Here is a 144,179-nt window from a genome sequence, read left to right on the forward strand (position 1 = left end):
ATTACAATAGAGTGCGTTTCTTCCGTACTGACGTGAAAACAGTGCGGACATTTGGACACACACCAAAGAACAGATCCTAGAATGTTGTCTCAAGGATTCTTTCATAGGCCTTTCTTAGATCTGTACGATTATTGTCATAGAAAAATTTAGCTGAAATGCATTTACTTGAGTATAATTTTATCGAAACGGTGTTTCGGATGCTTGTTAGGTTCGCCAGGCCACAATTGTTTGTTGCCAATGTACCGTGCACGAAGGGGCGTTGAAGCCGAAGATTGTAACTTTAAACAGTAAAATCATAATTTCATGAATTTATGAAAATTGCCTTTCCTCTACATAATGCTGCACACAAACTGAGCCATTTGAATGTCCAGTATAGCGAGCCTACTGCTTGAGCGAGTAAGTTACGGCAGATTAATAGAAATGTCCGTTTTATAAATCATGTTACAAGCATTGCTGAGTGAATCTGCACGCGGACTAATTAAAACCGGCAAGTTCCTGTTTAAAGTATCAGCTAAACTAGAATATACCTAACACTGCTTTCGTTACCTTATGGCCATATATCAACCGCCTCAGAAAATTATTTTACAATTACTCTCGCCAGCTTGAATCGAACGGGGCCTACTTGTTAGAGGCACTTAACAGCCAAAACAGAACTTCAGTCCTTTGAACAACCGTTGTGTTTCTCAGAGCCTTTTTAAAGAACGCCCTCAGCTAGTGGATTTGAACCTACAATCGCTTATGTTAACGTAAATTGCCATTGTTTTGTTTTCTAACAAGCGCACGTACCTACACAAAAACGTTATAAACATATAGTCACAACCCAAGTTGGTTCTCATGATAGCGCTATATTCATCCGCTCGCCTTTACTACGTACACTGGTGGGTTAACTATTTTATGTGGCCTAGACCCAACAGACCGTCTAATAATAACATTTCGAATCCCAGTATCTTCTTCGTGTGGTGTATAATCAGCAAACGACCCAGGAGTCGCGTCGTTGTATTAGCTCAGAGTCCAACTGTAATTCCTAACTATAATAGGACTTTTTGCTTTGTTCGAGTCAGTCGCTCACATATGATAAGTATTCAGTCGAATTCGGTTACGGGTGTGTCTTGCCACGAACGGTTAAGCGAAAAACCTATCCGTAATTCGCCCGTCGCTTGTCCTTCCTTTGACTCGGCTGACGTACGGTGGTCTGTCAAGCTCTGCACGGGAGCGTCGTTGTGCGACAGCTCCCTTTGATCACTTCCCCTTGTGGCCGTTGACGAGGGCACGTGGGATCTCTGAGTTAAGTTCGATGCAGCTCGTTATAGTATTTCCATCAAAGAGATTGGGCAAGCGGGTCAGCAGGCAAGAACAAATACGAGAAAACAGTGAATAGGCTTAAATGTGCGAAAGTTGAGTAGAGCGCTGGTGAGACACTGCAAAATATCAAACGGATTGGTTTTCGGGATTTGGACTCCAGGTGAATTGTCGATTACACGCAACAATGATAAACTTCACCCGTGATGTAGCAGACCTTTATTTTCGGTGATATTCAACTCACTCTATGTTACTTTAGCCTTACTAAAAAAAAGATGTTTACTGATTTATGATCATACCTGTCGTTTTGTACGTATCATTGGCAGGGTTGAAATTAGTCTAGCTTTCTCAGCCGTCCTAGCCATTCCTGTGTGAAGAATTACTTCTAAAGATAAGAATAGTGGGATGTAAGTATTAAAATACTTACCGCGTGTATTTCTTACTTCATGAATACAATTTTTTTTCGCTGGACTAAATCTAAGGTCTAGTCAATGTTTTGAAACATGGTAGTAGATCTATTTAATCCTTCATTATTAATATATAACGAAAGCTTACGTATTCGATACGCGTGAAAGTTTGGTACTGTCCCGCTCTTCTGGTCCGGAGGAGTGCATCATAGCATTAGGCCTGCCTGTTTTCATTTGATGAGCGCTTCGTCTCGTAGACGACAGTGACAGCAAGATAAATAGATCTTTGTATTTGTTCTATCTTAGATATCGTCTTATCATATTTATATCTCATTACGATGCAAGCAAGATGACACTATCAAAGGGCTGCGCAGACATTGCATTCAGTATTACCTGTACTCGTCATAGTGGTACTCTGTGTATTCGGAAAGGAAGAATGTTCTTCATCTCTCTATTACTAGTCGTGCGTAGGCGTCATGTCATCAAGTGTATTTATGGAGTTACGATCATGGTTAGCTATCCCAGCTTCCCAATCAAACTGGTCCTAAACTTATTATAAACCCAGTTATTGAGTAGGGGCACAAAAGCAAAAGCCGTAGCGAATGCTTAAACGATTCCACATTTAAGGAGAGTCTTCTTACAGCGTCTACACTTGGAAGTAAGCAGGCTGCTATCTCTACGGATATTATGAAAATTCGTTTGAAACTCTAATGGAAATATAGAAAATTATAGAATTGTAAAAGGAAAAAAATAACCAAAAAGCACCCCTTCCAATCGAAAATGGGTAATGATAGTATTAACATATACTTTAAATTCAAGGGTTTCGCCTATTTATCAGTTTCGTCAAAGAAAAGTTAATATGTGTAATTTTCTTTTACTAACAAAGTTGCTTAGTTAATGATGCTGTATTGTATACATGTCTGGTGCTCAAAAATAACAAGTTGTGACTGAAAAAAGTAACAAAAAACCCTCCGAAGTATAACTCATGTGACAAATAAAGGAAAATCTTAAAACAGATAAAGCCATTTTGTTAAGTGACCTAAAATTTCAATTAACTCTTTAAAATGAAACTTAATGTCACCCCCTAACTTGTGCCTACTGATAATAGTCTTCAATTTAGCTGTCAATCGAAAGTGAAATCGCAAAGAGCTCTTTGGATACGTATTTACATATAAATTTTATTCATTTTTGGCTGGTTGTTATTATTTTTTCTTTTAATTAATGCCAAGTGTGTATGGCAAATGGATCTGACTCTAATTAAAATTGAGTTGTTTGACATTATTCCTAATTATCATGGAGTGAATTAATTCGACAGATTCTCTTTGACGAAGATAAAGGTGGAGGTGTTTTTGAGAAGCAACGGATTCACTTTTAGTGCGATACCGGAGTCCTCGTTGTTCTTATGCAGGTTTAATTGTTTGTTGAAAAGACGCATTTAATGGGGAGTCGGTCCGGATATCTAAACCTAGGCCATAACGCCTAAAGGATTCGACTAAAGTATATTTTTTTCCGAGGAACTCCTTTGGGACCATTGCTTAGAATTATAACGAGATGCGTTTATTCGAGAGGAACAAAATTTTCGTTTGATGAAATTTGCATATTTGACCGGGACTGTTTTGTTTCTCTTGTATGCATTTTTTCCAGTTAACGACCTGCGCAAAACTCAACATTCAGGTTTGGGGTCAACTCAGTATTACATAAATCATGTCTACGCATAGAGTTTCCATAAAGGTTTTCGGTCGTAGTTTGGGTCGCCGCATAGTTTCTTAATTCATATAGTCCGCTGTTCGATAAGCGTTATGGTTCAAGTGATCTATTGCAAGATGATTTCTAGCAGCTCAAAGACATACAAAAAACAATGCTCCTTTAACGGTGAATATTTGATGAATTTTCTTATCAGTAGTGCAATCGAAGCTGCGAACGGGGGCAATATCCCTTGAAGTGGAACTTCGCAGAAATCACTTAAGGTTTCCAAACGCACTTCTCTAAAATCATAACAATCCAGGTACACATAAAAAGTTCGAGTTTTTTCAGTGAACAGTGTCTTCTTTCGATGGGTTCTCTAGACATTGTTAAAATCGCTCCCTCTGACTAAGAAAAATTGTACTTCATGATAACCCGCAGTCTCATGCAACTTCCTGTGCAAAAAGAAATAAATATAGGCTGGTTCTAACATCTATGGTGTTTTCGGGCCTGCACAGCTATATGCTTTCTTGTATTTATCGTTGAAACTAGAAAAACTGCAATTTCTTTGAAGGTATCTAAGTTAGAAAGAACGGTTATTTCGACCCAAAAAAACGGTCAAAATCACCATTCTAAAAATAAGTAAGACAAACGATATATCATATAGACAATGAATAGTCATGTCAATGTGATTTCTAGTTAATTTTACTACGAATACCTTCGAGACGATTCAACAGAAGCCATCTCTTTGTTAGGATCTTTGGAAACATTGATATTAGCCGGGAATATGATCGACGGTAGCTTTCTAGCGACGGTCTAGGTGGCTTTTTCAGCAATCGAGGCATCGTTGCCCTTGCAGGAGCAATGTCTCTAACAATTGAGTACCCTTTTTGATTCATGCCAAATACGATTGCCGATTATGTCACAATAAACTGCTCGTTTCGTCTAGAAGACGTCTACAAACAGCTCGCGCACTAACGCTATATTTAGAAGGAGTCATCGACTGTTAAGAAAAATGCTCTGACCGACAGGCAATCATAAATCTGCCTAAACGCTCGAATCGTCCTTGTTATTTGGATTATATATATAATTGCTAGCACTACCGTCTTGAGGACTGTACAATGTGTTTGTTTTATCCGTCAACGACTGCCCTAGCAATGACTACGGCTTTCTTCGACGGGAAACAGAATGCTTTGGAAGCTTCTAAAGCACGTAGCGTTTAATACCGTAACGACAATAGTAACGACGGCTATAGCCGCTGGCAAGGCGGGGAACGAGACTACGGGTTCCTAATTGTATACACCGCTGGACGGAGCCCTCTGCAAATGCTCGTAGCCATATTTATATGGCGCTGTAAAAGCTTCACACTGCGCTCCCACCTTTAGCTGACGTTTTAAACCCCAGCCTTTAGGGCATGTTCTTCTCGTTGTTGCGAAATAGAGCTGGGTTTTATATTTGGAGCAACTGAAATCAAATAGTTTCATTAACGACGCTATATTCATATTGATTACGAAATTGTGTGGTGCTTCAGCTAGTGGTCGACATTCAGCTCAGCAAATAATAGACAGAGTTACTTTTTTTCTAGTTTTTAGTTACATCGCTCGGCGGTGTGGGTAGGTTTGGCTTGGCTATTTGTTGCTCGTACGACAGTTAGTGTATGACGGGATATACGGCAGAATAAAATTTTCGAATTTATTCCACGGACTATGTCACACTATGCTAATGATCTGAGAAATATAAATAAAATTATGCATGAAATATAGGAGGAACGCGTTTGTAAGAGGGGTTATAAGGAGGCGGAATAACCATTTGTGTTTTTTATTAAAAGGACAGCCCCAAGTAGTACTACATGTACAGCTTCAGACATCAATGATAGGCTGCAACAGTCAGAGGGGCTCCCTGTGGAAGTGCAGCAGTAACGTACATTCTAGAGATTGTAGTGTTTTAAACCGAATTCTGACCTCATAGGACTATTCAGTTTGATAATATAACAATCTAATAATATAATAAAAATAGTAATAAGAATATAATAGGATAATCAGTTCTGAAGTTAATTTCAGCAAAGAGACGCGTAGATAATAGGTAGCTGTCCAAAGAAACCTGCTATAATAATTTCAACGGTGAAATCCTGAAGGCGGGATAGGATAGCTCCTAGAAAGACGAAATCGTCTATCTATCTTAGTGATGGATAATCATATCTTTTACAAAAAAGCGTTTATATTCGATGCACTACCGATTTTTTACCTAGAATGTGAACAAATCTGCGTAGCAAAAGAAAAATTCACTACCTACTGTGACAGAGTATAATGCTGTAAATCGTTGGTAATCATCATTAGGAAATCGAACTATGGAAATTATGGTAGATATACATTGGAAACTTATTAAACACTAGATCTTATGACGTTGAATAGACTCTTTTGTGAAGACAGTCACCTTAGATGTCCTTACCACCTCTATGAGTTCTGCATGAACGATTCCTTGAGGTGTGCGTTTAACTGTTCTGTTTACATGGGCCACTTGATGAAGTTCACACCCTCGCTCCACTGCGCTCTGTCTTTACGGGTAACAAATAATAGACAGACGAAAGGGCTATGGAGGAACTCAATGCTGAAGGTTATGCAACTGAGCCACGCGTATCTGATGCAGCCAGTAGCGAATCTAGTTACAGAGAAGGTCGCCAGTGCTATGCTATAGTATAATATATTGATACGGCTTGATATTACTATTTATTATCTTCTACTAATTATCGTTTCATAAAGTGTGGAAGTGTGGCGCCGCTCGGTAGACGACCAATAATATCGTGTTAGGTCGCTTCATTCACAGCCGAGCATGGAAGGAAGAAGCGGCCTTTTCGGCGGAATTCGATGCGTGAATTTTTATAGGCGGAAAACTCAGCAGAGCATTTCCATTTCGTTCGTGTGTGTCGGTCACGAAAATGGCCTCCAGACGACCTCTCAGCTGACAACAGACACGATCACCAGCGACACGACAGGCGACTAACGTCCATCACCTTGGTATGCTATTCTATGCCCCCCGGACTGTGTTTCTTCACATACGCACAAATAGTGTCTTATCGTCCAGTGGGGTCTCGCAAACTGGTACATGCATTCACGTTTATGAGCAGTGAACGATCGTATCGGCGTCACCTAGCCCATTCGCTATATCCGTCGTTAACTGGTCCTGATAAAAGAAAATGCAATAAAAATTATTAATATCTTTCTGGATATAGCGGCGACAGTAGCGAAGAACTTGACAACTATCATCGACTGAGGCTGCGCGAAGACCGCGCTCTTCGCGCTGCCGCTTGTAGTGGTCACGTCTGCTATGGACGATGATCGATGAGCTGTAAGCATTATGGCGATGGTTATCGATTCACTTTGTCTTCGGTCTGAAGCTCGTGCAGTTTGGCGGATATGAGGAATTGAATTGGGCTATTTGAATTGAGCGAAAGAGATCCAACCGCAGCTCCAAAAACTGCACTGATTTAATTTTCTTACCTTTGTAATCTGCTGATAAGACTCCTGTCTCTACCCTCTTATCACCTTCTAAGTGAACAAAACGACCTCCTCTGGGAGTCTTGTGCTTGGTGAAATAAATCTACATAATAAAATCGTTGTATTTCTTTTCTCGTACATCGAGTAGAAGAAATGCAGAGGAACTGGGTGAAGTAAGTGACAACCCACAAAACACAGAAGGAAGTCGTGACCTTGAACAGGGTTGTTGCTGGGCGTCCATGCTTGACCCGAATACCGAATAGGGTCGGATTTCGTTTCCACCCAGTTTTCCCGCGCTCCAGATCAAAGAGAGTCATCCTTATTTTACCTCATTCGTTGTTTAGCTTGAAACAAACAACATCATGCTTTGCAATGATTAACCCAACTAATATTGTCGGTTTATCTATTTCGATTTTGTAAAAATAACAGCCATCAGTAAACACGAATGGGGTATAACATAAATAGAACTGAATCTATAAGGTATTGGGTAAGAAAAATGCTGTACTGGGCATGTTGGTTTTATAGCGTGACAACTTCGTTTCGTATGTACCTAATAATAATAATAATAGACTGAGCTTGTCGCGTATGCCTATGTTTACATATCTGATTTCCAATCAAAGTGATTTTCGTGGGCTTTTTTTTAACTATTCTATTCAATATAATCGAAGTTTCCGTAACAGTCAACCCGCAGCTCTATTTCAAGTGATAGCTTCATAGCAATAAATTAGCTATTTGTGTTGGACGATTTCTTGTCAATTGGAGATATCTCGAGGGGGCTTCTTGATGTACGGTTATCAAATTTTACATTTCAATGCCGATACATCGATGCTCAGGAAAACCGTTAACGTTTATACTAACGGCAAATTTGAGTAGTTTCAGAATTTTGAAGAACCGTTGGTCTTCGGATGTCAGGAACCTCGATGAAGATGGAGGATTGAATAAACTGCTCCTCCTCGTATCGTGTAGAGATATGTATTTCATAAACAAATGGTCATAAACAAACTATTATAATAATTATTATCAACATCTATTGTTACCTACTTAGTTTTGAATGAATGAGGGCTCATAGATAATAGGTGACGAAAGACATTGTTGGCTTCTAAACGCAACGCGTATATTACCTTTGAACCAACATGAAGCAGCATATATCATACCCAATTTCGAGTGCCATTGACTCTGGATACGCTTATTATTTGACATACACAGTTTCAGGTTGGGTTGCTGAAGTTTGGCACGAACGAAGCGACGAGAAAGTCTGGGCAGATTTTCTTTTTATCATCTGGTGATCGCGTCCTGCATTGATTTACTTCTTCACATACACCGCATACTGGAAACGCCGAGCAAAGAGATTTATCCATCGATATTTCTTCCCTGAAGGTATTTGTGTAACTTCGAGAAAACAACCAGCGAACGGAAAATCATGTGAAGCGTATGTCGTTCCAACGTCGCTAGTGCTGAAATACTTTTCATCTGGAAGACTGAAGCGTAAAATAAATTGAAGGATTTTTAGATAGATAAAAGTTCCATACGTAATTACTCTGATTTGTGACAATCCACTCACAAAAATTATACTTAAACGATAGATTTTTTTAAACTTTATATATATATATATATACATATATATACTCGAAACAATGGAACGAGACTTGCTGCATTAAAGACGCTGTTCATTACCGGTACGTTACCGCTACGTCAAAGATGGCATGATGACCCTATGAAACTTTTATTTTTCTAAGCGTTAGAATAAAGAAAGAAAATTAGAGGTAAAAATAAAATGTATCATATTATTTTTGCTCTAGATTTACGCAACATATGTTTATTGTCGACGATGCCATCGTCGTAAGTAGCTATAACACTAAATGGCCATGAACAAGGAAAACGTCTGGTACTTTGCAATGCTGTCGTACAATTTACTCTGCTTTTGATCGCCGTACGATTTTTTTTTGTTGTCAATATGCGGTGCCATTTCTATCTTCCCGTTGTTGATAGAGTGGTAATAGTGAAAATAACCGGATTTCGTCAACATTAGCTGTATCATGTTGAAAGAAAATGCCCCGAACGTATTCCAGGGCTATCCAAAATACTGGCGGAAAAATACAGCCGTTGCTTATACTAAAAGGGCACGTCTGCAGAGGTAGACGTTTTTCTCAGCACGAGAGCTTCTTGGGGATTTCACGAGGACGACGTGAGTCATATAACTAAACAAGTCCTGATTCGAGAAATAGGACGATCGTAATCAATAAGGTAATAAATGCTGCCAGGCAAATTAAAATGAGACAGATCTGGTTCGGACGGCATTGCCTCAGAGCGGTTGAAAGTCTCTTCAAAGAGTTTTCGGAAGACTCCGTAGAAATAGCGAGAAAAATTCTCAAGGAGGTTAGACTGCATTGATAGACTGCCCAACAACTAAGACAAAGTGGAAACAGCGTTGATGCCAAAGTGCATAGAAGATAGCAAACGATTTGCCTTTTCAGCATTAGTGTTATATATATTTGACATAATACATATATAACACTAGTGCAATATGATAATAGTCTGTTTTTGCCCTCTAATATGCAGTACGCCTTTAGGAAGCATAGATCGGGGCTCTCGACAGTACAGCATGGACACCATGATAAGGAAAAAACCCTCTAGACCTGGTGCGCATAATACTTAATTATCTACAGTACAGGAAAATCATGAGTACGAGCACTTGCTTGTAAGTAAAGGCGGGTATCCCACAAAGATACGTTCTTGGCTCGCTGTCGTAAAATATACGATAGTCTCTGTCTCCAGAGCCTTGCTAAGGCAGTAGAGATAAATAGATACACCCATGATTCAGCTATCACTGCTTACGCCAGGTTTGCCCTAGAAACCGGACTCCCATCAAATACCAAGAAGAGCGGGAATTTACTTCACAAGACTCAAAGAAGGACTGCATTTCTCACTTTACAAGCATATCGTTTGGTCAAGAAACAAGCGGAAAGAGACACCATTATAGAACAGTGGTTGCGAGAATCGACGGCCATCTCAACAGGCAGCCCTGAAGCAAAAAGGCTGGGCCGCTTGGGTGGAAAAATCAAGCACTTTTATCTTTTTAGAATCGGCCAGGTGCCGTCAAAGGCTTGCATTTATCATGACCCGGGGACAGATGACCTAGCTCGCACCTTACCACTTTGGCCGACACCTGTCCGAGCGCAGCATGTAGGAAGGTGAAAACAAAGAAGACCCGAGCTTTTGACCGAAGAGGCTGAATTCTTCAGGACAACAGCCTTCGAGCTTCATGTGCAGCGTGAAGGGTGGTTGAAAGACTGGGGTAGCAACCGCAGCAGAGGTATTGAAAAAGAGAGAGTGCCTCGAATAGATAAAAAGAGCTAGATCTAATACAAGGGACAAGTTGAAAATCAGGCAGGACGCAATGCTTCAAGACAGGTGGGAAATACATGGTTGACCCCGAATTGATTAACTTAATTAACTTCTTTATTAGACAATTTAGGAAAATTCGGGCTTAGGTAAAATGCTATATATGAATTTAAGAACATAGCTTGTTGAAGGTGAAAACGGCGCCTTTTTAACAAAGTCTAGCCTTCTAGCCACCTATTTAGGAAGGTATACTTTGAAACAGTAATTTTTGTCGAGCACTAGCAAATTATATAAAAAAAACTGCTATTTAAATTGAGTTCAGTTTTAAACCACATCTAAGTACATTGGTGCTGTTATGTGTTGTATAACGAGATTAATGAAGTTCGGTGAGTCAAAACATTCCGACAACTAATTATTTAGTGTTTTCTACGATTTATGTGGCTATGACTAATATTTATTTATTAAACCGGTTATGGCAGACAAAAAACCTCGATTAGGGGCAAAATTCTCAAAGAGAACAGAACAGATAGATCTCGCTGATGATTCAGGGGTGCTAGCTAACCTCAGACGGATCTCGTTATGTACTCAAGCTGGCACAGCTATCAGAATGTGCGTTGGTAGTAAAAGGTAAGTTAAAATCCACACACATTGGTCAATAAAGTGTCTATCTAAGTTTACGCTCTGAAGACGAATCTGTGTGACACGAACTGGACGTAGCGTCATGAACCGGGTGATGGGAAGAACGAACGAAGTCAGATTGATGTGAGCTAAGGACACCAAGGAACAACATGTCGGAATTCACGCCTGCATTTTAAGCGTTTTTTCATTACAATCGCTTATGGTCAGTGTATGTCTGACTTCGTGCTGTGATTTTCACTAGCATAAATGTGCATACGACATAATGAATGAAATAAAACAGTAACTTCGACGAGTACCTCTTTAACTGAGATAAGGCTAGAGATCATCTCTTCCTCGCAATGCAGTACAACACGGGTCCCAGCAAATATCTGTATCAGATCTAATAATAATATACCATACATAGGCCTCATGAATATTTCCATCGGCGTAAAATATCACTGCATTCAAGGAGAAATCATTTTTATAAGATTTTTCTTGACGGAAATTGAATGAATGTGTCGAGCAGACTAACGTACCCATCCATCCAAGCTACTTATGTGGAACAGATTGAGATAGATTGATCTTGCGTTTCTTTGGCCTGTTTTTTTGATATAACAAAACTATAAAGGGACAAAGAGAACAAGTAATCGAAAACGAGCAATAGAAAAATAAGGCAGCAGTTCCAGCAAAGGTGACCTGGTCATTAAGGTCGTTATTCATTATACCAACCATGTGTATAATATTGACTGAGAGCAATGTCGGTAAAAACTAGAGACCAATTGAGGAAGCATTTACCCTTTCGAGTAACGTATACAGCGAGTGACCAGTCAGTGAAGGCTAGTTGTTCTACGCTTATTTTCTTCATAAGTTCAGATACTGTGATATAAAAATAATTAATTTCTTCACTACGAAGGACACTCATTCCCTTCACAGATCGGATAATTACGTTTGGTGCACATCTCCAATGTGTATCGTCCTAAAATCAAATCAAATCATGAGAGTATCGCGGCTAGCATTTTGTATCGCTACAAGGGCTTCTCTAATAAATTAGAAAGTGCCGTTTCACGTATCTTTATTTCGTCCTGATCAACGGAGGAGAGCGCAAAACCAAGTATTAAAATAGTAAGTAATAACAAAAATCTTAACTCGGCTTTAAGCAGGACAAAATTTTGTTACTGAGATATCACGATAGATGCTTTCGGTGACTCTAGTTAATTAGGTATATAGTAATATAATAGTTTGTTGGCTATAGAGCTAAAAACCGCGGCGCATTGATCATCAATGTATTATTATATTCTTCGGCAACAAGCTCTTGCGGTGCCGAAGTTCTCGAAATTACTAGCTAACTACCCATGGTGCCTAACCAGCGGCCTGCGGCTACAGTATCATTAATGAAAGCATAATAACACATGCTTAAATTGCTTCCTGCAAATGTACTAGCTTGATCTAATACATCTAACGTACGTCTCGAAATGATTCTTGTATGTGATTGGCGTAGTTTAGTGATGTTTACGGATTTGACGTTCCGAAAAAGGAAAGGATCATGTACAGAAATAATGAGGAATTCTTCAAAATCATAAGTTATAGACGGCTTATGTTCTGCAGGTGCGATAGGGACATCTGTCAGCCTTCTAAAGGCTTCTCGCCATAATCTCTTACTCCGCATTTATACGCATGGCACTTGTCTAGAACGTAAAAATCGGATTATACCGTCTAACTAGATTATACTGTCTGAGGCCACATCAAACAAATGGGGCATAACAAAGACGCGTATAACGTGATTGCATAGAACGCCAGTTAACACAGCAAGTCGAACTTATGAAGGCGAACGCTTATCTTATCGAAAATTGACACATTCCCCTTACGTATACGATATACTACGTTGTACTCCAGCAAACTGGGCACGGCGTATTACGTTCTAACATTGTCCATCGTTCCTCTGCATATCGATAATCTAATTTATGGCTAAGTGTTTATCGAATTATATACATATATATATATATAAATATAGATAATCATATATGGTTAATAGTTCGTCTATTTTCTATTATAGCGTACTTTACAATATTTGTACGTGGACCCTATTAAATAAGCTGAAATGAACACAGCGGTTAGAGGCTCGTATGGCTACTTCCTATAATTATTGTAGAAAGACAGACTAAATGTAGGGATTTATAGAAAGTAATCACTTATCAGGAATGCTTGGCACCGCCTCGTCATTGCGTCGTGCAGATTACCTATATTAACTTTTATTTGTACGTGTACGTACACGTGTAACAAGTGCAGTCCCAATCATCGTTGGGTAAACATCTACAAATACTTATTTCAGCCCTTGGCTTAATATAACTGACAAAAACTTAACAAGCATTTAATCAACGCGTATATTACGCTTACTTAGTTTCCTCTTCTGCCTGATCTTGCCTGATCCACATAGCGTATACGCATTTATAGACACGCAGTGTGTTGTTTATACTACGCCATCAATCCCCTGATATGTGCTGCTGAAGGACGGTCTCATTAGTAGAGATTTTAGCCTTATTATTATTGTTAGCGTCAATAGCGTTGTTGATTTCTATTCTTCATTGTCTGTTTTAGGACTCACAATTAATCGCCCTCTAACGACCGTCGTCCATTGCAGTTAATTAGATAGCAGCTTGAGTTTTTTTTTTTTCGGAAAGTTGCGAAACTTTTTTATATATAACGTACAATACCGGTGGCTATCCGTGGTCCATCTGGATTCGTACAGTTTTCATCAACTGCAAGTTACCCGATCGAGAGAGACATCGTTTCATCTAACTTTCTGTGTTGACCTTGTCTATGTAAGTTAACTGTGCTTACGAGCGACGTCGTTTTTTTCTTGCTTCTTCTTCTTCTATCTATTTTAATACAGAAACTAAATCAGCTAGAAGATTAACGGGCAAGATACATTCTGGTAAACTTTTTTTTGTTTTTTTGCTTTGGGTTCTGCTTAGAGATCCGAATCAATGTTCGGCTATTTTTGATGGAACAATGGTTCTGAAATGTATACAATTCTATTGACAACCATTTTTTCACAGAGAAACATTAACTACTTCAGAATACCGCTACTGGCTAAGCGGCAGTCGAATGATTCCGAATAACTAGTTGTGTCCGACATACATGCTCATACAAAGAACGTGGAGAACTAGATCGACTAGAAAAATCTGGTGCTTGTTTACTAGGGAGTGCTATGGATGGTTCAGTCATCTATCTTCGTCATTGTACTTGGATGCGTAGGAATCGTGACCTACCGCAGGCGTACTGTTTTGGTGCCCCGTTCAAACTGTCTGAGTCACCGCTACGATAAACGAGTGTGTTACTGAGTTCCCTAAAAACAGAACCTTTCCGGTGCAGCAATGTTTTATTTCTGAACAGCCTGTGTTTGTTCTTTTCCGTACAAAAGCACAAGCTAAATTCACTTGAAATCAATCGTATATTGATCTTCTAAGTCGTCATCGGAGAAGCAGTGAGTGTGGGCTGGGCTTTATTGGTCGCCGTTTTATCAACCGCGTACTATTTAAAGTCAAATCGGAAGCAACGTAAAGAAAGTCACTAATTAATGTAACGAGTCTCTTACTCTGCATTGTGCAAACGCTATCGGCGTTAAGAAGCTCCCGCCTCTACGGGTGACATAAATGTATTTTGGAAATGCCCCTTTTCATTGGCAAATAACATCGGTCAGCGCCTGTAAAAAAGGTGGAGCAAATACAATCGTCTGAGATGTCAGAAGGCTTCCGACTAATGATAGGCGGAACTGTGAGACGGTACCAAGAAAAATGTAATGTACAATACAAAGAAAAAAAAAAGTAGAAGCCGGCCTACTAACTCATATGGCAAAGAAACTGATCCAGAAGCGATTAACAAGACTACAACAACGTATATCTCCCTACGACCTCGTAACAAGTACGTTGGTTGTATATTATGGAGATGATCTCCTAGGAAAGCTGGGAAATTTTTTCGCTTCATAGTCACACTTTTGTATCCAGAATAAGAACTGATACATCTTCGGAGGCAGCGTGGATGCTTGATGTAAAGGGCTGGAACGCGTACTATTCCTTCCGGGTCTAAAGACGCGTCTGCATGGAATATAGTAAGCCAAGTCCCGTAACTTGGCGGAATAGTTGCTCTAGGTCACATGTAAAAACGTAAATAGTTAAATCTGTGCGCAATTGCGTGTAAACTAATGGAGTCTAGGAGACGATTTGGTAACGCGAACGATATATCTCTTATTATATACAATCAGAAGCTAGGTTAATCACAACGGCTGATACATTTTATTTAATTCGTATTCACTTAATTATATCTCAGTTGAAACTTGTCGTTTCAGTAGGTTTAAAAATGTTTGCGCGAGCTTAAAGAATCGATATTGAAATATAGTTAACACTAAAAACAGTTTCATCGTATCTGAAAATTACAGATTTGCTCCCATGACCTCTGCTTATAAAAAGTTAACAAAAACAAGTTCAGAGACTATTATACCTAATCATTAAAATGTTGTTACTTCGAGAAGGTTCAATCATTTCTTGGTCTAATCCTTAAATTTTTTTTTGCGTGTAATTAATTACTTCACAAACATCGTTCTCATATTTCTATACGTATCATGTGTATATTGAAGGCAGTGAGTATAGCCACACTCGACTTTCGTTTATTGATTTTCAATTATTGTGTTTGCAAATCTTCTCCAAGCTGAAGCCGGATTTTTCAGCGATTTTTTTGTAATAGCGTTTTTAGTAGTAAAGAAGGTGTGTTGAATGAGAATTATTAATAGTTTAGGTGCAAAGAGCCCCAGTTGATTTTAATTAACACGATGGTCGAAGAGAAGCTATATAAATGCGGCTGTTAAAATCCGGATCAAGATCATCGCGTTCTTTTGATTTTGTTCCTCAGTCGCTACATAGTAGGAGTTTATAGAAGCTGAATCGATTACTATGACTTGGTTGAAATTAGTTACCTCTATTAACACTTAATGCTATGGTCCTTCTCTATAATTGACTATCGCCGACAGCATAAAATCCGTCTGGTTTTATTCAGCAGCTGCCTGGAACTTTGTTCCTGGGTCCTCCATTTAATATGTGTTCACGATAAATTAAGCGCTTCTAGTGGACAGCGATGATCATCGTTGCTGTGATTGAGGTGCGTCCGCAGCTCTTCAGTAAAATACGTTATTTGCAGCTTCTTTTAGCTGGCCCAGCGTGGACGTAACGTCTAGGTAATGTTGTGCGATAGCAAAAGACCAAGTTACTGCAACAGGTTAAAGTTTTCAGATGTATTAAGATAAGACGCCTTTGAGCAATTCTAGACATTGGGTATGTTGGCGACCAGACACAAACTTGTTCATTTGCACGTGGACCTTTGCAGATCCACTTCATCCATCAACAGATAAGGAATACTAGATTGTACCTGTTAGAATTAGGTCGGGGTTTCTTGCCGCAGGCGTCTCGAACGTCGACGCAAAAGCCCACAAAATAAACGATTTTATCAAAATTTTCGAAACAGAAATTATAATAGGTTGTATCCACGGTGAATAAGTTTTTTTCGTACACAGCGAAGTATTTCAAGTATATTTGTAGCTTCATTTACAGATGCTTAATGTATAAAAAGTATTTTCAAGACCTAAATTCATTCGATTATTTGAAAATGTTGTAAATTATAAAATAAGCAAGCCTTCATAGATTTTTTTCCAAGCATGACCTTTGAAAGCTGTGTTCACTCAGCGATATTTGGCTTCTTTACGTTAGCTTCAAATACTGATCGAACGAAATGGACACGTTTTATATAAGTGTATATTCCACTATTTATTCCAGAGGACAACTTCGTTCAACATGCTATACAGGAGTCGATTATAAAGTGTCACTTTGGAGCTCACAAATTTCCTGCGACTCTTCTCTCTCTTTCTCTCTCCCTCTCCGCCAGCTCCAGTACGAATCAATACCGCACTTTTTTAAATAGTGTCATTTACTTGATCAATTGCTTTAACGCTCTTCGTTACCTCTACGACCATGGGAAAGTTTACTGGTGACGCTTAAACTAGGCTCCACGTAGGTAAGACGTCAGCTTGAAACCATCGGGTGACATGCTCATATATGCATCATGCAACGTGGATCTCAAAATGTTCGTAACGCTCGGATTTCCATTAGGGGTGAGGATGAAGATTGAGGCGACAGGCCTGCGACTATCAAGGCCTTAATAAAGCTGCTCCAAAACGAGATATGTCAAGCCTATGTAAGTATAGCTAAGCAACAATAGCAGCTTACAACCCACCTGTGTAAGCTAATGCGGGCTTTGATGAAGGACACTGAGTTTGGTGACTCCTCGTCGATAAAAAAGTTCGTGGAATTAAACGTCAATGCAGCTCGATATAACTCCCGATGAAGTACTGCCGACCTGTTTAAAGAAAGCCGCTTGTTAGCTTGCGATACCATTGTTTATTATTGTTATCTTGACAAATAGGTTTGAAAATGAAATAGTTGGTTGAATGTTTTGAACATCTATTGTGACAATGATTCATGAACGAGATCGCTTTAGTCAGCGTAAAACTGCAAGCGTGGTGTTCAAAGCTGTCTGCTGTGTCTCCTGATACAAAATGTAGTTGTCGTTTATATCCCTCTTATGTCCATTTATAACTTCCTAAAATTTAACTAACTACTTGACATTAAGCAACATGGTTTTAAAAAACGCGGTCTATTAGCAGACAGCTTCAAGAGAGAGAATAAAACGGAGTCCTTGCACCTAACTGCACTGTGCCCTACGCATAGTGCGTCTTAATCTGTTACTTGCGCTTAATATAGGTAATTTTTTCTTCTACATTACTCTTGATATAGCATCTCATGGGAGCGTTTAATGCTTGTCGTACCAACCCTTTATGGTCAAGATCGACACATTTTGATCTAGATGAGCCGCTAGAGCCCTTGGGGTCATTTAGAGTTGACGCTAGGACAGCCAGACAATACCAGACATAATGCTCGAAACACAGACAGTTTATGCCTAGGCCCTCTTCCGTGTCCATTCCTCACACGGGATCTTCAGAACAATTGGCTATCTTTATACTTTTCTTTCGAAGAAATTTCTTTTGATGTGTACTAAATAAAATGAGCCAAAATGAGGGTATACGTCTTAAAATACTTTGTCCTCCACGGCTGCTTCTGGCGCTAGAACTGTTTACTTTCGACGTAAACAGGCTATCAAAGAAGTAACTGTACACAAAAAGTTTGAAGTTATTTTTAACAAGGCGGTGTTCTCAGATCACACTGTGAACATGGTTTAGTAGCATCAGTAGGCTGCTTTCGAGGTAAGACAAAAATACATGTTTGGGATCATAACCCTCTTTGATTACAACCGAATTGATACATTGTGTCCATGTATATATGTCCTATTATAACAAAAACGTCACTTTACGTCAACGTATACGCGATGGATCTACAGTGCCTATTGCAAAATAGTGCGACATCATTCGAGACCAAATAGCACTGACGGGGTCAGTAAATTTCAGCCCAGTGTTTATACGTGATATTTAGTAACTTTAATTGAAACGACAAACCCCGTAACTTCGATGGACAAACTCAACAAGATAATCGAAAAAGTGACTTTGCCCATTTAGCCATATGAAATTGAACTGTTCAGCAAGACGTTCTTTGTTTAGGCGAACAAGGCCACCCTAACTGTATCAGAGTTATTTATTTTAAGAAAAAGAAGCATTTTATAGAAATATATTTGTTTACTGTACACTAAAGTTGGCTTTCTAGCCAAATTGTGCAGGTCTGGCCATTGTAATCCATGTAACAGCACAATCTCTTTCTACTAAACGTGAGAATAAATATATCAATTTCATTCATGTTTGAAACATATCATCACGTTCTAAGGGCTAGAGCTCTAAACAGTGAGCAACGTCCGTACTAGATGTAATAATTTAGGAGTACACACTGACATCCTTTTACATTATGCTGAAAGGAATCACCCGTTGAAGCAATAGTTAATGCCTCCGTTATGCTTAAACCTTGCAGTACTTAGCTTATACTGTGCAGGATAATATTAGGTCGTTTTAAAAAAGAATTGACCGTTTTTAAGCCTAAACTGAACTTTTGCGGCTTCTAGACGAAAGATTGCGGCAGTTGATTTTTACATTCCTTTATTTATCATCATCAACGGAGACTGAAGCAAACAATAGTTTGGTGGTCTAAGATAGAGATAACTTTCTCTGATTTAAATTGGGCATATCGGTTAATGTCATTGTGGGAGACAACATCTCTTCTGTCCACTACTTCCAATCGATTTTTTTCCAATGGCTTGTTATTGTCTTTTTCATTGGAAACAGCAGAGGTCCTCCACAAACCTCTTTTAGTCGGTCTGCCCTAAGTTACGCTCAACCTTAAGCCTGAAAATGGGCCTTTTAACAATTTTTAGCGTAGCCTTTATCTTCACATCTCAGCACCAACGCCGACCCGACCCGAGACGACTAATATTATCCAACATGCTACCTAGTTTGAAAAAACAGTTGGTGAACCAAAAATAATAACAGTAATGATGACAACGTATTATATATTAATTGTTGTGACAGATATTAACTGGAAAAAAGTAGAAATTTTAATATGAACCTAAAATAAATTAAGATATAACACCTTAAAAGGTCAAAAGCTCAGAGAAGACGTTTGATTTCTGTTAGTATGATTTGTATATCTGACTGGTATCAATAACAAAATCCTTGCTTGTGTGTATCTCTGATACAAGTGCAGCGATGGATTCATTGTGCATTAGGGTAAAATTCATAGGCACAGAAAATAGGGTTATGCCACAATATAATCCCACCTAAAAAATCTTTCAGGAATTTCTGTCAAAGTAAAAAGTAGCAACGCAGTAACTGAAAATAATAGATGCTAGATATTACTGTCTCAGCGTGACCCATTTTTGGTCGTATTGGAAGTCGGATTTTGAGGCTACTTTGAAAGCTTTTCGTCAAATGGCACTCTCACCTTTATGCAAGATAGATCTGTGTCGTAGTTGATGTTAATCTGCTTGTCCATTAGCGTAGTATTGAATCAATAGCAATACATAAGCACGTTAGCTGGCGTTAGAAGAAAGGCCGTATTGGATATTACTCATCATAGCGTCGTAAACGTAATGAAGTCTATATAAGTGATTGTTTAACAGATCTGATAAGGCGCTAGACAACTTGCGAAGACAGCTCGGGTTAAAGGCTAATTGTACCCCCCCCCCCCCCCCGCCTTCTCCCCCAACCCCACCCGGGACTGACAGAAAGCAGCGATTGAACACACGTCATAAGGATCTCGAGGCATCGGTGGTCCAAATATTCTTGTCCTCAGGAGTCATTTAACCAAGTTGGCAAAAGCATCGGCATTCAGACTCCTTGATATATCAAGTAGCGGTCTTATGTAGTAACCAATCATTAGATGTCACTGGGGAGACCAGCAGGGCTGTTTTATTTTGAAACGAACAGAAGTTTTATACAAGCTAGGAAGATTTTATGACAAATCATTGACAGTCATGTTAAATCTTATTCGTTTAAATAGTTGTTCAACAGTTCATTATGAGTCGATTATTGTAGTTTTACACTTTTTAAACGTTAAATATTCATTTAACTCAATATAATAATAATAGTAATTGCAATAAATAGAATAAATCACTGCCTTTATTTACACTAATCAGGTAGCACATGTCGTTGGTGGGACCTGAAGCAGTTAGCCCTGGTCCTCGTCTACTAGAGATCCAAATCAGTATGTGCTCTAAATACTACCTTAGCTTTAAGCAACGAACGTGTTCTCATCCTGAACGATTGCCAAGCGTCTTATTTTGCACGGTGATTCCACGGATAACAACTCGATCGGTGAAAAATAGAAGAGTCCGAAAGGAGCGTCGTTTCCCGGTTCGTCTTCGTTGTTTGATTAGATTGTATGAAGGAAAAATCATCGTCGCCCCACGAAGCCGCACGAGCTTCCAGGGCAACTCAACACATCAGGATTTTATTTGGTCTGCTCTTTACGAACATTGTTCTCTCCAAGGGAAACGTTTTTACTCAGAAAGGTCGAGCGAAGGTTCTTCTCTTTTACTACCCTCGCCCCACCACCCTTTCCCTATTGAGGTGAACTTCAACGCGGTCTCAGGCCGCGCAAAGGAACTACAAGTAGTGCAGCATTCGGCGCCTAATCGACGGTTCGAAGCCTTCCTTACAGCAGCACGGAAGAAAGGAAGTGTAAACGCTATAAAAATGCAGCTTTGTTCAATACTTATCACGTTTCTTGCTGGCCCACCCTTAACGAATGCTAAGGACGAAGAATCGTGTTAGGCATATTTACGTGTCGCTAGAGCCATTGTGAATTCAAAATGTGACTCGTGAGGTAGCCCAAAATAAAGACATACTTACCTAAGAATACGTGGCGTAACTGAGCCAACTGAAATCCATGACAAGTGAAAAGCACTGGAGAAACGACAAGCAAAGTAAGTAAAACAGAGTAAATCAAGAGCAGGCGCTTCCTTGTTGCGTTGTGGATGATTACAAGAATCGTTCGCAGAGCGTGTAACTTATCTAGCTGTTAAAAACAATACACTCTCGGATATTCGTGCTTTGTTGTGCGTGTTGTTGGTCGGCACGTTTTGATGTTGCTCGATGAGGTCGGTCGCTGTCTTGAGTGAGATGCTCATCCAAACGTGACATTGGCGGGCCCAGTTCTTCGTGTCGTCAGCAAGGTGTTACTCTCTCGTGGATTGATAGCGCCAAATCGAGAAAAATATGGCTACCTTTGCAATCGCGGATGATACACTTCATAACGAACTCAACCAGGGTACAAGCATCCCGCAGGAGTTGAGCTTCAACAAAAACAACCTCGTGAAGGTGGGTCTCCCGACCTGATGAGGCCTAGATCTACATACAGAGTGTACATATAGCAACCAGGAATGTGTACATGTAGTTATGCATACCTTATTAAATGTGTGTATTTATCTCCTTTATCTGTTTCCTCGGATGCGAATCAGTCAACTTTATTTAAAGTGGCCCCTGAAAAAGTTGGTTTCAATTACAAATTAAGAAAAAATTGTGAGTCATTCCTCTTGTACATTTCGGACGTTTGTGTTATCCATGAAAAAACGTGCTAAAAATAAGATTTTGTTTACTAAAAAATATGTATATATGAATCAAAAGTTCTTCTCGGAACGCTTTACTCCGAAAGCACTAATGTACGCTGTTGCTGCTTAGGACAACTGTGACATAATTTCTTACTGCTTGAAGTATGTACAAATCGTAATAAGCCTTATATATATAGGGCTTATTACGAAATATAAATGTAAGTAGCAAAGCAGCTGACACAGATGTCATTCTTTGTACGTACTGATCAAAAAACGTGATAAAGGCTAACTAATAAATGTCATTGAATAGCCTAAATAAACGTTTGAAATTTTACGTTCAGGTCTACTATTAACTCTGGCCTTCTCTAGCTTGAAACGAAGTGCTTCTTTATTTAGTTTTGTAAGACAAATATTTGTGTCTCGGGCCGTCACTACTTATATGGTCTCCGACAGGCTTCTTGTACAAGACTTCTTTTGGGTTCCGAAGTATTTATTGTGGATGCCTTATCAACCTCTCATGCAATCCAGAATGTATGACTCTCACTTTAGTTGATCGTTAAGTCAGTATAAAGAATTGCAGTAGGCCGTCGTCTCTATTAGCCCAGAGAAAGCACAAGATAAACTACTAAGTGGTTGTTCTTAGTATATATATATATATATATATATATATATATATGTAATACATACAGATCTTACGCTAATAAAGTATCTAGAGTCTCAGATAATTTTACAGGTTTCGCTGTACATACATAAGTTGACCGTATGACTGGTTATTACGGTTACGTATAGCAAAACAATGTCCATATAATTCATATTGTACACCATCTACGTTCGGAGATATTCGGGCCGTAATGCTAATAATGTACCTAACGTTAGCTTGAGAGTTTTACGGCGTACCACGAACGACTATTTGCTAGTAGTGTTACATCAACGAAGTAAGCTTAAGGACGATTCTGTACGCTGTGCTGGTATGCATAGTAGGTCATCCGATCAATTCAGCATTCGTCATTCTAAAATTGAAGGTCAAAAAGTTTTTAATACCCATTAGATTATATATATATTAACTAGACGTCCTTCCTGTGAATCTATTGCCGCATGGAAACGAGCGTCTCAATGTGTATTTGTCTATGACAACGCCAGCGCTTAGTTGTTTTTATTGTTGCCTTATTACGAACTTAATGGTCAGCAATACGATGATTTGTTTCAAGGGATCCTCAGCTTAGCGCAGTAGAGCTACGAAAATGAGCCAAGCTATATAAAGAGTTGTGGACGTATTGATTCAGCACGAGAGCTCGTGCCTACCAGAGTGCTCTATACACAGAGGATCTGGTGGGAAAATATTGCCTTTAGCTTCGTTCGTAAAATCAAGTCTGGCCAGGATAATTGATATCATGTGATCATCCGTATTCACATTTGATGTTTAAACCTAAAATTCTATTAGGACATGATCAATATCTTCCTTGACTAAGTAAAAACCTTTTTAACTTGTTGTTAATATAAATAGCTTTAAAGAGTTGCGCTTTGAGTGTGGGTTGAAAAGCTGGAACAACAACAACAGCTAGGCCTTACCAAACCTACTCACCGTCCCATCCTCCCGATCACATCGATGAGAGATAAAGTAGTACAAGGACGCTGTTCCCAATGCATCGTTCGGGGCCGCAGCGGCTTGAAGGACCCTCCGCACGAAATTGCAAATGGTTCCAGAACGGACCACTTGAGTAGGCAGGTGCTCAGGGAAGCCAGAGTGACCCTCTCGCCTACTACAGCGGCAAATTACCTTGCTGCTTTGGAAGCGGAGCCAAGCTGAGGAGAGAACGGTCACCCTAATTTTTTTATTAGTGTTACTATTTTCGACATCCGCGCCATTACGCATACACATTCTCGGTAGTCGTATTTTCTCAAACAACGGTTACTTCATTTTGTGTACTTCAGCCATTTTAAATCGAGATCAGATTTTCTCTTTGGCTGAATCTGAACTCCGGCGGAGTTTAGTAAGAATCTATTGCTAAGTTGCCCTAAGTTGAAGCATTTTTTTTGCTAATCACTAGTTAAGGGAGCACATGCGGGGAAGCCTTGGTGCAGCCAAGCGCTTAACATCGTAGAGCTATAGAGTGTATGTATTTTCTATGTGAGTAAAAAGACGTTTGGTAATCCGTGGTGACTTTTTTTTTACTATGTTTGAACTTTCGTCACAGTCCGATACAGCAGCTTCAGAGTTAATTATGCGCTATTGGAAGAAGGTCATGCTGCTTGTGTGTGAGCATATTCGTATTATTTCATAAATAATCAGCTGTAATTTAATTGTGTGTACGACTGTCGACGGAAGTTTTTCTTCGTCAAAGTTCACACTGAAATTCAATGTGCAACGGAGCTTGAACGGCGGTAAACGGTATCGTCTATTGTCATTAGTGTGAATGTTTTCGTACGATACACGTTATGAGCTGTCAGCTTCCATTGCTGTCTTCTTATTGATATTCTCGTGCAAACCTGAGCAGGCTAAAAAAAACTTGAAAAAATTGATCAGTCTATTTTTACGGCGTGTAAATGTTCAATTACAATAACGTCACCTTTTCAAGGCCGAGATGTACAAGACCGAAAAAGTCGGTTTATCGCTGTCATATTATCGGATGCGTCTATCCGCATGAGGGTTGGCGCAGTGCCGTATCCAGAAACGATTCAAAACAAGGTAGGAAGACTGCACTTTCTTTGTTGTCGATCCGCATGATCGTAATGATGATGTAAGTCACTTTACCTTGTCCGCTTACCTCGGGTGTCCTATCTTTTCTATTATTCCGATACCGTCCTGGCAGCGTTCCTAAAGCATGCGAAGAATCGTCTGTCTTGTGATGTTGACGATGGTATCATCAGCCCAGTTGAGCATTCTTTTTCAGTGCGCTTTGTTTAATCGATACGAAGTCTTTGATAGCGTCTGTCGTCTTCGTTTTTTTGCGTTTCGGGAAGTTTGTTATGGCTATCCCTATACTTTCATGTTACTTTAGCAAGTTGACTGTGAGCAAATGGATTCTAGAATCTTCATTCATTGGCTAATAAATCTGAAAGAAAGATAATGCGGAAATACATTTTGAACGCAATGCCTTTCCTTTACTAATCGTGTCTCGTCACTTCCTATGAAAAGTTCTCAGTCTGTAACGGGATTCGACGCTGGCCCATTTCCAAATCTGCCTAAAGCAAGAGCTAAGCTAAAAAACTCGGCCAATTTGAATTTTCAGGCTCTTAAAGCATATACATATAAATATATAATATATATATATAATACGAGACATTGAAAACGCCGGGGAAGATCCAAAAAAAATGAGACACATATTAGTTTTATACGATACAGTTGTTTTTACTAGATACACATATATACATACAATATATTCCTGTTCGAAATGTTTCTATCGTTAGTATCGTTTTGTAGAAATAATAACTGATTAGATATCAGTGCTTGCCCCTTTTTTTTACTGTTGCTATTCTCATGGTGTCTTCCTAAGCGACAAAAGAAATACTGATGTAATGGAGCACACGTAAGCACTCTCGTTTTACGAGAACTCTTCAGACGCCGCTTTGTCGATGAATTGAAATACTTATTACATAGACATTACGCCATTACGAAGCTGTTCGAGCATGAACGCTTATTCTTTACCTACCTTTATCTCATAAAATTTTATTTTAAGTACAGGCTTCGTACCGCGACAGAATTTTCCATAGACTTTGATTTACCTTCGAATAAGTTGCCTTGCGTCATGTCCTTTTTACGAAACTATCAGGAGTTGTGTCTGTAATTTTCCACAATTTTGTGAAGTTTATAAAATGCACTCTTCTGTGATAAGTCGTAGACTGTTAACTACCCGTAGCGAATTGTGCGTTATCAACTTAGTAACATCATCCCGCCTCGACTTATCTTAGGACAATTTTTGCCTTAAGACCAAAGTTCGGGAATAGGGTATAACTTCCTATAGGTCTTGGAAGGAAAAAAAAGGAAATGACGAGCACATTATACCTTCTGGCGATTTCCTCCCGAGTAGACAGCGGTGGGATTTAGGTACAGTTTACTGCAATTTATAATCTTAGTAACAGCACATATCGTGAAACTTTCCCGTCGTGGTGAGCAATACATTTGGGATAATTGCGTTTGATAAAGTCTTCTCTGACTTAATATGATTATATGGCTGTGCAATGTGGTGCATAATATAGAAAAAGAAGACTATACGGCGACGTGTACGTGTGAGTTATCTAATTAACAAAACAGGAGGGAGGAAACGGAAACGATAGAGGCTGCAGACGATTTCGGATTTGCTTGCTTTGTGACATTGCCTTGGATAATAGTCGGACACGTCCTAATGCATACTGGAAGGAAAACGTGTCGAAAGCGTATGATTTCAACGACGTTCCGCATAATCCACTGTGGATACTTATCGGCATAAGGCATCATATCCAGTCACAGACACTGGATACTGAGTGTTTTTAGTTACTGTGAAGGTACCATACATGGTATACGAGACTTGCAGTAGCAGATGTGATCTAGATAATTCTCAATTTTGACGTAGAGATGCGTGCCTCGATTGTTAAAAATTAGGTGTGAGCTCAGCTATCAACCAGCCTTGGATTGTTCGTGTGATATAAGCGAATAGAAGTGACTGTATCACAACAGATTAAGCTTAGCATATCGTTAGTATTATTAATGAAGACTCGCAATGGAATCTTCCAATTAACGTTTTTTCCAATGCGTGTGTAACAGCCCGTAATGGATGTAATAAACACAGCGTCCCACAAAGAACTCCCCAATGAAATTCCTTGGACTGCCTAAAAAGGGTGGTAAGCCGGCGGTTGGGAGAGCCAGCAGGGTTGTAGAGAGCTTGTGTCGGCGTCAGATGCTGCGTCGCAAGGCGAGCACTTCTCATGAAAGCCGCTTTTCATTTGCCTCCTGCTTTATATTAGGCATAAGCTACTCCGCCAGAAGGAGCTCAGTGTGCCAGTCGAATGTGGGCAAATTCGATTCACAGTTTATAAGCGGCACTGTTCGAAATTAATCAAAGCCTACTAGTTACCATGGAGACGTGTGGAATAATAGGTGTGATTTTCAGGCGAAAAGTCAAAGGCAAATTTTCTCAGGCGTAGGATTTATCAATAGTACCCCAGGACGAATTGATCTGTCAGCGTCTGATTCCTATATTCAAAAAGAAAACTGTTAGATCTATCATCACGTTAAATAAAGCTAGTTAACAACAATAGACTATGACACTAAATATTCTAAACTCGTTTTGCTCATGGTTTTATTCAAGGATTCCGTTGCGAAATTTATTTATTTATTTTTTTTTTTTTTTAGCGAAAATAGTAATATCCCGCGTTGGGCTGAGAAGCGCTAGTCTGAAGTAGAAGCTACGATTTTATAGGAACGGTTGATGAAAGATGTTTACCGCCCGTAATATTATTCCAGATAGTTTTTGTCACACTGTTATCCGTAAGCCAGCATACTTATCATTAGATGTATTATCTGTTATATTGTACTTCATGTTATAAGATCACACACAATTTAACGCTGGAGATCTGTTACTTTAACTACAAGGCGAGTTTAGATCTAATTTAAAATCGAACATGTAAATGCTAATAACGCGTCAACCAGCCGCGTACACCCAGGAACGCACGCGCATTAAATTGTTCACGTGGAAACGGATCCAATATAAAGGCGTACTACAGGCTTTACGTCGGCACCATACGCTCGCCTACGTTTACACCTAGTTCGGGTCGACAAACCGTCAAGGACATGAACGCATACGAGGGATCATCACAAAGGGAAAAATGTAGTGGTCTTTATTCCCGCAAAGGGCCGATTGAGTAAATATCTTGATAAAAGTCCATTCATGATATCAAGAGCACCGGAAGGACGGATGGCTCCTCTTAGCCATTACAAAGATTTTATGTCAACATGTAGAAGAGGCGTGGTCGCAAAAATAGATGAAATACGAATATAATATAAAGAGACAAGGTATACACTTTTAGGCTAGACGATGTGGAAGCTGCGATGCTGTTACATTATGTACTACTAAGGCAAATTGAAAAAGCGCGCCACTAAAAAAAATCGGCAATGTAAACTGGTAGTCCTAGAGTTATAGGTTGGTAAACCCCTACAAACAGATCGCCAAGGCCCTATATCAATCCTTAATTGTCGGACAGCTGAAGACGTCGCACATTCACGTTGCACATTTAATATACTGGCATTCATCAATATAGCATATCACAGTACTCATTTAATGCTCTTCCAGGCATCACATTTTCTTTTGTTTATCTCGGATGAGGGCTTAATTGTAAGGTACTCGTGTTGGCTGGTGTAGCCCATTTAGTCAAGGCTGACTGAACGCCTTGTCGCGCTAATTTAGGTATCCTGTGACGTTAATTCTCGCCGCCCCGCGTCCATAAATAATAGAAAAAACTGCCTAAAGTAAAAATATTAAGAATACTAATGAAGTTTACGTATAAATAACATTTTGTCGGCTCAAAACGATAACTCGTCTAATAGACCTCTAAGGGTTCTATAAGCCGGCTTTAAAGTCAGTTACGGCCAATCAAGATCTTACATATTTACATAACATTGATTTTACTTTCTTTGTTGGAAAAAAGTCTGGTTTATTTACATGTGGCTGTGACTATTTCGCATAGCGCATAATGTTAAGCGTTGGCCTGATGCTCGGATAACTTGAACTAAAAGCTGAATTCGTTAGAGCTCTACAATCTTAACCGATAAGTTCTAGCCGAATTATGGAAAAACAAGACTTTTGTAAAAACACGAATTTTGAGTCAAAATAGCTGCGGATCCAAGAAATGGATATACAAATGTTTTTATTTATCAAAACACGTCCAAATAAACATTTTACAATGTACGAAATAGATCTAGAATTCAATAAAGCTTTTCTGTGCCTAGAGCTGCTTCGGTAAATCTAATATAAAATGCAGAAGGCTGCATTTTAAGCAATAAATCCTTTACGACGTAGAGGGTAAGGCTGGATTGTGTTGGCTTGCCAGAGCGAACGTCCTACGTTTGAGCTTCCGCTGATGCTCAGTGACACTTCAAGACTCGTTAGTTCGCTGTAGGTAGGTTCGATTAAAACACACATGTTCATCAGCGCCAGCCAAAAGTCCATTGAAGGCGGTTTTTATCAAGTACGCGAAAATGAAGACCGAAAAATTCGATATTAGCAGAGAAAATAGACTCCATTGGTTTCATAACAAGGAGCTGCGTCCATACATTGCTACGCCCTTTTTGAGAACGGGGCACTAACATCCATCGTTCCGCGGAGCGAAATTAAATCTCCGCGCTGTCCTTAATCCTGGGCTACCAATATCGGGTCGATCTCGAAGCCACTTCAACGATGAAGCTTTTCATCTTAATTTCTTTGCTCATAAACCTTTTACCAAAAATATCATATATGTATAGATTGATCGAGTCGGTAGAGCCTCCCGCTCTGCTCTCATATCTAGACAAGCAGTACAGCGTATCAAAATCTGTTTCATCGCCTGGCAAAGTTACTATTAGAGGTCTAATTAGAACATAAGGGAACATTTTTTCCCAAAAGGGTAGATGCGGAACGTTATAATTTTGTACAGGTAATACGTAGCGGCAGGCGTAACGGATTACATTCAGGGCCGGCGAACATTGAATGCAATTGATTGAGTGCCACCTAATCAACTTCTATCAATTTCTGTTTTTTGTTGTTGGGCGCTGTAGTTATAACAATAAACGTATTGCAAAACATAATCTGCTTTAATGACAGACCACTAGCAAGAATGATGACACGCAAATATGTGACCTCATCTATACTACGGTAGCCAAAATTGTCTCCAGTCAACGTTGTGCCCAGCAAATCAGGTTTGTTAACATTACATATGCATTGGTGACACTTTTACTGAATTGGATATTCTAGTCTATCTATTGCTCAGCAATAAGTTGATGACCCAGCCCAGAACTCTATTCAGATCAGTTTGATGAGGTCTATACGATAGCTGAAAAACTCGATCAGTTCATAATGATGATAGTCGTCATGATGCCTGATTGGAGCTTAGCTTTCTGGATCTGGAGAACACTTGTAAATTCAGCTTCGATTGATAGAAACGCTGATTAAATGATTTACCTGGGTAGCAGCAAGCACTAAATCGTACATCTGCTTTCTCAGATCACAATGAAGATATGTCCATCTATGCTTCGGAACATACGGACGCATCTGCTTCAGCGACTGCAGCTGGCCGTTAAAACGACAGCCAAGCTATACCTTCTTCTAAAGCCTGACCAATTATACACGCTTCTCGACAACCACAGCTCTTTATGCTTTAAACCTGACGACGATCTTTATGATGAAGTTATAAAATTAATCCTAGTTATATTTCTATTGCTCGCACAAAAATTATCGGTCTTCGCAATTTCTCAAGGAACGAGTTAGTCACCCTTTGTCACCTTTACAGCCTGGTCTCCGCCCAGCGTACCGATCGCATCCGTATGATATTTTCCGCGTGACTCAGGTGAGGAAATTTATGCGTTCTAGTCCTCAAATTAGAGGCTTAGAATATATATGAAGCTGCTTTCCGTCTCGTCCTTTATGCTTTGACGTTTGAGTCATAGACAGCTGTCAATGACATGTGAAGATCACGGCGGCAAAAGAAACCGGACTTGACCTAGAGCAAGAATAAATAACCGTAGTCTTTTCAAGCTGAAAGTATTATATACACAGGTGTACATTTGCTGTGAACAACGTCAGCATATGGTAATGGAGCTCAACTGGGTCACTCTCCACATTAAAGGGATCATAGGCAGTCCATTGTTGAAGGCAGAAGTTGATATTAGAATTAAGAACACTGCCAGTTCGTGACGGTACAGCATTCATTTTTTCTCACATTATTATTAATTGTTCCCTTTGCGCGAAGGATCGCTTGGACTTATTTGGATAACCCAATTATCAGGCTTCAGAGAATCAGGCACTCGGCCAAATTGGAATCAAGCTGCTACGACTTGAAAATGAGTAAGTTAATCCAGGTAGCATGGTGGTTTTCAGTAACTGATACAACCCTATCGAACTCTGAAGTACGCTATACTGACTACATCGTTAGTTTTTCGATAAGTTATTTATTTGCAAACGTTAAGATTGCCATAACTACTACTGAATTCTAACAAAATTTTAAAACTGGCAAATGTTCAGAATTGTACGTCAGGGCTCTGAAATTTTCACGAACGGTGTTCCCCTGCAAATGATTGATTCATACATTGCATTTTTATGAACATAAAGACATTTATAAATACTGACAGTATAGGATTTAGGATGGCTGGGCTAGAGAAACTTTCCCAGCGTATTACTTTCCATCTTATCCCATACAACTTGCACATTTACATAGTTATAGGGTAAGATTATCTCGCTGAGCGGTCAATATGAACTGCTGGCCAAAAACCTCACAGTGTTGAGCGCTCGGCTAAGCTGTTGGCTTCTTGGCTGATGAGTTTCGACGTTTCGATGCTTTTTGCAGTACCGGAGTGCCAGATCCTAACCTCGTTTCGTTTCTGTTTGCCCCTAAGGGTATAGGTCCCACCTGGCCTTGCGGTCGCAGTTTCAGTGACAGACTTAGTATTAGACTATGTTCGACCTAAATGATTATGGTAGCAGGACGTAGTAGGCGTCTTAACGTTTCCAGGGGATATGGGGAACGGCTGTGGTACGTAATTTGTAATCGCCGCATTCATTGAATGTTGGCAAGCAGAAAAGTAACAGTTACTCAAGTCTGCGTATGCCATACAAAGTTGCTTGTATAAACTGGTTATATACATTTATCAAATTGGAACGTAACCACATTTCTAATATTCTAAGACGTCGAAGCTCATTTTACGAAGAATGCATATATCCAATAATATTCCGACAATCTGTAGAAACGCTGTCTTTTCATTAAGCTACATCATATTATTACTGTGACACTGTTTTCCTTAGATGACATTAAGGCAACGGGGTACAAGAAAACGATCTAGTTCAAATCGCTCTTTTAAGAAATGATTTAGCTTTTTTTTTACGGAAGGTTTTTTAACCATTCTTCATCATTACACCTAGCATGCTAAAAGCGTAAAAACAAAATAACTTACGTGAAAAATCAATAATCAATTAGATAATAGACAGTATAATCCTGACACAGGATTTATAGCGTGTTCACATATCACAACCGCGTGTTCTTCTCCAATACTAAATTCGTTATTTAGTCGAGCTTTCATAGTTTTCGTAGTAGGATTGCATGGCTTTAGCTGTGCAAATCAACTTCGTCTATCGTGACACTACAGAACAGTAGTGGCAGAACTCTTATGGGTAGGGTGATGTCTAGAATAAGCTGCCTAGAAAATGGATTTAATTTTTTGAAAGGCCCGAATCCATTTAGGGATTGAGTACCTGAAAGAAATAGCAGTGCGACATTTCTCAGGTACGCGTGACTTCGATATGGCTGTTAGAACTACTAGGCGCAAGGGGTGATACAGGCATAAGAGGGTTCCACGGGGGGTTACTTGCGCTATACAAGCAAAGTGATATGACTGCCTCTGTTGATTCTTCCATTGTAAAGAATGTCTGCGCAACCATCGGATCAGACGGGGTTCGAAACGTTCTAATTTCAGAGAAGCAATCCAATGCAGACAACGTGTCGCAAACAGTCTCCAAACAGTTAAATGGACGGCTCTTAATTCTTCGTAAAAATAAAACACAGAAGCCTTTACAGACACGGGTATTCTATTCTGGTGGAACGTATTTGTTTTTGTACTTTGATAATGAGCTAATCGGCTATTCTGGGTTGAGATTCGAGTAGAAGGCCGCATATTTAGTTCGAGCTAATAGGGAATGTCGTTCTTCTTTGCACCACTATCGTTCGAATGCACCCGTTGATCACAGAGCCGTCCCTTGACACTTCTAAGGGTGATAAATAAATAAATAATTAATCGTGTAATAAATCGGGTTAAGGCAACGCCTCCTCGTTCGATTCAAGTTCTCCAATGCGCTTTTTTTTTGTGCGCATTGAGTATGAGAGGTAATACACTATACAGTGTACGTTATGTATAAACAGCTATGTACATACGTGGACAAGTCATAAGATTCTTAATAGGACACACGAAAAAAAGAGTCAAATCTGACAATTTCAGAATTACTCTTAAATCAGGGAGCGTTAATCTTTTGAATGGCCAGTTGAGAGTAAACGCACCGGCTGCATCGTTCTAGATCAAAAACAATGTATATAAATGTGTATTTCTTTTTTTATAATCAACAACGATGTAAATTGTGTGATATTGCGGAATTTCTCTAGCGAACTCTACTTTCGTTCAACCAAAGGCCTAAATCTCAGATTTGTATCATTTAAGTTTTTAGGGTTGGCTATTTAAGTAGCGTAATGTAAGTAAAGAATGAAAAATAGAAAGGTGCGGTAAAGACTCTCAAACTGTCAACGTACGGCAATTTAACATGCTTTTTCGATCATGTTGACCTGCAGGTGATCATGTATATAACCATGTTCGTCATTGGGGTGTCTGGAAACGTGCCAGTATTCTTGTCGCTCATTCGGAATCGACACAGAAAATCACGAATTAAAATGATGATGTTACATCTGACGATAGCGGACCTCATTGTCACGTTCATCATGCTGCCGATAGAGGTGAGCTTTTGCTGCGCCAATCGTATGAAGATGTTTCGTTAGATCGTATGAGTGTAGAAAGAAATGCGTCCAGTAACAGAGTGACGACTCCTATTCAACAGATTTGCGCAAGGTACACAGGACAACAGGTGAGCAAGCTACCTAATGACTAGGCGCACAAATAATTGATGTGCACTATTTTGTTTCCAAAGATTTTATATACCCTTTTTCTCCTACTTTTTCCAGCTTCTGCAACGGCCTATCGCGTTACGTACTTAGTCGAAAAGGCTGAAAATGCAAGTTTCATCAATACTTATATTAACATTTGAGAAACACCATCACAGATTGGTCAGCCCATATGCATTAAATACTAAATAATTAGCCTGCTGCCACCATCTTCGAAGCAGAAAGAACAAAAAGGACCTTTTATAGTATTTGGTATAGCAGCCGAGGCACCATTCAGCACTTCATACGCTGCGTCTACTATCGCCTAAGCATGCGGCTTTTCAAAAGTGACGCTCGGTGGGAATCTTCCAAATAAAACTGTAATACGCTGCGACATGCCTACTTGATGTAGCGAGGTTTATATATCCGGAACGTTATGCCGGACGCTGCAAGAACTTCGTTACCGTCTTCTTCAGTATTGGCCCATATTCAAGAATAGTGAAGCCACGACCTGTGCAACACTCCTGAGATATTTCAATACGTTTAGCCTGAGGTTAAAGGACTCGTGGAATTTTGCCCTCTGTTGAATAGGGCACGGCAACGTTGTCTAGGACGACTGCCTCCAATGCTAGCAACTCAGTTAATTTAGCTTGCGTTAGATTTAGATATTTCAGGCTTGAAAAATGCGTCTGGAAAACGATGCGTAAGCTGAGTGGTCAAGCGGTTTCTCGGGTCGATAATCTAAAATAACCGTAACTGATCTCTTTTAGATATTTTTGCTAAGAGCCTTTTTCGGCAAATTTACTTAAACTCCAAGAACAGCCCTAAATGTCGTTTAGCGACTATATGTTCTAAAAATAATCGGTCTTCATTGCCTTTTATTAGTTGTGAAGTAGGCTTTTCCGTAACTAAGAAATCACGTCAAAACGTAAATAAAATCCTTCATGTGTGTCGTCCTCTATAAGCTACAAATCTCTTCTGCAAGGGCAATTGCAGCAGGGAAGTGAGAGTTATAAAATACGGACGTTGTATAGGCAGCTGCAATTATGTGAACATTATTGCAGAATGCTTAATTGTCAAAAAATGAATTAGGTTGATGGGTATTTCCATGCGGACAATATTAAAAGCTAATTTCTAAGAATCACTAGTCTCGTATGAGATATACATATCTCGCACACACTTTCTGACTGTACGAGCTTCTCGAGAACCGTAAGGCGATTCATAAAAGCCGGCTTCTATGTATCGAAGTCGTAGGTTATCTATGGAAGGCGTGCAGCTTGAGCAAGAATTGGCCGGGGACTCACTGGGTTTTTCAAAGTACTTCATATATCTGTAAAGTAAGCTCTCGGTCTGCTCTAGGGGCCGCCCCTTCCGTCTCGGTTAAATTAGCCGTCCTGCTTTACGATACCCTCATTCGCGGATTCGGCTTTTTCTGCAGTGAGAACTGACAAAATCGAACTCTACGTTGCGGTGACGACTTGACCTTACTTGTTCTCCACATGTTTATGTATTCCGCGTTATTAGATTACTCCATGTCCAACTTGTATAGGTATTTGAAATAAATAATGATTATGATGATACTTTTACTATATTTTAAGTGGTATAGCTTTAAATGGAGTCAATTTCATCAGTAATAGTAGTGATAATGGAGCTACCAATGTCCCCTTGATAGTTCCCTAAGGAGTTTAGAAAGACGAAATTCCCGGTGCAATATGGTGATTCATTTTCGCTGCACAATTCCGACGATACATATGCAGCTGCTCTTTGACGTTCTAGTTTCAGGAGTCGAGAGCTGGACTACACTTCTTTTCGAAGGCGTTTGATGGGTGTTCGACACCGGCCAGCCCAGTGGGTTCTGGGAACGATGGAAACTTGCTGTAGAAAATATTCTACCTTACTTTTCATAGACCATTTGATGAGAGCCACAAGGGCTCTGTAAATCGGGCAATGCTATTATGTGAAATGAAAGGACAGTATGACTATTCAGCTAAACTATATTAACAGAGCCATTTGGCTTTTTGGATCTAAAGATTGTCTACGAAAACCTGTTCCTAACATAATTTGAGCCCTTGTGAAAATAGGAATAAAGAGTCTTCCGCAAAAGATGCTTATCAATGAAAATTGTACTAGCGTTGTTGAAATAACAACAATGGCAGGTTACTGATGAGAAATGCTGAGATGTACACAGTCCGTAACGGACAGACGGTAAGTAAGTTCCGGACCTATACACTTGGCAGTATTAAACAAGTATACGTGTCAAAGCTATTTAATAAACAGTTACTGCATAAATTATTTTATTTGTCTTCTGGTGATTTGAGCTTTGAGTAAGTCACAACCCTTTGCTTACTAACAGAAATTAGAAAACAGCCTATTATGCGACTTAAATGTTTGACTGGCAGTCGAATTGAGGCGCGGGTATTCGAATTGGTGTCCAGTCGTAAAGTACTTCTAGGCAAACGGAGTATTCTTAAACACCAATGGTATATATAGGATGATGTCTAAAATAAAATTTGACGAATTCATCAGAAGGATACAAAGAATTTGTACTAAGAATCGTGTGAGGCCACGAGTAAACGTGAAAACTGATATATTACGTGGAAACCTTCTGAATTCGTTTGAGAAGACGGGCGGACAAAATTATCAGTACCATAAACATAAAACAATAATGAATATATTAGAAGAACATAAAATAAATGTTGTCATAGGACTTTAAGAAACATTTAATTGAATGTTCTGTCATGAAATCGCGAAACAAAGCGTAATTGTAAGTAAAATAGTCCCTTTTTTGACGCTGCCAGAGCAGAATTGTTGTTATTACTAGTATTAAAGCATTATGTCATTAGAATGTGATATAAAAGGTATTTTGATGAACTATAATGAATTATAAAGTGGAAGTTATTTAAAATCGGCGCGCTTATTCATATCCGTTATGGGGCGCTGGATGCGATCGACCTAGCGCCATCTGGCACCACCTTCTAAACCTGTTACGTCATACAGAAATGTACTGTTCTCTAATTTTCGTGCGAAAATTCCTGCAACAAGCAGAAAATGCAAAAAGAATCATTAAGCATGCTTAATACTACCAGTTGTTCACACGTATGGCTTGACAGTGCTATAGAAAGTTGTCCAAAGTATGTTCGACAAAAGTGTTATCGACAAAGGACGCATCGTGTTTTTGATACGGAAACGATAAAAAACGACGCTGACTGTTAAATTAGTCCAATAATCGTCTAAACAGCGTCGTAACAGCTCTCAAGGGTTCGAAAACCGTTCACAACCTTTGCATTAGCGTTATTTTACATGATCGTCTCTGGCAGTTGGCCAGTAACTAACCGTAAATACATTTGTTAATATTATCGAATCACTGCATTAGTGCTATAACATTATCTATTACACAGGGAGCTCGATCGAAATTTTGGCATGGTGTTTGTCGTAGCAAGCATGCGTTCATCCGCTATTGTTGATACCAGAAAAAAAACAGTTCCTTCTAGAACAAAACAAACTTATTACGGAGAAAAGAGCGCATCATTTTCCGAATGTTGGCAAAGATCAGTTGGCATCCGATCTCTTCTTATTGGAGAAGATCATGCCAAGATGCTCCTCTAAAATGGACGGCCTACGTTATTGCATGGCCTCTTCGCAAAATCCAAACGATGCGAACGGGATGACCCTCAATAAATTTTAAATTAAAAGGGGTGAAAATTAATCAAAATATTTTAAAAAGTCATTTTTTTTTATATATTTCGATTTTCTATGGAAAAATGACGGTCGCTCTGAAAACGAGAAACGTGTTATTTTTTCCAGATACAGTCTTGCGAACAACTCATAAGGGAAAAAATCCAGGACCTGTGTACATATACCGGCCGAGTTCTACTTAATTCGCTGCGTCTGTATGTCATGCACATCCATATGATTGATTATCTCAACAAGATGTCAATCCACAGTAAAGATCCTTGAATGGCGAAACTTCTTGTCTATACGGCTGTCAGCAAATTTACCGATCCAAAACAATGAGAATATTACTCGAACTACTCGATGTTTGTAATTCGTTGAAGTCAAAAGGAGTTACTCTTGAAGACAACCATTGAATAAATAAATGATTCAACCTTTATGGCCGATGCTTCTGCCGTTAAGCATTGCTCATTTTTCCAGTAGAAAACAAACCGTCTTCGCCCTCAGCTATCCCGTTATCCGCCATAAGAGTTTCGTAAGCAAAACCGAAGCCATTACACTATCGCATAGACAACAAAGCTCCAGCTGTTGCTGCTGTTGCTCCAGTTATACAAATATACTACATACAAGAAATACATGAACAGTTAGAACATAGAACCATTAATGTATTTCTTAAAAACAAAATGAAGCATTATAAAGTACGTAATTTCTTGTATATTTGGACTTTCCGAAAAATATAGATGTAAAGCAAAATTAAACCCATTTTGAAAGCTATACTCCCCAGCACTTAGAATATAAATCTGTATCTGTAAGAATTATAGAAGTGAATTGTGGAAACATGGGATTGTGTGTTTAACCTGCTGCCTACTCGGGACTTTTGGTTCCCCTGTAATCGTCAGTTTCGGCTATTTTATAGAACGACTCATCACGCTTCGTCTACATGCCAAGGATTACTGACCGACAAGAAACTATAGTATGCATTCTCTACGCGCTTCCGATCATGAGTGAGAAATGACAAGCTCGACAGTAACTTCAGGACAATCTAGTTAGTTCGCAACTTTTACTTTAAACTTTTACTAAACCTTACGTTTTCAGATTTTCGTCCTAGAGGTTGAACGGACGTCCCTTGTCTTCGTATGCATCTGCCGTTATGTCGAGTGATATGCCTAGACCTTCAATCTGCGACATGCGTCGCTGAGACACCACATTGATGACTGCGATTTGCCTTGTAATTTATGCACCGTCACAAGCAAATTCAGTGTTACAAATGATCTACCCTAATCCGTTTTCACTATACAGTAGTAACTCGGGAAAATGTATGTTTGCTTGACAACAAGTAGCAACTTCCGGTCATTTTGTTCGATTAATTAAATAATTTAATCATTAAATCCGTGCCATTTCGATGTTTTTCAGATTTCTATTTTTGTCTTCATTGGTTCAATAATTTTCACCCTAATACGGTTTAGAGCTGGATTGAAACAATAATTGACAAACAAAGTGCGCATTCCCCTTTTTTAATAGGGAATATTTTGAGCGACCCACAGATGAAAAGGTAATTTTATCCCAGATTAACCTTAGCATAACTTGCAAGGTTCTCTTAAACGCAACTTATTCAACGAACCCAACCCTGCTCGAGCCGCCATTCGCGCATGATATGGCCCGACATGTTTTCGAGTCGGTATCCAGTTCTATGACTAGAATATTTTTGGTTAGAGAACGCATCCATCAACACGGAGACATCACGTCGCTGTGAGAATTCAGACGATCTACGTGTGTTTTAACAAAAAAGGCTCGTGAAAAGGTTCGACGCTTTTGGATTATTTACATATTCGAATTTAACCAACTTATATGGTATATACGATATATCTATCCTATAAGGTCCGAGTGAATTTCGTATTTTCTTTCAGTCCTAGACATTATATAGCGAGAAGGTACTCTGCGCAGGTCCATATTGCTAGTTATATCTTTTAGATTTAAAGGCAACTTTATTACTAATCGACCAAATGATTACATTTCGCGAGATTTCGAGGTCAAGGTAACCTGACTTAGGATGACAGGCTTCAATATAACACCCGACTGGGCACATTGGGTAACCTCGGCAAACGTCGTGTTCATAGATTAGAAGAAGCGAAGCGCTCATTCGGTAGCATTTGCTGTTTGACAAAAGAGGATTTGGATTAAACCTCAGATCAGTGCACTCGTGAGGTTTTTTTCTAGTAAAATATGCTTTAGGAAGAAAAGCGGATCCACTGCCGATACGATACTTTATCCCAACTGTATAATTTATAGTCAAAGATTTAATGACGTCTGCGTAAACATACACTAATCTAAAATGGATCACCATAAAATCCTTAAGAAGTCGAACTATGATAAGCTGTTCTCATGCGGCTTCTTTGATATCACTAAAAATGGTTACAACAATCGGCGTTTGTTATAAACAATCGGCGTCCTAAAACTTTCGATTCCATAAGGAATCACTCGATTTGTCGGCGCATCTGAAGCAAAAAAGTCGCAGACCATACCACCCATAATAAGATAATGGCAAATGTCATGTTTTACAGCATCCTACACAACAAGGCATTGCGGGGCAACACAGTCTTAATTTGCTTAAGTCATAAAATAACGCCTCTGCGCGGATTGAACAGTTCTGCATGCGCAAATTTATGTCACGGAAGTGTACTAGGACGACAGTTGTTGCCTAAACGTTGACAGATTTTAGAGCCCGCTCGCAAAAAAGCTCCCATAGCCGAGAGTTATGAAAGAAAAAAAGCTTTGGCTATACTTCGATAGCTTCACGTGGCTATTCCATCAAAGTTGACCACATTGTTATTTCAGACATACATTGAGGTGTATTTTTTGAACCAGCAGAAATTGCACACTAGGATTCTCTAAGAAAATAGAACCCAAAAGCTGTTAATGGAAGATACCCGACGACTTTATAAAGCACTGCTACTAAACAGTTCTAAGCGCACTCGTCCGCTAATCAAAGCGCCTACTCAAAATTAATTTTAGTCCGCCAGGATACGATGAAATCTTTTACTTGATCTAGAACTTGCTCGACCAACTTTAATTTTTTGTCACTGCGAGACAAAACTCAAGCCACCGGATCGAATATAGCGAAACTGAGCAAAGTTTTATAGCTGTGAAGTGATGATGAAGGTAAATATAGGGTAGGGTAGGGTAGGGCAAGACAGGGCAGGAGTTCCTCAACAGCATGTTTAGCCATTCAGTAACTCAAGATAGTGAAGACCATAGCGACCGAACGACGAAATGACTGGGACGGCTGAACCGTGAGATGGAAGGTTTGTGGTCATGGAAACACTCCCGTTAGAACGAACTAGGATTTGTATCGAAGTATCCAATGTCGAAATTACTGGTCTTTTTGGTAACGCGAAAAAAGAGAGAAAAAAACAACTTGTTGTGTTACCGACTGGAGCCATTTTTGAGACGCACAAAAATTTTCAAACCTATTTTTAGCTATAATAATAAACTTCAGCTGCTTCCCTATATTCCCGGCAGTTACTAAAAATTCGATAGAAGTAAACCGACTGTCGGAGCTCGTTCCGGTACAAAGACGTTACGTTATTTCATACGAGCTGTTCAGCTTATACGTGCCGATTTTTGATAACTTTTAGAATCATAAATTTATTGCGTATTTGTCACGGTTTTCAATGTGTAAATTCGCTAAATAACTAACGGCTGTGTCGAACTTTTTTCCATTCCACATAGTTTAATAACTTACCTCCATCGTACAGCCACAATAGGCCGCTTTCCAGATTTCCGGACTGGCTCCTGCATCAAATGTAAATATGAAATTAGTACAACTTAATAATCGATACGTTTACCTGGCATTTTTGTGTGCATGTTATAATGAACATAGTTATCGTGTCATACATACTAAGTAAAAGTCTTGGCCGGTGCATGGATAGCTTTGACATGCGTTGAAAGCATATGGTGTTGTTTTTTTTCCCTATAGCACATTGTCGTATGACTGCTTGTTTTGAAAAAAATGAATGTCTTCACTTATTTAATTAAGTATAGGGTAGTTCGGGTACAGGGTGTGTGTCGCTAGTGGACCCCCCGTTGCTGGTGGCCTAAGAGGATTCGTTTTAACGATTTTAAGGAGAACCAGCCTACTAGTGGTCCCTGCCAGTGTAACGGGGCTTATGATATGGAGGTCATTCGGCGACCCACTACCCGATACGGTCTTGTAATCATTAGAAGAAGAGTGACTTTATATTCTATTCAGCTATATATTCTATCACGCGGTTCGTCTAATGTACCAGAATATCTATTCCTGGCAGTTAAGAGATAAGTCATTTTGGCCAGTTATCATCGTTCTACAAGGTTCATTGTATGACGAATAATTGATCGACACCATGTTCATTGTATCGTTTAAAATATAGGCTAATAGAGAGTAGACATTTGGAGATTTTTCTTCTAAACCCATACGTTTGGTAAATGTACAATCTGTATCTATATTTTCTATCTTGACATTAATATTATCGAGTTTGTTGAACCCTATACGAAACACGCATGTATGCTCCAGATGATAAAAAAAAAAATATCTTTGCATTCGTTTGAGCACTTCTGTTCGAGTGTGAGCTATATGGTGTTTGAAAAAATAGGGGAACATATTAATAAAGGATCCAGTGCGATAAACCCAACGTCTGGCTGGTCTTTACATGATAACGACGCATAGCCAATACTTGATGTACGGTTTTACCAACCGTCTTGGTTTCGTTACCAGTGGCATACGCACCGGCATCGATCTGAGCTTATTTCGCTTAGGGCGCATAGTAGTGTACACACATATATAATATTATTATCGCTGCTGTCGTCACTCTGCCCTACAGGTAGACGCTCGCCATTAAGGCGTGTGCGATAAATAAATAATAAACATCATTGGATTAAACCAGTTTCCTGTCATCTCATCATACGCTTACAAACAGAAACCAAATCACAAGTCATTTGTAAAAACCTCTACCAAGGCGTCGCCGAATTCGCCTTACACACGGAATCAGATGTCCATGTATCTTGAACAAATGTTATCGACACCATAAATTAGATGATAATACCAACAATCGTAAGCCGCGAGAGGGGAACAAACCTTAATGGGGTTAAGATTTAATTCAGTAATGACATTCGTAGGAACCTCGGTACTTCGGGGAAGGGAGGGAGGGGGGGTTATAGATTTTTTGTGGATAGTTTAAGATCAGGTTTATAACGGTACGTGCGGACGAATCCTTCAACTGGACTAAGATGAGTGCTTCTACAAGTGGCATTGCTACTTGACCATTGTTTTTTTAATTTTCATATGAAAAAATGCGTTTTTTCTCTTGGTTGCATTTATTGGCCGACCTATGCGCCGTTTCTAACTACAACAGTTTTTTTGGCCGATGCCGCCATCAGTTAGGCACGAATGATATTTTTTCCTCATAGGCACTCGTAACGTGGCGTGCTTAATGGCGCAATCTCAACTAGTTCAGTCACGTTCTGTATATTTGCCCAAGCTATGGAACCTCCAACCAACTGCTACCCCATTTGCCTAGATACTACCACCAGTACGCACGGCATTTGTCATCAATAATAGCTGCACGAGTTTCGCTCCTCGGAGCGATCTTCCAAATGTTCAAAGAACGAATAGCGAAGCGGAAAGCAGGAATCGAGGTCGGACCTCTGGAACTGTTGTACAGGCGACTGCTTGCCGCTGAAGCGACGAAACCCATATGGCTGTGTCTCCTCGTAGTACACATTCCCTAAAGCCACATAAGAACATAATCAGGCAGCTTGTTCTCGTTGACGTCTGCAGTTGTCTCAACCATCCAATGCTTTGAAACAGACAGCACGTTGAACGTCAGTGAAGATGATACTTTCGGTGCGCAATACAGTTACGATTTTCACACGCGCGTTCAATTCAGACAAAGACATGTCTTCTTATAAGTGTTTACATTTGTCCCTAAAACTACCGAGCTGCGGAAATGGCACAGTTTTGGGCGCTGAAGTCTAGCCTGTGTGCATGCATATATATATATATATATATCTACATTATTATTATTATCATCGGTTAATGCACCGTAGCAGGGAAGTAGAAAGAGGACCAAAGCGTCACGTTCTGCTAAAAAAGAATATACTTCCCTATTCTATATAAGAGCAAAACATGTAACCGTCGCAGTATTTATGATATGCGCTCTTGATAAATTTTATGGCTGTAATCGAATAAAAAAAGAAAAAACGGTCCATGAAGTCGGATCTCTACACCAATCAGCTCCATCCTGAGATGGTTTTTACGATAAGTCAGGTAAGGTGCAATCTTTGGTAGCTTTGATTCGTAATGTTATTTTGGAAAGTCTTTTGAGAGTTTATCTGTGAAAAAGAATGCTTCTTAATTGTGCAGACAATCAACTTCTCAGATTTCTATTTTGTTTGTAGTCTAGCTAGGGGTTTGATGTATTGGAACTTAAAAGACTAAATAGTTGTAGCATACACTCTTTGAATTAAGTTAGAGAACAAATGTCTGACACCGGCATTTGTATCTGATACGGTGCATAAATCTCTCTCAATGTCAGCCTTTGTTCACTTTGACTACTTCGAAAAGCATTTCTGATTGTAGAGCTTTTAGTCTTGGTTTTCTTGCAGTAACTTTTATAAAGAAATCCAATCTTAGCGTTTAGTCAGTCTGCACTCAAGAAGAACCACTTCATCCTGCATAGCTCTAATTCGTCTATAGACTTCTTAATTAGGGTTACTAAATATTATTGTTCACAGTTGTAAAATTCTATATGTACCTATGCCTTCCTAGGAAATCTAGCCATTTTACCTTGTAATCACCCATCTGTTATATGTAATGGGCCACATGGGAATACGCATCATGGACAAAGGGTCTAATGATTGAATTTAGGCTACATAAGAGATGGAACCCTAGGCGTTTACGAACGTTATTCCATCTTTTAAATATCGAGCTCCCTTCTAGTTGATATCGGTGCAAGCCATTACTATACCGTAGAAGACAAAACGAGACAGAGTACGTTCGGCTCATACACAACACTAGTTGAATATTTTTAATATACAACTTATATAATAGATTGCCTAATCACTGTTACCAGTAGAACGGTTCTTTTCGTCGACTATTAAATCTGAGCGGATCAGTGAATGGTTTTAACTTTGAACTTACTTGGTATTTTCAACTTATATTTACATTGCTCGGCTTCCGTTTGACTTTAACTGGCTCCAAAACACTGTATATGCCCGGTTCATAGATATTACGGCGCAATCCGTCCTCATTTCAATAAGCGAAGGTTATCAGTTCTGATTGGACAACGCTCAATCCTATTGCGGAACAACACTATCTAGTTGGGATTTCAGTAGGTGGAAGAAGACGATATTATTCAAAATTCTGATCTGTATTCGTTATTGCAAATGGTGAAGGAATTTGCACCCTTAGATGTGCGAGGAAGGAGATCGTACTTTTAAGCGTTGGCGCTTTCACCGACATAATGGTTCGTCCAAGTCAGTCCTAACCGAGTCAGGCAGATTTTAGAACAACGCATTCGCTTTGGTGGCTGTTTCCATTGCATAACGAAAGAAGCGTTCGCTTCATTTCGAAATAGTCACTTGAATGTTAACAGTCAACAAAATCGCTTTACAAGCTTTCCGTATACACTGACGATGTGTATCATACAATGCTCCTACGCAATGAAATCAAATGTTTTTCTGACTAGCCGTCCGGCGACACAAACACACAATACAGATTTTCTTCAATGAAGCCTTTTAGTAAAAATCCAATAATATAATGCATTTCTTCCCTCTGATTAGCAGTCTAGCGCCATACTGTTATGTTCATACATCTCTCAAAACATCTATCCACAGTGTTTGTATGACTTCAGCTTATACGCTGTACGCTGAATACATGCCCACGTCTATTTGTATGCGTAAAATAGAGCAGAACAAATATTCGCGCAAATCAGCAAGCTCAAGGGAGTGATAATAATTCGATTCGGACCTCCCGTCTCTGCCTGCAGCAGTCTCTTTTAATGGTTTGGTGCACTTGACCGATGTTGATGCTAGCGGCACGTCGACGACGAAAGTGGCGACGAAGCTGGCCTTCCGACTAATGTCATCTATGATATGATATCATACGTTATCAAGCGACCGGTTTGATTCACTGATCTCAAACATGTTCTGAGCCCTAGCCGACCTGGCATGTCGTCTGACTGGGTCGAGCAAGTTGTCTCCCACAGGGACATCAAAGCAGATCTCTCATTAAATGACCCGAGCAATATATCTGTAATTCCAATAGAAACACCTGATGGCTTGCAGGGCACCCAGTGGCTTTATGTGGGGAGATAACAGCAAAGGCCTATTACTGCCAGATGGAGATCGGAGAACAACTAAGGATGGACGTTATCTTGGCAACTGGCCCAATACGTATTTTCCTATCCGCTAAAACAATATGGATGATAATTAGAATAATTGTTTTAGAAACATCCAGACATTATATAGTACTGCCTAATAAAGAAATAAACGCCACGATGTACATACAAGGCAAAGCTTTTATGTTTCGATTCTAATTTCCATTTATGCAACCGGAACAGACGGACTGACAGCAAATTCGTTTTCCTATTTGCTTTTCGTTGACCTTGCGTAGTTTTCGTTAAATCCGGTTTTCGATAATACGTTAGATTCCTACGTTTGCTAGTAAAGCCGGTTTGATGTTTCGGCAATGTTCGAGGCACCCAAGCGCTCGGCATAACGTTGCCACACAATAGACCATAGACGACACGGGCAGGAGTGTCGGTGGCAAAACCGCGCTTTCTGAATCGGATAATACCGAAACCTGGTTTCGTTAAGAGCCTTTTCTGACGGCGAGCACCGAGCTATTCACTCAAAGGGCGAACTCATGTTACATTAGTTGTGCCTTCCTAACAGCACGGACGCGTGATGGAGACGAATCGACCTTTCCTACGTTCCTTTTTGTGTTATTATGTAACGTGTTTGTTCGTTGGCGTACAGTCATAATACGATATCCATTCGCTTGTCATTTCCCTGATTGAATGTTTAAAGTTTTACGTCCGGTGTCGCCGTTGGACATATCATCAGATAGGTGATTTCCAGCACAAAATGTGGTTCTTTGGCTAAACGAAGGACATTAACAGCTACTACAATGTGGTAGCCTCGTTTGTAGCCGTGTACTGATTTCTAACCAGCTGTTGTCTGAGCCCGTTTTTCTATGTCGAATATAGTAAATGTACAATCTGAAAGTTGGTACAACACAAAACGACATAAGAAAACTATGTATTCCAGAGCTTGTGCTGTTCCTTAGATTCAATTTTCAAGCAGTAGCAATCAAAACGTTAATAAGCCATGTATTTAATCGTGTAAATTTGCAAAACACGAGGGCTTTCCTGATGCATGGCATATGGGGCAAATTATGAACACTGAGAGTAGCATAATCCTATACTTATAATGCGTTAGTTACCATATCTTACATAAAATTATTACTTACTGATATCGGTCGTTAAAGATGATCGTATATATTTAAAAGTAGGTTGTCTGTCGAGTTTAGTATGCGGACAAGATTGAACATTTTTCTTTCTTTTATCGACCTTTTCCTTTGCAGCGGATAGACTCTTTATACTTGAGCTTCATGGAAATACACACACGTACGTTACTGCGAAATCTAGCGATTTCACTTAAGAACATACATCTTTTTCTATAGTTTAATTAGTTAGAAAGCTAAATTTGAATATGGTAGTCTTTCAACGTAAATTTTTCCATGGCCGAAGATTGAATCTAGTCACACATCTCTAATTCTAGTTCCTATCTCGGTTAATCTCTGCATACTATAAGCCACCATGCGTGGCTTCGATGCGCTGTGACCAGCAGTTATCCGGTCGTATCTAGTTCAGTGTTTTTGAACGACCTTTCAATCCGCAATACGTATCATTGTGCGAAATGCGCTGCTTGAGTAATCGTCCATTAGTTTAACGTCAAGCATGTTTCCATTTTCTAAGCTTTTTCTTGTCTAAGTGACCCTCATGCCGTTCACGGCAACGTAGCGTGGTACAATAACTAGTTAGCCATTGAGGCGGAACACTAAAACGTGACGGTCTGCAGAATGTTCCTATATATTTTATAGTAGATTTTTCCTTTAGACTAGGCTAAATAGTATTTTTTCCTCATCCACAGAAAAAATTGCTGTAGCCTGGAAGAAGGCCAACGTCGAAAACTCATTCTGATGTACGGTTATAGAACCGAATCGACCTACCACAAGAAACGATTTATAGGTTCAGGTGGCTAGTTGAGTTATCCTTCTTTTCGTCTCGACTTTTCATCTCGATGAGGGAAAAATACGTATGACGTTTATACAGAACTGAAGCAAACTACTATAACCTGCAGGGCGAAGCATTGAGATCTTATTTCTGTCAATGTTTGGAGAACTGCTGAAGGCTCATTGAAAAGGCAGCCAACGGCTGATCCCATCTTTGTGAAATAGAAGAAAATAATATTAGTGGTATTACTTTAATATTATCGGCTGGTGACAATCAGCCGTTAACTTCTGCAGCCCAAATAAATGCTTTAGTCGTTCTGGCGAGTCAATTTTTTCAGTGCCACTCACAGAAATAGGATGGCAAATTTAGGGCCTTCTTGATCTTTCAGCTGACCATTGTTTTACAAAATAGAACAGCATGAAGCATTTTTCTATCCGCTAAATTGCGCAGAGGTCCAATTATTTGAGGAAATGTTAGCGAGAAATTGTCCGGCGGTTCTTCTCAGCAATACGGATACTTGCTCCGAAGAATACAGTTAATAATATGCGGCAAAATTGAGATGAGTGGTAGAGATTAGGTCCTTCTGTTCCATATCTGTGATATTCACGTCAGTATCCTCAAGTCAGACTGTATAGATCATTTCCAAAGACCGTTACGTTGATTTGCGACCAAGCGCGAAGTCGGACACAAACGAGCATTTGTCTTACCAAATCCTACTAAATCTTACTAATCTTTGCCAAATAGATGCGGATCAGGAAGACTGGTCTATCTATCCTTGAAACTGAATAATCTTTAAGAAAGGTCTGCAGCTATAGAATTGTATTGTGCCCCTGGGATCACTCATACACATACACACAAGGCGTGTGATAGTGTAGGTTCTTAATACGACAACTACTCAAAATAGATAATGAGCGCCGTACGGTTTTACTAAGACGAAAAGTTTTTTTTTTTTTTTCATTTCCTTTCGCTTCATTCATTTCAGATCGCTTGGAACATTACGGTCCAATGGTTAGCGGGTAATCTTACGTGTAAAGTCCTGATGTTTTTTAGGGTATTCGGTATCTATCTCAGTTCGACTGTTCTCGTCTGCTTCTCCTTAGATCGTTACTTCGCCGTTCTTCATCCATTACAGGTAGGCTAGTTTCAAGATCGGGGCACTCAACCGATTGATCCTTTCTCAATGAAATAGTAGATGGACTGCGTTCATATTATTAGGGAAATATTTGAGGTCGTCGCTTTCAACTGTTGTCTGTATATACATTTTCCGCCGGACAACAACTTTACTATAGGCATATATCATTTAACAATTAAGTGGGCGGGATACTGGAGTGGGTAAATAAACAGGGTGTGCTTGAAAAGGTTTTGCTTGATAGAGGGGTGGCGCCCAGGATGAATATTATTTGCAGAATTTTTGTTCGAGCGCGCGTTTTAGCCGTAGTAGCTAAGTTTTCAACGTAGCCTCTTAGAACGTTTACAACTAGCAAGATTAAATAACGACTCATTGCTTGCCTAGTAACTTAATGCATCTAGCTTGGGGCTAGCTTGAATGATTTATTTCACAGTTTTCTTTAATAATCCAATTATCGCTAATTAAAATGTATATATTTTTTCTAATTGCAATTCAATCCGTTTGTAGGTAAACGACGCCCATCGGCGAGGCAAGATGATGCTAACGTTAGCCTGGATGGTGTCTTTCATCTGTTCGGTCCCTCAGACCATCATCTTTTCCTCACTCACCCATCCTGACATCGAAAAATTCACCCAGTGTGTCACATTTGCGTTCTTCTCTGACAACAACCCTAATGAAAAAAAGGTTTTAATAATTATCATTCATTCAGACGTGATAAGCTTCATTCATCTGGGTACTTATACGACATATTGTACGAGTAACACTTTAGATTTGGCTAGATCTAGGGCTGCGATACAAATGTGCTACAGCGTAGCTCTCTGATAGCAGGTACCATCGAATGGCACAACAGTAGCCGTCCGTCCCATAAGCGCTGGTAGCTCGTGATGGCACCGTATGGTCAGACTCGGCACTGAACAGATACCTGATGTCAGTGTACTCCACTTTGCCTAATAATAAAAATAATAGATTGTAGATATAGGTAGAATAAATGAAACGTGTCGTTACCTCATGTTTTTGACATATAGCCTCTAATTTTTTTTTTGACGTACTAGAATCTGCGTTCGCTGCGTTTTTTTTTTGAGCGCAAGTCGTTAATCGATATTCCCGCATGTAAAGTAGTCCAGCCGTCCGAGAGCGCCATTGGTGCATGTTGAAGAACCAATGATAACTTGACAATTTTCCACTGTCTGTATTACAAGTTCTATGATAAATTAAGTGAACTAAAGTACGAACTGTCCAGATACGGATAGCTCTGCTTCGTCGCCATCTACATAGATGTTTCAACAGAATCAGACGCGTGGATCTGACGATTTCTGCAAATGTTATTACAGAGATAACAATTAAGTTTGGTTCTTGAAACTAATCCGATGAATCTGCGTCTGACATATTAGTTTGGAAATCCTGTGGATCAGGCTCTAGACGCAGGACACTGCGTCTATTTATACATCCCGGCTCTGGTCGTACCAATTTGGACCGCGTGAACGAGGATTAGTAAAAAATTAAATATAAATCCAGTGAAACGAAAAATCTACAATCTATAAGCGAATGCATGCGTTCTGAGATATGTGATATTACATGATAAAACCAATTCGAATAGTGAATGCGTCTACGTGCGCTGCGTGCCACGGTCTGATGGATTTATTGGGAATAGCTATTTAATAGATTGCTAAGATACGTCACGCGTCTCGTGTGCTAGCTCGATTCAACAGTCTTTAATGACGCTTTCGGAAGCGCTCCGGTCAATTTTAGCTTAATGAAATTAGCTGCCTTCGCACATCCTGTGTCGGGTAAAAACAATCGGTATAGTACTATTCTTCGCCTGGAACCTTAAACAAAGCAAATTGACTTTCAATTCCAACTTTAGATCCCGTCTGGTGTTGGCCACACAGTGTCGTGACCACGAGACGTAAGACTGCTTCGAAACGCGCACTGGCATGCAATAGCTAATAAGATCATTGTGTATTGACCGCGTTCGGAGCACATTCAAGTTACTAAACAAAGATTGTTTAATCAGTTTCATCCTCCGCTCTTCTAGCGTAGAAGTAAGTGATCTTTACAATATTAGAATTTATGTCGTACCGTCATCGGCTATTGCGAATTAGAGTTAATACGCTTGCTCTTTTAGTCCTAATTTTATGCTCACAATTTGTAATAGCAGATATTTTTTATCTTGGTGCAGATCTACTTTATTTAACTAGCTAGTTGTTTGATATATAGGTGGTTACATAGTTTAAATTAATGTGCTTCCTGTTGTGTCCAGGCTTACACGATCCAGTTTCTTCTTGCTATATACTGGATACCCTTGATGCTGATCGTGTGGTGCTATTTGAAGATACTTCGAGAAATTTTCCGGAGGTCTGGTGAGTCGTCGCAGCAGGAGACCATTCTGTTTCGGATCGAGTTGCGGCGATCCGACCCAAAAATGATGGAGAGGTAGGCATTGCCCTCTGGTAGTAAAATTAATCCCGTCACAATGTTCGTACAAGAGCCATCTGGTAGTCGAAATTTAAGGTCGTACTTAAATACAAGTCGTTGGTTTCGTCAGTTAGAGTAGTAGTAATAGATTAGAAATCATTGTCATGCTTCCTTCTACCGAAACGTACACGGATGAATCGTTCTAACTAAGTTCAGTAAGTTACATTGATTTGGTTGATTTCAGACATCGTAACAAAACACTACGGCTTTCAGTTGTGATCGTTCTGGCGTTCCTGTCATGCTGGACTCCCTTCGTTATAATCAACTTATGGCTACTGTTTGACCCGAAGGGTGTCGATGACCGCATCGAAGATCACATACAAACGTTTATGCTTGTTCTTGCCGGTAAACATACACACACTGAATAGAGAAGAAAACAAAACCCAGTATTATGCTTGACTGAAGATGAGTAGTTTTTCACATCAATTACATATAGATTTATAAAAATATCGGGCTCGAACTATTGGTTAAAATCGATTAGCCCAAATTTATTATTTTAGAAATTCCCGTCGACTATCGCGCGACAAGTCGAGCGTGCTATTAGATGACAGGCAGGCCCCTGTAGGATCCAACTAAGGGTTGGTAGAGGACATGCGTCTAACACTGAACTCAAAAGGAACAAACAATCTTCGCGTATAACTGGGAGGATTAAAAGAGAACTTCCAGTAATTCCTTTCGAATGGTTAACAGCTAATCCAATTTCGCGAATACAAAGTTGTCTTTCGAAGCCAAGTTCATGTCAAAAGCGGAGACCAAGCGGCGTTCTCTCGGATGCGTTCTTTGTGAGTAAGATCAAGCTTATCCGGTCCGACAACATCACGTCAGATATGGTAAAATCGGGTCTTTTCCTTCCATTTGCCCCACTAACACCAACCTCTTTGCGGCCAGTATGTATCACATTCAGCCAATGCGCTTTCCATCAGGAGCGTACTCTTACAAGAAATGTCTCGCATACAGAGGACACAGATATTTTAATACCCGAAATCTACCAAAAAATATATTGTCACTGCCGATAGGTTAGTTTGCATCACGATTGAAATAAAAGTACCCACAGCTTAGTAGAGTTATTTCAATTTGATCCATTGATCGTCGTAGAGCATTGTCATTAGTAAACTAGGAGGGTTGCATGGATAAATGATGCACCTGCCTGGGCTCCTGTCAACCATTAACTGCTGCCTTCGGGAACATTATCTGTACGTGGTGGGTATCACTTGTTCTTCATGGATCTAAGCATAATTTCAGGTCTTATTATGTTCTCTGTTCGGCTCATCTTCGCAGTGCAAGTTTGAAGGTCATACTCAGTTCAGAGCATACCGATTTAGCAATTGACGAACATCTATAAACTATCTAATGGCGTTTTACTATTTATTATTGAACTTGGGGTCAGCGAGATTTGTACGATACCGGGGGCATGTCAATTTCGAGATGGACAAAGTTGCCTACAGATCAACCGAATTTGACTGTCATATCGCTGCTTCCGTAACGCCGTGCCACACAATTAGCTTCTAAGTCTTGTTCGCACCCCATATTCTACATTTCTCGCTAGATTCGTTGCGCCATTGTTCAAATAAGTCTCTGAGCGCTCTGCCAGCTGGTAGCACTCTCTAGGTAAGCTTTAACCCGGGTTCCACCCTCTGCTTTCCGCCCGTATGGCAAATGACTGTAACTGCAAACAGTGGGGAATATTTCAAGTTGAATCAACTGTGTTAAGGAAAACTATGCATCATAGGTTATTACAAATGGTTTAGACGTGATATATCATAAGTGGTTTTTCGACCCTCCCCCGAAGACCCTTAATTGATACAATGTAAGTGATGAATTCTCTGTCATCTTCTAGGGTGCCTATTCTGATCATGTAATCTTCACAACTGACGCTGGAACATTTTTCGATTCACTTGTTAAACCTTTACTAGACAGGTGTCTTCAGACGGTTATCTGCTATGAACAATTTATTTAATAGCAGACATCTGCGTCAATTACACTCTCTCCGACCGGTCCATGTTGGCGTCACGGGGAAAAACAAAGATCAAGAGGTAATCGGGTGAGCGGTGAATAGACGATCTGGAGATCTTATCTTGAACAAAGCAGCATTGTCTCCAAATAAATTCACTTTAGATGGCCAGGCAGAAATGTAGATAAAACAAGAACACAGCTATGCATTAAATTGGCGCTTGGTGTTAAAAGGACGAAAGCCAGTTTCTCTGCGAAGAACGGAACAGCTTTTACGTGGAGCGGAAGCGTCCGTGGCCTTAATGGTGCCTATCGGCTGAGGGCACGGAGCCTAGTGAAAATTTGTTGCTATAATGTCGTATTCCATAATATCACTAATTTAACAATAGTAGTACCCATACGCTTGGGTGACAAGTTGCACAATTCAGGTTTGTCGTCCTTCACGAGAACACTCTTCATAAAACAAACGCTTAGCTAACGACCGGCTGGTCGCTCGAATGTGCGTGGTGTTGTTATTTCTCTTGAAGTTGGCACGGGGCTATAAAACCGTGCATTTCTACTGAGGCTTTTGTCCCTCGCCGCCTATGGGTGTTTTATGTATTGTAATATTGTATACCTTTTTCAGAAAAGTGTCTTTAGGAATAGCACCACATTTAAGAGGTCCTCGTAGTTTTAGGTAACACTTGGGGATGGACTGTTTATGTACTAGTGATAGGATTCCTAGGGGATCGGCAGGCCTATGAAGGCATTACAAGACATATGCATACGTAGGTGGCCAGTGGTGATGCACTTCATTTAAACTATACGTAGGGCTGTGGGGGCCATCTAGGTGACATTATACAAGATGGAGCTTAAGCTTCTTGATTGCTCGAGAGTTTTGATATCATATCTGCACAATATACGCAAGTAAAACATGTGTGTATTATATATCTTCCGACTTCTTTCCCATTATCAACAAATTTTTGCCCCATCCGCAAATATAACCTAATAGCAAGTACTTTAATTCATAAGACGACTTCACCTTAGTATACCTGCCAAACTGAGGAGATTTTACATTAGATCTGATATTTTATCATGATGAAGGAACCATATAGGTGAATTCATCAACATAGCCAGAGGGGGAGGGGGGAAGGGTAAACGAGCAGCTGAATTTATTTAGGGTTTCGTTAGTATGCTGGCGTGATGGGGCACTGAGCTAAAGGGGTTCACGGATACTCGAATAGAGCTCATTAGTATAAGAGACTAGTAAACCGCATGATCTGTAGAAACTTGTCCATTCGACATAATTCTTGGAAGCACTATTAAAAAGTCCTGCAAAACCTATTTCTCTTATGAACCATTGTTTGCGGCTATTTCAGGAGGCAACTCTTGTGTGAATCCGTTAATTTACGGCAGTTTAGGCCATTTCAATAGTGCCGGCGGCCCTCTAAGTCGCTGCCGGGAACGACAAGATCTAGCTTCCCGAATGAACTTTTTGAGTAGGGGGAACGCACGCGACACAGATGAATCAAGCAGTAGCTGCTCCTATGTATTTACGACGCATAGTCATCAAATGCAGTCGCACCATCAACGCTATCACCATCGCCATGGGCGAAGTGCAAATACTGCCCTTATTTATACACGAGACGCTAACACCGGTGGACAATTTCGTAACCAACACCGGCAAATGTCCTGCATACAGACTACAGGCCACAATCACGATGCCTTTTGAAACCAAAGGCGACATTAACTCGAGCCACTTGGGGTCCTCTATTATAAACAATGCACTGACTGCGACTGGTCTACTCCATTTTTCTTCTAAATTGTCTCTCGTCTGCGATGAAGAGCGACACCGGAGGGTGTCAGTGACAGTGATGGCTCTTTCGTCTACGATACGGCCACGGCTTACGAAACAGAGGCACGCCGTCTACGTATGTGTAAGTAGTTCTAAACAGAATTAATTTTCGTATTCGAACGTCCGCAGCAATGGGCAGTGCATAGGTAGAAATATATTTACGTTGAAGTATGTACGCGCGTTTCCCTTTCTATTTTCCACTTTTTATGCGTATGATTAGAAAATTGTACTTTTTCCGGTGCCAAATGAGATATTACTTTTTTTTTCAATACTACTGATTTACTAAACGTCGACAGTGACGTTTATATCCAACATCTATACCAAACAGTTTAATCATGATAAGAAATTTCCACACAATGGTCAAGAACGTCGAACGATAATTGAAACCCTATTTAAGCTACTATTCCAGCTACTTTGAGTAGTCTTTTCATCCTACACCGACACCTGCACACACAACGGAGTAATAAATCTATTCTAGTTACTTACTTGACGTTTTATTTATTATAAATACTTTCACAAAACGCATACTTTGTTGATAAGGCTTTAGTTGGACCCGGTATGAAGGCTATATATAGCTGAATAATCGATTGAGAGAAAGAAGGTCCCTGCTTAGTTCATCATTGTTCTACTTTATTAAATATATATATTATTCAAATTGCAGATCATCTTCATTTGTCTATTTGGAGCTGTAGGCGCAAAACTGGTTTTGGAAAACCTTTTAGACCTCTTGACGCGTTCTGCCGGCATTTCTACTAGTGTTCCTCACGAAGTGCAGAAATAGGCCTAGGCCTTATTTAAATAGACTTTGCTATCTGTGCCTTATGTGCCGCATTACTAAAGATAATAGAGACACTTCTTAACACCACTATGGGCCACACGTGACGCGTTCAGCCGTGATCCGTGGAATGTACTGGCACCTCACATCTGCGCAATCTCTTTAGCTGTCTGAGTGAGGCGCAAAAACTCTATTAGTAACGTGGGCTGTCGTTACGTTTTTGCGCCTCAATGAAAAAAAGGACCGGAAGCTCGATGGGCGCTATTTCACTGCTGTGTTTTGTTTTTTCAAGCCATTTGGTCAGATAAAATCACTCGTTGTAATTGTACGCTACTGCGACGATGTTTGCAGACGCTGAGCACATCCATCTTCAGCGGCATCATCGCATGAAATGAAAGGTATAATGCTATTTTTCGAAAGCGCTTTCATCGGGAAACTTGAAATATAGATTATATTCTATCGAGTCGCATGGCGCCAACCGGCTATATATACGAATATCGAGAGAAATGATAGGTACTTGCCCAGCTGTTCAACCTTTACCTCGGAGGATATTTAAGAGTGCTAGAGTCCTTTTATTTCAGAGACGAAAATTGCTCAGTTTTTTCGAACTACTTCTTCAAGCGACTCCTATTCTAGCTTTATTGAATTTGGTCGTCTCCGAGAGAAAGGTAAACCACATTTGGGATTAGTGCTACAATACTATATATCATCGAGAAGCATACATGCGTTCGTATATGCAGATGCATTGGCAAATGAAGGCGGAATGAAGTGTTATAGCTATTTTCGCTATGCAGTAACTAGAAAGATTAGGTAAATGCAGTCATTAATGAAACTGCTACGTAGGGATTTGTACGACCGGGTGCCGATAGTTTGGAATGAGATCAGTTCTTCCTGATGAAGTTATTAAAAAGAGATCTGGTTAGCAGTAGAATCGGTATGTACTATAGACCGGTACACGCCAACCCACTCTACGTATCGATCTAAGACTGGAGACATTTACGAAGGCTAAATTGCCACTAGTGCATATCTATGCCCCATTCGAAAAAAATCGTCTCATTTCGCTAAATGGAGGTCACGGTAGTAGCAGATTCAGCTGTGGGTTACCCGCTAAACTTTGAGATATCCTGTAAAAATTAAGCTATTATTTTCCATTTAGCCTTTAAATCCGACCTATTTCGTGGATTTTTATATTTCTTAACAAAAAAAATCGATATTAGGGTGGGTTGCATGCCTATCTCGCAGAAGATAAACGTGCAGGAAGCAGGAAGTGCGGTTTTCTATTTTCTAAACTGTTGGTTGTTATATGATGTATGCATTGGCATCGTAACTAATATGAAAAATAAATTTAAAAATAACGATGGTTTTTATAAAATGTTCATGTGCTTCATTGTCTAATACTGTAACACGCAATAGTTGCGTTTCTAATGTAATAGAACACTGACAAAGTTCCTTCTTCTTTACATGGCTATCTTATAAGCCTTTTACTAAAAAAATCTGCTGAGAAAATGACCACAGTTTATGATAGATTACTTTTTCCCGTATGTAACCTATATGCAGGTTAGCTACGGAGCAGCGACGAGTGATCTGATAACGTGGTACGGGTCACTGCTATGCACACCGATTAACATTGCGTGAAGTTGCAGTCTTTTGACTGTTTCTATGTTTGACAATATTCTAAACCAAACTGATGTCACATCTAACATCTGGAGGTGATCGACGCTGCTACTTGAGTTATGGCCTGAACTTCCGGGAGAATCACCGTAAGTTACGTACACTAGGGTTCCGGTTACCTGGTTCTATTTATTCTACTCGTGCATTGTTCGTCACCATTGCTTGAAAACTTGAAAAGGTCATATAGAAAAGATCTTTACTGATAACCTGCGATTGGGCAGGACAAGTCCTAATTGGCGAGTAAGCGTCAAAAGTAGCGTCACTTAGCCTTATATAACTGTTATACGACGTGACTTGTCGACAAGATTGGAAACGGACGATATAGAAACGCTGGTTATTAGGTATAGGACATCGGATGTAAGAGGCCGCGTTGTTCTTCGTACTGAACCTACCGTAGCGAGATTTTGTCGTTGTGCAAAACACAGCTGGAACAACTGAGGACAACTGCTACTCGGAAAAAAAGTCTACTTGTATCCGACGCTCTATTCTGTATCTGTAATCTGTATAATGATCTGATCTTAATTAGGGCGACTTTAGCATATGGCACTAGGCATCGTTGTGCCATAATAGCGTACATATTTCGCATCTTTGGCCTAATCGATTTAATTGAAAGCGTTTTTATCTATTTCGCAATGTATCCGCACTTTTACTCTTCGTGCTCATTCGGGCCTCTTCGTCTGCATTTTCAGTAGGAGCAATTACAGGTACAGAACGATTGTGGCAATAGTTGTGCAGCTGCTTTCCCGCAAATACAGCTATACTGAGTATCTCTTTCAGTATCGGTTTTGTAATGATTATAAAATGGTTGCCATTAATTAAAGGAACTTTCATTCGAGTGTATGCTTTCCTGTATCGCGAAATCAGGAACTTCCCGCTCCCGTCAGACCTGAGCAGAATCCTGTGAGCCATGTTTTTACTTGACTTTCGAAAAAGAGGCTGTTTCAAAGAGATCAATAGCATAGCGTCTCCAATCGAAGTCTATAATGGTGGTCAACTCAGCTCGTATACGATAAGTAGTTTATGCCCCTAGTTGAGCCGGATGTTTGAAGCTCGGAACATCTTCTTAGATATAAACTAAACGGATTAAGCTGCACACACCTTTTCGGGTTAAATACAATGAAAATAATTTATATTACTAAAAGGGCTATCTAAGACTTTAGCGGTCGTATTCTAGGTCTGGTCGTTACATCCAAGGCAACAAAGAACAGCATCAAAAATTAGGTAATGACAGAACGTTATAGAACCAGTAATAGGTCAACTTGAATGGTCTCTGATGTGACGCGGACGATTGCTTCCCTTCATATTTGGCTATACAAACCGTACGCGTTGAAAAGGACCACACAGTTTTGGTCTAATTTTAAGTAGATTGCAGTAGGAACAAGTGTTAAGATGTTGGGTCGAAGCGCTTACGATCGCATTAGGGTAATCGTCGGGTGTTTTTCGAGACATTTTCATGATGAAATGATTGATGTGAACTCTTAGGAGTACATGAAATCTAGTCCTTCGTTGCCTGTAAGCAATATTTTAGTTGATTAAATTTGTCACAAACACATGACCGTTTCCTGCATATGGACGAGCAGAGATGTTCAAAAAGGGTTTGTTTATAGATAAGAGCGAATTCGCTGCCTGATTTTTCAAACGAGCTTCGTATCTTTGTAGTAGCTTTTCAACTCTACGGATGCACATAATGCCTGTGTACTTGTGCGTACGAAAAAACGCTATAGTGTGATAGAGGATACCACTGATTGTCAGGATGCGACTCTGAGCAGCAGATATTATTTTACCCCATTGCCTAAACCTACTCCTCCAATTCTACCGTTACCCATCGACATTTGCATCAACGTTTACCTGCGATGCAGGGTGGCAAGACACGTACATTCTCGTGAAGCGGGGCAAGGTATAGCAGCGAGCCGACTGGACATCTGCGTTATCACATCTATGAACAATGTTTACATTTATATTTCAGATTTCTTCCAATGGATATTATGGATGGAATATATTCAAACAGTACGTGCGGCTAAGGATGGAACTAACGTTACTAAAACTCTTCAATACATTAGCAGAATAGGCGCAGATAACGAAATTGTATTGTTCCGTCACGTTCTGTTGCTTGCGCAAAAGTCGAAAGATTGTGCTTGAAAAGGTGCAGCATTGCCGTAAATAGTAACTCGGTTGTTTCGAGATCTGATAAACAGCCCAATAATTCACAGGATGGAGCTTCGTAAAGACACAAAAAAAAACTAGATACGTCAGCAAATTTCCTAGGAAATCTGCTATCACCTCTTACGGAACGAGGCGCAATCTGTTAGCAGCTTCGATGAGCTGTATAACGATGTCGTCTCAAAAAGAGGACGTCCCTGTGAAAGCTGGGTGGTAATGAATGATGTTTGCGAACGAACTCCAAGGGACTATGCATAGCAGTGGTATTGTACATAAAATTCAAAACATACATTTATGTGGCATATGCTGGATAATGGTAATCGACAACCGAGGTTACCCGCGTGATCATTCGCTACGTTCCCTTACGGTTCCTCCAGTACGGCTACAGGGGTTCGATATCACCGAGCGAATAACATGTAAAAACTACGATAACTGCAAAAAGTACTGAATAAAAGAGGGGTGTATACATGGTTCCTCTGTTAATTTGAATAATCTAGATCCACTTAGTTTCGCCCAGGTTCAACCTTGTTTTACAATTTGAACCGGTTCTATATGCGCCATATGGGTACTGGGTAAGTTATTTTCAATACACAACGGCTTGTCTAGAGCAGTTGAGGAAACACTTCTGAGAATCTGTCTTTTGTTCAGCTGATTAAAATTTTCTTTGAGACAGCTGATGATGGGTGTCTGGCGTTAAAGCGAGGTAAATCAGTAGAGTGTGAACCTGAAACAAAGCAGCTGTTGGAAAATGAAGAATACCCTTACGCACACTACTGCGAGGAAATAATGTTTTGGTTCATGTCAGCGGGGCGTGGGCCCTAAATATCTGTGAGAAATGGTTTATCTAATGTAAATTCGTATTATGACCATCTCTGTCTTCTTCTGTAATGTGTTCCGAAATCACCTAGCCACACTTTCGTAGATGAAAGGCACCTGTTATTAGATCCCGATCCGCTCTTAGGGCGCTTCATTAAAACGGTGTGAAACTGCCCTTGTGCACAATGTTTAATGTTCCGTAATAGTAAATAAAGAGTAAAATGTAGAAAAAATATACGTTCTCTTGCCCCTAGAGATAATAAAGGTGTCCACCCTTTAGACGTGATCACCTGGACTGTAAATAGTAAGCAGGCAGGTGATACTGCCTGGATAGCTATTGTTAGCGGAAAGCTCCAGTTCGCTATTAGTTATCCACTAATATCGCTATCAGTTCCGACCACCGCGATTCGTAAATTTTAATATATCGAACGAAATACAAATTGAGGCTGCCTTTGTCTTCGTGACTCGGAAAGGTCAAGTCTTCTAGATCATCAAAGAGGAACTTTTAAGCCGTGCCCTTTTGAGGAGAAACGTCTACGTAACGATTATAATTGTAATTTCTAGGACGTCTGTGTACTGCAAAAGGTATCGCGGGTAGGAGCAGAGATTAAAATTTTAACTTTGAAATACTGAAACTTGGCGGGCGCAGGAGTATTTAATGAATGCAAGAAGTTTACTTCATGGCCTACATATTGCACGCAGGAACTTTAATTGCACGGGAAACGTCACTAACAAATGGGCGAACTGTTCACGCTGACAACACTTTTGCGGTCGATAAGATATCGAGGTGAGCAACAGTAAGAGAATAAACTGGGAAAAAATCGTTTTCCCTTAGGTTTACTAACTAATAATTTTTTCCGATTATATAAAAATTATAAAAATTACCCAACCATAGCCAAAAAAAAATAGTTGTAGACGAATTTTCTTACGGGGTATATTCAATAACCAGCAAAAACTGTTTGACTGTATGTAGCTATTATGCGGGTTAGGACATTGCTGACATATAATGATTGAGACATAAAATGCAACGGCACTTGGTGGCACCCGTTCGATTCTTCTTCTAACGAAAATAGCTCGGCCACCGAGTAACCTACATAAATAAAAAAAATAGGTAAGATAATATGGTCCGCGCGTTCATCAGTTGTTAATGTAATAGTGTGATCAGCATAGCACATGGACACAACGGCAATTTACTTTCTGATTTTGCTTTTCCAACGTTAGATTTTATTTGCATACTCCGCTATGAACCAAAACCAGACACCCCTCTCACGTAACCGACATACTGTGTAATAGACAAAGCCTATCAAGATCTATAGATGATAGATAAGTAAACACAGCCCTCTAACGCTTTGCTAAATAGTTTTTTTCCTTTTTATCGGAATTAGAAATCAGCTCATGACAATCGGAGGCTTTCAGTTCAAAGATTCGTCGATGAACTCAACGAAACAACAGGGACATGTTTAAGAAAACCGAAACAAGATTTTCAAAGAGCGCGCTGACAATTCAAGTTTTTGAACATTTCAGCGAATGACTCTTAATGCTGGCTTACCTAAAACGAAGACTCAGATAAAGGCAAATACGATAACTCACCTAGTTCGATAACGCCTTATCTAAGTTAGAAGGGTGCCACAACGAAAATGGCTGCCATCTGTATACAGAATTTAAATATGTATGTTCTTTTAACAGAGGGGCTTAGCTAGGGATCTGCACACTACAAAACTGGCAAAAGTATACGTTTAGAGACGCTCGTACGTAATGCTCTATTACGTTAAATTTTAGCATATTTTTTGCTAAGTTTGCAAGCATGTTCACCTCAATTTAGGTTGTACAATATATGAAAAATTAAAGTTGACTATTTGGGTCCCTGATAGGATTCTTACATGCTGTCCATGGCGTGTTGATGTCTTTTTACGGCTGTTTACTCTATATCAACGCATGTCTATTGTTGCCGATTCGTTATCCACGGCGCTGAACGTGGAAGCAAATTTAACATTTAATGAAAACAAATTCGTCTTACATAGTTGTTAATTTTCGCGAAGCTTGATATATGAAACAAAATCGTATAAGGCGATATCAATAGAGCTTTGTTTGACTTATAGGCCTTTCGTAGAGGTTGTTTTTCGGGCAAGTAACTACGAGTACAGGGTCTTCAAATTTTCTGAGGAACTCAATACCCTCGATTGTAGTTTACGGTAAAGGTATGTTTCTGTTCAGGTTGTGTTTTTATAGATGGACATATTTACTGATATAGAAGTCAGCCGAGTAATAACGCCAGATGCGAAACTAGAAGTTCGAATGAAAGATTCCTGAGAGTTAACTTCAGCTGAGAATCGAGAAAAGGCAACTAATATTTGGACAAGTCCTTATTGTTTTTTTTATGAAATTATTAGTTAGAAAAAGATTAGTTAGTTCTTTTTTTAAATCCAATCAACCCTACGAGTCCGTTATACAACAAAAAATACAGCACTAAGGAATGCTCTCATTCCATATTGTATTTCAGGTTTCCGCGTGGGTCCGAAGCGCACTTCTTTAATTATCAAATAACAAGCAATCATTTCTATTCATTGGCTTGCGAAACTCTATGGTGTTCCTCCATGTTGCGAGTTTTAATCCCAGGATTACCCTTAGACACACCGTTTCGACAGCACGAAACCAAGCGTGCCTAAGCCCAAGTCCGAAGTTAGACCACAATGTGTCCCAAAGTTAGCATGCAAATACGTTACCCAACAAGATATCACGGCGATTATCCTCCACATATGCCTAAAACTACCCAACGATCATTGAAATATCACTCGTTGAAGTAACTTCAGGATTTACGCCTGTATGCTAGAAATTCTACTCCAAGAGAACTTGTGAGCATTTGAATTTTTCTTGTATGGAAAATTCACTCTTGGAAATGCCGAGTGGCAAATAAGCATCCTATTTATCTGACGCACCAAATATCTCAACGTACTTAATCGGGATAACAGATCACTTCAGCAATTGTATTCTAGGCAAGACACTCAGGTCTATTCAGCTATTTTGGACAAAACTAAAAACGAATTTTAATTTTTATGAAACAAACGAATATTTTTTGTGTAGAAAGACCTTTAAATTTACTTGCTGCATTTAAATGTATCAGCATTTTCCAAAACATTGCAAACGAGCAGCCCTGTATACTATTTCTGAAAGGTTGAAGCATCTGAACTTACTTTCGGACAAGATGCGAGGCCCCGTACGTTATCAATAGAAACAAAGTCCGCCTATGAGGTTCGCCAAGTCAAATGTTATCGTCCAAAGTGACGACTATGAGGGGGGCAGCTCAAAAAAAAGATCGCTCTTTTTTTTTTTACAATCATTCGCTTTCCATTGCAGCTTCGATTACATAGAGATCTGTTAGCCTAATGTTAACGTTTCAAGATATATCTGCCATATTAATTTCACTCACTATTACACACGTGTGACATATTGGTATGTCGACATTAGTAAAGTCGAGGTTGAGAAGAAGCCTAAGAACACAATTTCCAACTACGTGTGGCCTGGTTGGTTCTTTCTATTACCTGCAACCTAATAAAGCCTTTTACAGATAAGCGTTTGTGCCCTCGGTTTCTTTTTGATGCGGTTGGATAATACGCTACGCTAATGGGCTCAATATACTCGAAGAGGACGCATCTTGCCTAAATGAATTTATTTTTCTAGGCTAACCTGAAGGAATATTTTGGAGTTCCCGTTTTACTTTATACTTTTATATATATTTAATACAGTGCCTCTGGCAGTCTCCTGACTGGATAAAGCAATTCATAGTCTAACATGAAAACTACCACTAGAACAAAGAAGTAGCCTTTCGATATAATTTTCCGAAAGCAATAAAGTTCATATACTACGAACACACTTCTATGTTTATTAAGACCAAAACCGCCAGTGTCTCACCACTTAAACAGTGTGTTGATTGAAAAATGAATAAATGTTGAAAGATACTCATTGCTTCAAATCATGCCTGCCTTCGTTCTGCTTGACATTCTGCACATTACTGGATTCATCATCGGGTTTTTTTTTTTTATTTAGTGCCTCCTACATAAATCATGACACAGAAAACCTGACAGATGCAGCCCGAAACGAGTGTCCGCTATCAAGCGACCTCCACTTCTTATATGCAGAAAAATCTGCATACCCTTCGACACAGAGTTGATTTGGAAATTTCGACTGCCCGTATAAGCCTGCAGAGATTTTATAGGCTATCCTGAACGCTACGCTAACCTATGAAAAATAATTTGAGGTTTAACATTTAGACTGTTTGTCCTTTGTTCCGTAAATGTATACTCGGTTAGTAATGTTTATTTTAAAACAGAAAAAGCTAGACAATAAACTGCAACTGACAATGTGGTCCACGATAATTCTGACAAGTCGCAATAAATAATTGGTAGTAGGAAAACGTGCATCCTGAAACGTGAAATCTTGAAAGATGTTAAGCTTTGGTGAAGATTTTGAATGGCCAACGGATCTTTAGCTAAAGTTTGATGCCCTTCGCAACAGAACCTTTGTTTTATTCTCTTTTCTAGTAATTCTCAAGATCGTATGATCGCCGACACGATGAACCGTTACTAATCTGCAGTCGGCGTTGTTTCTTCTACACCGTTGTTAGCTTTTTTGCCCCCACCGCTACACTTACACTTGAAACGCTTGTCAAGAGGTAGGATAGGCTTGTTTCTAACCATTCCCCACTTCCCAAACCGCTTTGCGATATCTAGGGCACACCCATGGAGATGGCAGGATGCTTATCCTTGTCGCATGTATAGCAATGCTCCGTTTATGCATCTGTTCCCGTCTGGCCTATCACTATTGCAGTCCCTGCGTAGTATCCGTCCTCTCGATAATTGAAGTCGGGTCATACTTTGGTCCATTTTTCAGACTAGGCTTCAGTTTAGAGTCGCCAAACAGAACTCGTCTTTAGATAGAAGTCTCTTCCCAGCTGACTGCGGTAGGAGAATAGGATATTCCTATCCGCCGCTCTTCCCCAATATTCCATCTGAGCTTCGCTCGACTGTATTGCATAACATCAGCAGGCACGACGCGCGCATGCACTATGCTTAATCTGGCCTGGTCCGATCGATTTCTATTCGGATTCTAATGGCAAGGGCCGAGTAATGATAGAGTCCGACGTTATCAAATGAAGGAGGTAGCGTAAGCCACAGTGCCGAGGGGTTTTCTATTAGCAACAGCTTGATGAGAAATATTGAAACGGGTGGACCGGTTAAAATTGTATCGACTGAATAACTTATCATATCGTAGGGGTATATTTGCAGCCTTACCAGTACAGGAAAGGCTATCAAATTGACCAGCAAGACAGTTCCAATCGGGATCCCATCAGCCGAGGCATGTTCCGTGGAGCCTTTTGTGTAGTATGGTTGCTGAAGGAAGATCAGCGGCATGTTCAGCTCGCAAGGCTAGCCGATTGCATGTCACAGATTGTACGATATTACATTTTATAGTGTTAACATCCAGCTACATCTGTCAGGTGCAAGCGTGACAAGTGATTGATCCGACAGGTACAGACGAGCTCCTCGTTAGCTCGTTACACGAAACACTCAGGAAGGACTGGTCAATAGAATACAACTAAAGTACGCTACCACCGATATATATCTGGCGACGTAACCGCCCGAAATCAGCTACGTCGAAGGCTTTAGTCCATTTGCGCGAACGGTGGCACTGACTGTGCGTTCTTTGTATTTATATCACGACCTGAATCGCGCAAAACACTTACTGCTGATCAAGTTCAGACTCGAAAAGCTACATCGCTCCTTTTCTATGCGCGATTAGTTACGCTCTACATATAGGGAGGGTCAGTTCCTTCCAAACAAAGTTACCGAAATCAGGATTGGGGAATGACTCGTGAGAGTAGGTTGCAGCTATAACAGAGTTAGCAGAAGTATATTGGCCTAATGAGAAAAGAGCAAACTATAACTCATAATACTATGATCAGAAGGGAGGGAACTGTTGTCATCTACGATTCCAACATAACTGTCATCTCTAATGATAATATGTGGGTCATGTTTAAAAACGTTTTCATTGTAGGTGGGCTAATGTTAACTTTGCCATATTGATAATCGACTTAAGGAGTAACAATTCGCAATTGGCTTGGGGAATGGCAGCGATACTATTATAGTCTATTTTTTGAGATAACAGTCATATATGATTATACTCTGTAGGACGGGATGATGACGAACGACATTTATATAACTAACAACGGGTTTAGGGGGGAAGACGCTTACTCTCGGCCATCGAGCTCACCGTGTAGCTCACTATATCGATAAAATATAATTACTCTAGCAATATTTTAGATTATATAACTGATTGGACAGTTAGGCCAATAGTCGAAAATCCTCCTGTTTTTTTTTCCATCAATAGCTACGTTACTAAAAATTAACATGTTTCAATTATAGAATGGATTAGAACACAATAAAACATCTCAGCAATACGAAACATTACAACATTAACCGACCTCAGGGAGCAGTGTCAAAAAAAACGAGCGGCAATCCTAAAAACATCTTTAATTAATACTGCTAAAACACAGACATCCAAAAGTAAATATTAATTATATGTCGAATTAAGAAAATCACTAACGCGAAGCATGTGTGTTACCCTCTCAGCATCCTGATAGGTCCAAGCTCCAGGCAGTTAGATGTGAGTTACAAAAAACTCATCAGTGCATGTAAGCCACTACGTTACTCAAGAACAAAGTTTTTTGAAAAAAAACAATTTTCCCTGGTAATAACTAAGGTAATTCGCTTAAACCAGCGATTAACGCAACTCAAATCCCTCGAACGACGGCTGACCAGATTACTCGGCCAATAGTGAACACTCTTCAGACGCTCCGGCAAATCTAATCACGGACTGAATCAGACAACAGTCCGTCAGACAACAGGGCATTCGTTGCGGACTGAGAAAATGCGAATTTTATATGAAAGAACAGACCTGGTAAAAACAAAAACAACTCGTCCGCCTACCGGCCGATTTGTTTAGTAAACGCGATCGATAAGACAGCGGAAAGTTAATTGGTTGGAGTAGAAAGATGGTAGACAACTTATTTCAGGTGATCGGTTTGAGTTTATGAAAGAAGGCCCGCAACGGATGCTGCCGTGGTGTTATAAGAGGTGGCAAGCGACGAGACGGCAGAAACAAGGCGAAAAAAAGGATTGAGTGTCCTGATGGCGTTCAATATTAGGCGTTCAGCTCAATATCACGGGGGGCCATAGCGGAACGACTTGATATGTGAAGAATTCTACCTGCATACGACCATCGCAAGTTAGCTAAATGATAGGTACATAAAGGCACCACGTATCGTACGTTTAAAAGAGTGCCCCAGGACTAAGTGCTGGGCTTTCTTTCTTGGAATATGCAATATGTCAACATCCTGCAGCAAAACTGTCTAAAGTCGATCAGACTAAGGTTGTTTGGTGATGATGTAGCAGCCTCAATAATTAGCAGAGACAGTGACGAACTTCAACCATATATTTACAACGCTCGTGACGTTGCCAGCACTTGGGTCGACGACTATCGCCATGGTAATATTCTATGAACGAGAGAAAATAGCCGATGTAGATATTAAGCTACATGGCCATACGATGGTACCAAACAAAACCATCAAATATCTAAATCAGTGTACGGATTCTGTTCGAAAGCAGTATGCAATAAAAAAATGCTTACCAAAGTTAAGGATGCAGAGAGAGAAATAGCAATACGGGTAGGTAGAGTATTCGGAACTGTTTTCTTTGATGCAATAACGGTTATCGCCAAATAAGTCCCATGGGATTTACCGATATGCGAATTAACAACAAGACATCTAGACAGAAGAATAAAAACAAATATATGAGAGACGAAACGTTGCAAACATGGCAGGAAAGATGGTTGCAGGATCATGCGAGTGCAGGCAAAACGAGGAGAAGACTGATTGAAAATGTTATAAACGACCCACAAAATATCATGGATCATTAACGTCGGCCTAACGCAATCGCTTAGTGGACAGAGATTTTTTGGGGTCTATTAGTTTCGCCTACATAAGTCACCTGGCCCCGTCTGCAGATATTGCGAAGACAGTGTTCCAGGACTTGGTCGAGCACAGTTGTTTAAAGGGTGCAGCTTCTGAAGATCTTGGAGTATCTTAGAGGGGAAACCAGAGACTATCCCCGCTATCGACCAATAGGTTTTCATGATGTTAGATTTTAGAGAAAAATGGGTTGAGGTGTATTAGTTTCTAGACGACGTTCTTAAGTGACACGGATTCAGACGCCTATTGGCTCTATCGAACATAATAGGATAAGCCTTTTTTTCCTGGTCTCTCCCTTTTCTTCGCATCTTTCCCTCTCCCTCTCTCGCTTGGCAAGAATGACTGCCGACATGTAGTCAGCTTCCTTATAGTTCATGTCTACAGCCAACGAACACTATTATAGAAATACTTCTGTGAAAGGAAGTGGTTTTGGCGGCCTGAGCAGGCTATTAAGGAAGTTTTGCTTCAGGCTGCAGAGCTAACGTCTCACACCGCCTGACTAAATTGTGCGAAGTGCACATAAAGTATTTCCGCGACTAGCAATATCTAAGAAAAGACAGCTCGTTTACCACGACCGTAAACCTCAAGCACATAAATTCTTAGTCCATCATCAAGTGGAATAAACACCTATTTCCTATCCTAGAATTGCTTGCCACAAAGAGCATTTCAGAAAATTCGTCTAATCTTGGCCCTCTTAAAAGCGCTTGGTAGGAGCCGTGTGATTACATATAGTGACCAGCAAGATTGTTACCGTCGTCAGTGATCGGCCGCTCACGTAGGTCGTCGGGAATCTGAACATACGAATTGATCTTATGTACGCCCAAATCTTACACGGAGATATAGTGGAACTTGCTCTTGTCAGGATGACACTATTCTACAGCCCTGGTCCCATTGACAAAAAAATCCACAGGATCGATGTTACCTACTGAGATCTGTTCAGCGTTACTCTCGCACACAAATTGTTTTAGGTTTCTCTCTCTCTACGTCGGCATTGAAAGTATTTTTGGCAGCTTCGAAAGATACATTTCTAGTGAGAGGGGCAGCAGCCGTTAGAAGTGTGTGTTTGGCCAAGCACCGCAACTACTCTCGTACCGAATTGAGCTTTATCCGCGCTCTATTACATTTTTTTCAATTAAGCAAAACATTTTTTGTACATAGATTGGAGTAAATTGATCAATTGTGAAATATATCGATAATAATATAACGACTTGATATTTAACACATTGTTGCCCCGAAACGTAATTCTACGAAAAGGACGCTGACGCTTTATGATGAAGGTATGAACAGCCATCCCGTGAACTTCACGCACAGCGGGCCTCAGTATATAAACGTGTGTTCTCAGTTAGAGATAAACTAGGCACAAAGCTATCCACCTGCCGATTACAGTTGAATGTTGACATTTGTCAAGCTAATTGAATTAACAGTGGGGCTTGCAGTTGTAGATACAGAAATAGTTATATAAGGCAATCGTCCATTTGCTCAAAGGGTTGTAATAACCCTCTCGGAGAATTTTTCCTGCATCAAATTTACGTCATATGACCAACATATGGCAATTTAGAGTCAGGAGAATTGTCTGGGATACCGAAAAGAGGATACTCAAACCGTGTACAACAAAATCCTTAACTTAATTCTTAATTTGCTTAAGATAAGAAAAGTAGACATACACCTAGCAGTTGTTATGAAAAACAGGCAGATTTTGATTGGCAGTTGAACATATTACTGGATGAACCTATATGAGCTCTATAAAAGTGTGCATTCTCCTGCTCTGTTGACCAAGAATCTGCCATTGGGCAAAAATCGACTCTGTTGTGCAAAGGGAACAGTTGAAATCATTACAGGTACTGCTGCGTCAGCAGGATACACGTCAGGATGACCAGAAACGTTGTCCTGTTAGTCTGTTGCCGCGCACTTGTTCCGGACATCGTCGGAAGACAGAAGCCATACGCTCCGTTAATTGGCCTTGGGAACAGTTGAATTTAATGTGGCGCGTATACGAGGAGATCGTCAGAAGCTCTGAACAGCCCAGCGTGCAATTCCAGCCACGCTAGCTAAGATAGAATGTCACCAGATTTGTACACCGTGCAACGCTGTCATGTAGCAATATGATTTTGCCAAAGTCTTTTTGTGTCAATTCCGTGCCTCTCATAGATGGATTGCAATTGCATGAATGGTCTGCAGTGGTCATTTCTTGGGTTTTGAGTGGTTTATAGTATAACATTTATTTCTCATCTCACCATACGCAAAAGTGCAGCTTCTAACCGTAAATATTTTTTTTTGTGGTGTCTAACTGGAGGGGCCAAACCGTTCGGCTCTGCGTTTAAAGGTGTTATAGATGGTTTTTCGGTAATACTCTTTCTTTTCGTCCTTTCCTAGTCCATGCAAAGATCATTTAGGACACTCTTAGCTATGCAAAGAGCTATCGGGTTTACTGTATCTCGCTTAAGAAGTTCTTGCGGCTCGTATCGTTTGCTTCCTCCGCCCGTCCGGATCAAATCTCCGCTTGGTTCTAAAGCGATTAAATTAAACCTGGCAAGTAGTAACGCTCGTCGTATGTTTGCAGGCAGTTGTTTTTGTCTAGACAGCATTTCTTTAGCATGGAAATAATCAAGAAGACAATGTCATATATATATAGGTTTCATGACCGTACCAAATTACCGCTCCCAGCCGATAACAATAGAACCCGGCGAACGTTCGACGGTCAAAATAATCTATATTGGAAGTTTAAGGTAAGTGCGATCAGCCGATTCGATGGTAAAGCCAGTACCTATAGAAGAATAAATATTCTTGTTTAAATACGTATATGAAACACGTGTACACACCTGGTAATGTACAAGTGCCGATCCGATCAAGCGTCTTTCCAAAGCCCAGCATAAAGCTAAGATACTCCGTTTCGCCGTATATTGCAGCTGCCATGTTAGAAGGCATGGAACAGTTGCTAGAGTTAGGAATATTTTCAGCCTTCGGCTTCATAACGACTCGGTGTTCCGTTCGTAAATCTATAGGCCGAATCGAAAGTTCACGGCCTGTTCTTGTTCGCAAAAAGCCCTTAAGAGAAAGTTGCAATTTATAGGTACATAGAAGCTGAGTAAAAGTTACGTTAAAAACTTAATTAACATTGCTTGTATCGGAAGTGCGATATCGATATTATAAAATATTGTTATCTACTATTTAATAATTTACGACCTATTATCAGGTTATGATAATTATTACTATTATCAGGCACTTTTTAATAGCATCGAAGTAATTCATCAAAACAGATAAAAAGCAAAGACAGTATAATTAACGTTAGCTCAGAGATAAATATATATGAATTACTAATACCGTTTCTAGTAGTCCCGCAAATTGGGTTTTATCCTTAATTACATGGTGCTAGTAGGCAAATGTACGTCGTCATCGTGACCACGGGCAAACTAACATTGGTACAGAGAGAACTTTTAGCGGCTCATTGTTCGGTTACTCCAGATTACAGTTCAATGCCGAGCAAAAGAGAGGACAGTGTCAAGTCACTATGAGCTTATAGAGACTGATATCAGCATCAAGACAAAATATGTGAAGCAAGAAGCCATATTTGAAGCATAACGACAGTATGGACGCAGCTACTTTTGTATTCATAGCGTACGTTTCTATCTGAGGTAGGATGGACGGCAGGTACTGCAGCCTGTCATCAATCCTCGGGAGGAATTTTGTGCCTGGCATCCGCAATTTGGAATATTGATAGACACACACGCATCGTACACACGGGGAGAGCTGAACCCCATCGTACAATCTGAAGAAAACGCTTCTATTTTACTTCTGTTAATGCAACAGGAGATATGCAGAAAAAGTTGTAGTAAACACTGTTCAGTAACGAGGATATCCTACTACCACTTCTACAGAACGCAAATTCTTGACTTATTAGTGCCAACAATGATACTTCGCGCTTCCTACAAAACGCCCTATTAAAGTAAGTAAATCGTGAACAAATCCATAGTGGCTGAAGCTTTAGCTAATGCAACGATTGAAGGTTCCCTTAGTAACAGTATTATACTAAATGTTCGAGGCATAGGATTCAATCTAAGGAGCCGGTGCGAAAACCGTCCGATTCTAATGGAACGGGAATGATCGAATGGTATTTCCCCCATAGTATGCTACGGGAGCGCTACAAAGCACGTACTAACCACCTGCCATTTCGCCGTTAACCAGTTCTCATTTTCACATAATTGCAATTGTTGAATTATTTCAGCTAGACGATCTGTGCACGCTTGTCCATGGTGTACCTACATACATATGTCGCTTATGTGTACTATGACTGAAAATAAATAGCAGTAATAGTTCAGTTTTCACTAACTATAGCCTGATTTGAAAAGCTCATCGTGTTAGCTGCCCGAAGCAGGAATAAGCTGCGCCATAGTCACAGCCTCAGTCTTTATTTACCAGTATTCTTCATGTGCATGTTCATAATGGACATTTAAGTGAAGAGCACAGCGGTCGCATGAACTGTTTAGGGTAACTGCCGTGTTTACATGGCCAGACAATAATAGAGAGAGAGAGAGAGAGAGAGAGAGAGAGACTCTATACAGGAATTGTAAGCGCTGAGATAACGTTTGCCTATAGGAAAGTTCATGTTCTAGGGCCTTGTCTGGGGTAACTATGTTGCACCGATGTCCAACGGCCATGGCTGCATTTACATGCATATGTGGGTCAATGCATTACATATCTGCTAATGTGGAGCATTGAAGCCACTGCTTCACCACGTCGCTATTGATCGTCAAACATGGCGTAGCAATGCTTCCATCCTGCGGAAAACTTAACGAGCAAATATTACATTCATATCTAGCTACGACGTCTCTGCACGTTGGCAATTGCACAGAAATATCTATTGAGGTCTTCTGCCTACATGGCGATCACGGCCTGAAGGCAAGCACAGGCTTCGTATAGAAGCCTTTTTATTCCATAATTAAGCGTTAAATTCGATAGTCGTCCCAAATATTGTACGAACAAAACAGGTCAGCATGTTACTCAGTAGTCGACGATGGTGCTGTTTGTACATCTAAAATGTATAAGCAGTGAAAGTTTTTTCTAGAAAATTAGGGCTATACCTCATATGCAACATACCACCTCACGTTTTAAGTGTAACGTTCTTAAGGCCAATTCATTCAAGTTAAGCAAAGATGTCGCCTAAAGTTCCTAGTTATTTAACCGCAGAGCGTGTTCGTTACCAAAGCTTTATTACCGTAGTGTTTGAAGGCTGCACTATTCTGGCGCTAGGCAAACAGCTGAAACGAAGTAAACATTTTTTAATTTAAAAAAAACGTTCGACTGGAAGTCTTTCGCCCCTAAAATAATTAGCTTTCATCATTGACACTTAATGGTAGCGTCAGAACTTACGAGCGTCTATAATCAAAGTAAGTTTTCATAGGTGAGTTCTCAGGAACATTCTAACCTATTCTAGTTTTTTTTTTTGCTAAAATCCGAGCTAGTCATTAGGTCGAAATGAGCAGTCCTTTCCGCTGCTTGCTGAACGAATTCGAAACTAACGACGAAGGTAAAGATAAACAACGAATACCAATCTGCTATTGTATTTATGTATATTTCGAGGTTGTTAGACATTTTTCATTTATTTCAATATCTCTATATTGTCTCAGCATACGGCACTTCACTCGCCATGGCAACCATCGTATAGATCTTGTTTAGGCATTCGATGCATTTAGGAAAAGCATGCGAACGTTAAGCGCTGTTCTCTCCCAAAAAACGAGAGTCGTCATATTTTTGCAGGCCATATTTGAAATTTAATAACTAAAATGGGGCCTTCTGATGGCTTTTATAAGGGTGCGCCGCTAGCTTACGGGACTGTTTTCAAATAACTAATGCTACGAAAAGCTGCCACATAGTGCCGAAAGTCATTGAATGGGTAATGTAAAGGTCGCACAAATCTCACAGTGTGCTCTATCAATACGGCGCTAGATAACAAGATAACACCGAAGAAAAAAAGACAGCATACAATGGAGATAATATCGATTTTGTAGAGTCATTTCGATTTCGAAGCTTCATTTCGGTATGCAGCTGAACGTTTTCCGTTCCGAAAAATTGACTACAACTTTGCACAGGCTAAAAGTAATCAGACATTTCATGCTTACAGGACATCTTAAGGGGGCTAGCTAAGAGAAATTCACAAATTTCACTACAATGAAATTTGTCCTACTTTTTGTACCTGCAAGAGACGTCCCTAAACACGTACAAAACTATCGGAAACAAAGTTTCATATTTGCTATCATGTTTTATATATACATACCATTAATTATTAGCGATGGCATCAATCATAGATGAGTGCGAAGTGCTGAAAGAGCGTTGCATGTATTTTGAAAATCGATACGACCGTGAAGTCGTTCGTCTGGCAAAAACAAATCACCTATAGGAACTCCCTATTCTATTTACAATCAGAGACATCAAAAACTTCTGCTCGGGACACTCGAGAAGCGCGATGAAGTTACTTTCCTATTTTCCATAAACTGTCAGTAGCAATACAAGCACAAAGGTGAACGCTAATCAGAAACGTCAAATTGTCCTTCGCTGTTGTTTTTGTGACAAAGTTAATAATTTTTTTCAGTAGTGTCTACTAAATTATTTTTGATGATCTATAGTCAATATATTAGGGCTAGGCGCACCAGACAGAAGCCAAGATTAGGCTGGACGAAACCGATAATACGTTAAATTCTTTCGTTAATTACTTTTCGTTTCTGCTTTTTGTTGCGCGTCAAAAAACGATTTTTCGAATCTAGGCACTTTTTAAGGTCTATCTACAGTCTCAAAAGTAGCGTTTTTTTGTAAATTTAGGGTTGAAATGTGATTACGTATAGCTTCACTAAATACACAAAGTATGTCTATGTCTTTTATGAACTGCAGCCAGTGGATGCTTTACAAACCAAATGGTCGAGTGAAGTTTTGTTAAAGCTAAGCGGACTTCACTATACAAACTTTGTTGAACCTTTCGCAGTGTTCGTACATCTCTAAAACATTTTTTCTAGGGAGATTTTTTAAAAATTTAACTTAATAATAATTGATTTAATAATAATAGCTGGAAACTGAAACATAATAGAAATTAGCAATTGCAAACGCCATTACATTGGCCCACCTGACCGACATGTCTTAGTTTAAACGCATGATTTTCAAATTGAAGTTCGTTACAGACAGAGGCCACAGCTTTTTTAGATGTTCATTGAGCCGCTCTACATTTATGTGCCAAATATAGTCATGGTGGGATCAAGCACGACCGGTTTTCGCTGTGCCTAAGACATGTTGTCCTGGCGTGGGTGTCATAGGCCTACAAGAAAGCGGCAGCGGAAAAGACGACAGTGGAATTAGTAGGCATTAGCAACTGTAAGTTGTATAAGTTATAGTTTGCTCACACAATGTCATATGAAAAATGTTCGTTTCGCTACCGCTAGTAAGTAACATCGTATTCATATTGGTCTGTGACAAAACGAAATCGTCTACCGCTTGCCGTGGTAGTCACCCGGACCTAATTATGCATAATAAAATGCCATTTAGGTAACGTATTGAATTGTCAGCGCGCACAACTGTTGTGAGGGTCCAGACATCGCCAATTTTGACCCCGAGGGTACAACACATAAATTATGTCCAAACTCACGACCAAACACATTGTTGCCCTGTCAACATATCCGCAAGTTCTTGGAAATCATTGGTGACAGGCCCAACAATCAGAGTCTTGACGAATCTCAAACTTGTCATATTCTGTGTTCGGGGAAACAGCGAATATTTCAAGCAAGCGTTTCTTCAAGATACAACGACAATAGATGAGCTCTTGGCTACAATATACGTGGACTTCAATTGTGGCAAAAATAGGTTGCATTTTCGCTTATCGTTCACTGCCATTATATGGCCTAGTTCAAGCAGGCCGCCCCGTTGGGCAGCTTGTGTCCTTTATAGAGTTCTCGGTATGAATGGCTTGTCCTAGTTTATCTAAGTTGGTCAGACGACCTCCTTTTCACACATTTGTGGTCGATATGTCAGATAAGTAACGAGGAGCAGTGGATGTGATGAAAGGGAATAAGTTTTATGTATTAAAAACCATATCGTAGTTCGTGCAGGACGCGAAGTTCCTACACATTCAAAGCTGAAGGACTAAAAAGCTGTTCGATAAAGGACCGATGTCGTAATCACGTTTTGTAACGTAGAATCATGCTACAGAACACAAATAGGTGAAAGAAAGAAACAGGCATGAGCAATGAATAACAAATTGAGAACACACGAGGCAGCCACTCAGCGAGGCCTTCATTGAAGAACTAGGAAAATTCATGGTGGAATTTGACAGGGACAGCAAGAAGATACACGATCTCACCTAAGAGTTCGAATTCAGCTGTTGAAGTTTACAAATTAGAAACAATATCGACAGATTTTCAATGAACGTCAGGCTTTTTGCTCATGCTTGTCGGAATTATTAATACAAGAGCTTTTGTATTGAATTAAACGAAATATATTTTGAAGCTAAGTATATTTTGAAATATTTGACTACGTTTTCTTTATCTTTCATATCATGTAACACTAGAAATACCTGCTGAAAGCTATTATACAAACAGAGAATAAGAAGCTTCATTGCAGTGCTGCCTAAACTAGAGGATTCGTTGTTTTAATTTTGTGATAAAATCGTATTGTAGCATCCTAATCTTAAATGTTTCCCTAAAAATAAAAGGAGACTTTCGAGCATTTTTATTATTTTGATAATAGTTTTTACTTTATGGTTCTGATAGGTCCTTAACACAAGGCCCAATAAGGGTTGGCACGGTGACAAGACACGGCGAGGTTTAGCCTTCCCATAGGAAAAAACCAGTGCATCTTAGAAACTGCTTAAAATCTGATTTACGAATTAAGTTTTTTTTGGATTTCCATTTTAATAACAGGTTTTTTTTTTTCTTAAAGAATAGGGATATTAGTAACACATTTTTAAAGTATTAACCTACTCTACGTAAATAACCTAGGCTCTACCTAAAGAAGACGGTGTACGCACGATCTCAAGCTAATGTCGCAAATGCTGTCCGCAGTTATCCGATCAGCATATGAACAAATACACCGATAAGGTTGCAAGCCTGGCACCGAAGGCCATCGTATTAAGCAAAAAACCGACCTTCAAATCTTTTCAAATCATGTCTTTCAGCATTTTCAAGTATCAGCCTTGTCCGCAACCTTTCAATAATGGAAAGCCCGCACGCTATGAACACGTATTTGTAGAGTAGTAGAAATTACTGCCACGGCATGCTCGTGCAGCGTATGGTAGGTCTGGGACAAATACGGCCTCGTTACATCGGTCCAACATATTGTCATAAGTCTCCTGTGATATAGACATATATATCACAAATTGAACTATGCTCTGAGCAGTGTTACTGCATACAATAGGAAAAACCGAGGAGCCCCAAATGTTGAAAGCTTTTTGTTTATATATATATATATAGATATAGATATCTCCATTTACTGAATGTGTTACTTGAGTTACAGCTTTATTATGCGATCGCTGGTGGCGTTTTGGTGTCACATTTATGGAATTGGTTCTAGCTAAGTCGCTAAAGAAACTCTAATTAAAGATAGGTCAACTATCACCAGAGATGTGCCAAAGATATTCTCTCTCTAATATTAGACACGCCACTTTGCGGCGTACTTATGGACACTAGGCAATTGCTGTCTTTTTGTACCCTCTAATAATTCTCGCAAGTGATTAGATATAACACACACGGAAACTGTCTGATGTTATCATTCTTTAGCACGTTACAATAGATATCAGATCGATCCAAGGGAGCAACATCAATATATGCTATCGTAGTTGTTGCGTTGACATTTATCGCCTGTTACTTAATTCAAAGTTGTCTAAAGCAACTGGTTGATTATTAGTTGCCATGGAAACGAAGCAGTATCGAAATAGTATATTAATGACCCCTAGCAATAGAGAGAATCTGGGGTTTCAACGATAAATGTACAAAGCGATACTGGTAAATTTTGACCCTTCATCTCACCAGATGAGGTCTAGCTGAAGCATTAGCGGTCTCGAAAATCTTTAGTAGCAACCATGGAATCGATGTAACATCATGTTCAATACATGTAGCTTTATCGCATAGCGTAACGATAGAAACGCAACTTACTAACGACCAACCCTACAAGCACGTCATATTTAAAGTAAATAAGCGAGAATGCTATAATACAGCTTCTTAAGCTGGCGACGATCAATTAATATCGATAAAAATGAGGCTCTATCGCTTTTTGACGATAAAAATCTTGGAAAGTTTTTGCTCTAAAGCTAGATTATGAAATCGAAAAAAGATAAACATAGGGTTCCTTTTGTGGCTGTAGAAAAATCAAGAGTGTTACTTTAAAATTACACCAGGTTTCTACACAACGTACCTAAATAATGTATGTAAAAAGAAATCTCTCATACTGTACACATTTAAGCCGCTAAGTAAAATACGGTTAAAAACACGATGTCATAGATTTTACAATAAAGGGTAACTTGTGTGCGATTTTCCGTTCATGGCGATATCGGAGCTTCGCTTAAAGACCTGCCATCATCAAGACCTTAAAGCCTTATATACCAGAAGAATGCCCCCCAGCCTGCATCAATGAATCAATCTTTTTTGCTCGTTTCAATGAAATCGTCCCTGGAGGGTGGGCTTTTAGCCGGGGACTAGCTAGCGTGATTTTATAGTTTGCCGCCCAGCGTCGACCCAAACCAACGTTAAACGTATAAACGTAATCGAAACAAACAACGTCAAGAAAATAAAACCCTTACACTCCAGAGCAAGCAGCAATGTGTCGAACTCTATAATAATACCGACTCCTGCTAACAGCCATGTATCGCACATAAGAGATGCTATTAAAAACTATGCGATTTCTAGTTTCCAGAAACTTAAGTAAAAATGATTCCAAAAAAAGTCAAGTTAGTGCCTGTGAATTCTGGAAGTTTCGTACGAAAAATTATATAATACAGTATACTAAAAGAAGTATTACCTTATAATGTACATGGCGAACGGTCAGTGTTATCATATGATGGTCACGGTGTAGAACTGATATCTGCGCCTTGCTAAACAAAAGTTTGGTATAATAAACATCAAATTTCACAGATTTTTATAGGAATCTTACATTAGTGACTTATCGGATTGGTGTGGTTAATAATAAGTACTCATACGACTTTGTGAGAGACTGGTGCACGTATAGGCTAGTTCATGTGAGACGAAATTCTGTAACTCCCAATGCTTTGATTTGAAAACCGTCTGAGGTAGTGCTTCCAAAACACCAAATTCTGTTGTTTAGTATAACGCGATTTCTGACATATTAGTCATGCAAAGCAAATGTTACGCTGAATCTGGTTCAAGTAGCTAAGGATCCAGGTAAACAATATTAATTTCTCATAATCAAGTTTCTAATTTTCATGTTAAGTGAACTCTAATTTCTAATTGCAAGTCTAGCATATTTTTTTTATATATATGAAACCGCCTCCTTTATGATCAAATGCCCACCTGGATACTGTTCAAGTAGTTCAGTTTCGGATAAGCAAAGGGGCAAAGAGCCTTGGCTTTCGATGAAATCGGTCGATCACATGAATCTAAGGGATAACTCGTTCCGCAATACGACAAAAATAGCCGAAGCACCATATTGTACAACAGGTTTTGCAGCATCTGCGCTAACTTGGACTCGTTTGCTATAGTAATTTCATGGTACCTCGGGGAGTGGAATTTTATGGGGCTGAGGAAATTGCTCTCGCCAGAGACAGTGGGCCTTTTGAAAAAGCTCCTCGATTAAATAAAACCAAGGGTCCTTCTATTCAGACCAAATGGGCAGTAATAACTGGATTTGTACAACTAGATTTTAACTACGTCTCTACCTCTGGCAATTTTAGTCCAGCAGGAAAAATCTGGCCTTGTACGACGCACTGATAAGCGAGGTACGCGGCTATATAACAATGGACTAGGAGAGTGTCATTCCAAGGAGTAATGGGCCAGCATCATCTGTTATTACCTAACGTGCAGGAGCTTTCAGATTAACGGCTCGTGCATACGACCGCCAGATGCCATGAGGCCAACCAATCACTTACGCTGAAGTGTCGAATTGATACGGAGGACGCTCAAGGTCTGCGCTGAATCGACTGTGTCTTTGGAACACACGGCTACCAAACCGTCATTTCGTACATAATTTTTAGTGGAAATGTTTGCTAACGTGATGAGACCGTGTTGAATAGATGATTTTGATGCATTATTGTGACTATCAGTTGCGGTTCGTGCGGGTCTTTCCCAAAGCCGCTACACGATCCACTCGAAGCGGATTATTCATACGAATTGCTTTTAATCGAACGGCTTTCCTAATTTCGAAGACTACCTTTGCAGAAAAGCCTATTTTACAGCATTTTCAAAAAAACCCACCGTTACAGGATACTAGCGGCACCAGGCCTGGCGCTATTCTGGTCTATTTCAAAAGAAGTGAGGAACGTGTGATTATGTATGGCAGTGAACGCCTTTGATCTAGGTATTCTAGCAAAAACAAAGCGTTTGCCATCGTCTAGACTATAAAAAAAAGGTTATTGGAGTACGGCTGGCCTTGTACGGCGGCCACTGACAGCGATGAGCTCAGAATATCCGGCAGAAGGAAGGGTTTTAATTTCGAAGTCCACGGTAGATGCCTGTAGTGACTATACTTTGGAAACCCACGGAGTTTACATCGTCGTTGAAGTATCGGCCGATTATCGATTTATATATATCGAGGATTATAGGAATTCCGTCCTGTGCTTTTCGCGATCGGCCATTAAATTAGCATTTACGTTACTTGGCAAGTGGTGAATCGACGTATAGTACGATTTAGTACGAGACAGCTGGAGTGGGAACAGCTGAACAGAATATGTTACGCAAAAACAAAGCCAGCAATGATTCAATAAGTATATTTGCCCTAAAAGGATAACTCTGCAATGATATTTAGTAAAATAGTTCGTACCTTAAAACTTTACCTTTTCGTATGGATGTTTACGTCGGCTTAGATTTTCCCAGCGAGCGTTATATATTCTATAGATGTTTTAGTAATACGGTATAAAATGAGAAAACTTGTTTGTAGTGACAGTAGAACTAATGCGTGAAAATTACGTTGTGTTGAATACCTGTTCATAGCTGCAATAGCAGGCATACTTGATACTTCTGAGATTAAATTTTCCAGACGAAGCCCCTTGGCAAGGGTTGCCTAGGTCTGACCTAATTAATGCAACCGGGAAAAACTTATGCTATAGCCATTGATTAAACGAATTTGTCGTTTTAGCCTATTTTTGTGATTTTTTTTTCATATGATAGGGAAAATGCTATTTGCAGTCTGACTTGATGAAAAGTGGCCATGTGGCTAGCTCTAATGTGTATAATAGGATTCGCCTGAAAAACATTTCTCTAGGCCAATTAGGGCACTACTTTCAAGTCATTATTTTCGTACATTCAAGCTTATCAGGCTTGGAAAGGACAAGCATGCCCTCGAGCTGTACAGCGTTCGCACTCAAATGGATTTATAACGCGAAAGGGGTAATTATACGTATTGCAGGGCGACCGAAAGATAATCTACGTATACTCGTAAGCATTTGAACCAAACACATTTTAAACCTACATTTACATTACCTTTAAAGGAAATATAACTGTGCTTATGGTTAGCAAAGATTAGTAAAAGAGCATTGATCAAAACTTAACAAACCTAATGAAAGCTACTGAAGTTTACATGGGGTCGAAATTAATTTGCATAGAACCTATATTATGGGTCCATTAGTCGGCATTATCACTTAATATGTTCTTATCGTGTCTACTGCCAATGAGAACTAACAAAAGCTAAAGCCTGTTCTTAGAGCTGCAATGAACCGTAAGCTTAAGCGCAAGCAAATGTTAAATCAAGCCCGCCAATTTCGAAACTTGTAAGTATGCACTTTCGGATTTACAGTACATTTTACTATGACAATTGACTGGATCCGTGGAGATCCGATGGCTAGACTTACTGTGCCGCTTTTGTATATCTAGCACTGTGACAGCTGCGGCAAAAAGAACGTTTCCAGGTAGGGGAAACTTCTAATGGTAGAAATGAACGGCGAAGGCTTACTGCCGTGATATACACACAATAAGTGCAGCGGTCATTAGCGGTAACCCAGCCGGGGTCTCAGCGGTGAATTGATTTGCGGTTTGAGGTATTATGCAATTATGTTTATAGCGTTCATATGCCATTGGGCATTACAGAGTAAGGAAATAATACTATTGTAATATAAACATATTATAGGAACAGAAATGGTCCTTATTTCAAGTGTCAAAGCTGTGCCTCGATAAAAGTAGCTGTTTCAATAGTGGCTCTGCGCTATGCTCTGTGCACCCTAGATGTTGTATTTGCTTCCTTAAAATTAGCGATACTTCGTTTACTAGTGGTTGCCTACAAGGCAAGTGTAGCTAACAAAAGCCTCTATTACACAAAAGGGAAAGCTTTGTATCTCGAAACGCTACTTACCTATCTCATGCAATAAAAGAAAGGTGGCGACTATTTTCTCTGCTGGTAAGGTCATCAAGATATAAAATGTTAGATTTAGCCGACTGTCCGTGAGTCTGTGACGTTCCGACGACCGCGTAACTTCAAATCGTCCAACTTTTTCTCAACTTATTTTCAGCGAAATGAAGGGCTCTCAGTAATGACCCTGGAAGGTACGAGAAAAGCGCTCTATTAATCATGTCGTCGCCAACTTATTACTCCCCTTCCTCAACCTCGCGCCTTCCGTTCACACTGCGAAGGTTCCACGCCAAGATCACATACGCAAGCGAACTCAATGAGAAGTATTTAGTATCGGCCAGGCCGGACATAAATGAAACATCATGAAACTTATAGTAGAAATGATCATGTGAAGTTAATGCTTTCTGAGGTCGCCGTTGAAGACGTAATTATTTTGATATTTATAAGCAGGTGATGCGATGACTCAGACACAGCCGATGTCCTTGTAGCTGGCTTGCGTGGAACGACTATTTGCTACAAAGGGGTAAATAGCTAACTTGAAAATAATACTAAATGACTTATTTGTTAATAGTCAGGATACTTTCATTCCAATGGGTGTGTTTATTTCGACACACGCCGAGCGGTGCGTACATCAAATATATATGTATAAGTTAGTCTCTAATCAGCTGTGTTCTGCAGCATCTTTACGGAAATCATTGTTCTCTGCAATGCTGCAATCCCATGAAATGGCCACGTAGTGACGGTCTATATATTTGAACTACACGGAGTAGGGGAGTCACGTTACTAGCTTTCTCTATGATTCTCTGCCGATTTTCAAATTTACACTATCGACCATCTTGGTGAAGTAAAAGCTACCGCAAAACTGACTTGAGTGCCTAAGGGGTAAGCTATCGCTTTCACAGGTTAGTGGAGTAATTCCAATGAAAAAAAAGGGTTCACACAAATGTCGCTACATGTCGATGTTACCCGACTAAGTCGAAAATAATGTCCACAATAAAATCCTAAATGGCCAATATCTTTTTGTTTTTTTTTTTTTGTTTTACAGCTTTAAAACAAAACAATTTCAAAATATGTCGCTGAGAGCTGCACCGATATTTGTCCAGCAGACAGCGCATGTTGATTACAGGTTGAGGGTGTGACACCAGCTCTTACCCAGGACTAATTACCTAGTTAGTATCTGCTTCGCTCCTGAACGATATGACTCTTCAAAGGCCTTCGAACCAGGCCACAACAGCGCACGTCTCTACTGTATGCTAAAAATGATGTTCCAAAATAAATATATGGGCGCTTTATTTCGATTTAGAATAATTAATTTATGTCACGAATAGAAACAGAGAGCATACATGTTAGTGGCGGTTGTTTTTCTCATTCTATTACTCTGTATGCAGCAGCCTTTACCAAGTAAAATCAAGTTTTTTTTCCGAGATTAGTCTCGTGATTTGTTGCAGTCTTCTCTCGTACACGACAAAATACCGAACTACTAAGGGTGACGCGGTTTAAATGCCATATTTTAAAATATTGATTATATAGAGATCAGCTTGTCATATGTATATATATATATATATATATATATATATGCATACATATATGCCTTCTCGATGAGTATCTATACACTGTCTATATTTAATAAATATTTTTTATGTTAGTAATATTGTTCAAAATAATCTTACTAAAGTATTTTTAAAACCATTTTGATCGATGATCTTCTGCCATTTTTCTGAAAACATTATAACCTCAGAACTCCGGCAGATTCTGAGGGAAAATTTTGACAAGTGATTTTTACATCCTTCCGTAAAAGCTGAATGAACGCCATGAAGGGAGTTCTGCAGAACAGATTCCGATGGTGCGAGACCCGGGTTATACGGTAAACGCACCAAAATCTCTTACCTAACTTATGTCAGTTTTTACAGGGTAACTAAAGATGGTCTGGCATGACTGTGATAACAGACGATGCTTCTTCATTTCTAGAAAATTCATCAGTACCATAGGTGCCAATCACCTGCCACCATATTGCTTACCGTTACGCTCATGCCACCCTCCGTGGTACGTTGGTAAAAGCTACAGCGCAAACGCATCGCATTAGCAAGATCACACGCAATCGATGATAAAGATGAAGGAAGCTAGTTCTGATCGACCAACTTCTATATTTATACTATTAAAATGGTGATTCACGAGCTTGTGCAACTCAAGCCAGCCAAGTTTACGTATCGTAAATGTTTCGTCCTCGGCAAAGTGGCCAAATACTTTTCATCTGAGAGGAACAAAAAGCTTGGTTTGTTTCTATGGAACATATTGTTAATTTTGGTTAACGTTGTCGTTGTACCATAGTTTGCGAATACCAATACGCCTGCTTAAACTAACCCCCCTCTGATACATCATCACCTTACGTAAACAATTGTATTTAGTTTCTCCTTGCTGAGTTTAAATTGTGGAAAGAACTATTAGATTATAGCTGACTGCTATTCACCGTTACCTCTATTATAACTAGACTTCTATCCCTACACATGGTAGCACAGGCGCAGGACCACAGTCGTTCTAGTTATTCCTAGAGACTGAATACGTTTTCTGCTCTCTATGTAGCCGCCACATACAGCGGCCACATCCTAAAAGTGTTATTTTGAACTCTGCCATTTCAACCAAATATCGTTTTAACAATACAGTAGTAACATTTACGTAACATTATATAACTCCATCATTTATTGTATAAAAACGCACAAAGTTGTAACTTAGGGAATTATACTCAATCTGGTTGCAAACTAAAAATCGGTGAAAAATGCTTGCAGACCCACAGCGCTTTGAAAGGACTCCATGACAATGAAATATCATTGCATCAAATGTAGGACAAGCAACCGCTGATAAGATTTTTAATCATTCAGTCATTGAAGACAACGATTCTTCCGGCGAACCGACAAGGAAATGATGAGTGCTTGAAGTTCAAAAAATAAAAGGTTGTACGCCATTGAAAGCTGAATGCTCTAAACATTCCCGGATTGTCACCAAGAAAAATGAACGATGAAAAATTCGAAAGTGCGGTATATTCTTACTAGACTAAAGTATGACGAGCAGTTAGCTCGTATTAAGTCTGATGTAAATATAGAGTCCCAAGAAGTGTTGTTGGGTGCAATTTTTCGTGCATGCATAGGTCTTGACGGTCTCATCTAACGTCGTGTGTCTTCACTCAGTGAAGCTAGTTTTCGTACAAAATTGCAAACTTCACCAGCGTTTTTATCTTCAATATCTGCCCAGAACTTAAAGCACGTTGGCCATCTTCGTCCATTCTAATAAGAACATTCCACATCATGCTCGTGAACCTGGACATTTATATTAAGTAAATAATTCTTTGCAAACTACTAACGCGAACACGATGCATGTAAAGACCTATAAAATCCAAAAAGTCCTATAGATGCTCCATAACGTTTTCGTCAAAAATATGATGTCAGATCCATACCAATAAGCCGAAGGCTTCTGGCACGAATAGTCGATAATTTTACTCCAAAACTTAAAAAAATTAAAGGCGATAACACTTTGAACAGACGACAAAATCCTTACACGCATAAAGTGGCTTAGGGTACATTCTAGATGTAAGCTACGTAAATAATCACTTTCGGTGATTATTTAACTTATGGAAGATGTGTGTGCTAGTCTGTGCAACTTCTTTGAGATAAAGATACTTTTACCGAGCATCTTATGAGTCACGTAAATGATAACAGTCGACAACGATGGAAGGAAGCCCATAAAGAAAGCCAAAAACGGCGATCCCCGTTCGCCCAACGAGTTTTTTGATATGGTTAGAAATGTGTAATATCTACTTTAATAGTAGTTACTGTACAGCCGTATGATTCCAATGTGGAGGCATAAGACTAGAAAAATACATCGTTTCGGAGACGCCTCTACCAATGTCCAATATGGCGATAATAGAATTAGATATGTCTCGAAGGCCATTTGCACTTACGTATAAATTAGCTTATGAGTCAGCCCAGTAACTGTGGAGATAATCAGAAGGAAATAAAAGTATACAAAAAACGAAAGTGCATGGCCGAGCGGTCTAGAGTGGTAGACCTGCGCCGCGTTCACGAGATCGTGTTTAAATATATGAATGGATAGCAAACAACGCCATATTATGAATCGACCCTGACATCTTCAGAGGAGTTGCTATGCCTGCCGTATCTAGGCCTTATTCAGACTTCGGGGAATAATGGAAATGCAGAGGAATATCGGTCCTAGTTATGAAGTACCAATCATCAAAAATTTACACTCCATTGCTTTCGTAAAATCATGTAATTGTAATGACAAATGTTTTGCTGGATCTACTTCTGCGCTAAAAAAATCCGTAGTCTGGGTATATTTTTGTCAATTTAACCCCGCTAGGTGCCGAGGCGAGTATTATATCGGAGGAGTATTATAAGTTCTATTTACGTTGTTTAGTTCTTTGGGTATGAAAAACTTGTAAGCTCAAAAATGTCAAACACATTTGTAAAACTAACGTAAAGCTAACGACCATATTGCGACTGCTCTGTTCCAAGGGCACTTCCTGTAATACGTTAGTAGCTTGTAGCTAACTAGGTGGAAGTTTTTAGAGGCGTATAAAAAAACGTGTACATTCTATATCACATATCCAAAGCTGGCCAGAGTCCAGTGATTTATTCTATTCATGACTACTAATTGCAATCTTATCACTGGTGTTTCGCGTACGATTAAATGTCTACCAAAACGTTGGCCGTTGTAATTTTAAGCCATTTGAAGAATTAGTTGATATGTAAATGTATTTTTGTTGGCTTCACCTTCGAGCTAATGTTTACCATGCCCCTAAAAGGCTGTACGATAAAAAAACACAGTCAAAAATGCTTTTACCAATAACTCGAACACAGAATCGTTGCCAGTTACCTTTGTTGTGGTCGTAATTAAATTACTACAGAGATTTTCTTCACCGTCTCCTAGGACAGGGCATGTTATAACAAATAGCACATAGCTAGTCGGTGTCCCGTGGGATGGCAGACGGCGGTCTATTCCTATCTATTCCTTTATCTTCCGTTCGAGTGATTGTCAAAACCCAGCCAACAGATAAACATGTTGGTCGCACGTGTATCTATACCTAAGCATTTCATATTAACGTAAGTTACTAGGTTATCTAACTAAATAAAAAAAAACGTTTACCCGACTGACCTAGGGTATTTACGTCTCATATATTCCGTTGTCTTTAGCATATTTTTTCAACAAATCCTGGTTACAGTCTTGTACTCAAGCACCGTGTTTCCGGCTATTCACTATGTTTATAAACACACGCTAAGTGCTGGCTAAAGCGTTACAAGGCATTGCTTACAGGATTGCGTGCATGTATCGCCAATGGGAGTCCAGTTTTACTACTGAACCCATGGTGTTCACATGCTTCGGGTGTGGTTATTTTTGGCATTTTATGCAAATAGAGCTTTCTAATTTTTAGGGCATATGCGGTTAATTAACATCCCGTGAACTTAAGAACTTGTTTTTTCATAACTGAATTCACAAACGGGGCGTCATCACAGTATTTTACTGCGACACAGTGGATGGAACAAACAGAAAATTCACCCCAGCGATTAGATCAAATGTAATTGTAGACCAACAATAGCAGGCTTTATGAGCCCGGGAATATTTGCGTTCTGCTTGTTCCACGTATGAAACTTAATGATTATGCCCCGTGAAGATGCTTCAAGATGTATTTAAGGTTTCATTCATTGTCCGAGTGAATCGTCAGATTACGACTTGTTGCATTGAGAAATTTTCGTTAGAATCAGAAGTTTCTGAGAATTAAACAAGTAAGTAAGTAATTTCAACGGGCGACACAGTTTTGTCAACTCCCGATAAAACATTGTGGTTAAATTGGTGATGCTTCAATAACACAATCGTTTTCATAGCAGCATTATAAATATAATAGATACTGCCTACATAATTCAGTAGGAGCAAATCAATAAAAATCCATCATCATTTAAAATTTACCACGAGCTCCAGTATAATTGAATGGGCCTTTTTTGTAAAATCTTTGTCACCAGCTAACTGTTTCGGATAAGCTTATTTTCTTTTGGAGAAATTTCACTTCGCAAGCATCTAGGACGATAGGAAGTTACTACGGGAAGATCTATTTAACAGCTATACAGTATTAGGGGCCTTAAGTGATGTCAGCCAAAAAAGAAGTAAAAAATTGTGATACGGCGACTCATCTATGCAAGACGAAGGAACATACACAAATTCATACTTAACAAGCAGTTTATGTCTGTAGGGAGCAAAGCTGAACTTAGCTTTCAACGCAAGGCAGCAGACCTTAAAAATAATAAAGAATGCGAGGCTGCCAAGCAAACAGCAACGTCAGTGACGACAATGGTGACTTGTACATGTTCGTCGTATCTCCTTTGACGGTCATCTTGTCAACGATTCTCACGATCATAGATTGTAATTTATCAAAACCGAACATCGTTTAGCGGAAGCGCCGGTCTTGTTTTACGTTCGGCGTCCTGTTGCATTAACGTTTCTTTTGGAGCGCTCTAACGTCGCATTTCCGGTGACGCTCTTCGTGGAAGTTTGAATGAAGTTGTACAGGACAAAGGTTTTAAGCTATCTAGTAATTGCATGTTTGGTAGAAATACGCCCTTGTAATTTATTGCAGATACTAAACAAATCTGTAGTTTAGGTGCCTTGTGCTTGCCGGTGATGGACAGTTTGTTTCTAGTGAGGCATCTGTTTATTATGCTCGTATTAAAAACGCTACCGTCCTTCTGCTGGCTCTCTACCCGTTTTATACCTGCGGCTTTCAAACGATGCGGGTTTATCAGCATTCCCAACAGTCGGAAAAGCTCTCTCACCGAAGAGTGTAATGAGAACCTATTTTCGACGCTCTCCATTGTTCATGAATCATTGTACGCACACCCTTCATACATGACACGGGTTCGCGTTCGAATATAGCCCAGTAGTATGGCATATTAGTTTTATAGCACATATATATATACGTATGTATATACGTTTAACGGTAGCTTTTGAAAAAATCTACGATTAAACTCATAATTATTTTCGAGCTATTTTCTGGAGACCATGATGTAAAATGGACCTGTGCAGTTGTTCATTTGACAGGTAACATTGAGGACGCTTTTTATTAGTGAGTCACCGACCGGGTGCTAGGCATAGACTAGGGGAAACTTAATACCATTTTTGTAAACTAGGTCTAAATACAAACAGATATTTACAAGGCCTTTTTTTCAAGTGTCAGGAAGGCATCCCTCACAGCCATACTTTAATGTCTCCGCGAGTTTCGTAATTCGTGAAATGAATATAAAAAATTCTTCAATTTCTAGCTAACTAAAGTCTAGTTCAATATATAAACGACTACATAATACCGAGCAAATCGCCGCCAGTCACACCTTCATTGTTCGTTGCGTTCGGTGGTAGCAGTGAAGACAGGTTAGGGCAAATAAATGACAACGTTCGATGCCGTCTGTAGATTGGAAGAGCGCATCCAGAGACTTCAGGCCCCTAGCCACAAGTGACAAGGACAAAACAAGACTAGGTACCCCGCTCGACGCTCGCTTCGCCAACAGTGTTATTCCTTTGCCGGTTTTATTCGCCACGATTGGATAGCCGTAAGAATCCCTCCGAATCCCGAGAAGTAGTACAAACCCTAGTTAATGGTACCTCGCTCAAACAACTACTAATCATTGCAAATGAAGCCGTAGTCGCCACTTTTTTGCCTTTTAAAATAGTATAATGTAGTTTGTACAAGAAATATTCTCTTCCCACCTAGCAGCTATTGCAATGGAGATTCGAAGAACGCATAAAAGTTTCACTCCTATAGAATCTTTATCTGTCCTTACCCTCAACGCTCGAACCTATTTGCCTCCGTCGTTCTCTATACCCTCTGCAAATACCCTCAGTTGTTTTTCTTTGCTGATCTCTTTGCAGGTGCAGGCTCTACATGTTCGGAGCATAAAACAGGAGTTCCGCTGCTAAATATTTAAATCAATCGCGATTAACATCTGTCGTAATTGAATTTATTGCTTGAAAAAAATCTATTTACCCTAATCTAAGATGTGAAACGTGCCCATAAAAAGCGTGTAGAAAAGTCAAGTAGAAACAAAGAGCCTTTGAAGCATTTAGCAGCAGGTCACCATTGCCAGTCTATATCATCTGAGACTGTCTTTTCTTCTTGATAAGAAACGATCCACCCGCCATGTTGATTAGGAAATCGATAAAAAAACAAGATATATATGTACTGTTTAGAAATAGTACTTGATAAAACATCGAACGGTGAAAAATGACGCAACAGCAAAAAACAGCTGGAAGAGCATTTCTGTAATTTTCAAAAATGTTTCATTATATATATATATATATATATATATATATATATATATATATATATATATAAACAATATTCTGCATGTATTAGAATCTTCTTCGAATTAAACCTACTCGATCATGGCCGTCAGGATATTCACAAGGAAACTCAAATGGTCAGCGATTATCTCAGTAATAAATACGATATCACAAAAGGTATGTAGTTTATACAACTCCTCACCTGTTTAGGAACCATTTCCGAGCGGAATTACTTTTATGAAGCCACCGAATGGTAAAATACTTCCAGAGGTCCAGTTTCAACCACTTTTTATACGTCGGCTAGAAATCAGAGGTTATAGAAAACAAATACTCGGAATCCGATCTTTGGGTCCTTTTACTGGTCCTATTAGCGCTAATGGTATCTCCTACTATCAAATGCCCTCGTTTTACATTCTGATTTAACGTTTACTACAAAGTTTGAGTTTCGCACTCATTTCCTTCCGACTAGAAATGTCAGGCTATCTGTACTTTTGCTACTTGTCTAATCCGCCTCTATAGCTGAATATTTCTTGCCAGTATGAGAGACTTGGTGGAATATTTTTCTTCTAACCTGATTAGGTCCAACGCTAAAAGTTTCTAAAAATGCAATTTTTTATTATTTAAAATCCTTAATAATTTCTGCGGCAACGGCCCCCACAGCACGCAGGTTGGGTTGAACTGTTGATGGAACCATTCACTCTGAGGTGACAGCTCAAATCTAAAAAAAAACAGGCTCAAACGATACTGCATTAATCAAAGCAGCCAGTGCTGGTACTTCTATACAAAATTAAAGAAGTCCTTTGAGTTAGGGCTCCATAATCGTCCAATATATATATATCATTTTGTAGCACTCAACTTGTTGAGCATATGGGTCGACTGTGATGATGAAGCGTTAGTTCTCTTTCCTATTTACCTGGTGCCGAAAAGATTTTTCAGTAGCTTTGCAACGCGTACGAGATGCGCACTGCCGACGAAAACACCAAAGTTAAAAAGCTAGCCCTCGCCTTAGTTCCGTGCAACCTGCACGATGCTTAACGATGCATGAGCATCTAAGAAAAAAAAAACTACAGGTTCGATTCTCATAATTTTTTCTATAGCTGATCGTTAGTTTTTCATTTTGCGATAGCTCCGATACCGCTATTTAGCATTGCTTCAGGTCAGGGTTCAGTAGGAGTAACAGGGAGCATCTTAGCGGCATCTATATATTTGACAGTATTTCAAAATGTCCTTTTATAGAAGGTATTAGAACAATATCTACATTTGTTCAGACCGTGAGGCGTTGAGGATCGTTTTTTCTTTAAGGGAATTACGATATGGCTTCTTCGAATACACCTATAGCTTTGCAGTTTCTAAGAAAAACAGGGCTTCCACCAAGCTGAGCATGCATCCTGTTATCTATTTACATCTATCTAGAAACTTTATTTTACAGTCATTATACGTAAAATCTATTACTGAAAATACTAATGGCAAAATTTAGCGTACAGATTGTGACTCAATTAGTGATTGGGTCAATTATTGTAAATTGTATTAATCACGCAATTGTACCTAATTTCTGTCTCGCCAGTGAGATTAGGCCCTTGTGGCCAAACCAGTTGGGTCGCCAAACCGAGGGGAAGTTCGAACGCTCTTCTATCTAGCTATCAAGCTGGATGGTTTATATCAGGCTATTTTTCATGTGTTTCAAACTAGTTTAATAAAGCAAAACGGAGTTAGGTCATCAAATCCAGCAATCCTAGTTGTAATCTTAGTGGAACTCTAGGAAGTTTTGGCCTATTGCGGCCGCTTCCTTCTCGACTACAACTATGCTTAAAAATTTTTTCGAAGAACGACTACATCATGGCCTAAAGACGATAAAATTTTCTGCGCTAACGTTGGGTTATTTGTATTAAATTGGCTCCACCGCGCCGCTCTAAACCCTTGCTATGATGCTTTTGTACGCCTCTCCTAGTTATAAAGCCGATGAACCTAGAGATCAAACGAACAATATATACCGTTGTTTACTACTAGCTTACGTCCATAGGCCTCTGGATCATCTAATGCTAGAATATAGAAAGTGCTAATAGAAATCTTCGACGCACCATGTACTCATAATACAGAGAGCTTTCTTTCCAAGGACCAGCTAACGTTGAATAGGTGCCAGGTTGCAGTGTGGAAATGATACTAGACCGTAACCTTCCGCTGCATCTAGCTAGTTTTCTTTGTTTATTGCAAGGGTCGTAGCACTCAAAGTATTGGTTCTAAGTCTAATAGAAGTCAACGCGTTAATATGTTTAAAAATATGTACATTTGTGCTTTTCCGCTCTGAATCGCACACTTTCGGGTGATCGAACCCCCCTTAATGCGATCTCTTTTTCTTGACCGTCCAACAGCCTCCTTTGGACATTGCACATGATACAGTCCGGAGAAGATAATCATCTGGAGCACGAGTTTCATTCAAAAGTACAGAACTTCCCTTAAATTTTAAATGATACCTTCTTTGCTACACCGTTGATAGCTTTACCACCCGATGATTAGAAGAAACGATTAAATAGTTACTTTTACTGCATACCGCGTGCGATGATTACGAGCCTATCGATGCTTATGTTGACCCATTATTGGCCGATGGCCAAGAAATGAGCTCCGCACTATGTAAGGTATACATATCAAATAAGAAGAACTCAAACTTCACTATTGAAAAAATCAATCCTTAATGACCAACGGCTGAACACGTCTTAAGAAGATAACGTCGATATTGGCGAAAAACAATTACACACACACAATGCACAAAACAGTTACACACAGCATAGAAAGTCGACGCAGATCTGTCGAGTGAGTGGGGCAGGGAACATAAATGGTCCCAAATTGGCGCGCGGGGTTATTTCGCAATATGTGGATATTTACAAAAAACAAACGCATCAATAATATGGATATTTGTACGGGTTCCCGTTGCCTAGGCCAATTTGGCAGTCGGAATTAAAAGGGTAATGGAGTCACGATTTCCTGATTATAATTATCAGGAAATATCTATACTAATTTTTTTCAGCCATTTCGGCGGGATTGTTCAGTTCAGTGCGGATCGTAACAAACGCTAAGTATATTAGGCCTAGTATAAGTAATTTACCTGGGTTAAATATTCTGCACTTTCGAGAAAAACTACGATTGTTCTTGAAATTGCCTAACTCGATCCTCCCGAGTTGCAAAATACTTATTTCGATGTGGCATTGTAATATAGACAATGGTGCATCAAATCATTACACAAGCCAATCTCCCGCAGAAAAAAAATCACACTTTTCAGCTACAGTTTGTAAAGATCAATTCGTCTCATACGATGATCCAATAGTTCACTATAAAGTTAAAAGAGTAAAAAAAAAAAAGAGAACTTTTTGTTTATCTACATCCTTGCATGCTGTGCTCATTCTTATATGCGCCAAGTGTTCCACCTACACCTTTCGATGGAAATGAATTTCCTGTTCCCTAATTGTAAAAGGAATGCGCTATTTGGTTATCTTCACACGTATTGATTAGGCTTGGGCTGCTCCTTTTGAAGAAGACTGCAAGTAACAGCATCCTACGACGTACTAAATTACGCAGCAGCTAAGTACCTATAGGCAAACAATCTAGCAGACCACGCACGCTGCCGTTGAGGGCTGAGTGAAAGTTTTGCGTCGTTAGAAATGAACGGGGATCGGGACAAACCTAGCACGTGCTTATCTGAATGGCAATCTTTTTTACATTCCTAACTTAGCTTCATCCGAGTCCTCTTCTATGAGAATACTTTCGAAACGTTTCTGTTTCGTAGTACGCCTGAAACTTTGTGATAGGTGGAAAAGCCAGCTCTAGATCTAGCGACTGTATCCGAATAGGTCCATGTACCCACAATAATTAAGTGCGCTGTATAGGTACGAAGTAATCACAAAATGTCCTGCTTCTCTAGTTAAAGTAGCCCCGATCATGTACCTTACCTATCGAATACCTTCGCATAACATAGTGGTCTTTGATATACCTACTGATAACAAAGGATTACGATAGTAAAAATAATCTGTACTTCTAAAAACGCAAATAGTTCAGCAGAACAAAAGATGGATTTGCTGGTAATCTAGTGTAACGGTACTTCCGAGGGCATCGAGTGTCACACTGATATTATAACACCTATTGCTATTTTGATGCTAATTTTTAATTTATTAGAAAATTTCAAAAGACAGATTGTTGTGGACAAAGGTTCGCAACATGCTATTGTTGCAGAAACTATGTTATCTGATGGGTCTTTTTGCCTCGTGAACTAATTCCTCGGAACAAGCTTATGCTCACCAATATCCTGACTTACCCCCATACGTACAGGTTTATTAATAATTAGCAATGAAATGTATGCATCCGGTCTATTAAACCACTATCGTTAAGATATTCAGGTCTAACTAGGTCAAAGAGTTAGAAATAAAACAATATCATCCACAAAAACATTGACCTATTCTAAAAAACTTATAGGAAGATTTTTTATTTGAAAATTTTCACTTTATAAAGATACTTTTCTCATATGCACGATGCAATAGTCAATATTTTCGCTTTTAAATAAAACTAATCTTTAGCTATTATATATAAAAATAGTAATAAAATAAATTAGAATACTAAAAGTAATATTTATTTAATTAGTCACACAACTGCGCAGCAATATGAGAGTCCTTTCAACTTTTTTGCGACTGGACGTTTAGGACAGAATCGTCGTAGAACTTCAGGCACATCTCTGTCGTGTAGATATAAATGACAGGGACGAACCTATGACTGCTAGACAAGATAAAGCACTCAAACGGCTACATGTATATACGTGTAAAAACTAGATAACTGGTTGGAAACAAACTGTCATTTGCGCGGCCCTTATGGCTAACTCTTTACGCGGTGTGACCCTTACCATGGAGTCTCCCAGTTGGCCAACATAACTGTCCTTCACGGCTTTTGGTGACCTTCCATTTCCATCCATTGTTCTAGTACGGCGACGGCGCCTTCAGAGCTTGAGGTCTCTATGGTCCGGATCCAGTAACTTCAACAATTGCTATCCCGTTACCTTACTATGTCCTTAAAGCTCAATGCCATCAAATCGGAAAAGGCCAAGTCGTTGGTTGGAGACTGACTCTCTAGCGGATAACGGCTAGGACCTTCATACCCTAATGACATCGTACTAGCAGCTTTTTTTTCCGAAAAAGCCGAGAAGGATTTTCACGAGGTAAATCGAAGGATCCTTGATAATGTTTAGATTTAAAGGGTTCGAAAATTCATTAAAATAACTCGAAAGGCCATTACCGAATATAGCAATGGGGGGGAAGGGCGGTAGCTAAGGTCTGCTGCACAAAGTAGAAGTTCCAGAAAATCAAGCGAATAGGTGTTAGGTCATCAAATGAGAGGCGGATTTGAGATTCTAACGTACCATAATGAGACCCAAGGAATGTTAACACACACAGCCTCTGCTGGGTCCCAGTGCCAGCATTTAACGTTGACATTTTATACGAAAGATTCACCAACATGCTTGCCCGGGTTGAAGTAAGGACTGATTCCTCGACTAGCCAGTTTCGGTAACACACATAGTAACTGGAACTGTATTTGTGAAAAAGCATACCGCTACCAGACTCACGAATTTCTGTGTTAAATCAAGGCAGACCTCGGGCACCTACAAATGGAAACTAGACGAGTCTATGCACAAGGCAACCTTACCAGCGCGTGCCATGCTTCGATTTGGCCAGAGATTTGATAGCGCAAGTAGTCAGAATTGGCCGTCATCTGTAATCGTAAAGATCCGACTGCCATTCAGACATTGAGTAGACCACGCACTGATACATATTTATAACTGTAAAAGAAGTAAAAATAAATTAAGCCAAACATTAAAATATATTCAAACACAATATACTGAAGAAAACCGATCTTGGTTTAGACTCTTCTTCATTGATATTTAGTCGTTGGTTAAGAATCGGACGTATGGCAAAGGTTCATCGCGATTTTTAATTGAGGGCATAGTCAAATGGCTACTCCTGCGGACCAGTACTGGATTGATCATCGTTTCTCTTGTGAGAGCTGCCATTAGTCGAAATTACCAGTCGGCAGTGACAGCGTGCGATGTTGTTCCTTTCAAGTCTACATAGAATAAGTAGATTCAAATAAGTTCTGGACGTGGATCTGGCCAGATATCCGATGGCCTGCGTTTCTCGCGTCACAGGACCGCAGAACTGGCGGAGCGCTCCGGCCGTTGTCAACAATATGAACGAGACGGCGTACTAAATATGAGCGACACCCTGTGCACAATAATGTAGGAAATCCTCTTAACAGGTCGGGTATCATGAACGAATTTAACAACAGCAGGATCGCTTTCCTAAATTTCACTCCTTCGAATTTGCCTATATACCTTGTCATCAGATGATTAGTCGGCCGGTCGTAGCTACCGCTGTTTATGGAACGCTTCCCATCGATATAACTCGAGTCACAAATGGCACCGTAGTTGCGTTCACGTTCTTGTACAATTGCCGTAAGAGACGCTCATGAACTCAAGCTTGCGTGCCGAACCAACACAAGCCGTTTAGGGATCGATGAGGCCATAAGATCTATTGTTAGCGAGTTGGTCGTTATTTTGTAACTTACCTCTCAACCTAGCACAAATGCGTTTCTAGAATTGTGCTACCAACTTTATACATGATATTATAGCAAGCAAAGTACTATGATACTTCTGGCATTACCTTCTCCCACCACTGATATTGACATGTATTGGGTGCCTGCGGTCAAACGGGTGACCGAAATACGTAGTGGCGACTCATTAGATGGAACCAAACAATGATCGTAACTAGCCTTAATTTATTACTGTTTAATCACCAGGCAAATGTTTACATCTTTGACAGGACATACTTTGTTGCTGACGAACGACTCTGAATACCGGCACCTTTTCTTGCTTTGTTCTCTCCTCTTGGGCAGGGGGCATTGAAAAAGTCCATTTGATGGCAATGAACAATGAAGAGCTTAGTTGTTCGTTTACATTTTCCTGCACAATTGCTGTACTTAGTTGTAAGTCACTTGCTGCGTCTCTCTAACGCAGCATCTAGTCAAAAAAGGGTACTCACGTGTAACCTCAAATGAGTACTTCAAACAAGGCACATTGCTGTATGTCAGCAAACAAATAGAAATCGCGCCGAGGTTGATCCGATCAAAAAGATATGGCTCGTTGCAAACTTGGCTACGTCGATTAACTGACGTTGGTGTCTACTCAAACCTCGACAAAGTGATTGTCTGATGATAAAAGTACAAAGAAAATCTTTGCATTTGGATACCTATAGCACATTGTTTTTCATTACACAAAGGTAAGAATAGCCATATTTGCCCTAGATGCCCCACGAACTCCCTACGGGTAGCTTGCTGGTTTAGTCAGGCAATCTAAATTATAGAAAGGAAGAACCAGGTCGTTCCCCACTTAGGCTGTTGTTGATACTGTTTCAGCCTGGCAACCCACTTAATATTGTGCAACTTATAATAATAACCCAGTGATTATTATAAGTTGCACAAATCGTAAGCGTAGACAAGATAAAAACAAAAACTGGTTATTTTATTTATTATATTTGGTCAACCTTTATTAAGCAGCTGGCCTAAGGTTATTGATAGCACACTTTCGCTTATTTGTTTACACTGAACCCTATCACAACCAAATAACTTGCCACAGTTAAAGATTAAAGTTATGATTCTAGGCGTAATATAGTTGAGCTCGTCCTGCCTGGCTAAAATTGTCATCCAACATTTTTTACATTCTCTAAAAGAATACACAGCCTTCTTCTGCTTGGCCAAATCGAGAATTTCTTTAGCGGATCCATTTTAGTTGAACGAAAATGCGAATCCCGGCCGCTGTCATAGTGCAAAAAGCTAGAACTTGCGAGAAAATTGCTCGTTTAATAAAATGGAACAACGTAATCTGATTTTATCGCAGAACGTCAAGCACAGTCGTCCACTTTGCGAGGATATAGTACTCTCAGAAACAGCACTATTGTGATAGATTTTATAGATAACAAAAAAATACAATATAACAATTAAACTGGAATCGGCCATTTTTCTTATTAACTTATTATGATAAGGTCACTTCTCGGTATTTGAAGTGGTCGGATTGTGTGACCCCTTGTCAATCTGTCTAGCCTTGCATTGAAGAGTCCCTTGGTCCAGCCTCTACTACAATGTCAGCCATTTTTTTTTGCAAATCCGATGTCGCTGGAAGACGGAGCGTGTCACAGTTTACATTATAGCATCGTGTCACTGGGCGATCTTCGTGAACAGCGCCAATATGATTAACTGAAAACAGCTGGCACACTAGAAGATAAGTAGATAAGATAAGAAAAAAATATGAAGCAACGGAGCAGATTATCACAAAACGAGCCAGCTGGCTCAGTTGCATTTATAATGTAAATTTTACAATACAGTGACGGCCACTCTGGAAAAGCAAATGCAGTAAGGGGAGTAGCTGGCCGTTGTAGCATGCTTCTGAAAGCATGAAGACAGGCAACAGTCGAAGTAGTGCTAGTGGGTTCTCATTTTACGGCACAAAGTTACTACCGGGCATTTCTTGATTCCACCTATTACTCTATCGATTTTAGTTATTTTCGTTATGCTCTGCCGAATGTCGTCTGCATGCATATACCTTCTCATATATTTTCCCCCTATATGAATCCCTGTAGCGACATCAGCTATCGAGAGCCATTTACATATGAAGTTTTTAAGGCAGAGACGCGGTAGCTTGATCTACCAACGTCAAGATAAGTGTGCAGGAAACTGAAAAATTAACACCCGAACGTATTTCGTACTCAGTGCCGTCTATTGTTGTCAAACGTCTAGCCTTGACGTAATAGACCAATAGAAATGCCACTGCATTGCCGGAAGCTGAACTGGTATGTGATGGAACGCCTGATCGCGATACCAGATGTAAAACTTGAAACACTATTAGAAAATTCCCTTCTGTAGCTAATAAAACCTATTTACGTTGTTTCTCGATAGGCGAACTAGAATACGTACACCCACAAATTGTTAGGCAATAAATAGCTTGACGCTTAATAAACCGCTTTATCTAGAATTCATTTTGTCGCCACCGTTTACGAGGATCAATACTTAGTTTAAGTTTATACACGAATACCTCCTTTTAGGTAACGTCCAGCGTAAACTTTACTCGATCACAGCTATAAAATTTAAACTTTAAATTTTAAATATATAAAACAATGGACGAAAGAGGTAATAGAATAACCTTACAAATATGAAAAGACAAAAAACTTTCATATACTCCGGCCAACGTAGGTATTCTTTGACATTACATATAACTATTCTATCTATTAGGTATAGGACAGCCATTGGTGCGAGCAACCTAAACTCAACGGCTAGAAGCTGTGCACAATACAGAAGTAGAGGGATTCAGGCTAAATGAAGATACGTCCGGTTCTCATGGCCTTAGAATTTATTGGTATCGCGCGAGTCGAGTAGCATCATTATGCATAATTTATACATGCGCTATATATATACACACACACATATATATATATAGACATACATATATATATACACGGCAATTCCACTGTGTATACAGCAATTGAATGAGGGACCTTTTGCGGGAACTTTCATTACGACAAAGAGACACGAAACGTTGGCCGCTTTATCCTCATTTATTATGTTCATTATTAGCTCTTGAGGCATCCTACGCAGTTCATGATCACACTTTCATCAAAGCTTGGCTCCAAATTGGCATCTTAGGTCCAAGAAATTCTAGCTAGATAATAGCAATAGCCGATATTTTTAATCACTGACTTTCTAGGAAAGTACGTTACGAATACGATATGATTTCTTTTCAAAAAAAAAAAAGTACAAGGACGCTTTAAGAGACGATTTAGCTATTGGACAAAGACGACACACTCTGCTACCGGCGGGTCTCTACTAACACCAAGGTACTTCCTCATTTGGCTTCTCCTAATTTGCGGGCCACTCCGATTCGTTGGTCGTCCGTAGAACAAGTAATAGATCTACTTCTTTCGGGCGCGCTGACCAAAAGCTGTTGAAACGTGATGACTCTGATTATCTTGGCTCTGTGGAGAAGCAGATACATATTTCTGTTCGCCTTGGCTAGTTAAGTAGCCGGCTGACGGGCTAGAGCTGCTATAAGTCGGATGCCCATGCTCGGAACCAGCCTGGGAAACGGTGTGGTAGTACAGGCTGGTGGCAGCAGGAGCTTGGGCTGGATTGGGGGCTGGCTGTGAGTAACCGGGATAAAGAGGGGCGGCCCTTTGCGTATCATCATCAGTCAAGAATGGCGCATCCTCTTTACCGATGTTGTCGTTCACGTAAAAGAAGTCTGGTGCATTAGGGCAGGGAACAGCTTCTTCGGGGTGGGCACATGTCAACGTGAGCTGGTTGAAGACAGTCTGATTGCCGCAGAAGAACGAGAAATGCTGAACTTCTTCGATGCCACCTACACAAAACGAGACAGATAAGAGACCAGAAACACACGTCTGATAAGGTTCGCCAACTCTCCGTTAAGAAAGACTAAGTCATCCTGATATTAGAAATATCTAATCACTGGCTAGCTCCGATATGCACGAACTCAATGCAACTTACCAGGCAGGTTGTGGACTCCTCTGCCTTAGAGAGTCTCGCTTATTCCGCGTTGTCAATTTGAGCTTCGAAAGCTATTTTTAATTAGCTAATCATAAGAATTGTGCTGGGGCATTGATATGGTTAGGGTCACCGTAAGATCCATAAAATATCAATATCAAGCGCACAAGAAGCCTTCGCAAGCTATTGAAATACAAATAATCGCCAGTAAAAGAATCCTGGATATGTTGAAACGAATTTCCTCATTCATTAACGCTCGTCTTTCTCTGCGTGATCTCTTATTGTTATGGTTGATGCCACAATGACGCTTGTTATAAGAGCTTAGTCACAAAAGTGAAATTCGTCATCTTTAAGGCTCTTATCTATTTAGCCTTTACATGGCCTAAGATTCCATATCCGGATACGAATGCAAACCGAGAACACTGTAGATAACTATATACGCTAACACTTTTGCACACATGAAAGAACAGAGATCGTCGCCATTTTCAAATTTGTTGAATACGAGTAATCTTCCAACATTAAACATATATGTTCAATATTTCGCTTAAATGCTTTTCTAAAAGTCCTTTTGCACCATTTCAGTGCCTTGAAAAGTGCTTTCTCACATGGTATAAACACCGAAGAACACGCATACGTGTCCGAATTTCTAGACATCAAAATGGCGTTAAACAATTATTACATCTGTTCTTCATGCTTTTGTAATTACTCCGCTTAGACAAATATAGTTAACGATGAGGAAAAAAAAAAACGTCAAAGTTAACGATTATGAACAATGCCAGTTTTTGTTCTGTTATGTGTGTGCTATATTTAGAGTTTCAGGTCGGGTATCGCCGTTAAACACTCCGTCAGACGACAGACTCCCGGCAAGAAATGAAGTGTGCCTGTGCCTGGGTTGGAACCGAGGCCACAACGTGTCCCTAAGGTCAATATGCGAACACATTACCTACTGCCACTAAACTATTACGGAAAATCCACTGTACCGCCCGACGTGTTCATAAAAAATGTACGTGCACTGTTCTTTGTGAGGATCGTAAAAACATGTACCGATTTAAGTACCTATTGTGAATATAGTTTTTATTTGCTGTATCATAGGTTAGCTCCAGCTGTATTGTATCTGTTGCCTTACGCAATCATTGCGTCCATAGTGATAACTGCATGAACTGCTTGTTCTAATCCACTGCCCCTAATATGAATTTAGCTTAGTGTAGAAACTTGTTTTTGCTTGTTCTTTTGTCATACTTAATGAGGTCTCGTCCTATTCGCTACACAGACATTGCTTGTTTCCCTAGCTCAAAATGATCTGAATCCATTAAATACTGCTGTCAAACAGGCCGTCATCCATCCTCTTAGGAAGCCATTGTTAGCTCTCTTAGCAGTAGGTACGCATCATCAGCATCTTAAAATGTTCCGCCTTCTTCAAAAATGGTTAAATAAATGCGCCCTGTTTATGCCACTAAATCTAGCAACGGTAAAACAAGCTAACTGATGATAGTTCAAATGGCGTTTTCTGCTCCTATACAAAAGATGATCCAGGGACATCAGCTTGCCGCCAGCGCCGCTAGCGCAGTTTCCACGCGTCATCTACTCAGGTCTGAAAATACGCCTAGTACTTATGTATAGGCAGATGGAGAGCAGATCGTCAAGTAATCCATTTGAATACGTACACTCAGACATCTGAGACCATGATTTTACAGACGTTTGTATTGAAACAGGAACACAACGGTTTCAGCATCTATGGCGACTGTCAGATAACCGCAATAACTGTGTTGATTTCAAGCTGAACTCGACAACGCCTGCTGCCTTGGGACTCTACGATAACTATTATATGTCAGCCATATGGACTTTGCGCTTCCAATACGCTGGATACGTGGAATAGACAAACGGGAAACTCCGTCTTTGTGTGGCTTCTCAAAACGTCGACAGAACAATCGATCAGAAGATCATCCTATAATATAGAAAAGGGTTAAGGGTAAGATGGAGAGTCGATTACTCAACGAATATATTGACAAAGCAACTATATCTAAACCATTATACATAGAGGAGAGTCTAGCGTAAAGTCAGGGGGCAGGCAACGTCCGTCAATGTCATCGTGAACAGCAACCGGAGTAACAGTCACACCACCACCGCGTTAGGTTGCAGCGTCACTATCAACGACCTTAACGCGTTATCTACATGTAGCTACTAGCGGCGGTCACATCAAAAGTTCGTATCACTGCTCGGATTTAGCAGCACATGGCCACTATAATAGGACAACCCATACGCGGTGCCACCAGCGGTCCCACTGGGGCAATCCCAGACTTAAGGATCCCCAACAAAGCCCAGCTAACATTGCAATCGTTACCCGCTGCCTGTCAAGTACGCCATAAATTAAAAACTCATGCATCTGCAACGGGGAACAGAATTCACTGCAGCGGAAGCAGCTCGAGACGCAGGCAACTACAAAACGGTGGGAATACAGCTGTGAGCAAGATGTGCTTTTTTATATGTACATTTCACTGTGGGTCCACGTTTGCGTCCATCTATACCCGTCTGTCAAGAAAACAGTCTACGGCAGATCTGTGGTTTTACCCCTAAGTGTGTGAAACAGTGTGAGGATTATAAAGAGCAGACCCAGACAAAGAACCCCCTGCAACGATTGTTGCGGTTGGCGCTACTATTATACCACAGTATGCGACTGGCGTTTCTATAAATAGTGTCGCTCTACCCTCATCTCACCGTAGATTTGATTGTCGTTTGAACAAGGTGGCACAATCTTTTAGACAACAACATCTTGTCTGATTGGGTAGGATGACATGCGTACACCGGAGTATCTCAATGTTAATTGGAGGATGCACGGACTTTGGTCCATGTACGCACCTATGGCCACTAGTAATACGTAAATCTATGTATGAATATTACATAATACACAATCAGTGTGTGTCTACAAGCAGATAAACAACCGAATTACTGTAGCCGTATCGATAAATCGACAAAATGGCCGCTGACCGACGGAGGACAGGCGTTGTTATTTCGCGTGTCGCCAATGACACGTACTATACAATTTGTATAAATAAAGCAGACTACTCTTCTATCGGTAACGTAGTACTATAGCAACAGCAGCCGTAGAAGTTACTGCATCCTCGAGACAGAAACACAGTTGTTATGTACAGCGCTGTGGCAAAAAACACGCAATCTGAGTTCGAATGCCTATTTACCGTGTGCTATGCAAAGACCCTTTTTTATGCTGCAGACAGTAGCTAATTTGCTCACAAATTTGTGAAACATCCGTGGGCACATTTGGCTCGTCTGTCTGGGTCGGTCGCTCATTATTTTTGGCCTTGATGGGTGATAGCCAGTCAGAAAAATAGAAATCGACTGCCTGGTCGTATGTCTAATCAAGCTTGCTTTCGTGATCAAAATATTTGAACTTTTAACTATTGTTCGTAACTGTAACTTAGCGCTTAGCTTAGTGCGTTTGGGAATAAAACGTCTGAGGAGGCCGATATTGTACGCCGATGATTGTTTTTAAAAGAACTGACAAACTAACTAGAAAGTTTTAAATGGTCTGGTCAACTAAATTGCGCCTTATTGTTTTTTAAGTCTAAGTTCGTTCAACAGAAAAACCTAATTTCGTTACTTGTTTAAATCACAGAACAGCTGTTATACGCTAGCTCCACCGGTTTCAAAAACCCTTTCTTTCGGTTTACATCATTGGGCCCCCACAGAACGTGGTTCTCCATTGACCAAACAGATCAAATTTAACAAAGGCCAACATGATTTGTTTTCTATTGCAGTCTTTGAATAAAATATTCTAATTGCTCGAACATTTAACTTCTGCTTGCACGTATACTGAACTCAAATCTCAGTAGTATTAGGTAGTGGGCATTCCATAAGTGCGCCCCATGATTCTAAGCCTTTATTGATTACAGACTTAAAGAATCTATGGCCAAAACTCAAATTGCTGTTAATTTAGCTATTTCCTATCGTGTCTTTTTAAACATTTAGATTAAATTGAGTTCGTTCATATCCAGAAGGTAAACTGGGGTACCCTTTTGACTGGCTTCAGAGGCCTCGTAATACAACTTCGCACGGCGGTAATTTCAAGAGCGAACTTAAACGGGCTGTCACTTAGGTAATAGTTACTTTATCTACAACTGTCACTATATGATAGATTGTTCAAGTTCTTCTTTCAACCGACAGCTCTATTATTATGTTCCTCCTGTCTTCTATCCTAATTCGCCAAGTATACAAAGTTCTATTTACCGAAAACGAGATAATCATCTACAGTTAAAAATGAAAGCCATTAACTTACGTAGAAGCAGTTGACTTCGCTAGGTATTCAAGCTCGAGACGCTAGGACTTACGTAAGCTGATGGCTTGGCACAATAGTTGGTAAATACTAATCATAGAGACATTTCGCTTGCGTACATTTACTATTAAACAAGTAAATACGTATTACTGCAATTTCAAATAGTATAATATTACCTCTCTCGGTGAAGTGCCACGCTTCTAACGTAGGCGAGGTTCTATATCTCTTCACAAAGAGCAACACCGAAACAGATTCATGTGTGTCACTGATTCACGAGCTACCGCGTATAATACTATAGTTTAAAGTAAGTCAGCTGGGACGAAGGAAACGTGAATGAGCTGTTAAATAACAGCGTCATACCTGTTGCACAGTTTATCCCACATGTAAACTGTATGTAAAGTTAGCGTTGTATTATTAAGCAGTCTACCATAATACCCCGGGGATTACAGGGATAAGCACGGTGCGAGCACATATTGAAACTATACTGAAGATGTGCTTGTTAGCCCAGTGGCGTTCCCAGCGTACTTCCCAATTACAACATTCCTTCAGAAGATGAATTGGGTCCGCGAACACTTGGTTATAGTTAAAGAAAGCACCGGTGTGCGGCGTCGCAATATATGTGACTTCTATATTGCCGTATACTTGATATATCTTTTACTAATCTATATTGCTACGTTTGGAGATCTACAGAAATCGACCTCGGTATCATAATCTAGCAACTGCGTACGACGCATTCGAGTTTAGTTTTAAACGGCTTCGAAGTTATGCCGTACGGTACAGCTTTTCAGAAAAGTTTCAAGGTTTTTAACACAGGTGCTCTGAAATAAACCAATTCTTTGTAGATTGAATGGTTGGTTTTATTCCATTACTGAGAGACATCTTTTATTGCAAAGTACAGTATCAGAGAATCAGTATTCGATGTAAATGTAAATTTATACTGTTCGATTTTATGAAGCGACACTAAACATAGACTTGTTTTATACAGCAGTGGTAAAGCTCATGCGTCGTTTGTTTAGTGACAAATTTAAGCAGTGATCAAGTTGACCCTGACTGGGCTGCCTTTAAGGGGCTTAGACGCAAACGTACCAAAGTCACCCTGGTCTGTTGTATGACTTCGTGACACAAACACGTACATACGCACGTCCGCATTCAGTAAATATCAATCTCAGCAATAATAATGGAAAGGTTCTGTAGCAGTTTTCGCTCGATGCTGACGAAATATAGGCTGCTGTTTCCTAAGTCTAGCCGATAAAAGTGCGACCCGACCTGCCGTCCACTATTGTTTGTATTGTCCAATATATTGAAGCGTGTCCGGCAGTATACTGCGTTAACATAATATCTATTAGCAGCGAGCAGGGATATCTGTTTGTCTGTCAATTTCCTGTTGTCCACCGAATAGGAGACGTTCCATTCGTCCTCCGATCTGCGCGTTTTCAACCCTTCAGATCGTCTATTTGACCGGATAACTTTCGAGATAATCTAAATCGTCGTACTTTTGCTGGTAGAGATCACAACGATCACTTGAGAGCTGAGAGGGAAGAGGGGGAATGAACCTCATGTTGATATCTCGTCCGCGATCAGTTCGACACTGATGATCGCTGAGCGTCGCATTTGGATTGTCCGATATTTTTCAAGTGCAGGGTTACACCGCCATCATCAGGCTGTCCACATTCTAGAGCCAGATATGGCAAACTGGGAACGGGACACAGCTACATAAGGAGAACAACTCTAGCTACTATGCATCCTGCTTTCCTGACAGCTGTAACAGTGAAAATAATCATAACCGAAAAGGCCAACGAATCTACTAGTAGACGTCAAGGGCACTGAGTCAAAAAGAGACTGAAGCAAAGCAATACTAAGTGACGGGTAGTACCAGATTCGTTTGTCCGTTTGTATATATGTATATACAGCACAAATTGTGTGTGACGACCAGCAGGCCTGTTGTAGCAAGCCTTGTTTTCCCTACACAGTCACTAGGTAGATCAGAACGCAGTGTTTTCACACAAACCACTATGCCACCAGGGCCGCCGCCGCCGCCGCCGCTTCGGGATAAAAACGTCGCTAGGAGCTACTTGTAGTTGTCATTTACCGTTCTTAATTTCAATCCGTTAATTATATGAATAGTCCCCACAAAGGTAAAACTCATAGACATGATGATTGTTTTCTCAAATTGCCTACTGCCCGGCCTACCCCACCGGCCTGCTACTGCTTTCAAACGGAGTAGTTTGATTCCCGCAGAAGAAACATCTACTGCTTGTCTAACGACTCTAGCACGAGGCGAAGTTGTGTGTGAACACGAAGGCAAATGCATCATATTCAAAACACTTGAACATTAACTTAAAATTAAGAAAAATTGATAATTCCTTAACTAGTGGGATTACTTGTACCGCAATCATAAGCCTTCACTAGAAACGAACGGACAAACCGCTTCATGTTGTTTTCTCTAGCATAGAGTGGGTTGCTAGTTGGAAAAAATTAATGAAATTGGTATTTTTCAAGACAACGGCTATTTTCTATTATCTTAAACTTTTTTTTTCAAACGGTTCCCACGATGCAGCAGAAAACAGTGATGAAAAACTGGTGTATATACATGATACATGCGTTAGTTATTGTTGCAAAAAAATATCGATTATTTTCGGTGTCGCTGTTGTTACTACAGTCCGAAAAAACGTGTGTCGTCGAGTCAAAACAGGAGGGGGTCATTGTGCATATTACGTTAGAGATTATAATGGATGACGTTCTTGTCTACATAATTGGTCACAAACAACAAATGGAAATTTAGTGCACTGCTTATTGGAGGTATCATTTGTCTAAGGGACTATGTATAAAAAAAAAGGGCCACGGTCATCATTTTAAGGTCGGCGTTGTCCTTTCATTTCGCCGTTTTCGCTCGATCATGTGCTGACCTGTACTTATGAGAACGTACGGTTCAATATCTTGTGCTGGCGTCATTACACTTGTCGGTGCTGCTATGACGCGGCTCGGCAAAGAAAGCCCTTTATGATCGATGAGCTTGCCTCATTGAAGATGATATACGTAAATATCGGCTGCAGTGACCTCCAAATTGATGCCTAGTAGTGATGGTAAGAATAATAATAATAGGAGCTTTTGTGACTGAACGTTATACAACGACAATTAACAATAAACATGCAATGAACACTGGAAAAACACGTTGAAAATACTGCACGAAGACAATTTCGAAAAAGATATGAGGAAATCAACCTAGAGACGTGTCTATAGGACACACTTAAATATATGGGAGGTGTATTCGATATAAATTACTCTTGTTTCTATTTTAACCATAAGAGACGATAGTGCGACTAAAAGTCGTAACTTATCGTTGGTACTGCTGTTCCTATCACCACCACCACCACTACTATTGCGCATAAATCCGCTTTACGAATGAGCTAGTGCCTACCACATTTGCACAAACGTACAGAGCGTTGCAGATTGCCTCTGTGTATAGGTGGAACAATTTAGAGTCATCGAAAGGAACAAATTCTGCGCGGGGAATATATCTGGCTGGGAAGGAGTAGAGGATGGCAACCCCGCCCATATTCCCTCCCAAAGCGTCCGCCGCCTAAAATCTGAAGCCAGACAATGTATACCTATTACTATAAGATTATATTCATGACGTCAAACAGCAGCATATTGCTATTGCTTCAAAGTTGGCGCTGGCATTTTGGCCTGTCATGATGAAAAGGTCAAAAGACTTCTGCGAATTTAATGTTGCTACCAGATAACTGTTAGATGCACGCCATAAAATGTGAGGGAACAGAGCACAACCCGTCACGAACGCCGTTAACGGCCACCACAGGATGCGTACATGCGGATCAATAGCGGCAGATCGTGATAGCAACGACAGCGACGACGGTAAACAATCGACGCCACACTGTGTATGACGCTCTCCCTTTGCCAGTCCGTCCCCCACTGCCATTCCTTCATATAATGCTATGGCAATGATGTTACAAAATAGGCGTAAAACAAGTCTAGGGATGGGAACGATGACGAAGAGGATCTCAACTAAGTCAAAAAATAACAGTTACTTCAGTAAGCAGCACCAGCTGAACTGCTGTCTCAGCCCGCTCCAAAAAGCGTCAGTAACACTTAAAAAAAAAGCTGGCTTTTGGTAAATGTGGACGAAAAATATAGTGTACCACATTAATAGTCTAACTTTTTTTTTATAGTAGCATTGTATGTGCATTGTTATTATCTTCACCGCTGCTATTGTCATCATCATGTGGAGACAGGTCGTGAGAGGGGTGTTTAGAGAGGTGTCTACGACAATAACGGATATTGGTGTTGTCCTCTAGATGCAACGTCGAGCATATGACAAAGGCCAGCTAACATAGTACGTTAGTAGCGTCTCCGCTGCTAGGAGGCTTATTACTATTATTAATTATATAGTAAAATTTAGTATAAAATATATAGTAAAAATATCATAAGCATGTAATGGACACCTTGCGGTGGTGCGAACATAGTCATTACACGCGTTTTTTTCCGATAGAGACTGTTATCACTGCTTTAGAATAGTATTAATAGTTTCTAGGTTACGTTACGTACAACCGACGGCAAGCGCCTCAGAATGATTGCGATCGCTACAAGAAAATGGTCGACCGCTTTGTGTTTGGGTGTATTTGTGTGGGAATAGTGAAAACCAATGATTAGTTATTTGTCAATGTTTTGTGGATTAATAATTTCACATTAGTTATATTGATCGGGCTTTTTTTCTTCTTCGGCGGCAGTAGCCGAGCGCAGAGCTCATACGTTGCCATATTAATCGTTTCACACAAGAACTTGTTTGTAAACCGCCAAATTATCGATTTCTATCAATTAGAATTATCGACCATCGGAGGAGCCTGATAAAAGATGAAAAGCGTATCTCCAACGTCCTCCGAAAACAATACGACGCCTCGTTCCGAACTCACCTTCGGCATTCATAACGGGGTTGCAGACATGATAAACCTTGCAGTCGTTATCCACGTCGGCGAAATATCCGTACCGCTGAGGACACTGAAAGGTTGTTCGTACCTGCCCCACTACCTCGTCTATAGCGTCCGCAAACTGGAACGCTTCTCGACGCAACTGTAATTTAATTGACAGTAAAAGTATGTTCACGCTAAAAAATACGTTCCATATGGTTCCCTTTACTGCAACGAACGAATACAAAATTATACAGAAATGACATTGGTCCACGCAAAATAATTTTTGCATAAGAGCGTAAGTCCACTAATTTTTCTATAGAGAGTTGCCACTGAACAGCTTCGTTACCGCATCTGAGGAGGCATCTTACGGAAAACTGAGGAAATTTCAATACGTTTTTCTTAGCTAAAGTAAGCCTAAGTATCTCGTCATGGGCGAAAGGCAACAAACTTGATGCTAGCCCTCAAGTTGGATACAAAACTGACCATCGTGTGTTATTAAAGGCTTAAGACAAATAACTACAAGAGACAATAGAACGATTAACCATCTAAGTGAAATGCGTCTCAATTCCGCCTTTGTGTAGCTCGAAGCGTCCATATTAACTGCCACCTAAATGTTTTGGTTTATGTCATCTTTTTTCTTCTTTTAGATATCATCTTTTCTCGCCTTGTTCCCTTAAGTTACTGTTCATGCCATTCACGATACTGTACATGCCATCTACTCAAGACAGCCACCTTGTAGCCAGTTGTAGCTAGACCTTAAACAACCGTGTCATCAATTCAATTGTTGCATTACCATGTTCCAACACGAAGCCGGCGTATCGCGGCAGAACGCTTCCAGTTATGCTCATGATGACAAGAGTAGGTATCTGCACATGTTCGGTAACAATGGGGTTACCAAGGGGTCAACAAAGAAAACGCCAATGGTCTATCGCATACAGGGAGCCCACTTACGACTCATCGTGGCCACATCGTAATTGAATTTATTGCCACCGCTTCAGTTGGTACGGCGACCGGCTTGATCAGAGCTTTACAAATGTTCCTATCTGTTGACGATTAGTCGAACACTGACAAAGGCATTATAGTTTTAACCAAACTTTTCTCTATATAAGGTACATTAGCAGCGTCTACGATGCTCTAACTATTGTACGTCAACGAATGAATGAACTTGCTCGATAAACTGCGTGCCTCACATCATGACTACCCGTCTCTAAAAGTGTCATATCGTGTTCTATGCAATAACGGTATATTCTGGAGTCGAGGGCGAATTACTTCGAAAAAATTATTCGGGTATTTGATCTGCCGCTAAGAAAGTCGTATCGCAAACTTAGTCAGATTATATAAGTTCGAAATCATCTAATGACAATATCGACGTTCGGAGCTGTCAAGCGTTTGAAGTGGCTGCATAGACCCTTTAACAACACGTCTCCACTATGGACCTTTGTCACTTCGTGGTTTTTAATCAACAGAAACAGACCCATCGTGTCACTTCGACGTTCAATCATGTTGACCTTTACCGGAATGGCGTATTATGCAGCATGCGCTTAGTACATACTTAGGCGACAAAGACAAATTACTAGAAACACTAGTTATTCGACAAAATATAAATAGCGCACGATAAGACAAAAGAGATTGGACTTACCCTGTGAGAAGAACCCACAACTACTGCCATAACAGTGCTAAGCACGACGAGCGACTTCATTCTGTAACCATAAAAAGCTGCAAAGGTTATAAGGAAGACTGATCGGAAGTTTCGATGAGGCACCTCTTTGAGAGCTTTATTAGGAATTTACCTAGTCGCCTTTGTAGCGTGCTCGGCTAAAAGTAACACTATCCTATAGTACCTACTATTCTTAATTAATTACAGACAATTATAATGTTATCTGGTGATAACTAGCCTCCCTTCAATACAGAACAACGCCCATCTAAGAGGCTTAAGCGAAGCGGTCCGATCCGTCCACAGGCACGCACACAAATAAACATAACGCAGTTTCGAATATTAAGGACGCCTACCTACAGTAACCTTTTGCAGGAGGTGGAGCGTTACTTCACTGCCGAAGCCACGGTAAAAGACCTGGACAATACTTGTCAGTAATACAACCCTTTCACATATAAAGAGCCACTAAGCAGATACGATCATAGCAGAGATAATACGGCAGCAATGCTGAAGTTAGTAGCGCAGCGATCAAAGTACTCTGAAGCATCAGTGGACTATGTTCGATTTCGGTGGCGGCCTGGTGCACTTTACATTGGCACAAATGAGCGTAGCAGGCAACGAAAGCAGATTAGTACTTTGTATCCTAGGCTTGCGATCAGGCAGAAATACTTTATGCAGATGAAACCTAATGAGTCCAGACAACATAGTACATATAAACTTGCATACAAGATACGAAAACATTAGCTAAGCATTCAGCGTCCTAACTTACGTTACTACTGAAGTTATCACCCGAAAGACGCGCAGTCTGATCGGACTGCGGTGTTCAACTGATAGACGAACTGGTTGCGGAGCCCTTAAATAGCCCTTAAAGCTCCCTAAACTTCAGTCACTTCATCATCTTTCGTTTTCGAAGTGACTCATACATGCGGGTGTGCATTTCGGCGTTTTTGGCTTCAAAAAAAAAGCAGTATCAGTGCCACCTTTTACCGATGATGCTGAAGTTACCGCCGTCTACCCGTAACTCTGTGAATCGGCAAATATTGTGAGACTTCAACGAATCGGAGTTCTATGCCTTTCTAACCAGCGCTGTCGGTATGTTGTCTCACCAGCCCTGACTGCACTTATCCAAAATGTAGCTTATTTGAGAGATCTCGTTCTGTCTTGATATCTCTAATCTTGGTTAGACCGAGATGCAAGGATAAAGGCCAAGAAAGAAATCGAGATAGAGAAAGAAAGAAATAAACAACGATTCGTGGCGCTGGTGAGTACCACCCGAGAAAACTCTGATGGTGCAACGGGCGACAGGGAGCTAAACCGCTGCGATTGATAGTCGATGTACGATCCAGATCAGAAGGTCTGCATCGAGATGATTCGCTCTGCCCCACACGGAGAAAGCCCTGTTCACCGCGTCCATGTATACGGGTCGTCGCTCAGACCGAGTTGATCGGGTTGCATAGGCGCATTTCAGCTTTTTTAGGTAGGATGCAGTGGTTAGAAAAGCAGTGCGCTTACTTTACACCGAGAGGCGACAGCTTAGTGGCCTGCACGATTAGATCCCTTAAAACGTAAAAAGATCATTTCGTCGTGCTTCTATGAATATTGCATCACCAGCTGCGTCGACGGTCTCCTTGCGAACCTCTTGTCTCATTCAGTCAGGCAAATGCTGCCTATGCTGAGAGGCCGCCAGCCGTCTGACATAATGTTCAAAAATGATTTCGAACGAAGTAAGAAATTCGAACCACTTCATTGAAGTATCGAGACATCATCTAAGTATGTTGTAACACTGGCTCTATGCAGAATGGTGTGAACGTTTTTGCTGGGTGCCAGCCTATTTGTCGCTGACTATTGCGTATACAGAAGTCCGCCCTCGCTATTGGCTGTAACGGTCATACTTATTAACCAATTATTATCTATGGAATATCATTAAATTAATAAATCCCAGTTATTTTAGCCGAGAAATAAACTTCTTAAGCTGGTTAGAAAACAGTTCGAATTAAGAGAAAAAAATGGCTCTTATTAGTAAGGTGACCCCCGTCTAGATAACCCAGCTTCAACTTTAGATTTTAGCAAAAACGTTTCACACTGCCTAGCTATAATAACACATTTAGGAAGCTTTTTCTTTTAAAAAAAAACACATTAACATCTAGGTTATCTGATTAGGGAACTAACTATTTGTCAATATTCAGGTACAGCCCGGAGGGGTTCTATTAGCTAACTTCTTACAAGCATGGTGAGGAATATTGTAACACCGTTTGCTAGGCGCAGCCAAGGTAAAATCCTTGGCCTAGACGTGCTTACGCGTCACAAAATTGTGTTTGACGAAAATCGTTCATCAAAGAAGAGAAATCAACACTTCGCTAATGAAAACCATATAAACCGGATTTTTAACTTCTGGCCACTTCATACTTTACCGATAACTTCCCTGGTTTCACACACACACAAGCACAACATCCACATGTGGTCATACTGCACCGGGGCTCACTTTAGGCCATCACAGACTTTGATATGCAAGCGCTGTATATAATAATGAAAATTACTTGTTTGTATGTCGCAAGAGAGAATCGCATAGTACAGAGTTGACAGGCCCATCTCTAAATGCATACATATAATAATGCTACCGCAACGTCCAGCAACAGAACACAAAAATGAGTCTGACAAGGTACCTTTATCTAAAGTAAATGGTGGTAGGCATGCTTTGCGTTAATACAAACTAAAGAGGTCTTACTTCTTCAGCTACTGAGTGAAGTGTCGGCTCAGTTTCCTGCGCAACGTTGCTTTTGTAGTGGTTGGGCAGAGAAGAGGCTTTTGTAAAACAGCGGGCTCGCAAAAGACGGCGGCCATTTTGACCGTCAGGGAATCCAGGGGAGGTGCAGTGGTCAGGGTCATCAAAACGTCCCCCCGCGCGTGGGGACCGCTATCCGGTCACTTGCAGCATCAGTGTTTCCTTTGCGTCGGACGTGGATGACATCTGGCAAGTACGTGGCGTACTGATTGCATTGTTTCTAGTTATTTAACGAGAAGAAGGGTTACTGCGGTGGTAGCAGTCAGCAGTAGTCAACCGTTGGATCGAAGACAAGGAATATAAACTTCATGTACATAAATGCTATAATAAAATTGCTCTTACGACAAATATAGTAGTCACTACAAACCAACTATGCGCTTGCTATATATCTTCTCTGTAATGGATGTACAGTGATTTTTCCCTAAAGCTAGCAGATAATATGCTGAGATAGTTTTACCTGAAGGTTTATTGTTCCCTTCGTTGAAAAAACATTTTCTTTTTTTCGCGAGAGTCATAATAAATGTTAATAAAAGCATATGAGTGTCGATTGAATACCTAGTTCAACAATTGAACTTAAGGCACTACCAAACCGAACCAAGTTTAGGTCTGATTAAGAGATTTTTCCCTGTTTTTAGCCTTATCATCCCCATATTAATTTATTTGTTTATGGCAACTTAAGGCATACGTCTTTGCTATGTACTATTTGAGATAAATATTTGTTTCTACGTCTCTAAGATTTTTGTGAAAAAAGCTAAAATTTTGAAGTATCTTACGTTTTCAGAATAGCCCACGTCATTATATAGCCAGGTTTTGTTAGATAACTGGCAGGTATTATACACTATTTACTAAATACACAAGACTTTACCGAGCCTGACAATATTTCGCCAATTGGCTAAAGCTTCGATTAAAATACGCTGTATACGCCCAAACAAATGCTCTGTGCATGAAGAGATTACATTCAGAGTGACACACTTGTGCATAATTCTTCATTGAACTTTCCACTGCAAAGGGGAATAAAGAATATCTTAAAAAATATGTTTCGAGTAAACTTAAGCCTGGGTGTAAACTAAGCCTTTGATGTAAGCCTTCCATACTTGTGTAAGACGTGCATCAAAGTTTTTATCGTTTTATCGACGACAACCTTGCGTATGCCTAATATTATGGGGTGGTGCCCGGGTGAGACCTTTTACTCGGTTAAGCGTCAGCCGACGCTAGGATATTACCTCAATTAGCCGATCAGCATTTTGGGTGTTAGAGATGTCCTCATTTTGCGTTTGCTCGAGCTCCTGGCACAAATAGAGATTGCTCCCTCTCCGAATGTACCGCAGATGTTTTTCGGTATCGCAGACATAAGACAAAAGCAGACGTGTCGATCAATGCTGTTGTTCCACAAAGCAAAGCACGCCTCCTGATGCGCTCGGATAGTCTGGGCCTTACACAGTGTCGAGGAACGGTTATTTGTGTTTTTCGTTGGTTGGTTTCAACCGGTTGAGCTACCTTGTAGCTCCAGCCGCTGTTGAACTAAGTCTAGCTTCTAGTGTTTACTTATTTGTCTAAGCTTAATTTATGTAGTAGGCTAACTTATTGGGCTAGGTGGTGCATTTTTATAAGAGCTTTTTTTTATCACAATAAAATATCGCACAGGACTCGTAGAGCGCATGCTGAAGCAAAAGTTAGGAAATCCAGTCGTGTATGGTTGTCCTGTACATTTTTAAATAGCATATATGTTGGCTTCTTGAGCCAACAGATTCAAGCGGTCTATTTAGAAACAAGCAAGAGGTATACGTGATCTACTAGCTTACTTAAAGTTAGTAAAATATATTCAAAAATATGTTGCTCAGTATCTGTCGTATTCAAAGAAAAACACGATTATTTTATAAAGAAAATCCATTGGGATCGACACTGAACTGTCATGAGATGAGTGAAACTATATTTATATATATTTGTCATTCGGCCTATCGTATGGTTCTATTGGCCTGTTTTAATTGCAGGCTGCAATTTTAGATTCTGTGAATCAGCTAACTATATTCACAAGGTAAAAATAACAATACCGGAAGCTGCAGTATAAAGGGCAAATACTATTGCCTGCAATGTAGTTTCTGTCCAGCTCCAGCGAATGGCTTATATTATCTAGTTATCCACTGATTGATGGTAGATAATATGGCTTTCAAATATAATGTTTGCTAAGCTGAAATGCTGACAACTGTACTTTTCACTGACAAATATCATTGTAGCATTTCAATTCATGTTTCAATATGCTCACGTTGCCGAGATAAAGGTGTTGTAATAAAATGGACTTGACAACTAGCGTTGAATATGCATAAAGCCTGCCAAAGCCTATGAGACATATGACCAATGTCGAAGCGTTCATCAAAAGCTTTTTAGCCTGTCGCTATGACGTCTGCCGTCTGGTCGATGGTCGCAGGTACAGTTGTTCATGGTTTCGAGAAAATGAAATAGATTCTCGAATAGCGAAATTTGAATTTATTCAACCCCGAAAATGGTTGCCAGCGCCGCCGTCGCCGAACGAGAACCGGCGAAAATTGCGACATCACGAAACGGTCGTGGTGAAGCCCTCATTCACGGACTGTGCACAAAACATTGACACGTCATTGGTAGGCGCCCGTTCGTTCAAGGGGAATTTCTCCAATCGGTATGAGAAGGAAGCTGTATCTTGTCTAGGCTCTAACAGTGTCTATGCGGCCTTTTACCTGTGCCCCGAAAGGACAATATTTCGTCCAGATTACTAACACATAGACATTACTGTCGCAGCAATAAGTTCGACTACGAGTGATATTCTGCTGATAGGCCAATATTCCGATCTGGAACAAAAGATATCTACGACCTGCGACGGCGAAATACCGGCAGAGTCTAGTTTTCCTGTGTCCATGAAGCGATAACCAGCAGAGGACACATCCCGGTTCCAGGACGACGGCTCCAGCTTCGTTTGCTAGCAACGCTGCTATAAACTGGATCCGTAATGCTTAATTCAGAATAGGCAGGGAGTGTTTCCGTGTACTTCTGGCCCAACTCATAAAAGTGTCTCATACTTTTTACTAACTAGACGGGACTTGATCGCAACACAAATAACGGCGGTAGTACTGATAACATAGCTTGAATCTAAACGTAGACGACTGTCATTGCTAATCTCGTACTAAATGCAACTACTGACTGGAACACACAAACAGTTAAAGTTATCTAACAAAAAAACACTTACCTATATTACTTGATTAAATTATGTAGAGACTAGTGGTGACTAGAAGCTAGCCCAATGTACCACTACTATTTAAAGACAACTAGTGCTTAAAATCTCTAAAATCAGGCCAATAAACCCTCTCGAGTAATTATTTACCTACTTGCCTTAATTTCTTTAAAATAATGAAGTGGGAAAAGTATGGGGACAAATGTAGCCGTAACAGGAATTTATTATGCAGCGTCTTTTCAATAGCGTCTAACTTAAATGGTGGCAAAGCGTCGAGCACTTCCGGAGTTGCCGATAGTTTTTCTTCTGAAGACGTCGACTTTCTTCGAGATACGATCGGCTAAATATAAGTAAAATAGAAAAGTATCTAAAATTTCCCGAACAGTACCGATGTGTTTTTATAATAAAAAATGTTAGAGATAATTTCGAATTTACATAGTAGTAGTTGGAATGTTTTCAAGAAAAATCAAGGATTTGATCCTATGCATCGAGGTAGTATGAGGTCGTTAGGACCTCAATATTTCCTAATTTTATTGGCCTATGGCCAACTGCTATCTACCAACCCAGAAACTTCGTCTCTGTTCAACAGAACGGGACTACAGACTTTCCAGTAGAATTGTATATGTTCACCAGAAAACACTATAGCATTACTGGTGTTTTGTCAGTCACCTCACTTACAGATCCTACACGGGAGACATATAGCTCAATCTAACAATTATTCGTCTTAAAAAATAGATCGAACTTTAAATCGAAGATACAACTATAGATCTTCATAACAGAATTTTGAGTTGTACTATTAGCTCTAGGGCTATCGTTGTGCAAGCCTGAATTGTTCTTGCAATCTAGGTGAAAAATCGATAAAAAATGCCCAGATGCCGAACTTTGCCACCCAACCCACGATGTCAAGTTAGAACTTTACGATACGAATGAAACGAAAGTCCTCGCTTGTAGAGCTTGCCAACAACATACAACGCTTGACCACAATGAGCCTTCTTGACAGGTTAGCAGATGTGGACGAAATTGATTCTCGTTTATACATCGTCTCTCATTTTGGTAAGGTATCTGCGAAACGTCGTAAAATGAAAAAGCTCATAACAAGCGAGCTGGACTGTGTATAATAACAATATAGAATTGTTCTCCAACTTATTTTGCTCGTCGCTATCAAAGCATATGTCCTGTAGTGCTTTCCAAAAGCACCGAGGGGCAAGTAACTCTAGTCGTTGAAATATCCAAATTACGTTACCAATGATGTTATCATTCTACGCAAAATCATACACGAACCCCAATGGGTATTCGATTGACGATGAAATGGCCACATCAGTATCCTTCAATATTTCCCTAGTCTATTGATTTAATAGGAGTAATCAATAATGATTCATATATCTCGTCTCAGTAACGCAATACACTGCGAAAGATTCACTATGATACCACAATTATAATAACCATATGTAGTAATGGAAATTGCCTATGTTTCTAGGCAATTTATATAAAGCTGAAAGAAATTCGTGTATACGTTAGTGTTATCATGCGCCGAACACTGAGATACCGTTGGTCTGTATAAAGAATCGAGTGCTTTTTCTACCTAGACGCAAAATGAAGATCTATTGCTTCTATTCTTGCTAAGACAGAAGCAATAGATCTTCTTTTTTCTACAATTACAGTATGCTGTTTCAGACCGGGGTTTCTCTAGTATTTATTTCGGATGTCCGCATTTATTCGACATAGAAAATGGCAAAACGCGGCGCTCAGAGAGCAGTACTTGCGCTGAGCGAAGCGTTACGCGGGCTTTCGAAAGAAAGAACGAACGAACCTTTACGTAGAGCACATACGACACACATGCATAGGGCATTTCTGTGAAGCCACCTGTGTCTTTTAGCTGAAATTACATAAACAACATAGCAAACGTTATACAAGCAATTAAGAAAAGAATTAGTTATCTTTTTATTAATGTTCGTTCATTAATAAATAATAGTTACTATATAATAAAATAATAATAATAACAAATAATAATAAGTATAGAAAAAATAATACTAACTTAACAGTTTAAGTTTAAGAAACATCTATATTCATACCACGATGCTACATTGGCGATGCAGTCTGAATTCAAGAGCTTCACCGAATGCCGATCGTAACACAGGCCCCAAAGGCGTAATCGCTCCATTGAGTAGCGGACCTTCATCTGTTTATAATTTTTTGCAGAAATTAGAATTCGCTCAAGCGGCGCAATGCACGACTATTCGCTAAGCAAGTACGATGCTATTCAAACAAGGGTGCCCCGAACCAGCCAAGTACAAAAGGAATACATCTCGACTATTAACCAACATTTTAGCAACTATAGACGCGTTCCTATTACTAATAGTTGGATTACTTTTTGGTGTCTCAGAGCGCATCGTTGTCGTAGTTTATACACATATGTATACAAGCTATGAGTATACCAAGGGAGTTCTGGCAGTGGATGGAAACACCCAGTGAATTTGAACCCAGTCACAGACAAACTTCGTGTGGTGCTGGGAGCCAGTCATCTGATAAAGGGCCTACCGGCGATACGGACGCAAAACTCGAAACATAGAGGGACACCCAGCTAGGGAGGGGCTAATTACCCAGCGATCTTGACGAGCCTGACCTTCGGTGACGCTTCTATTGTTCTTTCTACAAATTTTATTGAAGACACGGGAAATGTTCATGCGATGAAAAAGCTGAAAGCCGATTCGATTCCGCATGCTTCTGTAGTCCACCGTCCGATTTGACAACACTACGACATCTCGCGCATGATCGTTTTTAGCCTTGAAGAAAATATGGGGTGCGAGCAACATCATGAAGTAAGTAACGAACCAAGACATTCAAGAACACTGCTGTGCTTGATTTAGCCAATATCTAGACACCTCTCAAATGGAGACGCAATACTTTCGGATGGTATGTTCAAACAGCCTATTCCTACCTTATGAGGACTCACAAAGCGTTCATGAAGTATGGGTCCATAACTATCAGCACTGTGCTAAAGCATGAAGCTAAATTCAGTAGACTACGAAACGAAGGTAAGCGTCAACATTAAAAAAACTATGTTCTTAAAACTTATAAACAAAAAAAGCCGCTCCGCGACAAAACAAATACTCTTACGAACCTTTCCATTCATTGATATTCACGTTTCACAGATTTTGTGCACTGGATGTATTTAAGCTGGCAATGTACGTACGCATAAGTAAGGTTCCACCACAGAACTTATGCCCACAGCTTAACTGAGTGGTAATTACAAAAACGTAGCAAGATCTAACGTCGATTATTATCAGTGCAGAACACGAGTGTAAGCAGTGTCGCAAAAAAATTGGTAAATAATAGTGCTGACGATGCAAACGAACATTTCGAACAAAGAAACCAAATACGTTTTTCCATCTATAAAGGTATTCTACGGCTACAACTGAACTTCCCGTTCCAAAATCAGATGTTATTACCGGTGTATTACTAGCCACATCCTGCGGGTTTTTCCTATAGTTAGTACTTGTTTATTAAGTAAAAATGATTGGTAGGTGCTGAAAAACGTAGCTCTGGAATGGAACAGTTGACGTTGGCTTGGCGTTTAACACACACTTTTACGTAGAAGGTCGGCCGAAAGAGAATAATTCGCTTCCAATCATTTCTATTTACATTACTGCAGTGATGAATAGCTTGATCTCTGCGCAATGTTTCCCGCTACTTCTTTCTGGTAGCCCTCTATTTGAACGCCGTTGTTGAACAAACAACAACTAATACAAGTCGTCCCATTATGATCCTCAAATGGTGGTACGATATGGAAAGCCAACTCCAAATTTAAAAGGAAAAATTAGAGGCGTGTTTTTTACGGTTTTACGGTAACGTGCTTTTTGTCACCTGGGGGGGCGGAGGGTCTGTCTTCTTAACAATAAATCAGCGTTATCTGTTTCGACAAACAAACAAAAATAATGTAGCAACATTATCTATTGGCATAGGCTATTTAATGCACGTCATTGACGGGACCTGAAGCAGCGACTTCTGATCCCTTTCAGCAAATATTAAGGTTCTGACGAAGACATAATTTGATACAAAAACGAGGCACAGAGAAGTTGTTCCTACTACTGGGAAACAAACAGATTGAAAGAGCCTAATAGTTTTGGATCATATCAAAATAAACAATAACTTATCGATGCTACGTCAATCTAATTTTATTATATGGTTTCATTAAAACCCTCTTTAAATAGGCGACTTCGTTCATAATAATTCAAATTCGAAAATAATTTTTTTCATTACACAGTAATTACGTTCACTTTGCGATGAACCATAGCTTTAATTATAATAATTAGTGCTTGAAGTCTGGTTCCGATATGAAGCTTTCCCCAACCGTCGGTTCCATTCTTCATTATTGTAGCATTTTTGTTCCACCTAACACAGTCCTGTGTGAGTGTACCTGTCTGCAGGCTGTTTCTTATTTGCAACAAAATAAGCAGGCACTACTTGCAGACGGCGCATTACAGACGGCCGACTTGACCCTTGATGTGGGGTCTTTTTCGTGGGGTGATAAATCGAAATTTTATCGTATGGATTACATTGAAATGAGCGAAACCACCACAGTTTTTCTTCTTGTTTACACATATCGTTGATCATTTTCTATAATGATGAGCTGTGATAGCTGCCATAAAATAACAACTCCAAAATCATTAATTTGCTATATCAAGTCGGTCGGTATTGGGTCTATTCGCTAGCGACTAAACATAGGCGTATAAAAACGTACGCTCATATTTTATAGATTTTTCGTTTGGTCATACACGATCTCTGTGTTTTGCTTCCATAAAACATAGACCTATTATTTGGTTCCATTTTATCGCGCCCTCGAAAACTGCTTTTGCTCCGTTATGCCCCGTGAGGTTAAATGAAATATCGACTTCTACTGCTTAAGCAACCCATAGTAAACGTGTTGTTGGGGTTTTTACAACGCCTTGATTTGTGGTTTGCTAATGGTCTATTCTTTTTTCTCATTTCATCTCTGATAGCATCATCAGAATCAAGCACCGATATCGCTCAGTGGTAACGACGCTAAGAGAATTAATGGCCATCGCAGTAAATAATAGCGATATACTGGCGGCCAATGCCCAGTAGACCTGGCATTATCTAGTACAATTCTAAGAATCTTAATCCATGTCATAGCATACTTTCGTGTACGTTAGCTGGATGCTGACTTAAAGGCGAAGTCTTCTATGACCACGATCTTCTCTTACGAATTCGCTCAGAGCTATGCCATCACATTCGTTTCCGCATACGGTATCATTCATGCTAAAATCATTATCATTACCATTCAATTCTATAAAACAACAACCTGGACAAAAACTCATACGCCGTATCATATTGAAATACTACGACATATATTAAATGATGAAAGCGTAATTCTACTGTTTCTCGTTACTGTAACTCGACTGAAGTATATAAAACATGCTATATATATGTGACCGCTTGAAAAACGAAGCTTCAGGACAGTCCACCGACGAAGTCCACCGAAGAAAAGGCGAAACGACCATTGACCATAATTTTAGTCTGACGAGGTCTAAGATTTATCCGAACTTTGCAGATTGATCTACGTGGACATTATTTTGCGCTATAAAGGACCACGACAGCACAAATCACTACGTTGTCACAACGAAGAATATACAATCAAGACTTCTAAAGCAGGCGAGTGGGGGGAGGAGAGGGAGGTGAAGAGGGTGCGCGGACGGGAAAACAAAGCGCAACGGGGTGCCGTTCTGTGTATCTACATACATGCAACGAATAATGATCTAGAAACTCTATTTGAAATTATTCTAAGTTGCATAAGCTAACAGCGGCGCTACCGCTAAAAGCTTCATATCAAAGCAGAGCTGTTAGCATAGAAACGTGGCTACGATGCAGATCTTTGCGAGCCTCCCTTTATGGTCGACTTTGGAAAAATTCTAAGCTTAAACTTAACGGAAAACAATATATTTTTCAAATTTTTATTTTTTATATGTATCCTTCCGGCAGCATAAACCTAGATAGTACATTCTGTCGATAACAAATTTCTCCCATCCGCCTTTTGTTGCTTGTGCCTGAAGGCAAAAAATGAGGACAAAAATTGATGACTACGCTTATGGGCCTGCTTGTACTCAACAAAACTGTAATTAAAGATATTCTGTATAGGAAAGCATTACTATAAGCATAAACCGAGTTGCGACATATACATCAACAGTTTTACAGTATGACGGCCTGCGGGTAGATGAGTTCGTCGAAATACTGTTTTAACACAAGTGAATCGTCTACGCTGTTAAGTATAATATATTTGTATACATAAAATGCTTTTGGGTACGAATCAACTCAACGGCAACAGAAGCTTATTTCTTAAAAACAAACACTGAAATGATTGCGGGAAAATTATGGGCGTCATGTGGGCAAAACAAATTGACCCATCCGCTGGGAGTAAGTTCGGATGGCTAAACTTGGTTGGTATGGCACAGCAGAAGAGGACCAGGACCGCGTTTGATAAATGTATAATCTGTTGACACGATTTACGCAGTAATAATAACAGCGTTCAAATGTATTGTTAAATGCTGCACGATTACGACTAGTAAAAGCATAAACTGTCTATGGGATTCTGTTGCTAAACTGAATTAACGGATAGATCCACGCAGAAGCTGCAGTGAAGGTAGAAACTGCGGCTATTTTGGCTACAGAACTTATAGTTACCGCATCCGCGAAAGACGTCACTGTACATTTAGATTTTTTTATTTGAAATGTAAACTTTTTTTGTAAAAATTAGCATATCGCCTGTAGAATATGATTCGGTACAAGACATCTCCGATTTATACTTATTCCAACGGTGTTACTGAATAAATTATAATAGATAAGTTCATATTTCCGAGTGACTATTAAAACTAAAAATTGACACTATTGTACAAATTGTAAGTTAGCTTGCTGAGTAGATTGTTGCCCTTTCAACTGGTCGTAAATCAGTAAATAGTGGAAGTTAGCGGAAGCATAAGCACTTGTTTTGCTATAAATAGAAAAAGTTTATTAATATATATTATATATATATATTTTTTTTTTTTAATTAATTTCGTAATTTTTACTGAAGTTATAATGTTTTTCCGTAACTTTTCCCTTCTTTGCTCATTTTTTGTCGTCGTGTTGCTGTTGTAAATGTCCGCATTACAAAATAGGAAATTATTAATATACAACTATCATTAAAAACTGGCGCATTACTATGATACGTATAAGCGATGATTATATCATCTTGCTAACTGGAAGATTATTTCAATCGATGAGGCGAAATGACAGGCCTTACGCACACTTTGATTATAAGTTAACTTGCACCCCCAAAAGCCCCAAAATCACTCGATCACAGACATTGGAAAGAACCGAGGGCCGCAGATAAAAGCTTTTATATATCGCCCTGGATGGAATATCCCGGAGTCAATATAACAGTTCATTCCAAATGAAAATGAAAGCCATATGCACAATTTATTAACACTTTCGCCCGTTGTAGCTTCAGAAATGCAGACCACCTTACTGCCTTTCTTATTTCTCAAAATAGATCGTTCAGGTTAGATGACTGAACATCAAACCTGTTGATGCCAAGACCGGAACTGAGGTTCTATATGTTCCTAATTTTAGTGGGAATACCGCTACGGAGATTCACCACTTTAGCACAGTCGAGTATACCTAATTGTTTCGTTAAATAGTTTTATTTATTTTTTTTTTGTTATACAAATGTTAGAGAATATCATTAATTTCAAACTTGTCTTACTTTTAACAGTTTCCGTTGGTGAAATTCGTCCTTAAATGATGGTCCGAGGTACTCAGATTAGGCTAAAATCAAAATGTGCCCAGTAAAACTCGCTCAAAAGCGCATTAGCAGCATATATACTTGTTTCCGTATCGACAACAAAATCAGTACATCTGCCTGCATCTGCTGAGAAATCTGTCTCCATCACCATTGGAAAAAACTACGTAAGAGGCGAGGGTTGTTTCTACTACACGGTATATCAATGCTAATTGTCAACTCGGCATTACAGAACAATTCTATCGCGGTTAACATTATTAAGCTCGCGTAGTAGTTTTGTTATTGACAAGGCCGAATATCAGGACGAGAGCCAAAGTTGTAAAAAATTTGAATTTTCCATGTAACCGTCACCGTTAATTTCGGAGTTGCGAAGCGGCGCGCCTAATTCAAGTTGTGTTGAAGTATATTAAAAGCGGTACAAATAGTTTCAGTTGTCCATCATTGGCCACTAGGATAAATACTGTTCAAGCGGTTATTGAAGAAAAAATATTTTAGAGCGTATTGCATATCATTATACATTGGTGATGTTTGATAAAAAAAAAAGAACAAAAAAAAAGTAACGGTTATGCTATGAAGGTCGATGTATGAGAAAATTAATTTACTCCTTCAATATGTTTGTCCCCTCGACATCGCAACGGATAAACATCGTATTCCACTTGAAGGATCGCCATAATTTTGAAAGCTAACATAAAACAATGGCCTCTTAACGCATCATTAGTATAGGCTTTTACGTTTGCCCCTGATATTTCAAAGAGCGCTGCCTTATTACTGGCAAAGGGGGGCAATCTTGGCCCTGTCGTTCCAATGGAGAGTCCACAAAGACGGGCGGACAAGCTTTCATTTTAAGAAGGCTTAAAAAAAAGAGTTTAATGACACTGTCCTGGAAGGAGCTTGCTTCCCGGTGCAGCATTATGACGTAAGAGAGACGTTACATGCCAGGCGAAATACATCAGCTTGGTAGCTCATTTAGGACTCTAATGATTTTAGCTTGCCATCTATCGACGTCCTAGCACCATGCACTCCCCATGGATCTTTTACTTATACTATCGCTTCTACTGACTGATGTGCCGAAGAAAACTCTTCCGAACGCACTCGAAAGCACTTCCTCTGCCAGCTGTGAAACACCGTTAGCTAACGAGACAGTTTGTTTTAGCTACATAGCTGATTGCTCATATATATATATATATATATATATATATATATATATATATCGGTTGCTGGGACACGGGAAGAGCGTGCCGCTACTCTTTTTCTACTAGTAATATTGAACATTCCGCTGAGTACTTGAGCTGAGCCTGAGGTGCTAATTACATAGTATGGGTCGAACTTTCTTCCAAAATAAGTCAGGCTGAAACTGGTGAATTCGCTATCGCTTTGCGACGTCGGACGAATACAATACTTAGTCGACCTTGACTAAACTTAATTAGGAAGTTACGAGCTTGCGGTTTGCAGGCCAACGCATACAAACTGATCCATGTCAGTAATATACAGCATGATAGGTGTGAATAAATAAAAGAAATCTATCTAAGGAGTGACGCATCTGGATTCAGGATTTTTATTTTTTTTTATGCTTTTAAGGCTGCGTTTAAACTTTGGCACATGTCAGAGGTGTCATTTTCGACGATCATATTTACTTGCCATAACCGCGATCCACTGGCTCAATTCAGGTCCTAAACCACTCGCTAATGATCTTTAAAATGATCCTTCTTTAATTTTCGAATAGTAACCCTGCATCAAAAAATACTGGCAAAATGTAAACTCATTAAATAGGTATCGCTTAGATGCTCCACATACAAAAAGTTTTACCCGAGCTAAAAGTCCCAAAAATATACGAGCTGAAACAGCCAAAAATTCAAAAGGTGCAGAGAGGCGCAAAAAATCTAGCTGCTGAAGTGTATCTAGATGACCCAACTGCCAGCTGATATTGTCCTCACTGAAACAGTCATTGATTTCCGTGTGATAAAAATCCAAAAATGGGAAAATATTTTGAGGCATTTCCAAGCTTTCCGAATCTAATCCTACTGAGGATCTTTTCCTCAGATTATAATCAAAATGAATTTTCCCCAGATTTTTTAGAAGCCACATGAAAACTGGCAATCCCACAGACCTTCGATTTCTGGTTAAAAAAAAATTACATTATTAATCGTAATGGGAATTCGTTCATATAGGTCATCTTCGCTCAGATGTCGAAATCGCCGTACTCTAGGCAAAATGGGTTTTCGTCTGAGTAACAAGCGAAGCTACAACGAACAAACGCTTACGCACCTTCTTGGACATGATTATCCTATTCCACCATAGTAAGTAGAATAGATTTTAATCTGCCGCCTAACGCGGTGACGGCTGCCATAGGAGACACGTTTGACTGAAGCCACTGAATAAAGAGTGTCAGTGCGCAGTACGTGCTGTGAAAGCTGATAAATCTCATCAATTGCGCTTTTATTGGTGACCCTTCGACCTCAAGACACCCACTTACTCATCCATCGTATTCTCGACTAATTGTGCCTTTTAGTTCATTTAGGTAAGCATGTCAAATGACTGGATAGTATTTTCCTTTAGATGGGCTTATGCTACAGGTTAACCACCCAAAAGTCTAATACTTCTGCATATGACAAAAGTCCTTATATATTTATCATCCATTTTCCGCTTGAACTTGCTTAAGGCGCGGTTACTACGAGGGAGCAAATGGGGAATGCTTACGATGACACTGATACTACAATTTAACTGATCGCAATATTCTTCGCTGCCACCGATTGGCAATTTTCTGGCTAATTTTTCAAGCAGATTTATGATTATTTTCTGGACCGCACATTTAAAGGAAGGCATATTTGCCCGTGACGATCCGGAGCACGCGGATAGACGGTATACAACTACAACCACAATAGGCGGAATATGGCGGCTGCGGCCACCGACTCACGTCATTGGGCAAACGGTACAGCGCATCTCTCTCCGAAATGTGCCGTGTGTAATGGCTTTGGACAGTCTTCATCTTCTATGCGTTGTTAATCAGAGATGATGTCGTCTTAAGGCCAGTAACATGCATTGCCTCTGGGTGGTATGAAAAAGCTGTCGTATGTCGACAACAATGTGAACCTGCTTTTCTCTGGCGTTACAAACGCGTCAGTCACGTGTTTCGTCGTCTTCATTGGCACGGAAAATTTTTCAATCTATGCATACTGAATAAGGTTTTGATAACCTTATTCAGTATGCATAGATTTCTCTTTGATAGATACTCTTTGATAGAGTTCCCTAGTACTCCATGGACGTCCTTCGGTTCAGCAGCTAGTATCGAGCCTAAAATCCACCAGTATCTAATGCAAGGCAGTTAGTGTAACTTATGGCCTAGGCGCTGGTTTAAATATTTGCGTACGTTTTTGCCGACCTTTCCGAACGTCATCAACCCTGTCTACTGGGCTGTTTCAATTTCCGTTCGTCACCACATTACATTGAGATGTCATTGTCGAACCACAGTCAGCTTCACAACTTTTCGACGTCCGCAAAGACGTTCCTCTCGATTTAGGCGCTAACTTTAATCCAGCTACGTACATGTATATCTGGCGTGGGTCTGCGCTGCTTCGGAAGGCTTGTCGACTTTTCTGGTCTGCACCTGAATCAACGGCCAGTACCACACAGGTTTTATTAGGCGCCTTCTACGCTTGAGTTATTCCTCAGCCAATTTGGCCACTAGCTCAGTGGTGGGTCATTTTTGTCGTAACAGGTCTCCGAAGTTAAGGGTAAAAGCTCAACATTTATTCTCTTGCTAGTATTCAATCAGATGACAATCTCCATCTCTATTAATGTTCGCATCAATATTCACATTTATCGACAATAATTAGCACCGTAATAATTCCGTAAGCACAACAAAAACAAAGGCTAAACACTACAAGATTTTCTGTTCACCTTATCGCCAATGACAGGGTTGGCGATAGGAGACGCCTTACCAAAAAGGCTCCGTCTTTTGAAGGTGCGCAGCACAAATGGTTGGATTGCTTCACGTGGGGTGTATTAGCTGACCGTCATGTTCAGGCGAAAGGTATCAGCACGAGCTATAACGAATTACCAATTCAACAACATAACGCTATCTACTGACGGATGCTGAATGTATATAATTAATTATAATTACCTGACACCTCGTTGTTGACATAAATCAGCGTACGTAAGTGGGCATAATTAGTTCCGATCGGTTGCATCATCAGCGCGACAAACAACAGATTCGCCATATTAAAGATCCACTTTTGTCCATAAAGTTTTCATCTTTCGCTGATGACGCAAGTTCCGCAATAATCAGTGTCATCCATGACATTGAATCTTTACGATTACTGATAGAACCCCTTCTGCGTAAACCGCTAGGGAACCTGTGACCACTTCTAGACGTAGTAAAGCAAAAAGGTCACGTTCAGCGTGGTAGTCTCAGGGATGCCTCAAATAGCCCCTATAGCTCTTACCATGGAGTTGCCCCCCGAAGGATTTCGGCACAAAGGCAAAGCAAGGGCAGCAGTAACAGCAATTCAGCCGCTCAGTGGCGATAATAGTACGAAAACAATCATCATCCACAATCCTTAAGGTCGACTTACTGACGAAATCACGAATCAATTAGATTGATAGCCATTTGGCAAGTGCATTACGGCCGCCTTTATTTGTATACCTATCGTAGGGTTTAGCCATTAGTGGAAGATGGAAGTCGATGCATCTGTTTAATGGTTGTAGTAGAACAAGTCTTGCGAGAAGTTGGTGGCTCACCTGTAGAACACTGATGGTAACAATGATTATTCTTGACCGTGATTTTAGACCCGAAATTTTCGGCTCGATAAATGATAATAGACTGAATTCATTACCTGGAACCCACAAGCGTCAAAGACGCGTACACGACTTTTGGCATCGGGCAATATGCCCCTAAATTTTCTGTGTTTTGTTTGGCTAATGTTGCCTCTTTCGTTAATGATGCCATAATTGTTTGTGACCGTAACCGTCTATTGGTTTGTTCCCTCCACTGTAGATCCATCCATGTGTATATGAAATAGGTTACACAACAAGGGCCGCTTTGAAACAAAGCTGGCTGGAAAACACAGTGCAATATTTATAGCAGTTACTTTTACGGTTCTGTGGTTCATTTCAATATCTATGTATCATACATCCAGTGTCATATACTCATTTGCTTATCCGAATCTTCACAGGAATCATCTCATACAACAACAACGTGGTAAAGGCAATTCGTACTTGATCTTGCTGAGTAATTAAATCAGTGGACAAAAAGCCACATCGATATTTCTCTCTATATATGTGTGTGTGTGTGTGTGTGTGTGAATATATAAGGAAATCGATGTGGAAGAATAAGAACGAAGGGACAAGGAGAACAATGATTGCAAACAGGAATTGAATGAAGTGCATCGAAGTGATGAACTGAACGAAAAAATACTGCTATCAGTATCAGTATTTTTTATCATTAGTTTCTTGTATTGGCCATAGTTGCATCGTTGACAGCCTTGATGTATCAGTGGGAACGGACAGAGACGGTGGAGATCTGTAGGGCGCAGATGGCGCGGTAAGGCAGATGAAGATACTGTTCTGGAAAATTAAGTAACGCCAAAGTCAATGACTCACAGGGCGGCTAATAATGGCTGACGTATCAGTTGATTTTGCTTGCAGTTAAAAGAATCAGGCATCGAGGTGCCGTACGGTTGATGAAAAATTACCTACGATTCATCTAGCGTTCGCGCATTGCTTCTGAGTCCGAGCCACATAATACGACAAAGACAGCAAAACAATTTTAATTGCATAGGCCATGTTGGTATAGGCACGCGGAAAGTCGACAGGTGTCGACCGTTCAGTTTTTTTTTAATGAGAGTTGAAAGCCAAAGGCAAAGCGATTGCAGGACCACATTGAATAGTTTCCATTGCATTTTTAAAGATCAAACTATTTACTATAAATTGTTTCGTAAATACGTGAATGTTTTGTTGGATTTCTATAAAGAATACGTAACGATTGTACACGGTGGAGGATTAGCGGTACAAATATGAATTGCAGAGAGGCTTACATTTTATCCGTGGAACGAGCTGAAGAAGTAGCTGGTGTCGAATGCGACACGAAACATAGCAATATGCGCACACTTCAGGTCTGAGAAATAAGGCTTTTCCTAGACTTTGTTCAAGGACAGTCGTTTTCATTAAAGGATCAGGCCAAGCTTAATTACGCATAGGTACAGAGCGCTACGTGTAGGAGTATGTACGTAAGTACAGAGCTCTAGAAATATATGCTATTAGAAGAAATATTGTGTAACGGCTAAGACAAGCAGATAAATGGAGTTCTATGGAAGAAATTAGAGATTGGTTGGATTTTTCTATAGACTGATACCATTGATAATCGCCAAAGATTAGGTATATTTTGTTTGGACAAAAACATAAATCTGTTTTCATAGGAACAAGAACTAGTGTATTTCTATATATTTTTATTTCGTTCAATTGAACAGCATTCACGTATAGTGTCATTATATACCATCGAGGCTAAGGGCTTTTGTGCTCTTAAAAAGGTAGGAAGATGATGAATTACATGCTGAAGATTTAAACATATAGTTCAATAGATAACACCTCTATTGAATGAAAAGATGTCAGGGAGTGACACTAGGATGCGTTACTACACCTTTTGAAATTTTCCATGTGACAAGCTAGAAGGCTTATGATTCGTATATATATATATATATATATATATATATATATATATATATATAATTCTGTATTTTCGAAATTGTCTGTATTATACATCTTGCTAAATATAATACACATACGTTGCTTGTCGTGATTCTCATCATGTCAACTATAGCCCCCCAATGACCAGGTGCGTCATACCCGAAGTATCGCTACGATTGTCTGACAAATGTTATTTTTTCTAAATAATGTCACTTCAAATAACACAATAACAGCATTTATGTGAGAGTGCCGCGTAATGGGCTGCTGGTTGAAGTTCTCACGCCGATATAACATACAGACAGACCAACGATTGGCAACCTTATCAAGTGAAAATTTCAACCGTATAAATGTTTTTAGAATAAGAGTCAATATTGTGACCTTTATTTATATCATTTTTTTCTTTTTTTAAATTTTATTCATATCAAAATTCTCCGTACATATTACAATCAGAATTTGTAGGCCCTACCTACGTTCATAATCATAGTTTAACCCATGAAATGAATGTTATATACAACATTAAACTCCATCTTACAGACTGGTGAGCGACTCGGTGGATGATAAAATAATAAATAAACGATTTCGTAAGCGTTTATATATTGCTTAATAAAATCAAACCACAGTTATTTCTATTACCGTTGCACTAGTCGTAAACTTGTATCGCTCCGACTGATAAAAATCCCTGGATAACGACCCTAAAGAAGACGGTCCCCTACAGATTGTACAGTCATCTTCCAATATTATCCCTTGCATAAATAACGTGTAGCAATCCAATAAAATTCCCAATTTTAGCTTAGAGAAGCTTAAGCTACATTTTTTTAAAAAAAAATTAATCTATTAATTTTTTTAGAAAATTGTACGAAAGTGGTTTTCACTTTATACATAAAGATGACACTAAATATATTGGGCAATAACAATAAATTTAGGCAAAAATAAATAGGTTAAGGTTGATGCTTTTCACAGTGCTTATAATCAGCGTGCTATTCTAATGCTCCAATTTACAGTCGAACGACTCGGGAACCTAAAACAGATTCTGCTGAAAATATAGTCCACGTACTATTTACGACAGAATGTGATTTTTTAACTATTTCTTTCCGGATAAATAGACCTTTAGCTAGCGTCTCAATTGTCCAGAATGGCGTTATCTGATTTGAGAGCAAAGTGGATACGGAACCCACCCTGATTCACTGAGTGTCGAGCTCGAAATACGGCACGAATCCACGATGATTCGGAATCGAACGATCGGAGTACGTTCGAACCACACAGAGTAAAGTTACTTTTGGCCGTGTAAAACTGAAATGAAGAAAAAAATATAAAGAGAATGAGGATAAGCGATTTTTCGATTTCTCAGTAAAAGTTCTCTTGATATTAATTAAGTCTCTGTTCCATCTATCCTGTGTTTTTGTTAACGACGCTTATATACCAGTGAAGTTTATTTTCGACCCATACAAGTCTATTAGACGCCGTGATTAGAACTATTACGGTTTCGGTACTGATGAAGTGACAGGAACGCTAGTTAAGAGCGGCTACGGGGTTCCTGCTGCTACCGAGCAAAAAACTGTCAGGAAAATATGAGTTTAACTTCATCTTGCCTAAAGAACCATGTTTCGGACAATAATACAATAGAACAGATGTTTTCTAATCATTAAAAGATTCGATTTGAGAGCTACATAACAGCTACTACGTAAATGGAAACATGATAATAAAAGAAGACAAGCAGAGCTTTATTTTGAAGCGGCGATCGGGATTCATAACATGAAATCTCACATACTTTACAAGCGCGCTTGTCCCGTTACGACTGAACGCTGCGGAAGGCGTGCCTCGCATTACATCCAATCACAGAGATTAGTGAAAACGGGCTAAAGGCTTAGAAGGGTTGTAACCTACCGGTACATATATCTGACGGATATCCACCTTTCTGTTGTTTTCTGTGTTACTATGGTTCGATATATGTCTGGTAACACAGGTCGCTCGACCTATTTGTTTGTTGTAAAAACTCTGTCCTCGTGTGTGTCGCGGAAAACCTGTTTTTGCAAGTCGGCCCAACAAACTACTTGATACCGAGCGACCCAGACAGCGATATCCAGCAGAGGAAACAAACTTTCACTATCTCTGAATAATATAAGAATGTGCTAGGTATAAAAAATGCACGCAGGATAAAACCCGAGCATGAAAATCTATTACATTATTAAAACTCTATTCCCATATATACCATTTTCCTATTTTACGTTCAGGCGACTTGCTTACGTTTTATCGTTTGTGCAGTTCAGTAGAGCCAAGTCGTATGATTATTACGATATTTATTCGATGCAATCATTTTTTTACTTTTATAATTTCTAAAATGCTATTCTCTGTCATTCTAGAGAACCGTTTTAGGTCTCAGAGCTACTTACAAACGGCACTGGGGAGCCTTGCACAGGAGGAAAATCTTCGAATCAGCTGCCCCACCCCCAAAGTCTGTTTAGTTTTTAGCTCGCCCCAACAGACTTCCTTTGATTTGCTGCCACACTGTTTGGCCTGGCGTAAAGATGGCCGAATAGGTCCAAAGATTCAATATGATGGTTGTGAGAAAGGACATGCTTGAACAGACACTTTAATTTCAACGGGTCCTCTGCAAAAAAGCTAAATTGAAAACCGTGCATTTAAGCATGACTATGCTCGATTAACTAAGCTGTGTGCATGTGTGTTTATAAATATGCGTTATTATTTTGATTTCACATGTACAAAATTTTACTTATCTGTCATTTTATATATATATATATATTTCTTCGCAAACTATTCTGTCCCTAGGTGGCTGGCCTTTCGGGTTTGGCCTTTGCTCTATTGAGCTGCACCTTATGATTTTCCTGGCTTTCTTCAGACACAGTGTGTTTAGTGGTGTAATGGAAGACGTGACTATAAATAGTGATACGATGACAGTCACTGGTATAGCTGCGAGCAACTTTCTGCGATCTTTTTCTAGAAGGAGACAAATCAGGAAGGATGTTACTGAATTTTGGCTAATCTCACAACTTACATACAGCTCTACCCAGGAGGAACTTCTAGCAATATGTTGGTGAAGGTAGCACAAGGCCCGTGGACATACTATATCTTGATATATTAGAGACTATCTCACATTTGAATCTATGGTGTCATTCTGAATGACACAATCGTAGCAAAGTATGAAAGATAATAAGTGATTAAACAATAAAGTATAAGCTAGTAGATATAGAAGGTATGGCAACAGACTTAACAAAAATTTATTACGGTAAGACCATTTGGCTAAATAATTCCAATGCTGATAAACCTAAAAATGCGTTTCAAACCGAATTAATTGTGTTGCGCTCTCTTCAGGCAGTAGGAACATAACCCTTTGAAATTTGTGCTACGTCTTCAGTTTAAACCTACTTTTTCAAAATAGGTATCTGATTGCAGATAAATATTTACTATGTAAGTTCAGTGTATTGGAGGTATTAATCCCTAGCTTTCAAGTGAGGTTTTGTTCTGTGACATTGGCCATCCGATCGACACTGGACGTAGCTGACATCACTTTCCTACCCAAGAGTCCCAAGACAAAATTGAGCTTTTAAAGGAATCAACACGCGTATTTGATAGCGATACGGATCTCAAGGCCGAGCGTATCTGCTGTTGCTGAACTTTTTAGACGGCCAAATTAACATATACAAGAGAAGGACATTGGCCGTGTCCGCTTTTCTTTCTCTACCGAGCTTTACAGTATTCGGCTGAAATGTATGCAACAAGATTAGAAATGTCGGACAGTAAACCAGACTGCAACCCCATGGTAAACAATTGCGGCCGTACCTTCTGTTGAATAATTCTGCTCCTATTCAAACAGCTCATCATCGTGGAAGCCTATAATAATTGTCTCTTGAGCAAGAAATAGCTTGTACTTGATAAGTGATTGGAGAGATTTTCATGGAACAAGCAAACTGAAATAAGGAACGCTATAAAAACGACAGAATAACATTGGAATAAACTTTTAAGTAAAGTGTATTTTTTTGTCGCATTTCTCTTCTAATCAAACGTTAGATATGAATTTTTAAGCGGACATAATACATGTAGCTACATACACACAATCATATATATGCCACCTTGTACCTGCTTGATCGAGAACGACATGTCTAAGTATACGCTTAATTAATATTCCCTCTTACTTAGGTAAAGTATTGGACTTACGATATCTATCATGTCGGAGACATAACCTATGGCAAGATAGGCAAATAATGCAAACACGCTTAATTTAAACTATGATTTCCAAGAAACGGAGAAATAACCTCTATTCTATAGATACATTTTCACACGATTCTCCACTACACCAACGTACGTAATCCCGCTCCAGTCTTGCTCAATAAATTATCGTCTTACCCCAGACAGATCTCAATCACGAGAAATTATTGAGAAATGACTATTATTCGTTTGAGGCCCTTAGCGGTCCTTAAACGAGTCGTAAGAAGGAAAGCAACCGCCCAATCTCCCTAATGTCAACATGAGGCTTACCGTTAGGGAGTCCCTATTGCATTCTCCGGTAAGCACGTCAGCCTCCTGCATTTCGTAGGAGAAGCCTTCAATAAGGATGGCTTGCCGTTCCTTGGGAGACCGGATGAACCATTCACACGTAACGTACGCAGGATACGCAGCAGGAAAAAACGGTGTTTCAATGCATGATGGAACGAACTGCTCCGCGCCGCACCAATATGAGGCAATCAAGGTTGAATGACTTGTGCATACTGTAGGCCGGTGTCCAGTAGTCCCATTGACATCGATTTGGAAAAACGAGATCGGTGAGGATTTCAAGTTAAACTAACGTATACTTAATAAGAGTTCAGTTTTTTCTAACGGCGAAGGTGAGCCCTTTGCAGCACTTCCTGGAATGTTTTCATACATCTATATATAACGTATTCAGTAAATAATACTGTTTTCTTAATATATATATTCGTTTTACAGCAGAAGTAACTGTCACGGCGATAACACGGCGTTGAGTTTCAGGTATACTACTGCAATTTGGCTATCAAGCTTGTTTTGGACTGAATAAACTTAAACCTAGATCAACCTAAATCAAAGTGTATGGTCTTCTAAGTATGAGTCTAACCTTTCAAGATAATTGCAAACTGTATGATCGAAATATAATTACAAAAATTGAATTTTATTACATGCACATGTGTAAGTCACCAGCAACCGAAAAATGAATTTTCTGTGTCGCTAGAATCCACCCAGAAAGACAGCATATACGACACTATCTTAATATTATCCTGATGTTCGAATGTTAATGATACCGTTCTGCTATATTGTTTTCTTGCTACTATATAAATGTAGGGATCACTGGAGTGTCCATAATATAACCTGTTTGGTATCTTTTTGTAGGTATTTCGGATTTCCAGCTATTTACCTATCGTTAATCCAGGTTAGGTAATGCCTGCGAGCTTCGTCCTGGGCCCTTTTTGTTGTTGTACGCTTTCAGCTTTCAATCTGTCTCTTTATTGCACTCCGCAGCAGTGGCTGGGCATGTCACTGCTACTTCTGCTAGGTGCTGCTATTTGCCCCGTTTTCTAGTCGGTGCTCAGTGGGGCTGGGTTTGAAAAAACATCCTTTTGCCACGCAGATCTGTGTGGAGTCCCCTAGCAAGGAACAAGCAGCTCCAAAGAAGCCTCCTTTATCAAAACATACACCCACGCCCAAACATCCTTTTTTAGTAATGGATAGATAGGAATGCACAGAAATTCTGTAACTACTTTGCTCCGAACTTTTTTTTCTAGTTCGCTTTTCCTATTTCATAATGAGTACTCCAGTGGTGAATCTCGTTGCACCTAAGGAGTTTAGAGCTCTTCCTGATCCTCTACTTTCCTGAAAAATCCAGTTTCAAGAGCTTTATTCCTAGGCAGTGAAGTCTAGTTCAGTTTTAGAAATTGAGGTACACGAGCTCGATTCTCGTTCGTTCGTTCGTTCGTAAATATGAAAAGCTAGGGAGCAACTGCCACTCTTTAGCCGCTTCCGGTAAGCAGCTACCTCTAAATCACAAAAATGCTAAAACCCTTCAGTATATTTTTTTCGATTACGCATTATATTTCTCAAATTTAAATAGAGTCTAAATGGCTACGTAAATTTATGTAAAGCTGTAGGAAACGTATGCGAGTGAGATTATTATTAGGGTAGGAAGAGTATAGTAGCTGGTAGTTTCGAGTCGAATCTATGTATTTTCTACAGTTTAGAAATGTTACATGTTTGCTAGTTAGATAGAGCCATTGAGACATAGAGTCAAGATAATCACCCAGTAATAGTATAAAGCTAAATGGTAGTATTTTCTATTGTGACAATGTAATGGGACAAAAATTTACCTCTTGATAACGAAAAAGTCTATGATTTTTGACACATATTAAGAGATACAGATATTGAGATAGAAAAAGCTTCAATAATTTTTCATTTAGTCAAACGGCATTATAATCTAATTTTGTAGACATAGTTTTGTAGTGATCTTCGCCCGAGCTAGCCATATCAGGAAAACCTATTTCGCTTCTTTGAAAAATTTGCACTCTGTAAAAACTTCGAACAGGCTTTACAACGCTTCTCAGAACAACTTAGACCTAAAAGCCTATATACGGACAAGGAGAAAGAATATTTCTGATAAGTAGGTTCGGATCAACTGAAGCTTGCTCTGTCCTCCAAATACAATGAAGAAACAAACTGCAGTAAGTAATTTCTTAGACTGCAAACTGCTTGGCTCAGCAGCCTTTCGGTCGAAGAAAAGAGAGAGAACTTAATTGCGTAACTTAAACAAGAAATAGTTAAAGAACAAGAATTACAACTTTTAAATTATTAGATAAATGCCGGGATATACACTGTAATACTAATAGCAGCAAGGACGCTTACGTTATACGTAAAAAAAGAGGCAAACGTACGGTAGTTATTACCATTTAAAGACTCTGCCAGTTGTTGAACTTGATACATTTATATGTATATATATTTGTGTGTATATATATATATATATATATATAAGATGGTGCAGCCAAGATGACCGACGCACCCAAGCGAGACCGATGTTGTCTTGATGTAGCCAGAATCATCAAAGGTCATATTGAGCCTTATATACAAGTTTTGGCAAATCATCAAGTTTGAATTGTAGGCAAACATCAAGCACTACACATTCGTATCTATTCATGTGCATATAGATTTTTACGCAATTCGGAGTAAAAACCCTACCGCGTCTACCCCAAGGAGTCTCCCTAAATACTTTGGACTTCGGGTTTGTAACCCACCCTACACTAAATGTATGTGACAATAATAATGTTTCACTTACTTACACTTAATGCCTGCTCCGAGCACGATGAATATAGGGTATAGCAACATTATTCCACTAGCAGCCGTTCCGTAATATGGATAGGGATATTCACCTGTGTCCATGTGTTGCTACATGCGCGCGAGCGACCTGCTTTGAACGTCGATTTCACGAGTGGCTGGCGAGCCGCTTGACTGGCTGTTCGGCCTGGCAGAGTTTTAGCACCAACGTCTCCGGGGGAGATCAGAGGCCACTGTGACCGCCGCTGTTCGACGATGATTCCGTCGTAACTTGACGATGAGAAGGAAAACAGGAAAGAGAAAACCGATCACAAGCATTAGCTGGCTTCTCGAATGATGAAATCTCTTTTGGCTGTTAAAAGAAACTTCGATTAACACGACTCCCCTAGAGGGCCCCCACCGCGCCAGTCCAAGCAACAACCAATAAATGTGGCAAGGAACACGTTCGCTTGGTTACCGCTCGACGTCGTCATCCGGTCGCCCTGGGCCTCGACTCTCGCAGCGCACCGACTCGCTGGAGCTGGCGGGATATCGCATCGGATCGAATCGGCGAACTAACTGCTACCGAATAGCGAGCGCGTATTCTCGACAGAAGCGTCTCTGTTACTGCACACAACTATTACCGTTGCTACTGCTGCCGCTTCGTCGCCGTCAAAACCAACGGAATCTGGAGGGTTCATTCACAAGTGTGTGCTCTGAACAGATTGTTGTCTACTTCTGGAAAGACGCCGATTTCCCTTCGATCGTCGCTGGTTTTGGGCACGGATCCCGTAACGCCTGCAGAATGCAAGACGCCAGACGGGCGGATACCACAAGGGGCAATGGCCTGCTCCTGTTCTGATCACGGAACGAAAACTTGTGCATCTTAAAATAAAAAAAGAACAACGAATTAAGCAGTCGAAGACGGATTCAACGAAGGCACTAGACTAATTGATAGGTAAAGCTACCGATAAAGACTACACCACCAGCTACAGGCCAAGAGAAAATATCTCCTGCATTATTGCAGTGCCGCATTTTTTGGATTTACAATTATATACATCAATATATAGTGCTAATAAAGATACCTCATATTTGCAATTTTTATCATGTTTGTCAGAGTACAGGAATTTCATTAACTTATAATAGGGCAGCTTTTGCCATTGCGGAAGTGGGTTCAACTGTACGGATGGCCTATGGTAAGGACGTCTTGAAATTATAGTAATTATTTAGCTAATTGGTTCAAACTTCCATATCATTCTTCCCTGACTATAGACATAGTTAAAATATTCAATGATAATTAATTTTATTCGAACCGTATACCTGTATAACACGTATACATACACATGCTATAAACAGATGTGTTTCGTTTAAGTACTTCGTATTTTTTTAATAATTGAACTAATTGTATTACCAGCGTCAAGGCATATTGTGGATGGTTACTTGGTCCATATTAAAGCTATGGGAAAAAAAAAGCAAAAACCAAAACAAATTGGCTTTTAAAGCCAACAGAAACCTTTTTTAAAAGGTTATTTATGAGCAAACCTTAACCTTCTCTTTTCAGTAGGAAAATACTGTAATATTCAGAGGAGGCGAGAAACATGTTATCTGCACGCTCTCTGTCCATATCTCAAGCGTACATATTCGTCGATACTTTTATTGTATTCTAGGGCTGGAATCTTATTGGATAATTGATGATAGCTTCACATGTTTGCAATCAATATATAAGAATGCTTCCCTATGCCTTCACAAGGAACTTACTAATTAATAGGATCTGTCAACGGAGAAAAGGATCCGTGTTCACTGATTAGGACATGCGCTCATTTTAAATGTGTCGGTTAATCTGTTCATCGGCTTGCTATGGCTGTACACTGTGCCTTTTTTATCAAAACATTGAGGAAAATGGCTTCAATCGTAACTATACGCCACGTTTTGCAAAAACCGACGTGATAAGTATACAGAGATACTACATGCTCGTTTGCTTTTGAAGCGTTTACTTCTACAATCCTTCGTTATAGCTCTATATATAATGAGGACGTATTGGGTTTATAATTAATTATGAGGATGTTGCATATTCAGTGGGCCAGTAGGATGAGCTAAGTTCAAAAGCTTTTTTTTGCCCAGCTCCTAACACTATATACCTTGCTGGTTTTTTTCATTATTTTCAAGTGTTTAATTAATTATAGTGTAAGGGCACGTTCGATGGCATTAATTTTAGCTGTGTTAAGGGGGCAAAACGTTTTTCGCGGTTTTTCGTCTCGCCGGTTCCGCCGTCATTGGAAAACCTTGAGCGATGTTAGCTACCTCGAACGACTGTGGCTTGCTATAGCTGAGCTTTGCACGAGTGAAATCATGTCTAATCTACCATATTGAATTTTGTAATTGAAAATTGGCGTGGTTCATTTAAATCCTTTTGGTGAGGAAATTCGTGTATTTCTGTTCTTCAAGTTCAAGCTCGAAGACACTGCGACGAACGCTTCTTCTGAAATATATGCTCCCTTTGGGCATGCAGCTGTATCTATTCACAGGGTGGAATATTGATAAAAAATTTCGACCTCAGAGATGCTTCTTGTCCAAGATGATCCCCCTTGCTTAACAGCGACGAGATGATATCGAACATCACTGCCAAAATTTACCGTAAGTGATCATTAGCATTTATAAAGAAAAAAGTATATTATGGTGGGTTACCCATTAATGGACTTTTCGTTACCTCGGAACTAGTCCTAGGGTGATTTCTTGAATCGAGTTATTACAAGTTACAGAAATGGTTATAATAAAATCAGGCGATACTACCGAGTAACAAAGGCTGAATCTGATTCGACCCATCCGAAGCAAAAAAACAACAACAACAGCGACAATTATGCGCAAAATTATCGCTCACAATGAATTTTAGAAATCTAACAAATTCATCAGGAAAATATGGCTGGCACACAGCGCAAGTAGAGACTTACCGTGCTAGCGTCAAAAGCGGTATTCTTGAGTAGGGCCAAACCCGAACGTAAGTAAAGAAAACCGAGAACGCTATTATGCGGCCACTAGGTGAATATTTTGTGTGCCTACCATATTGACGTAAACTCACATCCTTCGCCGATCATCTATTCCTGAATATTAAACATACCATTGACGACCCAATTTTTTCACGGGATGCCAAGTGAAAGACATTCTTGTTTTTTGAATCCCATTTTTAACAACAAAGGTTTTTATAAACGCCGGACTCATAATTTGCCTAATCGACGGCATGGATGTATATCCGCCAAGGGAGACTATTTCTTTTAAATGAAAATTGTTTACTGTGGGCTCAGCTATGCGTCATACGTCCGAAAAACTTTCTACGATAGCCTCATAGCACCATATGAACAATGAAATAAAATTATTAGCAATTGGAACGGTTTAACGTGCAGTGGTGATCTGAGATCGCACTTCATAGGGAAACTCACATCGACCGAAGTTCCGAACACGCCTTGCTGATACACTTTTTCTATTGATGTGTTCCTGTTATTAACTTCTTTTTGGATTGTCGTGATCAATGTCAACACAAAAGAGAGTTATTTTAGCTAATGATTTAATACTAATGATTTCAACGACCCCCGCACAGATTCCAGTAGAATACAATTCTACTACAAGCACAGCCTTCGATAAGCAGATATTCTCTGTTCTGGATCTCTACTTGAACACACAAAT

The 144,179-nt window shown here is 39.8% G+C and overlaps 3 protein-coding genes and 2 long non-coding RNA genes across 19 annotated transcripts; 1 reads left to right on the plus strand and 4 right to left on the minus strand.

Moving 5' to 3' along the window:
- Positions 1-7,524: 7,524 nt before the first annotated feature.
- Positions 7,525-20,913, minus strand: LOC111265064 (uncharacterized). The gene is made up of 3 exons (XR_002683251.2): positions 20,610-20,913; positions 17,123-17,245; positions 7,525-8,361 (listed from the first exon to the last, which is right to left on the minus strand). It is a non-coding gene; the product is annotated as an uncharacterized LOC111265064 (long non-coding RNA).
- A 95-nt stretch (positions 20,914-21,008) lies between these two features.
- Positions 21,009-57,214, plus strand: LOC111265132 (adipokinetic hormone/corazonin-related peptide receptor variant I). Of its 6 annotated transcripts, none has more exons than XM_086970303.1 (10): positions 21,009-21,310; positions 30,392-30,448; positions 30,851-30,945; positions 33,431-33,592; positions 48,662-48,811; positions 49,316-49,492; positions 51,069-51,241; positions 51,468-51,628; positions 54,592-55,149; positions 55,729-57,214. In XM_086970303.1, the coding sequence occupies exons 4-9, from the start codon at positions 33,437-33,439 to the stop codon at positions 54,942-54,944; spliced, it is 1,170 nt and encodes a 389-aa protein (XP_086826429.1). In that variant the 5' UTR covers positions 21,009-21,310; positions 30,392-30,448; positions 30,851-30,945; positions 33,431-33,436; the 3' UTR covers positions 54,945-55,149; positions 55,729-57,214. The 6 variants fall into 6 exon arrangements, with proteins under 6 accessions (XP_086826429.1, XP_086826419.1, XP_086826436.1 ...); XM_086970311.1 differs by lacking the exon at positions 21,009-21,310 and adding an exon at positions 21,633-21,704 and having other exon boundaries at positions 33,431-33,720; XM_086970298.1 differs by lacking the exon at positions 21,009-21,310 and adding an exon at positions 21,633-21,704.
- A 13,519-nt stretch (positions 57,215-70,733) lies between these two features.
- Positions 70,734-74,900, minus strand: LOC147753927 (uncharacterized). Its single transcript, XR_015312883.1, has 3 exons — positions 74,784-74,900; positions 71,332-71,557; positions 70,734-71,099 (listed from the first exon to the last, which is right to left on the minus strand). It is a non-coding gene; the product is annotated as an uncharacterized LOC147753927 (long non-coding RNA).
- A 25,842-nt stretch (positions 74,901-100,742) lies between these two features.
- LOC111265182 (uncharacterized) lies at positions 100,743-115,527 on the minus strand. Of its 6 annotated transcripts, XM_022841629.2 has the most exons (5): positions 113,545-113,816; positions 113,132-113,360; positions 112,761-112,821; positions 111,125-111,281; positions 100,743-101,765 (listed from the first exon to the last, which is right to left on the minus strand). In XM_022841629.2, exons 3-5 carry the CDS (start codon positions 112,818-112,820, stop codon positions 101,320-101,322), a joined length of 663 nt encoding a protein of 220 aa, XP_022697364.1. In that variant the 5' UTR covers position 112,821; positions 113,132-113,360; positions 113,545-113,816; the 3' UTR covers positions 100,743-101,319. The 6 variants fall into 6 exon arrangements, with proteins under 6 accessions (XP_022697364.1, XP_022697372.1, XP_022697402.1 ...); XM_022841637.2 differs by lacking the exons at positions 113,132-113,360; positions 113,545-113,816 and adding an exon at positions 115,501-115,527; XM_022841667.2 differs by lacking the exons at positions 113,132-113,360; positions 113,545-113,816 and adding an exon at positions 115,439-115,495.
- A 17,483-nt stretch (positions 115,528-133,010) lies between these two features.
- Positions 133,011-141,473, minus strand: LOC111265204 (low-density lipoprotein receptor-related protein 12). 5 transcript variants are annotated; one of them, XR_015312904.1, is made up of 6 exons: positions 140,528-141,473; positions 137,730-137,959; positions 137,034-137,176; positions 136,067-136,190; positions 135,626-135,854; positions 133,011-134,525 (listed from the first exon to the last, which is right to left on the minus strand). XR_015312904.1 is itself a non-coding variant. In XM_022841688.2 (3 exons), the coding sequence occupies exons 1-3, from the start codon at positions 140,625-140,627 to the stop codon at positions 134,355-134,357; spliced, it is 501 nt and encodes a 166-aa protein (XP_022697423.1). In that variant the 5' UTR covers positions 140,628-141,302; the 3' UTR covers positions 133,011-134,354. The 5 variants fall into 5 exon arrangements, 2 of the variants coding, with proteins under 2 accessions (XP_022697423.1, XP_022697438.1); XR_015312903.1 differs by having other exon boundaries at positions 135,626-136,190; XR_015312912.1 differs by lacking the exon at positions 137,034-137,176 and having other exon boundaries at positions 135,626-136,190.
- Between the last annotated feature and the right edge of the window lie 2,706 nt (positions 141,474-144,179).

The sequence above is a fragment of the Varroa jacobsoni genome, unplaced genomic scaffold (genome assembly GCF_002532875.2).
Source record: "Varroa jacobsoni isolate VJ856 unplaced genomic scaffold, vjacob_1.0 scaffold_101, whole genome shotgun sequence".
NCBI lineage: Eukaryota > Metazoa > Arthropoda > Arachnida > Mesostigmata > Varroidae > Varroa > Varroa jacobsoni.

Bases quoted from the DNA above. Each gene is read 5' to 3' on its own strand.
- LOC111265182 (XM_022841637.2), bottom strand. From the start codon at position 112,820: ATGAAGTCGCTCGTCGTGCTTAGCACTGTTATGGCAGTAGTTGTGGGT. The intron at 111,282-112,760 runs GTAAGTCCAATC...ATTAAATTACAG, and splicing joins TTGTGGGTTCTTCTCACAGG to TTGCGTCGAGAAGCGTTCCA. The intron at 101,766-111,124 runs GTGAGTTCGGAA...CGTTTTGTGTAG, and splicing joins CCCCGTTATGAATGCCGAAG to GTGGCATCGAAGAAGTTCAG.
- LOC111265204 (XM_022841688.2), bottom strand. From the start codon at position 140,627: ATGGACACAGGTGAATATCCCTATCCATATTACGGAACGGCTGCTAGT. The intron at 137,960-140,527 runs GTAAGTAAGTGA...ACCGGCCTACAG, and splicing joins GCTCGGAGCAGGCATTAAGT to TATGCACAAGTCATTCAACC. The intron at 134,526-137,729 runs GTAAGCCTCATG...TCTTCATTTCAG, and splicing joins GCAATAGGGACTCCCTAACG to TTTTACACGGCCAAAAGTAA.
- LOC111265132 (XM_086970293.1), top strand. From the start codon at position 21,603: ATGGCTACCTTTGCAATCGCGGATGATACACTTCATAACGAACTCAAC. The intron at 51,242-51,467 runs GTAGGCATTGCC...GGTTGATTTCAG, and splicing joins GACCCAAAAATGATGGAGAG to ACATCGTAACAAAACACTAC. The intron at 51,629-54,591 runs GTAAACATACAC...CGGCTATTTCAG, and splicing joins GTTTATGCTTGTTCTTGCCG to GAGGCAACTCTTGTGTGAAT.